General features: G+C 38.0%; 2 protein-coding genes and 1 long non-coding RNA gene across 3 annotated transcripts; 2 read left to right on the forward strand and 1 right to left on the reverse strand.

The window, feature by feature from the left end:
• The first annotated feature begins 21,403 nt into the window (after positions 1-21,403).
• SLC22A23 (solute carrier family 22 member 23) lies at positions 21,404-76,610 on the forward strand. The gene is made up of 10 exons (XM_053466300.1): positions 21,404-22,988; positions 41,283-41,386; positions 45,948-46,102; positions 67,087-67,255; positions 68,280-68,407; positions 70,078-70,180; positions 71,031-71,263; positions 71,775-71,807; positions 72,115-72,238; positions 74,456-76,610. The coding sequence occupies exons 1-10, from the start codon at positions 22,467-22,469 to the stop codon at positions 74,811-74,813; spliced, it is 1,929 nt and encodes a 642-aa protein (XP_053322275.1). The 5' UTR covers positions 21,404-22,466; the 3' UTR covers positions 74,814-76,610.
• A 4,084-nt stretch (positions 76,611-80,694) lies between these two features.
• Positions 80,695-83,668, reverse strand: PSMG4 (proteasome assembly chaperone 4). Its single transcript, XM_053466881.1, has 3 exons — positions 83,449-83,668; positions 81,948-82,023; positions 80,695-80,961 (listed from the first exon to the last, which is right to left on the reverse strand). Exons 1-3 carry the CDS (start codon positions 83,608-83,610, stop codon positions 80,840-80,842), a joined length of 360 nt encoding a protein of 119 aa, XP_053322856.1. The 5' UTR covers positions 83,611-83,668; the 3' UTR covers positions 80,695-80,839.
• A 31,862-nt stretch (positions 83,669-115,530) lies between these two features.
• LOC128497031 (uncharacterized) lies at positions 115,531-117,340 on the forward strand. Its single transcript, XR_008354273.1, has 3 exons — positions 115,531-115,607; positions 116,619-116,698; positions 117,105-117,340. It is a non-coding gene; the product is annotated as an uncharacterized LOC128497031 (long non-coding RNA).
• The last annotated feature ends 5,298 nt before the right edge of the window (positions 117,341-122,638 follow it).

Raw genomic sequence — 122,638 nt, forward strand, 5'->3', positions numbered from 1 at the left:
CCCATACATAGGTTTGTTTGGTTGTTTGGGGGCTAATCCGCTACATTTGGGAGAAAAGCATTTTTTCAATTTGGAATTTTGACATCTGGTCATCCTGGGCATATGCTCTATTTGGGACATCTTTGAAGTCGGTCAATTCAATTTACCCCATCAAACCATATACAGAATCTCACAAAAGTGAGTACACCTCTCTCATTTTTGTAAATATTTTATTATATCTTGCCATGTGACAACACTGAAGAAATGGCACTCTGCTACAATTTAAAGTAATGAGTGTACAGCCTGTATAACAGTGTACATTTGCTGTCCCCTCAAAATAACTCAACACACACAGCCATTAATGTCTAAACCTTGGCAACAAAAGTGAGTACAACCCTAAGTGGAAATGTCCAAACTGGGCCCAAAATGTCAACATTGCGTTCTGAGTGGAACCTGTCCTGTGAAACCACTGTATGGCCCACCGTGGTGCAGCTCAGTTTCAGGGACTTCAATCTTCTTATAGCCTAGGCAATCTTTATGTAGAGCAACAATTCTTTTTTTCAGGCCCTTAGAGAGTTCTTTGCCATGAGGTGACATGTTGAACTTCCAGTGACCGGTATGAGCGAGTGTGAGAGCGATAACACCAAATTTAACACACCTGCTCCCCATTCACACCTGAGACTATGTAACACTAATGAGCCACATGACACCGGGGATGGGAAATGGCTAATTGGGCCCAGTTTGGACATTTCCACTTAGGGGTGTACTCACTTTTGTTGCCATTGTTTGAACAAAGAAAGCAATTGTTGATTGCTCTCTAAGCTTGTTTAAATCCGTGACGTGCCTGGTACATCATTGGTCCTTAACTGTATGCCGTGTCTGACACATTATTGGTCGTTAATGGGTTAATAATGCTGTTATTTTTACTGTGCGTTCTGTCACCAAAGTATTTTGATGAAAGTTAATGTGCAAACACAAAGTGTTATTGTTACAACAGAATCAAATGGTTATATATAATGTTTTCTCTTATCAGTATTGCGGTCCATAGCTGACTTTAATAAAAGTTAAATGTATTCACAGTGCTTTTGTATTCTTTCAAGAAAAGGGGACCAACTTTGGTGCTACTCAGTCATGCGTGTGGCTCTAAGCTGCACAAGGACCATTATTTGTGAAAAGGTATGGTGTTTGTTACTCACATTTCTCCATGTTATGGTTTCTACTGATATCTATTTTTTTTTCAAGATTTCATTGTGTTCACAATAGGTGCATTAATAATCATATGTTTGATTGTGACACTTCTATTTCCAGTTTTCCATTGTGGCGTAAACTTTTTAGCCTTATTGTTCTGAAATCAGTTATATATTTATTGGGCATGCTGGGAAATAACCAGTCAATCAGGAAGATATAGTCAATAACAGGCTAGAAAATAACTTATCGGGAAATGTAGCTGTATTTTTTTTTAACATTAACAGATATTTAATGCTGATTTTATATTGCTAAGTGTAACATGCCTCAATGTGTATGAACCAATTTATGAAGATGCAGCAAGAGTCACAGCAACAAGATTAACATTAATCTGCGTTTAGTCCTTTGCACAGTAAAGAGTCATTAGTCTGTTGTTTGGATGAGATAACTAATTCACCTACTAAAACATAAATCTTCCTATGTGCCAATAAAACAAACAGCAGTGCATTCTGTAAATTACTGTAGCCTACATCATTCTGTTTCACAGCATGGCTGAGCCATTAGAAGAATTTGTAAGGTTATGAGGAAAATCAAGTTTTTATAATGCTAAATAGAGTTTTTACCTGACTGGCAAAATTAGATCTTGCATAACAACATTAATACAAATAAAAGTCTTATTCTAATAATATGATAAGCTATGATAAAATAATGGACTACGCTTTCAGGAACATAGTTTTTCCATGCATTATAGCAGGGAAAATGAAAGGATACCAGCAACTTTGCATTAACTAGATATTATTTATTTGGATATTCTTTCTTGCTACTTAAATTTTTTTTAAAGTTACAGACGCATACAAAAAGAGGCACTTTCGGTGTCCTCTACTGTAAATTCTGCTTAAGACTCATTCTCAAATTATCATACGTTCCTATAAATCTGTTGTCTTTCTGCCTATTGGTTTGATATTTGTTTACTTAAAGGGCAGCGCACTTCACAGATGTAAAATCACTGTGTCTTTTTTTCTCCCTATTTACTTTAGGTATTATTGTAGAGCTTGTTAAGTTGAGATCAGGAGCGGTGGTTGAAATGCATGTTTATCCTACACCTTTCACATACATAAGATCCAACTATGCTCCAGGATATTGTTCCGGGAGGATGGCATTTAGGTTTATGGCAAATCAGAAAGCAGTACTGCGTATTTAAGATAGAACTAGAGGGCTAAAAGTGAAATTATGGGAATATGCAAGGTGATTTAGATTTCATAAAATAATGGAACAACTTGGTATGCTAATAAAATACATTTTTAGTGTTCTCACTGAGTTGGGTTAGCTTTTTCCTTAAAATGACACTGCCTTTTGTTCTCCAAAGATGCCCTATATATGCCTGGCTTCAAACAGAATGGTTTCACATGGGAAAATATAGTGTATAGTGATAATTAGACTGTAATGTGTACAGTGAGCAAAATAACCTTGGACAAAAATTTTATTTTGTTTTTGCCAAGTTCCTTTCTGGGCAATTAATTTCGGCACGGATGAAATTTGAGGACCTTTTTTTATTATTCGGAATGACATTTGAGGGGCTTCCCAAAGGAGGAGGTCCCTGACACCTTCTAGACTCACGTTTCATTATCAAAATTTTAAAAAAAGGTTCCCTGTAGGTACAACAGTAGAAGGGCACTGTGCCTGGGCAGGCAGACACTGACAGATGATATGTGCAGCCCAGTGGAGCAGGACTGAATTCCCCCAAAATTATATATTATACATATTAAATTGTCATCAATATTTATTGTCACCAATATTTAACAATGAAGACAAGTTAAAGTGGTATCAGCACACTAATGCTTGTCCCTTCCCCTTGTAAATGGCTGACTGGCCAGAGTGAAAAAAGTAAGGAAAAACTCCCACAGGTTGTTGGACCCATCAATCACAGCCACTATCCTCTATGAGATCACCTCTCATTTTTTTGGAGGACTACTTCTACGTGTCTAAACCTTTGCAGTTTGTTTTCATCAGTTTCATCGCTCTTGTTTTCATTGATACGTGTGGTATTTTTTAATAAAATTAAGGTGGACGAAAACAAATGCACAACTCTAGTGATGATCTCAAACTAATGAAAATATTTTGATAAATCAATGGCATTCTATCTTGCATCCTAAAATAGTATCCACCTTAGCCTTTTGAAACAGGTAAGCAATGCTCATCCACACTACACTGAAGTCCTGGGAGGTCATCCATACTGATTTCCCTGAATGGAGATTGTATGATAAGTGCTTAAAGTTGCATGTACAATGGAGACAACTTAATTCAAAAATGCTCAAACTCAACAAGTTGTATTTGTAACATCAGCACCCACCGAAACCACTGCAGTAAATTGTGAAAGGCAGAAGGTGCTTGGATAATTTGCCAAACATTCCTTCCCCGGAACTCGCATATTTGTCACTTCTTATGACTCTCAAAACTTCTAGTTAGGGTGCATGCACTGAGAGACTGTGATAGCAAGAGACGTATAAAGATACACAAGAGAGAAATAGGTATAGACATAGGGACCAGGGGAACTAGGTTTTGAGGTGGGGACTGTGGAGGACTTAGGGACATGAGAGGTACTGGTGAGAAGACGAAAGCAAAAAAACAATTAACATGAAAAAAATTAAAAAAGATCAAATAAAAAAGAAACTGAGGGTATTTCGGAGGGGAAAGTGCTGGAGGATGGATACAAAATCATAAGCCTTCTGTGTACAATACATCATTATAAAGTTTATTAATACAAAGTACTTAAAACCAACATTTCAACTTTATCATAGAGGCAGTAAAATTACTGAGGCATCTTATCTTGACTTCTTAAGGCTGGACTCGAGTGGGGTAGTGTTTGTCTTTGAATAAAAGTGCCGTACGTAGAGTTCAAAGAATTGAAAGGGAAAAGGATACAGAATTTCCTCGTCATGAAACGGTGGGAACAAAAGAACAGACCGTTTGCAATTAAGAGGTAAGACAGCAATTAGGTCACTTTTCAAACAAAATGATGTAACAGCGGAAAGTCTAAGATCCAGTTCAGTGACCTTTTAATAAGTTAGCGTTATAGCAGGAAATGACAATCCATACTTCCTCTGCACCAGAAGAGGAATTAAGTTGAGGAAGGAAATGTGTTCCTTTGTGGCTCCGTTTCAAGATAGCATAAACGCTAGACTACTGAACATGTAACACTATATGGAAAACTTGGGAGTCCACAGCATAGAAAGCTCCAGAGCTTTAAAGAGACAATCCAGTCATTGTATGCACATTAATGCATATGATAGCCGAGAGGTCACTTTTGCAAATGGATGGGGGATTCCACAGTATCCTCCATATGCATTTGCCCCTTTCCCCACTCCCAAAATATCATGCAGGTGATGTTTTCGGCCGAACACATCTTCTTGCACAGGATATATTTACGGTTAGTCAGATACAATTGTGGCTCTTCAAACACTTCAAGCAGCCAATCACTAACCAAAAATATTGGACCATAGATGGGGGGCAGATATACGGCTGCAGCTTCTCCCTCAGGTGCTTTGTTTTTAGTTTGTTGTTGTTTTTGAAGAACGCATATTACAGCACTCATAAAGTACTTCAATATGCATTCTTCTTTATCGGGCCTGTCAGGGACAGTAAGCGGTCCCATTAACTCTTTGTATGTTACAATTCTAAATACCTCAGTCTGTAATGCATTAACAGAGCCTTTAATACAAAAACCTTTGGGATTTTGTTTATGTTTCAAGAAAACCTATTCATAATTTAGAATCTGCTAATTTAAATAACAAGCAGAAACACATAAAAAAAGAATTGGGGAGAAAAAAATACGTATAAAAACTTATTTCAGATCAATCAGATAAGAACCAGTGCTTGAACCTTGTAATGTTTCTTCCAGTGTTATGTTTTGAAAGAGCTACATATTTTTGAATCTGATTAACTAAAAAATATCCAAAACATTGCAAGAACTTCTCTTTAGCTTCAGGTGTCAGCATTACATTACTGAAAAATTAAGAGCAGCGTCTGTGGACTTGGTAAAAATAAATCTAAAAAGAATCATTTTGACTTGAGGCAATAGCACAGCAAGTGACAGATTTTGACTTTTGTAACATGCTGCCTTGAAGTTTGTGTGACACGTTGCCACATGAAACCTTATTACCCTATAAATATATTAACGCAATCTAGTATTTTTTATTATGCCTACATTATGAAATGCTATCGTTATTTCACATTATTGTAATTACGTATGAAATATCTTGGTATTATTGCGATTCTCATATCTCTAAATAAGTTTTCATGCTCCTTCTCTATAGGAGATTTATAGAGATTATGGAACCAGGATTGTAACATCAAACCTTGAAGAGAGCAAGAGAAATGAAATGTACCACAAGGGCAACCACCAGAGCCAGAAATACAAACCTGAAAGGTTAACAGTGAGCAAAATGGGTTGCATAATTTTCAGGATAAAAGGGCTACCTACCACATTCTCATGCTCACAACTAGGAAACCTCTAGGTTTGCCTTGAATGGCGCCCCCCCCCCACACACACACACCTTCTTATTAGAATATGCTGCTCAAACTATTTTTCTTAGGTCTGCATCTGCTAGTTAAAGTGAGATCTAACCCATTCTGTATTGTAGTTTGATATCATAGTATCCATTATGACACCATCTTGAAGTTTCATAATATTGAGCATTACATTTCAATAGAAAGCATTTTTTATTGACTAATTCCAGAATGAATGATACGACGTACGTTATATGTTAGCTTGGGTGAGTCAAGTGAAAGAGCAGGCATTCCCGAGTGACGGCCGGGTCAAACCCAGGTTATTGTTAGAAATTGCTAAACTCTGCTAGTATCTTCCTGAGTACATTGAAGCCTGCATTTCAAAACCTATCCATCAGGAAACTTTAGTTGTGTAATTCAATTCAAAACTACCTGAAATAGGCTTTCAAATGTATAACAGTTTGAATACTAATGATGTATTTGTGCTTAAAACATGCAGTGCAGATTCAATGCAAATCTTGAATATTTTCTTTCAGATCCTTTGCTGAAATGTAATGAATGGGCCGCTAGAAGCTACCACATAATGCAGCAGGAAGTAGCACGTGAAAAATGTAACAGAAGAGGTTTTGTTTTTTACAGGAACTGGCAGAGATTTCATTGACCGTTTCCACAGATGTGCGGAAGAAGTCAAAATAAGGCTTTCCCTATAGGGATTTTTCTTTTTCCCTAAAGCACCTTAAGCATTGTCACAGAAAATATTAAAATAAACCACTGACATATTATTATAGGGAAAAGCAAGTACCTTTGCATTACTACCTCATTAGCCACATTATGCAGATGAATGCATAGAAGAGCCCCCGGCAGATATTATATAAAATGATAATAAATGGGTCAAATGCAATCAGCATGTTAAATGCATAATGGATTTTTACATATATATATATATATATATAACAGTAAAGAGTGAAATAAACATGACTGATGTGATATGGCAGATCAATTGTATAATGTAATATATTAAAACATGAGGACGATTAGAAAGAGCATCAGACATCACATAACGTAAAAGTATTTATTACTTACAGATAATATACAGTATCTCACAAAAGTGAGTACACCCCTCACATTTTTGTAAATATTTGATTATATCTTTTCATGTGACAACACTGAAGACATGACACTCTGCTACAATGTAAAGTAGTGAGTGTACAGCCTGTATAACAGTGTAAATTTGCTGTTCCCTCAAAATAACTCAACACACAGCCATTAATGTCTAAACCTTGGCAACAAAAGTAAGTACACCCCTAAGTAGCAATGTCCAAATTGGTCCCAAAGTGTCAATATTTTGTTTGGCCACCATTATTTTCCAGCACTTCCTTAACCCTCTTGGGCATGGAGTTCACCAGAGCGTCACAGGTTGCCACTGGAGTCTTCTTCCACTCCTCCATGACGACATCACTGAGCTGGTGGATGTTAGAGACCTACCCACCTCAATATGGTTTAGGTCTGGAGAAATGCTTGGCCAGTCCATCTACTTTACCCTCAGCTTCTTTAGCAAGGCAGTGGTCGTCTTGGAGGTGTGTTTGGGGTCGTTATCATGTTGGAATACTGCCCTGTGACTCAGTCTCCGAAAGGAGGGGGATCATGCTCTGCTTCAGTATGTCACAGTACATGTTGGCATTCATGGTTCCCTCAATGAATTGTAGCTCCCCAGTGCTGGGCAGCACTCATTCAGGCCCAGACCATGACACTCCCACCACCATGCTTGACTGTAGGCAAGACACACTTGTGTAACAGCATTAGATGTAAGACTCCATCAGTGTCTGCGGCAAATCTTATTGAAGTAATTTATACCTATTGGGCTATTAGTGAGATGTTTATCACAAAGCTTAAAAGTTACTGATAAAAATCAGTTTGTTGAGTTGAAATCACACAAGGGCACCCAAGTTCCTGCTGAAGCATTCATCAAGAGGTGCCCACAGAGTAAAACAATTGAGTTGCCAGCACAAGTCTCTGTCTAAGATATAAATCAATACCAAGAACCAATTAAAATAGGTGCAAGATGTCTATGGGGTGCTTGCTCGCAGTCCCGGTGTTGAGCCCAATAACACAAAAGGCTTGGATATGAAATCATACATTACCGTACAGTATCATTAAGCTCTGCAGGACTTCAAAAGTTCCGATCCATGCTTCTAAATAGGCACCAGGAAAGCATACATGAGTCATCACTGACTGATAGGTAGGACAACAGGCTTCCTCATTAACAAGCACTGCTGGTTACCAAGTCAATACTTTTGTCTTGATATCTGCCTGTAGGTAATTAATTAGATAACCCATTCACTATTCTTTACATACATTGCCTGCATGCAACAGATCTGTATATTTTTCAACACTTCCCCTTGGGAAAAATGTAAGCCTTTTGTTAAGTGATACTCCTTTGCAGAGCAAGACTTAAATTACATATTCAACAAGGATCAGGATACTCCCAGTGGCACTGGATAGTCACCATCCCCCATACTCCAATGCTAACAGTTCTCCAGTTGAAGGGGCATTCCAGGACCCCATGCAGTCTTACTAAGAAAGAATTCACATTAAAGTACTCTGTGGGTACTTTAATATACATTCTCCAATCTATAAAAAAATACATAATCTTCCTTAAAGAAAAGTTGCAGTTTCACAAGAACAATGGAGATAAAGGATGTTGCAGATAAACGAGGTTGATTGGAACAAAAAGCTAAAACCAGGTTTTGGTCAATGTTAACCTGTAATACAGCACACAGCACTGCATTTTAAGCTCATGATTGTTTTCTTCTCCCCTTAACTTTGAGGTGCTTTAAGTCCATGATGAAGAATTCTATCTTATTTTCCATACTTTTTTTGGTCTGGTCATTGAGGGCATGATGGTACCTCTACAATTTAGTGCATATACCACACAGGTTTTGTGTACCATTTTTAAGGCCGATTTTGACTTGTTAGGTTTTGTGTACCATTTTTAAGGCCGATTTTGACTTGTTAGGTTTTGTGTACCATTTTTAAGGCCGATAGTCTATTTGTCAGCAAGTAGAAGTGCTCTGAGTTACTGGATGAGGCCTAAACATTCAAAATGGCGGGTGAAATCTTTTTTTTACACATATATGTAAATATATACTTGCTAAACAATGCATAGATCGACCTGGAAGATGTCTTAGATAAGAGTACCTTTAACATTGGGATTGATACAAACCAAGCTAGAGAATGATAACATCTATGACAAATTATAAATACTGGAATGACAAATAAGCAGTCATTAAGGTTGCCAGCTATCTGGTATTTCAAAGGCCTTCCTGTGAAATCCTATATAGGATGAAAGGTAAACACCTTTTTTTTCAGCAACTACAGTAGCCCTACCCATCAATGAAAAATATAAAATAAAAGATGTTTCTAAAATGTGTATTTGTACAGCTAAGTCAACTGGAAATAAATGTTCAAAATGTTTAAGCATAATCACCGGACCAAGAGTTTGATGGCTAGTTGAACATTTCAACACAATTTCACTAATCATTTTAAAAGGACCAACCCCTTGGAGGTTCTTCTTTAATAAGAGTCAAATCTTTTCAATTACGTAACTATGATTAACACAAGACCAGTTCTGCCTACCTTGCTGGAGAAGCTCAACAGGTTTGAACCCTCATAATGTATACTAAAGTCATGGTGTAAACACACACACACTGATGGAATATGCGACTGTGTTAAGTTCTGCCACTTATAACCCATGTCTTGCAAACAGGGCACCCCTAAACCACAAAATCTCACACTTAATAAAAGCGAATCCAGCCAATTGTGAATGCTAATGACTATAATATAAACTGTAGCTTTATTAACAGACTAAATTAATAAAGCAACATAAATACAAAAATTATAACCTCCAGTATTGTACAAGTACAAAAAAAAATCTTATTTATTCCTCGCTTGTTCAGTTACATTACTTTTAACACACATTTGCAGATTATCAGTAACACAGACCTATGGCATGGAGCCAGATGAAGCTAAAGAGTTTTTCTGGCACAGTGCCTCGGTAAAATTAATTCTTGATGAACCAGTTCAAATACAGTCAAGGTTTATGGATGAACATTAGCTTGGAATGAAATTCTGGGGCACCACCAATAAAGGTTTGCTGGAACATACAACACAAACATCTTAACATGAAAATGCTGGATTCTGATAAGACGTTGTCGTCTAGGTAGAGCAAGCAAAGCTCTCTGTCCTACATGTACAGATTCTACTTTTAGGGAATGGGGTACTAAATCTGATCCATAGAGCATTAAATCAAATTAAAGACCTGGAAGCCAGAGGTCTTTTTACATCATAGCTGCCACTTTCCCCTTCACTAAACTTAACTACCACTCCTGCCATGTCCTTATGCCTGTTTTTGTAGAGATTGCAGAGAGATTTTCCCCAGTGAAAGTAATTAAAATGAGGAAGTCTGCACCTCTGTCATTATATATCTGCCATCAATTGCATTATATTCTTTTGAGACAAGGCTGGCAACTCTCCATGCATGCAATCTGGGAGTGTTCCAAAAACAATAGACAATGCCTATATTTATGGTTGTCATTAACACGACAACAGATTAAAGAGGAACATTTCATGGAATGTAAACAATAAAATATTTGATACCAGGCAGCTACAATAACGTTCTTAAACATCCATGGAACATCACGGCAATGTGTTATGAAGATGAGAGTTTTTAGGTGGTAGAAAAATGGCAAGATATGGATATTTTAATGTACTAGGAACTACTAGGAACTTAAGTACCTGGCAAATCCCAAATGTATGCTAAATCTTGGAGAGCAAAGTAACCTGAGCTGATGGACAGTTACTTATTACTGGGTCTTCTACTGTTGACATTAAATTAAATTCCTCCTACTTAGACAGGGATTATGTGACACCACTAAAGGACCTATGTGTGAATATCAATACACAAGACCCAATTATCCATTAGGCTGATATCACCCTCACCTTCTTTAAGACAGACAAGCTTAACACACACATAGTTAGAAATAACATAATACAATTAGTAACAGTAACAAATATACTGGTGGCCATAAATGTCACTTCTAAGGATTTTATGTGCAGTCCTCTAGGGCAGATGTAGTGAATTGTGCATTTATTTACATGTGAAAAACCCAAAAACTAAATAATAAAAATAATGCCTAGCTCCCATTGGTATCTCTTCTTGAATAGACTCTGAGGGCCCAGACAGACCAGCCTAAATCCTCCCTAGACATGCCTGCAGTTCTTCTGTCAAAGCCTCTCCTTGCACTGGGAGCAAAAAAGAACGTATTTTCTCCTCAACAGTCTCTCTGATTGTGAGTCTTACTCAACAAATGCACCATCTAGCAAAACATCTCCCTGGAGCTGTCTACTCTCACAATACTATTACTTACTTAAATTGGGCCACTGCTTTTTAGAGTTCACTTAATTTATGGAGGTGGGTTTTATAAAGAATATATATGGGAATTTGGTTTTTGGCCAAATGGTTCTTATCTGCTGTCAGAAATAAATATATAAAAAAACATTTATACATTCTAAAATCAAAATAATGAAATGAATAGTAACATGTCTTTATTTAATGGCACTGTTTCTTTAAAAGAAAAGGCATGGGGAACGGACATATTCACTGCCAGAATAAGGGAACGAGTCTGTAATAACAACATATTGAACATTCATCTGCAATTCACCAAGGCAATCAAACAAGGAATGACATAAATTGTGAAAAAAAACATACTTGTTCCTATTACAGTGTTGAGAACTGTATACAACAAATGGAAACTGTGTAAAAGGATTTCAACAGTTAAGAAACGTTTTGACTAGTAAGTACTTCCAGTTATACATTTCACTTGAATAAAGGGCCTTTTGGGAACATCTATTAGTACGGACTGTGTATTCTTTTGGGACAGTCTGGCTGCCTCTTCATCAATAACATTCATTATTTTGGAAAGTCTTTGGGGAATATAATAGCTACTATATTTAACAGATAATATTCCCCTACACAGATCGGAGAAATAGCTTTTGTTTGAAGCTTGTCATCTATATGCCAGCTTTTCTTCTTCTTTTCAAATCTGGCTACCTGGCTTATTTTACTGAGGTGTTTGTTCCCTCTGAATTTGTTAAGTAAGAATATATTTTAGTATTAGTCTTCCAATAAGATATAAACAGAGGATGAATTATCATGTTGACTGTGAGTTGTTTGCCTGTTTAGCTTCAGTCACCCTACTTTTCAGTATATCATAAACATCGAGAACAATAATTTAATTGGGTTCTCCAGATGGAATCTAAAAAGCATTACAAATTCTTTATGGTTTGGGGAAATGTTGCACACCAAACTATGAGCCATGCTACAACTTACCTATAGTTCAATACAATTGTTTTCCCCAACAACACTCTTATGTAAAAACTATTATTCTTCAGTGGTTGGCTTATGACACCAACTTGATAATGTCTACATTTCAAAAGTGTGACTTTGTCAGGTACAGATGGATAGAAGAGGCTGAAGAGGACTTCAAAGCAGTACGTTGGTGCATATTTATAGTGAATTTGACAGGAGGTACACAAATCCAAATAAAACAAATGTTCAATAAAATTAACCATAACATAATGATATCAATGTTTGATTAAATTTGGCAGATTTGTTTCTTAGATCAAACATTTTATCTACCAACTGCCTTTATTTTTATCTTACTTAAAAGTGAATTCCACATGCAAGCCTTTAAACCATTCTCTGTTTCGTTCTCTGATTAGCGCTAGATTATCAAGTTCCTCACCGATGGAAGAAAGATATAAAATATTTTGTGAAACTAAATGTTCTCTCATAATAGACTTGATTAGTACATCATGCATCATAGCTTAACTTTTAGTTGTTTTTCATATTATGCTAAAATGTAGAGCCCTCTGTGATTTGTGACTCTTACCTCTTAGATGGCATTAGCTGAGATTAAATGTGAATATATTGCCTTAAGGTAACCCAACAGCACAGACAAACTGTTTTAATTAATATATTAATTAGGCATAGTTTGTAATTATTCATTAGTGGCCTTTAGGATATTTTACATTGGTATTTAAACCTTTGGTAAGGCTTGTACTTTGAGACATAACCTTTGGGTATCTATGGATACTATGGTATCTAAGGAATGGTTGCCATATGGGCCTGGTGCCCTAATGTAAGCCCTGTGCTAAAAACCTAAAACACAAAATTCAATATTATGCACGCAATTAACATAACAAATGAGATCTTGGCCTTTGAAGCTGTACATAAGTAAATAGGGAAGACTGTTGCTAATTCCCTTCTTCCTTTCATAGGTTCCTAGTACCATTAAGAGCCCTGAATATGACAGCACAGGAAAATCATTACTTAGACCTCTTGGTATTTATTCTACTCCTGCAGATGTTTCCATTGTTCCAAATATTTAAACAGAACCATTTTTAGTTCTGCGTTCCAGCGGGACCTCTGTACCAAGATGTTAAAGAGTTTTGGAAGAAATGCGCTGCTATAGAGGCAATTGGCAGATTGGTTGTGAAACCAAATCTAACCATAATTTAACCACATTTCTTGATGATTTAAGGCATCATATGTTGTCTACATGCATTGTCCAGCTGAAATAATTGATGGAAATGAATGAAGTTAAAGATAAATTACTGTTATACTTATCATATAAAAGCATATAGTATTATATGTTTGGTTACTAGCCTGGAGTGTGTTGGTTCTCGCTTTGCTAAAATAAGGTCTAGTTTATATATCATTTTTGGTTCAGTGGGCTCATTTATACATATTGGTGTGTTTTTTCAGTAGACACAGAATTTCTGATAAAAGTGCCGATGCATTCTGTTTAAAAAACAATGGCATCTCCATTTTAACAACACTGTCAGCATCCGTCCCTTCCTAACACGAGATGCTACTGAGGGTCTTATTCATGCCCTCTTTATCTCCCATCTTGACTATTGTAACTTTGTCTTAGCTGGTCTCCCTCATACCCGTCTAGCGCCTTTACAATCCATCATGACTTATTTTCCTCACCCGTCACTTTACTAACTCTGCTAGTATTTGCATAGGCTTAGCCTGTTCCAACAAATTTCCTATTTTATAATGTTTTGCAAAGACTGTGGTCACCCTGGCTCCGTATTATATTTCCTTGTGGTAAACAATTGAATGGCTCAGTCTTAATCACTCAGTCAGATCCTCTGACTAATGAAAGGAAGGAAAGGAGGAAAGGATTTCATTGGATAAGTAGGGCTTCTTTAGCATTTCCACAAGACCTTTGAGCAGGGAAATCCAAACAAAATATCATTACTGACATCAATGCCACTACCCACAACTGCAGAAAAATTAAGCTTACTGGAATAAACCAAATCTTTTTTCAAAACCAAACAACATTAATGTATATAGCACTCGATTTAACACAGTCTTTTTATTGTATGGGTGTATGGTGTTGAATGGCATGAGTGGGTGTGTTAGTATTAGGTGTTAGCATATGTGTGTGTGTGTGTCAGTGTATGGTTTTAGGGTATCGAGGTGAGCCTGGGAGAGGGAGAGGAGCGGGAGAAGAGAATGTGTTTCCAAATTCAAGTTCAAGAGTGAGGATGTGGCTGTTAATGTATGGTGTTAGAGTGAATGAGTGTTAGACCTAGATGGTGTGTTAGTGCATGGTGAAGTGCCGGGGAGAGGAGGAGCCAAAGAATACTGCACCCAGGCACTACAAACCCTAGCCTCACCCCTGAGATTTATTACAAAGTGGTGGAGATATATTTATCCATGCAACCAAGGGAAGGTTAAATATTGTGAGATTGATACATCATATACCGGTATATATATATATGTATACACACACACACACGTGTAAATGTTTCTTGCCTCTAAGACTTAATAAAGAGTTTAATTATCAGCTAAGCACATACGCTTGTCTGTTGTGACCTTTCACTTTACAGAAGTAATTTGGCAATCTGTTCTTTGATGAAGCTGATATATACATTTTAGGTATTGGCTATAGACCTGTGGTTTCAATAAATAGTAAACTGCCCTGTAGCACACCTTAGGGTACCAACAGCGGTTTGCTATATACACCCTTGATTACAGGGTCACTTCGTAGTAATTGTGAAACAATGTGGCAAGGTATGCTGAGGTTTAAGCTTGAAAGGCTTGGTATTGAACACATTTTAGAAGAGGTTTGTTATAGGCTTCATATAAAATACATATAAGGTGAATTTTGCATATCTTGTCCAAACATTAAATACCCTTTTCAGAGTATTTCTGTATATCAAACACGTGTAGATGACTAAATGCAATAGAGACTTTACATAGATGATTAGGATAGATAAGACCCAACTGCCTATTCTAGCACCTCCATGAAGCCAGGAAAAAACATAGGAGAAGGGGGCATAATGCTGTCTCTCCCAAGTCATAATCATTCTTGTTTTACTTACTTGCTCCTCAAAATAGAATTTACTATTAGCCACCAACATACCGTATATTCATACCAATACCTATATATTCCATGTTCAAAACTCAATAATTTCTGAAGATATAATTACTCTTCCTCTGTCAAAGCCCAAGCAAGCCCAAGTAAGTGGGCTTATCTTTTTATTACTTGTGACGACATTGAATGGAATCTACTGTCTATAGGAACTTTTACAACATTTTCAAATCATTTAAGATCAGCTACATAACACAAACTAGGTCACAATATAACCATGGCCTCCTAAAATACCATAAGCTCTACAATGTCACCGACCTCAGACCATACACAAAAAGAGAGGTTGGAATGCAGCACTCAGCAGTGAGATGGTGCACGAGCCAGGGTACCACCAAGTCCCTCAATAAATCCAAAATAAAGAAGCAGAGGCTCAGCACTCAAACGATAAAGTGAGTTTATTTCACACAGGCAACGTTTCGACGCACAGGTCTTTCTCAAGGCTTGAGAAAGACCTGTGCGTCGAAACGTTGCCTGTGTGAAATAAACTCACCTTATCATTTGAGTGCTGAGCCTCTGCTTCTTTATTTTGGACCGACCTCAGACCACGGCCTAAAAAATCCACCTTCTCCTCCTCAGAATTTGCTTTGCCATTTGTTTGTCTTGGGAATTCTAAAAACCCATCACATTCAATTTATGCTGCCCGCTTACCTATTTATGTCATTTATGCTTCTATTCCTACACAGACTTGGCACTGCGTATTACAGCCCTCATACCAGCTGTTTGCCTGAGAAACCTGAGCAGCGTTGTCGGCTTTGAAGAAAACCCTCAATCCCAAGCAGGTGCTGCCAAAGATAAAAAAAAAGCTGTATTGTATATCTAATCTTTCCCCTATTCGACTCTTATAACATCTTCTTCTTTGGAATTTCCCTGATGTGTGGATCAGAAGTTTAATCTAATATGTTGGTGGCAAAACAAGAAGCATGAGTTGCAGGCGATGAGACCAGGTAATATATACCTAGAATTAGGAGTCACCTTTATTATAATAATTACAAGCTATGCACAAACCAAGAATCTCTCGGATATTTTCACAACAAACAAGGTTATGGTCATTTTTGGAATAGATTATCAACAAATTCAACTGGGGTTAATTAGTCTTTAAAATGCTTACAGTACACTGTTAGACTAGTTGATATGGAGAGCAAGCAACCTTTTAATGAGGCTTTGGTAGAAAACACAATCTATGTTTAAATGTTTGATTCATATGTATAATTATCACCACTTCCTCTGGAAGAAAATCCTCAGACATGGGGCCGGATCAAAATGAAATCACTGTGAAATCCAACAACACAAGCAAATACAAAGCAATAATTCAGTGCATGCTATTCAAAAAACACCTACCGAAGACATCCATCACACTATATGGGTAAACAGATTGCTAAACCCGCCACTATGGTGGGCTGTTCATCCCCGATGTTTATTCAGAAGGTCCAAATATGCACAGCAAAAACATATACAGAAAGGGGAGTGCGCAACCAGCATAAAAAGCATACACATTCAGATTCCCGGGTTGCTGCTAGAATAGTAATGACCAATACGAATGCCATAAATATTGGGGATTTTGTCACATTATATGAACATATATTGCGTAGCCCACTACTACGGCAAAGTATCTCAAGTTTGGCGAGTCCTACATTTTCAAGGCATTATTGCTTACCAAGGAGCTAAATCAATGGGACTGCACTGCATTTTAACCCAAACGAGACTCAAGAAATTTAAAGCCTTTTTTGGACACCATGAGGCACCTGTGTGGCCGGCGGGCTGCTCAACCCTATGGTTTGGTAAGAATCTGAAAATATGCACAGCAAAAAAAATATACAGAAACAGGAGTGGACAACCTAAAAAGTTCCTGCTAGAATAATAACGATCAACCAAATTAACCAAATACACTACCAACACATTTACAAACCACAAATAAATCATATCATCAAGCGGCGTAAAGTCAAATTTCACTTAAGGTTAATAAGGCAATAAATGCTACACCTTGTATTCTATTTACTAAGCTATTACATCTGCCACAAACTATTAAAATCACTACTGAAAATATAGTGCAGCCAATAGGAATAGACCTCCTGAAAGCTTTTGAAACCATAACATACAAGAAATGGGCACACATACTGCTGTATACCATATGACCCAAAATATGTGAACACCTTACTAATATACCTATATGAGATTGATGGACATTCCACTCCAACACCATGGGCATTAATATGGAGTTGGCCCAACATTACAACAGCTTTTACTCTTCTGGGAAGGATTTCCACAAGATTGTGAAGTGTGCCTGTGGACGTTTGTGTGAATTGGCGGTCTCGTTCATGATGCAGGACACACCACTGTTTAAGGGGGAATGGGAGTGTGGCGTGTCACAATGCTGAGTTTTCCGGTGGCGACCTGGAGAAGCGGAGCTTTGGAGTGTCTGGGCAAATCCTGGAGAGTTCCCTTTTATTATACCATGCCCAAGGGCCTCTATGAAGTTATCTGCGTTACCCACTTACTATGTAGTAAGGAATATATGGGATCTCATAGTATAACTGGAACCACTGAGTATAGGAATCCAAAAAATATATTTAGTTTATGGGAATTTCTGTCATACAAGAAGAAAGCTCCTAAAGAAAACTGTGACTACCAAGCATTTTTCAAAAGAAAAAAAAGTATTTCTCATTACTAATACAAGGAAAGAGCCGCACCTTACGAGGTCAGTTTATAAGATCCCTTCAGGCAGGTAAGAGTCATTCCCTGCTACGTAGACAGAAAGTAAGTCGTACAGTCATCTAGTGACTACACATATTTTCTCACCATGTTACTTGCTGCTTTAGCTTCCTGCCCCAGTTTAACAAGTTATAATAGTTTTTCTTTTCTGAATAGGCATATTTATGATTCAGATTCATTTTTGGTAGCAGAATCACAATCGGATGCACGAACGTTGACGGCTGCATTCCATCAACCGATTCTTGTGAAACATTTTTATAATTATTAAATGCGTATTATTTTATAATGCAATAAAAATGTTTTAAATATGTTTCTACCTTCACTGGTAATGGCTCAGAAGAATGCCAGCTAGTCCCATTGATTTCACTATTACATTTTATTTATAAATTGCCAGCAGACTCTGTAATGCTATTGCAACGAGGGAAGAGTCCAAGTTTAACAATAACATTAAATTTAACAACACGAACACACGTAAGACATATTGGTACAGAGGGAGAAGAAACCATGCTCTTCTGAGCTTACACTCTATTAAGGAGATCGAGGAGGAACAAGATAGAAGGTATGGGCATGCTCAGACATGAATGGTTTGATTGTAGCCAAAGACACATGCAGAAGTAAGTGACCTAAAGATCTTAATGGTTGGGGAACACAGTGTCTCTAATTTCAGCGAGGCTGTTGTGAGGATCAAGTAAAAAGGAGAAAAGGAGAAAACAATAATGAAGAAGAACATTACAGCTAGTGAGACCAAACAAATAAATTAAACAGAGTACCTGGAGATTCCAAGGAGAGATGGTACCACTAAGTGATAAATGTATTTGAACTGTGGTGTACTTTTGGCAGACAAATACATACAAGTGTTTTATATTCATATTATAATTAAGACACCCAGCCCATAAAATTAGCGCTTCAATACTCAACCCTACAGTTTCTTACAAAAAATGATTTATATGGGTGCTGGGAGCTATGTAAACCTGAAACACAAATAAAGGGGCATCAAAGCCTCTTTTTAAAGTAGATCCCCATTCAGCAGTTGCAGAAACATAAATATAGGTAAATTAATACATTTATTCAATATCGAAATTCATATAGAAGCAGCGTCGGTGTGAAACAACACAAGAACAAATATTAAATACATAAACATGACTATTCCAACACCTATCAATAAATAAATGCTCAAGTCAATGAATGTATAAATACCGTAACTAGAAAATAATGTAAATAAATAAATAGCACTTATTCCCATATAAATACTAATTCTCAAAGCTGGAATCTTTTAGTAGTGTAATGGTAAGCTAATTCACCCTTTCGAGTACGTAACACATCGATACTAGCGTATAAACATAGTGACCCTTTTATTTTTGTACTAGCATAAGATATGGAGTCTCAACAGAAGCAGGCAGTGGACCAGAAAAAGACACAGAAGAAACCTAATTTTCCATCTCTAATTAATTAATGAACTTTTGCATCAAGTTACACGCAGTGAAGAATGTAGGTGTCCAGGCAAAACTATTATTATTGTTCATTTCTATAGAGCCAACCATTTATGCAGCGGATCATACAACGCATACATTGAAACGGTATGACAAAACTAGAATTCACAGCCTAAGACAAAGCGACACATTAGGTGAAGAGGACACAAGCTTACAATCTAAATGTGTATTTCGTTGATGGACAGGGTGGTTCTTTAGCAAGGCTTAATTAAGGTGTAATTGGAAAATGAAAAGAAAGTGTGCCTTTCCATCTTGCCAGAAAAAAGACTAATATACTAAATATACATGTTATGTATATCTATGGTAGTCATAGATGTAGCACTCTAGATTATAAGCTCCTTTGAGCAGGGCCCTCCTCACCTGTTGTCTCTGTAAGTCAAATTGTTATGTTACATACTACTTGTTTTGTCCTGTCCGCCCATTGTACAGCACTACGGAATTTGATGGCGCTATATGAAACAATAAATAATAATAATTATAATATGATGTGTCAGCATGCATTCTCCATGGGCAGGGCTAAGAAAGGCCAGTTGCTCTTCTGACACGTCAGGAAACTGTACTCGATGATTTTAGATAGCACTAAACTGGTTAAGATAAAGAGCACTGGGGGGTTGCTTTGCCCAGATGTCCAGTTGATCTGCAGTTGCTTGCTTTGTCTTTACGTATATGAAAGCAAGTGAAATGTTTTATCTCTGTATGACTGTTCCGTGATCATGTGTGTGCATTATCGTCCGCACTGCCCATGCTTGTTCATTATCAGCTTTTGACAGCTGTGACTGCTCTCTGATTGCTTTTAAAACTAACGACGTTTTAACTCTGCTTCCTTCGTGCCCTGAAAACAGCCAATACGTGAAGTCTGTAGAAACAGACATGGCCTGTTTTTGCTGTAACCTTGAATAACCTTTTGACCGTTGCCCAGACAAGAAAAAGATTGCGCTGAAGTTTCACATCACTATCGAGCAAGACTCACAATAGTCATTTTTCACTGAGTGTTTAGGAGGGTATTTGCCACTGGTTTTTGTTTTTTTTTTACCCATTTTAGTCTAATAAACGAAGATTAACAAAACGTATTGGCTCATTCATTTTTCACCAAACTTAAATTCCTATATGGTGTTTCGGTGAAATCCTATTGAAATTTTCTCTCTCTTGTACACACATGGCTAATTTTACTAACCATATTAAATCTATAAGTAGTTTATAGAAAACCATACATCAGTAGAATTATCTGTTTTCCCACATGCGAAATGCATCACTTTGGATTAGTCATAATAAAGTGACTTTAAATTACTGTGCTACAAGTAGGCTGGTAAAAATGGAGCTTGTGTCTGATGTTTGGTACATAGCAGATATAATTAAGCTGCCACGGGCCCCGTCGCCAAAGAGGTGAGGGCTGATTCGACATATGGAGGCAACAAGGTGATTTAGGGGTAGTCAGAACATTTATTTATTTTGAATATTTTTTATTCCATTTTTTTCCCCTGTTCATTCCTTGCTGCAATTCAGCGTTTTATTAACATATCGTATTCAGTAATTGTTATGCGGCATCAAGGGCGACACAAATGATCAAGGCCGGACTGACAATCACACGGCGGCTCTGGTACTTTAAGGCCAGCGGCCACCTGATGGATATGCGCGGCCGCATGATATGTTTTTATGCACGTACCCCACGGCAGGATATATCCAGTCTCTGGCTGTACACTGTGTGAGTGAAAATTGATTTGCCGATATACTCGTACTGTTAATAAATAATATATTACAATAAAATATGTGTTATACATTTTGTTGTTTGACCTCATTAATTCTAAGCAAGTTTACATGAGAGTGCCCTCACTTCACTATACATTATGAAGATCCAGTCCTAGTGAGCTTCTGATGTGGAAATGTCTACAATCTTCCCCTATAATGCATTACTGAGAATTTAATTATGCATGGTACAGGTACAGGTCAGTCCTTAAAACTCTCACTTTATTACTGATACAGAAAACGTTTTTTTTGTTTCTTGATTAATGTGAACGTTGGCTCATTCTGCGAGGCAAATAACTAAATGGGGTGGTGCAGGTGATCGGTATAAGATTTGTCAGCCTCCCAATCCCAGGGTTAGTGATACCTGATCTCCTCCTATGGGAGGGCAATACACGGGGCTGGCTTTGCAGGTTGGCTTTTGTGAATCCAGCAATACTTCCGGGGGCGTAGATTAAGAATGGAAAGGGAAAAAAGAGAGAGAGGGAGAGTGGGAAAGAAATGTCACGCAGTGCAGAGGCTGACAGCCGCTGACCCGACCGGTTGGATCATACCGTTTCTCTCCGGGCTGTTCTGAATTGGAATTACTGCTGCTGTGTACCGATCTGGCCTCTGAGGACGTGATCGGGGATCGGATTCACAGGAGGGATCCAAGGTTGTGCAGGAACCGTGGAGCATTTGAACAAAGCGGCAGCCCCGTGTTGTGGATCTGACCGGGTGTCGGTGATCCGCAGCTGTCTCTTCACAGGGATCGGAGGGAGAAAAAAAAAAAAAGACGCAACATTTTCTGCCCGATCCAGAGCCCGCAGCGGTGTGTGTGTCAGATGGGTCTCGGATGCGTTTAGATCGGAGGTGCAGAGGTGGGTTTGTACCCTTAGCAGGATCGGCACCCCCACCTCGTACATTTCCTTGGCATTGTGCAGGAGGGGCAGCTGCTGCATAGGACACCCCGGTTTACACAGTAGGGTGGAGGTGTTGTTGTTGTGTTCAACACCGGCTTTCGCATTTATTGCCGTTCTTGACGATCACCCACCGTTCATGGTAACAGTGATCGAATAGAACGTTAGCGAAGGTTCCATTTAACCCTTTGTTACGTAGAACGCGGGCACTGCCAGCTGTGATTGGCGTCTGGGACCATTGTGACGAAGGTGATTGTGACGAAACAAGTGGCTACCGAGGTTATTTAACTGTTTGCTAGCGCGTTGCCTGGCAGTTCAGCTGTGACTTCAGCGCGAATTGACGGATTGTGATACGGTGCATATCCTTTGGATAACTGTGCTTTTTTTCCCTTTCCTGCGATTTGTTACATGCTGCCGGTCGCTGCCGGTCCATGTGCCGGTAAGTAGGCAGCATGTCTATAGACAGAGATCTTGAATCCGGCTGGGAGAGGCAGCCCGAGGCTGAGGAGAATGGATCTGTATTACCAGCTTCCAGCTCTGTGCTCCGTGCCACCAACGAGCCGTCTCCCGCCCGTGCCTCACCACCCCAACCGGACCCTCGGTACAGCCCCCTGCTATTGGATTACGACGGTTCAGTGCTGTCTTTCCTAGGAGGGCTGGGGAAGTACCAAACCCGCCTGGTGCTGCTCACCTGGATCCCCATGTTGTTTCTCGCGTTCAGCAGCCTCTCGGACTTCTTCTTCTTGGAGTTGCCCGATATAACCTGTAAGACAAACGACAGTGGGGTAGAGGACGGCCACTGGATGCAACTCCCGGCTGGGAATGACACCAGCGTCCTCCCTACGACGCAAGCACCCCAGCTTCCCACCACAGCCACGCTTGATGCCATCACTGATACCTACAATAACATCTGCACGTGCCGCGAGAAAGTCTTCCATATCCGGCCAGGGCTGGTGAAGAACGTGGTTAGCAAGGTAAGAAAGCATTATGGTCATGTATTGTTTACGCTGCTCCTATCAGGTGTCTGAGCTGTGCCGCTCCGTGTGCGCATGCAACGGGGGTCTCCAGCGGACTGCCGTCGCCCACTGAGTAGCCCTCCAACCACCAGCACAAACCATTACTGGTGGGGGTGTATGTGTCCTGACACAAGCCTCAGAAAGAAATACAGTACGGACAGACGCGTCTTTATTTTCTAAAATATCCCATAATAGCTATTAGTGAATGAAATGAATCGCAAGGGGCTCTCATTAAATAAATGCTTATAGACCCCCCCACACGATGCATATAAAGGTTTAGACCTGTCACTGGTAGTAGGTAACTGACCCTCAGCTAATACAAGTTGGAAGTGGTCCATTGAGGCTTATTGTGGGAGAGAATTGGTGTAAATATATATATATACAGGACAGAGTTGACTGTAAATAGTTACATTATTGTTTTGACAAGTAAATGCAATTGTATTGTCAATAGTAGTAAATATTGACTTGGAATTTAATAACAGGCCTGCATTATAAGTTATGGCGAAATCAACCAAACAACTTTTTTCAATTTTGCTGTTTATCCAGGTCGGCTTTTAAATACGTCTTGCATTTTTAAATGACTTTATGATTGGCATACTTTTTTATCTAAAGTAGTGTGTTTTAGCTGCGTACCCAACCTGTGGACTAAACTGTATCGATAGACGTGCTGGAATGAATGTAGTTAAGGGCCTACTGCCTTATGTTGCTGATTTTTATTATTCTTATTATTATTGATTTATACAGCGCCTTCATATTCTGCAGTGCTATACAATGGGTTATATAGAATGTAACAAGTAGCGCATAACAATTTGAGCTTACACAAACGTAAAGAGGGCCTTGCTTAAAATCAAGATGTTTTTCAGAAGTTGTTGCCAGTATCTTAATAAAGGGTAGTAAATTATAACGATCTGGGCAATTAGCAGTGCTGGTCAATAATACTGAATCAAATCTATACACTGAGCTTTCATTATTATCCTCTATTTATAAGGAGGTGTCGTTCTCCTATGCAGGAATTCTTGAAACCTACATCATCTAGGCTGGTGCTGAATTTGTTGAAAGGCATTTGTGATGGGTATAGGATTGTATTTATGTTCCCAATGATGAAGTCTCAGTGTTCTTATTAGAGCACTATATGGTCTTGGCTGGTTCAGCGGCAAGTGTTATGGTGTTTAAAATGTTTCAATGATAATGAGAAAATCTTACTGTAAAAACAAAAAAACAGTGACAAATGTTCATGGTTATCTTTTGCTTGGTGCTAATTCTGAACATAAATCACTGTAGCAGCTTTAATAACTTAAAACTGCTGTAGGTTACTGCCTTTCCTTTTCATTCACTCACACTAACTCGCAGCAATAATTGCAGAAATAACAACATACATATATTATTTGTTAATTTAATACCAAATGCATGAAATGCCATAATCTATAAAAATTGGATTCCGCTATGTTGGGGAATCTCTTCATGAAATAGTCAACCTTTCTTTGCTGGTTACCAACTGTTGTGAATTTCTCCATCTAGTCAAGGTTAATGCCAAGTTCTATCCAAATTGTCTCCAGTTTGCGTAACGCCAGTTTAACAATACATTATGAAACGTGACAGAGTTGGCCCTTTGTAACGTTTACATATGTCTATTTTCATCCCAGCCTACCCCCAGTTGTAGGCCATTTGCCAGATGTAAAGCTATAGTGAATACGTCTGTCCTCTCTGTAAACTAATATAGGACATATTTCTGTAGGTAAATGCCTTTAAGGTTCTGCCAGGGTCCCACTTCAGTTTACAGTACTTAAAAATGCATGGCAGATGAGATTCAAGATCTTAAACCTTGCTTGGTCCATCGGTAGTATGTGACGCATACTAAGGAGGTGCATGGTTTAGGAAGTCCATATGATGGAGTGAGTAGGTATAATAGATGATTCAATGAGGCCAACTGTTGCCTTTATTGGTTATAGAGAATATTCTGAAATATTGGCACAAGGGGTTCAAAAGTTCACAGAAAAAGAATTCCTTAATTCACTCCTACCTAGGATAAATCAGAATTCTTTGGCTGTGGGAATCACAGTGACAGCCTTCAGTTGCATTACATCTCACTTTGTCTCTAACAGCATGTGGTATGGGTTGTTTGTGTTTTTGTTTGTATTCTACACAGTCTGTAAAGTTTCACTTTAAGGTTTTGCTAACAAAAACTCATTGTGTTTTATTTCACAAGCAGAAATAATCAGTCATGCTGTTCTTTGTTGTGTAGATGCTCCTTACTGTGAAGGCTTGACTTAACCTTTTTTCTTCTTCTTCTTTTTCCCTTTTTTAAAGAAAATCTGCCCTGTTTCCATCCCAGGTTTTGTCTTTTGACTTGCTTGTGAACATTTCCCACTGCCCTGAGCAGTTTGATTGGAAGTGATGACATAGTTGGCAAGGCTGGTTACATTGATTGACTACAGTTTGCTTCACTAATGAACAAATTTGCTTAGAAGCTTCATATATGTAAATTTGTTCATTTGTTGTCACTTTGTCCACTTTTACTGTCAAATCAACAAGACAGTGTGCTGTTTTAGCTTTGGACACATAGTTTAATGCGCTTGGGATCATAGATCATCTTTGGAAATGCTGATTTTTATTTATTTTTTTAAATTCTCTTTGCAAGAGCATTTTCTTCCACTTCTGTATGAGTTATGTTGCAGTAATGATATCTAATTCTGCAGCAGGTTGTGCACTGGTTGAAATGTGCATGTTGCCAGCTGTAGATCCTATAACTTAAACATTTTATCCTTCATACCACTTAGTATGCCTTTCTTCATCTTTGTGCAAATACGCGATGTCTGACACTATTCTTATAGTTCATGTGCCCACTGCTGCTTGCAAACAGGTGGATAGTTCTGTAGAAAAACTTGATCAACACTGAACAGAGAACAGCAAATTTGTTCATGCCTATTTTATCCCAATCAAAATGGCCACTATAAGACACAATTTATCACCCCCTTTAATATATTGTGAAATGTAAAGTACATCAGTACCTTTTTATTCTCTCATACCAATAATGCATGTATACTGGAACCTTTATGCCCCACAATACTGTTGCCTGCTACATGCCCTATTGGCCCAATTATAGGCCGCACCCTTGTAGTTTGGTGCTATTTTAAAGAAAAAATACATATTAGTGGAATGGTAAAACGGTATGCTACCTAATGAACAGGAAAACCTGTATTGTAACATTTTTGGCATAAATTATACAGTTAGTCAGCATATGTTATATACAAATAGAAACTTGGAAAACCAACCATTTTAAGGCCCCCCCTAAATTCATAATGCACCTTACTTATAGACATGCCTTATACTGCCTGATATTCCACTCTGCCCCCCAGATATGCCACTCTAGTCCCCCCAGACTTACCAATACATCCCAAGACTTGCTGGTTCTGCTTCCCGGCACTTCCGCTGGGGCTCCTATAACTGAGCACCAGAAAGTCATATCATGCCGGCGCTCAGTCATAGAAGCCACAGCTTCTTAATAGACTGCCACAACACAAATAATAGAAAAGGTTCCTGTGAAATAACTGGTGAGGCAAAGATATCTGATGGGGATAGAAACGTTGTCCCAAATGCAACCTCTAAGATTTGTCACAAGAAATCAGGCTATAAACTAGTTTAAGTGCTACTTGCCATGGAACCGTTTTTCTAGTAGTGTAATGTGGCAATATAAGTAACAATTGTACAGGAATCTGCAAATTAGCCGAAAGATTGAATTTAAAATTTGAGTGTGGGTAAAAGTAACACCATATCATTATTTTGTTTTAATACATTTTTTTTTCTTCTATAAAAGAAAAAAAATAATAAAAAGCAAGAGCTACAATTGCAATGGATAGATTCCTAAGTGATAACACAATTTTATCTTGTGCTTTGATACACACTGAGTCACAATTTCTTGGTAAGATACAATCTCTGCTTTAAAAACGGATACTTCTGAGAAGCCTGTTATGAAACTATATCCATGAAATACAAAGTCTACACTTCAATTTTTTATATTTTCACCAATGCCCAAATGCTCATGGTGTCTAGGAAAAGGTTTTCTAATATAAAATGATCTTTTAATCTTGGTGACAGACCAACTTGTTTAATATTTTAATTTTTTTTTTAACCCCCGTTTTCTTGCTAAAACGTACTGTCAGAGATGTACCTTGTGTGTTTCTCCGCTCAAGTAAGAACGGATGATTATGGTCTAAGTGCATCATTGATAGGATTAGCATCTCTTCTTAACACCATTAATATCATATTCATATCTGGTCATGTGCAATGTCTGTTATTGCTTGTTTTTGGTGTGGTTGTGGCTAAATATCACATTTGTATGTTCTAGGTGCATTATCTGATATGTGAGTATGTTGGGGTTATTGACTAATGGGATGGTTGCCAGGAGAGTTGTGGTTTCAAATCCCTCCCTTCACTAATCCATTATAAGACTAATATGCACTGGCAATTTTCTCTGGCAAGCAAAGTTGAGGTGACCCAGTATAATATAATTCAATGTGTAAGGAGACTGAAGAAATCAGATTAAACTTTGCAATATACAGGTCCAGCCAAACTCATCTTCCTGATTAGGGTCAGCTCTTCATAATGTGTCGTGAAGCCAAGGAGCTGAAGCACAACTCTCCTGCCAATTCTCACTTTAGTGAATACACCCTATTGAGCTTATTGTGTGGTGTTCCCTAAAACATGGAGATTTTGCTCTCTGTCTTTCAAAACCTTTTGTGAAGTGATTTGGGCCTGTTGTGGTGGTAAGTGAGAATTTTTAGAGAGGTATATTTTAACCGGCCAACAACCCAAACAGATTTACCTCCTTGTCCTTCTCCCCTTTTTTTGTAATGTTTTAAGGATTAGCAAAAAAGTTTTAGAAGATGGGATGGTTAACCATTTGAAGAGGGGTAGTACATGAACAATGAAATGTGTTGTTCTGTACAATGCCCCAAAAGCGTGTGGTTTTTTTTTTTTTGTTTTTTCATTCTTTATTGCTTTGCTATACAGAGCAAAGGTAGCTAATCCCCTAATATACTGGAGCTGGGAAGCACCATTAATAATAAGCATCTTATTGTGCTGTGACAGATGTGGCTTTGCGTTGAATATCCTTGTTATATAATTTCATTTTACATTTTTTGCAACTTGTGGACCATGCCGTTATGTTTCTGTCAGTGGTACTGGACTTTCTCATTGTTGCCACCTGTTTGAAACAAAGCTCTCCATTATAGGAGCAGTCTGTTATCTACTGCTAGGGGATATACTTATCCTACCTAAAATACCTTATATCTCAACAGCTGCTGATCAGAGCAAAGTATCTCATTTCCCACATGCTACATTTTTAACCAAAATATCTCAAAAATAATTGACAAAGAAAAGCATGAGCTATTGGCAGTTTTATTTAAAAAAAAAAAAAAGTTATGTGAAAAGCATATTTCCCTTTTAAATTGTATTTTGTCAATGTTTTCTGAAAGCTTTGGTATGGTAGGAGGTCACAAAGTTACACGTATTGTAAGTCGTTCTCTAACCACTAAAACAAGTGACCCTATTTTGCCATTTAAAATGTTGGGTGGTATGTTTATTGAGTATGTAACAGTTCCAACAATACCAAAACTACAAGGTCTGGGTGATTTTAGTAATTGGGTTATTGAGTAATGATGTTCAAATATGTGTAGCTTACAATATTTTTAGATTTCAGAATCTCAATAATGACAATAGCCTGTGTGTAAGCGGTGGCTTGACAATTCTCATATGCCGATCCTGTGCATAGTTTTACATAGCTGACCTTTCACTGCTTGCATGTCGTTGCATGTCTATAACATGACTGTGTTAAATGGTAGGCTAGAAATGTAAATATACAGGTTACACATGACGTCTGTGAAATACTCAAGTTGCATTATGGTATAAAAAAGAAAAACCTGAACTGTCCAAATATTTGTTAGTTTACCATCAGCTTCAAAGTTATGTATAACTGTAAGTGAAGAGCAGTATCAATAATTGCACATTGGACACCACGGTATTTTAGTGCATGTATGTCGGTGCAGAAATTCTTTAGAACATGAGACTTCTGTCACATTTAACACCTCCCCAGGAACCTCTACTGAAAGGAGGGAGCATACCACAGTATGCTTTTTGGACATGCTCAGTAGAACTCATTCTAGTCAACCGCAGGAATGTCAGCCAATCGCTTGTAGAGGTGAACACTGGTGTTTTGCTAGAATAAATGTGATTGGCTGCTGCGTCACTGATTTAAATGGGGGTGTTACTGACCATATGCAAGATGTTGTCAAAATCTTGTTACAGTGACAGATAAGTCAAGTAATAATAGGTTGTTCTAAAAGTAATTCCCAAAAAGCAGTCCTTGTTGTCTTAGGATCAGTGTAACAGCCCTACTTTGGTTAAGGGGATTATGTTTAATATTATGCTTAGAACGCATCTTTTTATTTAATGTGGATGCTTTTATTGAATGGGTATGCTGCAATAGAAGAGAGAGCATTCTGTATAAAAACTGAAATACAATCCTACAAAATTACCTTGCACTACCTACTATAAAATAGATGTTTTGCCCAGTCGGTCTTATGCACCTTTTTAGTATTGGACATTAGACAGTTGCATGCTTTCTACTACTTGAACAACCTTTTTCATTTTAATAACTGTTGACGTCCTCGGTAGAAATACACGGTAACTTTGATCGCATAGGACTGTTCTGCCCTTTGTGATCATAACAACCACTCCTGTTTTACCTTCTCCACCTTGTTGCTGTTAGGTGTGCAAATATTTTCACTCTAATCTAGTTCCTTACTTACTGAAGTCTACAAATGTCCCAAATCTTTTACTTTACAGTTTAATAACCTAAATGTTTCTATCACATCCCCTCTTTCTTTTCTTTCCTCCATTCTAAACATATTGAGCTCTTTAAGTCTTTCCTTTATAATTTGTAGCCCTGCTCTGAGCTCAGCCCACAATGTCAATATTATTCTGGAGATGGGTTTCCAGAACTGCATACAATACCCTAGGTGGGATCTGACCAGAGATCTGTAGTGGCAGAACCACCTCCCTGTTCCCGTTACTAATGCCTCTAGAATATTTTAACCAGTGGTCAATTTTTAAGATTTTTGTTTTGTCTCGCATACTAAATTCAGCATTACACTTTTGGCTGAAATATATAGCAGAATATGTCACAGGAGACCAGAATTTGAAGAATGTGATGCTAACCTACACTTTAACTATCTTCAAATGCCAGGAGTGATGACTCATGGAGAATTCCATAGTCTTTATAACTATAATCTAAATTATGTATATATGGGGCATATTTCATTTTAGCATATAGAGCCATGCAGTGCTGACATGAGTTTCAAAGGCATTGTGGTTTAGTTAAGGTACCTTTTTGGTTTACATATAGGGTGGTTTCTATATTTGAAACCCCTAAACCGTTTTATTAAGTGTTGTTTACTTACAGTCCTGATCAGTATCGGATGCTAGTAAATATATGTATATATGTGTGTGTGTATGTGTATATATATATATATATATATATATATATATATATATATATATATATAGTACTAACCACTGTTATGGTATATGTATAATGTTATAATATGTAATATCAAGTATGACTGTTGCATGTCACCAGTGGTTTCATTCATTAAGGGTCTCGCTGAAAACAACCTTGAATTTCAATTGGCTCATTAAGGTTTTCAGGTTTAATATGTATCTCAGAGACAGGAGTCAACTTATCTATATAAAAAGTTATGTGATGGTTTTCATTTTGCAGTACTTAATTTTTTTTTTGAAAGATGATATACACAGACTGTTCTGTGCATTGATTTTTTTTTTTATGTATCTTTTTCAATTTTGCGCATTTGAATGGATTTAGATTTGAATTCTAGTCACAAAGTAGATATACGTATGAATGAATAATACATGCGATGGAATTGGTTTTAAATATATCTGTAAATGCTATGATGCCGTTTTAAAATATTTTATCAAAAGTTGGGGATATTCTGTACCATTAGCTAAGTCTACCAAATGTTACTGAACTAAATGCACAACCTAAATGTTCTTTGTGTATTGGTTAAGATGAATCCACAAGAGTCATCTCAGTGCTGGGATGGGAACATTTTCAAGGGTCTATTGAAAGTGTGGGAAAATTATTGTCAATTAACTTTGGCTGTATTGAATAGTTTAAATTGAAAAGAGAATATCTGAAAAGTAGCGGGATGTTTTGCATATACCCCATTATTAAACTAATAATAATTCACACCCCAAGATTACATTCTTTTATACCCCTTACGTGAATATAATTTTCCATAAAGTCGGTGGACTGACTCTCGCTTGGAAGAGGTTATAGGGTTCTAGTAGAAAGGAGACTTGCCAAGATATGAAGCTCTTGCCATTGTGAAGCAAGTTGAACTAAACGCATATTTGAGGTGTATTTCTATGTTGATGTTTCTCCTTATAGAGGTGATAGGAAGGCAGTTTCGTTTTCTAAAAAAAAAAAAAATTCTGTAGTTACAAATGATATATTTTGTTTTTCTTCTGAGTGAGATTTGCTGGTTGAAATGTTTTGGATGTAGCATAGTATATAAAAGTATTTGGTGGACAAGTCCTTTGTTATGATTAGATTTCCTAGCGGTTGTTTGAAATTCATGCTTCTTTCAGGAGTTGATGGTTTTTCCTTCTTTAATTTATGTAAAATATTTTTTTATTCAGAAATATTCCACATATTAATTTATGCTTCATTAGCTGTGAAATGAATCGCACAATGGAATACATTTAACTGAGAGCTTGAAATGATTTTGTGGGCCATGTAACCTTTTTAAATTTTGTATTTCAGTCGGGAAGAACAGTTTTTATTATAGGTTGGATCTTTTTTTGTGCTAAGTGTCACCTTTTACAATGATAATTGAACCCTTTATATCCCATATCACTACATGTAAAATAAATAAATAAATAAAAACACTCTCTCCCCACTGAGTTTTAGAAACTAGGATGCGAGGAGGGAATTAAACAGTCTTCCCATCCTATTGAGGCCTTCTCAATTTTGTTAGCTTGTAATGCTACAAAATACATAATTGATGGATAGGTTTTCCATCAAGTTATGGCCTGTTATCGCAACTAAGGTGTAGAGCCTTACTTGAAAATGATACCTTTTTATTGGGCAAACATAGAGAAAGCTTTCAGGGCTTCAAAGGTTACTTCTTCAGACGATTAATTTGGAGACCAGGCAGATGATGTCCGATAACCTAATGTGACTCTACAGCCTTTTCTATGTTGGCCCAAGGTGTCCCCTCCAACTAAAGTCTCCATAATGATATTGCATGTACTGCTTGTTTTGTAAGGTGGATCCATTGTGTAGAGACGGCTACTTTAAAATATATATACATAGTGATAACATAATTTGTTTGTCTTGAGTGTTTGTGCACTATTAAAGCTGTTTATTTATGCCGTGGCACTGTTTGAAGGGCATTGCCCTGGCATGCACACAAGCCATGTACACTACTACCCGTCTTTGTACATGAATATGACTGATTAAGTGGAGCTGTTTATGTTGAGTCAGGAGGGATATATATATTTGGATGCATTTATTGGGTTTCTCACTTGACTAGTACCGTAATGGTTAATAGCCGATATCTGAAAAGAGCACATGCGTTTAGTCTGAATAGTACACGGTCAGTGGAAGGGTCATCCTGGTCATATAACATGATACCAGTGTGGATGCAGTACTACTTTCCCTCAGGAAATGTTTCCCAGAGGATGTAGCAGACAATTTAGTGTTCCTTCCTCATCCAGATGGCATGCTGGACTGTGACTCAGTCATGTCATTAGCAATACGAAAACACATACCGCTGTCTTATATTAATAGTAATTCAGTGGTGTATTTTGTTTCCTGATCCAGAGAAAACAAGGTGCACTGTTGTTGCATAAGAAGTCTACTTCAATTTGTTTTATACTTTTTTTTTGTTGTTGTTAAATTTAAGAGTTCCTGTTTACACAGCTTTCTGCAGTGTAGGGCATATTTATGGAACTGCCCCTTCTGTGCTAATTGTTTTAAAGAGCTGTGTAAAAGGTCATTTGAGGCAACTGCCTGAACGCTCATAAAGCATACCTGGGGACTCTTTGGGTATGGTTAGGAGTCTGTGGGTTAAGCCTTGCTTCTACAGCTCTCCAGGTAGGGGAGCAGCATAAGACCATGTCCACCTCCCCACCAATGCCCTGGCTCATGCCTAGGTATGAAGAATGCTGTGGAGCTTATTCTGGGAAGTTTCAAAGTTATGCCCTAAAGCCACTACAATGGCATATTATGGTGCATCCAAAACATGCATAACTTTTACTATTAACTTTACTTTTCATAAATGAAATGCCTACATTGTTTTATGGATAATTTAACTGAAGTAGTTTTAGGGTACACACAAGCAGAACTGAGTTCTGTGGTATGTATGAACAGTACTTGCCCCGTTTGTTCTTTCTGTCTCCTTGGAAGGCTGCCTGTATATTAAAGGAAAATCATCTTAGATGTCAGACTGAGAAATATCCTGAAATTAATGTGATGGATGGTTTTCAGTGCTGGATTTAGTTAGGATTTTATCTCCGGATCTGACAGTTCAGCTGTAACATGATGTATGTTCAGGTTATCTGCAGTATATAAAGTTGCATTTTCTGATAGTTGCCATTTAGTCCAAGGATTTCAGCATACATGAATCTATAGTCTGTGAATTGGGTAACATATTAGAATTCTCATTACCATATCTTATGATATTCATATTGTAGATGCTTGGTCCTCTGTTCCATCTAATCTGCTGCAGCATGTGCCGCAAGTTAGGTTGTCACTTAATAGACTGATTAGTAACATGTCGTCTGTATGTGAGCATTATTTACTTTTGATTGATCTGCCTATTAGAAGGTACCCTTAAACATCTTGTTCAGTTCATGGCTTTTTAGCTCTTTCGCCATCTCTTGCTTGTTGTGCACTGCATAAACCCATCTGTTACTTTATAGCCTTGGGAATAATTAATATGCATGTCATGCTATATGACGTTAGGAAGCCTCTGTCCTTGAGCTGAGCATATACTGTGCCAGCGTGTGTGATTTCTTTTCTTTTTTTCTTTTTTTTTTTTCCTGGAGCTTTTGCTTTCCTCACATATAACTGCTGGGTAAATATAGATTATCAGATCCCTCGGCGCACACATGGTCACATTTGTTAAAGACTCCTTAACGCCTTCTGCTCTGTGTAATGAAGTGGTGGGGTGTGTTATAGAAAGGCAGATCTAGATACAAAAGGCATGCAGTATTTGAATCCGTTCTAGAGCGTAGCCCAACAAGAGTTAAATGGACACACCAGCCTTGTACGCTGTTCCCTCTATGCATTTGCCCCTAGCTACGTTAATGCATCTTTAGGTACATGCAGAGTATGTTAATGCAGCCCTCCCATCACAACAAGTTTATGCTCCCCTTAACTTAAACAAAATGTATACATTACACTGCAATCTACAGCCCTAAAGTTTTTTTTTTGCTAAAACTAGTTTTAGTAAAGTTTTACTTTAGTTTTATTACTTCTATTTTGATAGCTGCTGAATATGCTGTAGCATAACCCCCTCACTGATCAACGAGAAGGAGCCAGGTACTGGCAGGAAAATGCTTCCATCTTAATCATTGGGAGTGCTTTCTGCGCATGTACACAGGGCGGCCTCATTAGAGCCCCTGGAAGTCTGACGCAAACCAGTGCTAGAGCTGTGTGGTAGTGACTTTGTCGCCGACCAGGAGATACAGTACGTTAGATGGAACTAATCTCCTGCAAGGCAAATACAGAACAGCTTTATAGAAAATTTTGATGACTCCCTCAGCTCCATGGAACTATAATGTGACACTGTGTGATCGTGTGCATTCTAGTCATGTAAACATTTTCTCATTGATATTTTTACTGGGAGCGCTTAATTGTAAAAAGCAGGCAGTGATCGATGTTGCCATAGAAAACAAAAAAACGTATGCTGTTTTGTTATTATGCAATCTTTATAGTTAAGAAAAATATAAAATGAACCTTGTAGCCCATAAGAAAAGTGTGGTTAGCAGAATGGCCTGGGTGGAACAAAACAGTGAAGTCTCACAACCAAGCATTGTGGGCCTGTTCTGTTTTTCACGCTTACGACATGATTAGGGGCATTAGATTTTAGATTAGAGGCGGCATGGGAGGTAAAATATTGCTTCAGAAAGATGTGCCCTGTCCCCCTAGTAACACAGCATGAAATCAGAGTCTGTGATGTAAAACACTGGCCATAAACGAAAACTATAATAAAACTCTCTTTGATAAAGGTTGAGTTGGGCAGCTGCAGCTCTTTTAATGAACCACAAAGCTCCCAGTGGTGAAGTAAAAGCCCACATCATAAGAACGGTTCTAACCCTGATGGCAGCACTGCTTATTATTCATGGCTAACCATTGAAAAACTTGGAAGAGAGAGATACTTCTCCCTCCAGAACGCTCTTCTGTGGCTACAGTTAGAAAGGCCTTGGAGTTGTAGCCGTTGGTCGTTCAGAACTCTCATTTCGGCATAGAGGATAGTAGTTGGTCACGAAGACCCCGAAGTTGCCGGAATGCCCCCCTGTTATTGGGTTTGTTACTTAGCCAGTATTTTACTAACTGCCCCATAAGATGTTAATTTAGGATCAATACGTTCAAAAACGTGTTTATTTATTTTAAGCTGGCACCCCTTCACGTAATTATGTGTTGGACACATTCCATGTCAAATAATATCCTGCTGATTGGAATCCATGTTCTACATTATCAACAAGTATAAGTGCCCTTATAGGTTTGTGTTTATTTTCATGGGATTTTGTGATGATGGAATTGGCCATTCCTTGACTATTTCTACTGTGTATGTATTTTTTTACATCAATATGTGATGCCAAAGTATATTACTTTTTTTACTGCGGCAAAGTACCTCTAAAAAATTAATGTATTGATTTTGAGCTGGAGGTGTAAAATTGGAACTTAAACTTGTGGACATCTTTATTTCAGCTACTCAACGCTTATATACTTATTTTTCACATTGGTACAAATCATTCTGCATTTGCGATATATCTATAAGGTTCTAGTCTATGCCAAAATGGGAATCTGAAGTATTACAACAGTACTGATACATGGATTCTTTACAAGCTGTAATGATTTAGTGAAAAAAATACCCAAACATATAATTTTTATTTTTTTATTTTATAGCTGGTATTTTTTCTAGGCAGTTAATTTTTAGATTTCAATGTTTATGACATTTTGTGCTGAAGCGACTGTTCACAACTTGATCTAATGGTTTAACTTTGTTTCCATGTTGAAAGCTATACTTTATAACTATATAACTATATAATGTCTCAAACATATGTGCATACTGTTTAACCCCTTAAGGACAATGGGCGCTCCCTAAACCCATTGAAAACAATGCATTTTGAGCCCATACATGTACAGGCTTTGTCATTAAGGGGATATCCCCTCCAGATATAACAAAACTAATAATGACCTACAACTATTTGAATTGCAATAACTCAAACAATCTCCTTTATATTTACGATGAAGCACATCTGTGATAAAAATATTTTGTCTAATATGGTACAAATTTTAGAATCCTCTTTTAATGCTTTTGGCTTTAACGGGGTTTAACTGATCTAGTAGTCCTCTACCTCGTTCAGTGCTTCATATGGATGTACTCAATAGCTGCATCTGATTATTCATTGTTTTGCACTATAACATATGGTCGAATATCTTCCGGATTAAAGGAACAGCTATGTATTTTTATTGTACATGCCGCGCCCAGTAGTGAGTGGTACGGATGGGCCGCAGCTGAGTTACAGCGGACGACCAGCTGCTAGAGGGGAGTATATCAGGAGCTTGTGCACATTTGTTCGCCTTTCTGAAAACGAATGAAATTAGATCAGGAAAAATTGTATGATAAAATAAGACGCTGCATAGTGACCCTGAAGATGGCCATGAAAAGTGTGATGGATGAATTGCCTCACTTACTATGATTAGAAATTAATCCTGAAAGCCTGAGTGTTAATAGGATCAGCTTTGTCCTCAAGCTTCTGGTTGAGATCATCAGCTTTGGTTCACTAAAGCAAAACCAGTCATACAAAAACGGGTTGCACCTGTAGAGATAAAAATATTCTTTGTATCTTAAAAGGAGATTGGCAACAATGTAATATGTTAACAAATGGTTACACCTAAATATTTTTCATAGGTCATACAACTGTTTCTTTTCCTCTGCTTGTACAGTTTTATACCCTCAGAGGTCGTCACCTTCTTAAAATAGTGTGCTTCCCTGATGATGATTTTATAAAATGCAATTATTGCTCCAATAGCACATTCTTATTAACGGGGACGCCGTGATCTCATCAGTTTTGGAGATACTCTTCTTCTTCTTCGCACTCAACAGAATGCTCTAAAAAAGCATTTATAGAGTAGCACTATTAAAAAATGGTCATTTAAAGAATTTGAAGAGGCAAAATAAGGTATCTTTTGTAATGGACATTAATTGACCTGGGAACTCTCTGGAGTCTACGGGTAAAGCCCATCTTCTCAGTTCCCACAGGCAAGGAAAAGCTTCATGTAGCCTGCCCTATGAACCTCCCCAGATGTAAGCATTACAAATGTGTAGGTTTATTTCGCACTAAAAAGCAGAAGTGCAGTGTGTGCTTTAGGAATTTTAATTTTTAGTCTTTCAGTTCATTTTGAGGTAGTAAAGCTTAAGCAAAATAAATATGTTCTCTGAACATAGTACGCCATTTGGCAATAGCGCATCCAAAATTATCTTTATCCGCAGGCTTTGTGATGTCATTATCGGTGTTCTATAATTCATTATATTTATGAGCGAGAAAGACATTAGAAAAATGTGGCTTTGCTCGCTTTCATGAAACATTTCTTTACATTTAACAAATACTGAAATGTAATCAGCAATGTCCAGAAAACAGCTGCTTTTTATCAATAAGTCTTATTGCATTCGGTCTTGATATAGAGTGGTACCTTGATTGCATTCTTCCCCCTTCATTGATATCTACCATGAAGGAACATCCTTTGTGCCCCATCAATTAGTATTCCTGGCTTTTGGTCTGCAGTTACTTTCTTTGTTGGAATGTATGATGTCATGGTTCCTGTCTGTGAATGCAAAAATGAATATCTTAAATGAATGCACATGTTTATAACTTAGCCAAAATGTACATCTCCAGCTTTTTGCGAGGCTCATGAGCACATCTAAACTACTGTCCTGCTGTTTGTTGGATGTATAATTGAGTAACCCATTTCCTGGTGACAAACATGGAAAATGTATCTGTATCCCTCACAAGGCTGATATGGCAACCCTAATTGGGGAGCATCATGGGAGTTATGGTTTCTCAACACCAACAACACATGCTATATTATTAACCATTTGTATGTGGTTTGTTTTTGTGTATTTTATACAATCGTTGAGTGTTGCTTTTCTCTGTATATAGATGTCATTTGGTCTCTGTATAAAAAGTAGTATTGAAGCTTCCGCTGGCTTGCCTTTTGGATGGTGCTGCTTATCAATATGTATGCAATCTTTTTTGACATAATAGAATATGCTTATATGCATTCCTGTCTTTGTTATTTGCGAGAGCCTTTGACTGTGATAAATATAGCTGCATAACGAGACGCTGCAGGAGGAGCACTTACTGTTGCTTAGTACAGTCTGTTAGCAGCATGCAGTTTGTTAGTTTTCATGGATAAGATTCATGGCGAGAGAAAGGCAACCAGGCAAAATATAAGCCGAGTACTAAGCATATTTTTTTTTCTCTTCTTAATGATCTCAGCCATGCTTCTTGGCACTGATTAATTCGATTTGACAAAATTTGCTGAGATGGCGGTATGCCTATCATAAGTGGCTACAAGATTAATTAGATGCTTTGCTTTCACCATATTCCCAGCAATTACTGTATACATTTGTGATCATCTCAGATTACTTTTACTATTAATTACCAAAATATTTTTTTACGTTTTAGTGGTTCTAGCAAGTGTCTAACAGTTGTGATCTAAAGCCCAAACTTAAGCCTTGGTATTTAGGCTGTAGTTATACTTATGTCTTATGCTTTAAAAACTTTACTCCAGACTGTCCTACTTTTTCTCCCTCTACATCCATCTTTTTTTCATAGCTGTTTTTTCATCTCTCCTTTTCTCTCCCTCTCTCTTCTCTTTATATTCTGTCCTATTTGTTCTCCCCCCCCCCCGCTCCTTTCTTGCTTTTCTGACCACTTTCCTCACCTCTATACTAAGTAAAACTTTTTCGACGGCACCCATGCTCACACCCCTGACCAGGCCAAAGTCCCATCCCTAGGAGCAACCTCTCATAGAGAGTCCATGAATATGCATGATTTGTATACAAAACACAGCTTCCTTTTGCATCACAAAACACTGGTTTTGGGGATATTGACAGTTTTAAACGTGGACTTTCATGGGAACTAGCAGGTGCTTCGGCATTGGGTGTTCAAGAAAGTCTCTGTTTTCTTAGCGCTTTTGGGTTTCTTCAAGCTGTTCCTCTTGGGAGGCTCAGTAACTCTATATAGACTCGACTGCCATCAATTAAAATAGTAGGAGTCTACCAAGGGGTGAGATTTTTTTTTCTTAACGCTTTTCAATCATTTTTGTTAAAATATAAAAAAAAAATATAAAAAAAAAAAAAAATGTATGTGGTACAATCAAAATCTAGAATGTTTAATCCATATTTACTTATGCACAACCAGTTAATGTCAAATTACTAAAAGAAAGGGTTAAATGCGTGTGTGTGTGTGTGTGTGTGTATGTGTATATATATATATGTATGTGTGTGTGTGTGTGTGTATATATATATATATATATATATATATATATATATATATATATATATATATATATATATATATATATATATAATACACACACACTATATCGATATTGTAATAGGAAATTGGAGAACCAAATTCCTTTTACAGAACTACAATATAAGTATATACATTTCTTCTAGAGAGTCTTATTCCATTATATGTGTACTTTTTAAATATATTTCATTAGGAAACCATTTGCAGGTTATTTCAATCCATCACAAATAGGATGAGTGCTGTCTTTTTCTACTTCTTTCTTTGAGCTGGTCAGCAGCCATTCTGAAAGAATCAATTTAAATGTGTTTTGAAATGATTTATTTCAACCTTCCTTTACATTGACTGACAGATTAATTGCCAAAATAAGTTATAAAAGTTTTATGGTGGATCTATACCTTTTTTTTTTTTAACCATTTTGTTGCCAGGGGTGGTGAGAGCTTGTGATTGATGCTTGGCATAAGAATATGACCGAAAAGCCTCCAGATAGGTCAATCCTAAACCTAGCCTAAGTGCAAACCTTTTCATTTACTGACTGGAGCATAAGACAATGGTGGCTGATGTGCCCTTCATGGTTAGATTGACAGGTGTTTGTTCGCTGAAATACTACCTTCAATTCACTATATAATGATATGGTTGACCGGACACGGGGCAAGCAAGGTTGACATATAATGTCTCTGCTTCTCTGTTTTACTTTCTTTGTTATAAGTCAACTGTCTTTCTATGCTTTGTGTATTATCCGTTGAGATGATTTGCAGATCTGTAAAGTATGGGAATCCGTTATACAGAGATGCATGCCAGTAAAAGTAACAATCTCTTAGCGTAAGGTCTCAATTCAAAGTGTTCCCATTGACAAGTAATTACTGCATCATTGTTAATGCCAAGGAATTTTCGACAGTCTGCAGTGACTCACAAGTAAGCTCAGCATGGGATCTCATGACCAGCTGCCTGAATTATCATGTGCAACAAGGCTCTCCTCTGTCCTAAATGCCATTGTGCAGCCTGGTCTGGGATACTGAATCGAATGCCCTCTAATTACAGGAGGTGTTCACAGCCATGAACTTTGGCATTATCCCCTTGTTGTGAAAAAGATAAAGATCATGCAAAATATTTTTAGGGCTAACTTTTAAATCTCATTGTAAATTACTAAATTTTTTTTACTTTTATGATTACAGAACAAACAACCTTTTCCGTATATTGTATTCTTAAATATAGTTTATTAATAGCACACTATGCATTTCAGAGACTACTCTTTAAATGGTGTTTTATGTAAATGAAGCAGCACCCTTATTCTAGGTGAATAAACCTTTTAAGGTGCGTTTTATAGTTTTTATAGCAATAATACTTAAGTGCATGCCCTGTGTGAACCTAATCTAATTCACTCTATTTCTCTTTCCTTACCAGTGGGCGGTTGTTTGCGAATCTTCCTGGAAAGTCCATATTGCCAAGTTTTCTCTCTTGGTTGGACTGATATTTGGATACCTGATTACGGGTTGCATTTCAGACTGGTAAGATTTTTCATACATTCTCAAATAGCTATCTAAGTTTAGTATTGTAATACATTCTCTATATGTTGTTAAATATGTTTTGTAAGAGTAATGCTTAATCAGAGAAAAGAACAAAGAACAGAGTTATTCCTCCTCGTGATTTGTTTGGGAAGATGGGCTCAGGGCAGCTCTAAAAGCAATGTAGGATTTGGTACACAAGGCATACCACCGCTATTTAAGTTTAATTCCCAAATGAATAACTAAGTAACCCAGGGACAGGAAGGAGGAAGAAGTTATCTGTAATACAAATATCATCAATTTATCCCAATTTAGATTTCTCAGGCCATAGGGATTATTATCGTGTACATTGAAAAGTGGTATTACCATGGCAGCCTTACCCCTCCACAGTATGTGGCGCCCCCAAAAAATGTGTGTCTATGCAGCCTAACTGGGCCCACAGCTTACTGCTGTGGTGGCCGCACACTGTGCGAAGAAACTCTTGCCCGCGCAGGGGAAGCAGGAAGCTGGATGGGAAAAGTTTCCTTGCACAGTATGAGAGCTCCACAGCGGCACGCCATCGGCCACCACTACTGCCCCTCCATAATCTCGAGTTGGTTATAGCAAAATCTAGATTTGATGTTGTAATATATAGTTTCATGCTACCTAATGAGGTTTCGCAACCTTTTGTTATATTGACTCATGTAATTCAAATGATTCCAATAGTTCCCCAATCCTTAAAGTGGAGCAATATCTAATCAGAATGCTGGTATGGGCTGGATCAACGTGTGCAGAGATTAGTAGGTAAACAGAAAAATCCCCAGCAGATTTAAATTGAAACATCTAGTAGCTATGACTACCTGGCTCGTGAGATTTGTCAAATCCTGCTGTTTGGGAACCTGTTGTAGCCTTGTTTGCAGCCATCTTGGCACAAATAGTTACAAAGTTACAAAATGTTGCAAAAAATATCTTAATTAAAGCCTTTAATACCGTATTTGCTCGATTTATAAGGCGACCCCCCCCCCCTAAATCTGAAAAATTAATTTAAGGAAAAAAAAGAGCCTGAATATAAGGCGACCCTATAGGAAAAAAAAGTTTTGTACTAGTAAATGTTAATTCATGTAAACTATTTTATTTTCCAATCTGCCCCTAGGCTTGCCACTGTGCCCCATGATATGCCTTTTAACCCTCTATATGCCACTGTGCCCCATGATATGCCTTTTTAACCCCCTATGTGCCACTGGAGGTGCGGTTAGCAGCGGATGTTGTCTGCGTCCAACATCCGCACCTCCTTCCGGCTGCAGCGAAAGTTGCCTACGCAAATCGCGTAGACATCTACCCGCTGCCCCGACTAGACACCAGGGAGTCAGAAGCACCGGTAACTTTGGGGGGGGATGTGTTAAATGGGGGGCATAAGACAGGAGGATCCAGGTCCCCTGCAGCGCTGCGAGGGATCTGGACCTTAGTCTCATAGTCAGACCTCTTTTTTGAGATCCGAAGAAGACGAAGGGTATTTTTTTAGAGCATTTGCTCTGGGGAAAAAACCTTGTCTTATAATCGAGCAAATAAGGTACATTTCAACCTAATGCAGATATATTTAAACACTACTTATCAGAACATTTTATAATTTTTAAAAACAGCAGTGTCCCCTTATTGGGTGATTGACATTAGTCTTTATGACTTGGACCTTGATTATTGCTTTATGGGGTTAGTAGATAGAGAAGCCCTACGATAACATTCACAGTATTACTGAGGTTACTAGGCAACAAGAAAATGACTGTGCTGGTAGAACCTAGGTATTGTGTGAAAGCTACGGATGTAAATTTCATTTTCATTTGCCACTTAAAGGAGAAGTCCAGTTTTATTTTCTAACAAGGGTTTTGTGACCAACTTTTAATTTAGTGGAATGCCTCTTTTTTTTTTAAACAGACTGATCTGTGAATTTTTAGGACTTGATAGTGGTCGAGATAGATCTATATGAATTTTCTTTAAAACTGTGCCTTGCTAGGCAGCCAGAGTTTTGTAAATTACTGTGCCCAAAATGTTAGATTTTTGATGCCATGTCTAACCGCTGCAAGACAGGAGGAGATGCTCTGATGACTGTGTAGATCAGGGCTGTCCCGACGGCATTTAGAACAGTGATTTATTAATACACCTGCACGTTTGCAGAAACAGACAAGTATTAACACACTACCTTCCCTCCTGATACCCAGGGCTGCTCTGTTGGTGGGCAGGCAAAATCTTACTTCCTCACGTGGGAATAGCATCATATATCTTCTGCACAGTGCAGAAACACAAGGGAGCAACTCTGACATCTGGGCTTGTAAGGCTTTGCTATTCCTTGTGGACAGCATTGTGGTAGGAGCATGCTAGGATGTAATTCTCCAAACACTGCCGATTCAAAACAGTTTTGTTTATCTCCATCCTCCCTGGAAATCTCATGTTTTAGGTCAAATTACATCACTTGTTTAAGTAGATGTGGCCCTGGACATATTAATCACATGCATTATCTTTATTAAACATTAAACAACACTGAACGGTAAACTGTATAGTTCATTTAACTATAGTATGTGATTATAGAACAATGTAAGCAGGGAATAATTACATTGATGACAAATGAAGGGAGTTGTATAAATGAGGATAAAGATCTAGCTGAAGCCCTAATTCTGTCCTATTGATCAGTAAGTTGTACCTGAGAAGTAGCTGAACGATTAGCCTAATAATTTCTGTCCCAGTTGATTCATCTCCACCAAGGTCCTTAACTACCAGGGACCTGACTAGTCTACACTAGAGCCCTGCGCGGGACTGCTTTTTGAATCCCGCTCCCGTTGTTTTGAATCCCGCTCCCGCAATGTGGGTGTTCCGCTCCCGCCACATTTGTGGCCAATCCCGCACGCCTCCTTACCTGATTTCCCGTGCAGTCCCGCAAGGCTGCCCTCGAGTTGTTCCCTCACAGCGTCTCTTCTCTTGCTCCGCCCAGGATCAAGGCGGAGTCACAGGAAGTGACATCACATCACGTGACTCTGCCTTGTTCATGGGCGGACCAAGATAGGAGACACTGTAATGGAGCAGCGAGAAGGCATCCTTGCGGGACTGCGCAGGATTACCGGGACCCGCAGGTACAGTGCCTGACCTCCCGGCCGCAGCCCCAGAAAGACCGCCCGCAAGTTTTTTGGCGGGTCCCACAGGACCCGCCTCCCAATGCAGTCCTCTAGTCTACACCCCATCATGTAGTGTCTACTTTCTACTTACTTCGGGGCCATTATATTAATTGACTAAATGTTCTATCCCAGTGACTATGATCTGAATCAAAACCAATAAAATAAGTTGGTAAGGGAGATCTGTGTGTCATGCTTGGTGCGTGAAGTAAAGAGCTTGATTGAACATGATGGAGCAATGTCTAACTTTGATCTAAGACATTTGTTCCCCATTGAGTATTGTTTCATTCTATGGCATGTTCATTATTGAAGGAATAGTCTAGTCTCCAAAATCATATTTTTATTTTTAAATTACGGGGATTCCAATGCATTTTACTGCATGCACATTAGGCGAATACATCCTGTAGTTATCTGAGTTAGAAATGAGACTTCTGTCCCGTTTAAGTCTTCTCATTGGCTGCCTCTACTGAAACCAGCTAGGAAGGCAACAGAGGATTTGGAGCCAATAGAACACGTATAAAGCGGCTTCATGAACATGAAGTGACATGCTTAGGTCACAAGAAGTTTAAAAACCAGTTTTCCCTGTTGTACCGGATAAATTACTGAGCAGCTACTGGTTTTCCTAACCTTTCTGAATTGTTTGGGTTTTAACCTTATATTATTACGAGTGTTCTGGTCACTAAAGATGATCTGTTACTTTTTCTAAAATATTATGTTTTGCATTTCGGTACAACAAATAAACTCATGTAAATAACTTTATAGGTTAAAACTAGAATTATGTAATTAACGAGCAACTACATATGTATAGCATTGAAGCAACCAAACAAAAAAATGTTTGGCACTGATTTGGATAAGTTTTACTCTCTCCCCTTGAAGTGGGCCAGCGTCTTCTGCAATTTTAAACATTTTTAGTCCCCTTAGAGACAGACTGCCTACATTTCTTACTTCAAAATTTTTTTTTATTTTTTTTTGCATAAGTGACATTCATTTGACTTTACATGCAAATTTGCCATTTCCGTTATTAGAAATGTTTACTATTATTACATAGAGAGGCTTCTTGTATTCACAAATCCATTACAGATGACTGCAGGAAGTTAAATCTGTCTATAATCGGTCACCTTACCTAACTCATACCATTCTGTGCGCTAAATGAACAAACTATGTAATTAAGGCCTTGTTCTGTTTACCAGTGGGAGCAACTATAATAACTTCCTCTTGTCAGGATTTGTTTCAATAAAACAAAACAAAAAAAACAACATATAGGCAATTATTAGGGCTGCCCTTTCAATGGGACCCTGATAGTTATGCATGTAGCTGTGTTGAACAAGTATTTACAGATAAAGTATAATATTGCTTACAGAACTTGATAATGTTTGATTTGTATTAAATCAACAATGTTTCATTTTTTTTTTTCTTCTTCTTCGTAGGTTGGGAAGACGCCTTGTTCTGATGTGTTCTGTAGTCCTCAATTTGATCTTTGGACTTACCCTTGCCTTGTCTGTGAACATGACCATGTTCAGCACCCTCAGGTTCTTTGAAGGCTTTTGCTTAGCTGGAATATTCATCTCCTTGTACACATTACGTAAGTACCCTGGAATTATTGTCGCTTTTAGCTTTTTTTTTTTTATATTTCCAAATGCTTTGGGACATATCTGCTACCATTCTCTAACATATTCCCGGCTCCTAGAATATTGTTGTTCACTGGGGTTAAGGTCATGGCTCTATGGAGGCCACTCAGGTTTCTCCACACCAAACGTGTAAAAACCTTGCTTTGTACACTGGGGCAAAGCCCCCAAATTGGAGTGTGTGAACACTAAATGTTAACCACAGTTAGCAAATATTGGTATGCTAAACAAGCTAAACTCTTGCCGAATCCTGCTTTAGCGATCATGTAATCTGTAGTGGGGCACACTAAATTCTCTAGATCAAAATCTAGATCAAAAGTATATTAAACACATTGTGTGTGGAAATAGATATATCTATCTAGATAGATAGATATATAAACTTAATCAAATTAGCCCAGGATTCCTTGCTTTCTTATTTTTCCCCAATCATTGCCTAAGCATATATGTACTTCTGTTACTGCACTGTGCAAGTTTATTCTCGATGGTGTGCATGGTCCAGAAGTTGTTTTAGCATTGTTGACATTAAAACTAGAAATAAGACTTGTTTATAGAAGAGCAGACCTTGGTTATATGACAAGCTCAGTGCTTAATATAATGACCAAACTAGTCTCTAGGAACCTGTCCATTGGGAACATACTGGGCCAAAAACTTTCTTGTCCACAAGCCACACAAACCGCAAAGGATGATATTGCTATTGTGTGCTTTCTTAAAGGGACTGTTTACTGTCCCTGACGGCCCGAATAAAGAATAATGCATTCTTGAAAAGAGAAAAAAAGCAGGATATAAATATGGGACACAGGTTGGACTAAATCATGTTGTTCTAAAAGCAAGTAATTATTGTATTATGTATCCAGAAATTAGGTTTTTATATTCATTTTTAACATTGCAGTATGTATGTTTTGTGAATACTCAAATGTATTTTAATTTGTATAGTATTTTGGATTGTTGCCGTACAATTGCAAGTGAGAAACACTCCATTTGAGTGAATGTATTCCTGCTTTATTTAAAATCCCAAAATTTGCTTTGATCTGGGTGCTATTATGTCAAGGGAGAGATTTATCACATGACGAAGCTTTTGTTGGAAGAGGCTTTCCGCCGCATTCATATGCAAATGACGCTTGGATTTAAATTTACATGTAGACTTGAACAAAGTCATTCTGTGCCAGCAAAATGGGACATCAAATTTACCCTTTTCATAAATTCAATTTACAGAATCTGACATCAAATTACAAATGCAGACCGTCACCTTTCAATTTTCTGCTAAATAATAGGAAACCTAAATTTGCTTCAACATTTTTTCAAAATACTGGGTACAGCTGGTTCAATTGCAAAAGCTTGATGATAAGAAAAAAAAAAGTCTCCTAAAAGACTGACTTAAACGCTATTGCAAGTGATTTTTGAAGTATATAAATAGCTTTTTTTCTACATTAGTTGTTAACCACCAATGGATATGTTGATAAATGTAATATAGCATAGACTCCAACAAGTATACCAATCATTAAGGGGAAACAATCATGAATAGTTTTTATTCTCTAAAGGGAGAGTTGCAAGTTGCTTCACCATTAAACACCTGCAAGTTTCTCCACCAAGTAGGGCTGAACTGGCCCTGCATAATGCATAATTTATTTGTAATCTCCTTAATGGAAGGTACACAGCGTTAATTGGCTTAGTCTGTCATCCGAGGTTATGGAGGACCTTCTTTATTACATTTGACTTTAAATATGTTTAATCCTTTTAAGTACCGTTATTCTAATAACATTAGCCTATACAACATATTGTTCTACCGTTTGTTAGTTTTGGGGATCTATGTTCAAATTGATCCAAATCCTCAGGAGCTTTGAGGTTTGGTAAAGTTTGAGGGGTAAATTTAAAGTCCTACCAAAGGCAGATAGGTAGTTTTTGCTGCATATGACATGCGTTTTGCTGGCAACAGTTTGGTCTTTCTCGTGCTTGTTTTGGGTGGAAGGAAAGCTATTCTACAGAGAAGAACATAAGGGTTAAATAGAACAGGTAAAAGAAAAATGAATGGATTTTGCTAGTCAATAAGTTAACAGGCTCTTGTGTTGGTCACAATCCCAGTGGGTGTTGTCTGCTGTTTCATGAATGTGAAGCTTTGCTACATTAAGTGTTTTCTTGGGTTACCCATTAAGCTAGGTTTATAGCGGGTTCAGTGTAATTGCATATCCACTGCGTGCTTTCTGAGGTAATTAGTACACACGTTTATTCCAAAACATGTGTTTAGACTCTTTATTTTTTTTTTAGCGGCAAAAATATTTGACTGTGGAGAAACATAAATGTATGCAGAGCAGCATGACTCCTGGCTCCAACCACTATTCATTGTATTCCAGAAAACTGTTCTGAAATCAATCAATAGGGTTGTTACTCGGTAATGCCATAATGTTCAGCATGTAGTGCTGAGCGTATGTCTCCAATTTCCAAGTGACTGGTCCACGTATCTACCAGATACTTGGGTCGATGTTTGCTTTTGTTGTGCCTGTATACAGTACGTTTTTATTAGTGTCTTAATTGGAACCTTTTGGTTGGCATGTTGCATAGACTCTTGATTCCTCTTTTTCTTTTTGGTGCTGCTTGGCAGTAAAGGTTGGTTACAATATAGCCTTTTGAAGGCCACAATACGGAACAGGGCACAGGCCTTGGGTTTCTGAGCTTTAAAATGTTTTTGTTCCTGTACCCTTCTCTATTCACATGTCTGAAGTACCAGAAATTCTGTTGCTCGATGTGTTTATGGTTCCTAATGGCCGCAGTTCGCATACGGTTCAGTCTATTACATTTTTGGGGACGGAATATCCTCTTGTCAGGAAATATATTTTTGTAAGCTTAAGTATATCCCTTATTTGCTTTCAACATGTAAATTAATTCTTGTAAATATAAAACACTTTATAGGGAATGTAACGCAAAAGTGGATTTCCCACTCATTAAGAAACACTGTAATTGTGGCACACATACTTTTAAATAGCATCAGTACAGGTGTAAACTATGTACGTGTTGCCATAGAAACAAGTGCAAAGAAACACTTTTATTTTAGCATTTCTGCTCTAGTAATTTTAAATAAATATGTACAGGCGTCTACTGTAAATTCTAGGTACATCTCTGAAGCCTCAAACTGCATCTTCAATGGTCATCCGTTAAACGGGTTCATTCTATCATAGCCCCTCTTTAAGGTGGGAGTATTTGTGACCTTGTATGAATACCTGCCAGGTCACGGGTAATTTGTGTCCATGGGACATCAAGGGGAAATATTTTTATTAGAATGTTACTTAAATGTGACACCCCCCTCCATTAGACACCTAAAGTAATTTGAAATGTTTCAAATGCTACAAATCGCTTAAGTTCTAGTTCAAGCCTCCAATACACACTATGAATCGGTGCTTAATAGAATAAAGACGTTTATTAAATATGTGCTCAAGGAGAAGGTAATGTTGGCCCAAACTCTGCAGGTAAACATCTGCTTCGTCACTGAGAGAATCTGTTATCAGGTTCGTTGCCCGACTCCGACATTGATTTTGCAGAGGAAATTAAGAAGTAACCAAGAGTCACTGGGTCATATTCATTAAAAGTAACGTGACTTACACGATTATTAAACACAAACCCACTTCTGTATTAACCCTTAGAGTAAAAAGAACCCACATAAACAATGTATTCCAAATAGCAGAGAATAATTAAAGTAGATCTGCCTCTGTCACTTAATCCTACTTGCAGATCTACGTGCAAAATAAACCTGTATAAATCTCTCATCTCTCCCTAAATGCCATGATGGAGATGTTGATATTTTGAGGCATGTTGTGGATAAAAGTTCCAAAGGTAGAAGGTAGTTTTAGGTAGTAAGGCTCAAAGATTTGATTTTGGCAGTTCATCTTTAACACCCAAAAATATAAACTGGCAGAGCATTTAACATAATTGCTTGTGTCTCTTGCATTATTTATATGCAATACTAAACCAAATGTAAAAATATCATGGTACTGTTTGTTAAGACATAACCAACTTACAATGTATAGTGAAGAAAATCATCATAGAAAAAAAACCATAGGAGCGCTCATCGGCAGTCTCCTACATGATATGGAGCCAAAGTAATTTAATCTCATTCTTTTAAGCCGGGAGAATCAATTAGATAATTATTTTACATATCTTTGTGCAAATTCTCCAATAACAGACTAAACTTAATATACACTTTTATCCAAATGGCTTTTTTTTTTTTTTTTGCAAGATCTGCTGTGGCAGCCAAACTACGATAGGTTTGATTTAATTTTCTGCAGGTTATTACTGCAAATAAACATATTGGAGCAGTGGCACATTTGTGCCTTTTTTAATTTGTGGAAAGTGCTTTGCACGATTCCTTTTAAGGGAAGGATGTATCTGTTTTTGCAGTCGGCAATTACCATCATGCTGTTAACCATGTCACAATGATCTGATTAAGCAGGGCAGGGTGTACATCACTAGCAAATAGGAACAGCCTTGAGCTAGAATGTGTTCCATTACCAGCTGTGAAGGTCACTAAACATCGGCCGCAAAACGAGGAATGGTTGGGGAGGCTTCATGTAAATCTAGGTAGCTAATAATTAGTTGATGGCAAGAACGTACGTCATGTGATCCGGGACAAAACTATTGTGTCCGGATTCAATTGTAATGGATAACGCCTTGCCGTGTATAAACTGGCCTCTTGTTTCCCCCAGTAGAATTTGATACCTTTTTGTGTACCTTTTAGCTGCCAAGCCATAATTACTGGATACTTCATGAATTATTTGTTATTTAGAGATATTTGTGTTTTATTTGGAATACCATTTTCTGATTTTAAACGCGAAAGTGAATTTTAGTGAAAAGTCACAGCACCGCCCAAGATACTAAACAGGCACAACATGGACATTTTTAGATAACGTAAGGGATGATGGGAAACGGAATTGAGCACTGAACTAAAAATTTAGAAGACTGGACATGAGTGTGGGTTGGATGGTGCAAGAGATCTGTTTAAATGTTACATTAAACGAGCATAAGCAAATATCCGTTTTATAAATAATAAAACTGACCCAAAGTGTATTATGGATGCTGGGTTATGTATATATTTGCTGTGGGCAGAATTATATTTATTTGGCACTGGATCTTTCAGAATTAAGCATGGTTTGTGTTTACAAGTCTAATGGAATGAAGGGATAGCTTAGCTGCTAGATGAGATTTGAAATGCTAGATCCTACAAGAAGAACCATTACTCTTGAGGCTAAATGACCACGGCTAAAGATTATTTAAGGGATTTTAAAATACCTGTTGCATAGCATATGATGATATGGCACAGATCCAAACTACCCCACCCCTATCTTCTGCTCAAGTAGTAAAACCTGTTGCATAGTGACCTCCTAGGTGTTACCAATTCCTAGGATCTTGAAAATGCCACTTGGTAAAGTGAAATGTCCATCATGTAAGTGTTCTGGTGTTGTGTAAACTGTTACTGATACAAATATTTCTCTTGTATACCTCGGTAGTGCATGTTAGAGGGACAGTTTTTGTATTTGCAAGTGTGTGTATGTATGTATTTGGCTGTTTAAAGCATATGATACCTGTGTCTTTAAACATTTTTGCAATTGCATGTAGAGATTCTGCAGAAACCCCCCTGTGTATTTGCTCCATTTCACTGCCCCCCCCCCCAGCACCTAGGTTTGCAGGAGATGGTTTAGGTCAAAAACATTTTCCTTACCAGAGAACATGCTTAGTATGCCATACTCCATCACCAGCTTGCTCCAGCGCTGGCTTGTGCAAGAGTTATATAAATAGAACGTATCATTGTTCCCACAATCTTCTTGTTTTTGCCTAATTCTTGATATCTCTTTCCACCACCTCAATGAAAACTGTGCCTCGGATAGAAATTGTGGCCAATTTTCACAGGAGGCTGAAAAGCAGTCTTTTCATGTGTATGCTGTTAGATCTCTCGTTATCATATTCCAGAGTTTAGTTTCAAAAGTGCTTTGATTATTAAAGAGCTACAGGCTCTTTAAGGCGGTAAGAGACTCCTGAATTTGTTCGGTAACAAAGTTCCTTTTCTGCAGGCTAAATACTATATATAATTATATGTGTGTGATATGTAAGGATAGCAAACTGATAACACAGAAATAACTCCAGGATCTCCTGTGCAGCACTTACTGAATGGGCAGTTGGCGAGATCTGAGATCCTAGCTGGTACAGCTTCCATAGTCTTTGTCCCCAGAGCCGCAGAGCACTGGTATGATGTCATACCCTAGCGCAGTAATGCGCAGGCGAGTGCTAGGAGTGGTTGAATGCTACACTAGGATGGTCCCTTAGACACCACTGGTTGTATGATTGTACTGATTGATGCAATAGCTAGTAGCAAGTAGGAGCTATTCACTGTGGGTCTGTGCTGAGTTAGAGTAGTTTTTGGTGGTAAAAAGCATGTATTTCAGCATTATTATTTTCAGTTGAGGATCTAAAATTATTTTCCATTTTTAGTTTCATTTTAAGTGAATATTTGACTTACTGTTATGTTGACATATTGGCCACTAGCCATTATAAACCCCATGTGAATTAGGAGATGGCAAATAAATACCCCGTTTTACTTGATTGTATTATCAGGAATGTTCCAAAGACAGGAACAAAAATAGGGCTAAGTAATTCGTTTCTTTCTGTGTTTAAGGCTAATAAAATGCAATATGCAAATGTAGGGTGATTTGTTATAAATGAGCAATGCCACAGAACAAACAGCAGCCTTTTTGAAGGAGAGCCGAACACCAATTAACTCCTAGTTGGAAATGCTCTCGGTATGACCCAGCGGGTAGCAAGTATTTTCCAGTGTAGCAGTGTTTAGTCACTATTTAACATGCACTTTGCCCTGTGTTTTGAATTGGATGGAGTATATTGCATGTGGGAACAGCTATTTTGTATTTTTTTTTTCAGTTATAATTTATTTTCAAGTAATTCTCCAGTGTAGGAGTAAAATAAGTAGAATAATGGTCTTGCCGTACATGCTGCTGGCTGTGATCACTCTTAATGACTCTTTGTAAAAGTTTTTCTGACGTGCTATAGGATTATTAAAGGGACATTTCGGCCATCATATCCACTTTAATGCATATGATATCTGATTGGTCCTTTTACATTTCCCTGTGGTCTCGCTTGCAAACATAGTACATTTTAAAACAATATAGCATAAATGAGTAATATACAGAATTTTTTTGGTTTCCGTTTAGTCTGTATTATTTCCCCCTCCAGTGTCGGCATCTCTGGTTTAATAAAAGGCGTTGCGTGTCTGTAAGAAACTGAATGCTGATATGATGTCATAGCACCTTTTAAGGAAATGTATGGAGGCTCTCTTGTAACCAGCCCCCTTAGGGCAATCTGCCCCCTAGTTTTGTTCCAGAGGGACTGCCTCGCCAAGACCTGACGGCCTAGGCCAGGATGAATCGCTGAAAGTACTTAGTAGGCGATACTTTGCTTAGTGGGTGTTACGCGATCTGTATTGGCACGTGTGTACTAAAACTCGGTGTTCATAATTGTTTACATTCCCATGGCGCTATGAACTCCAACCAATGTAAGGTGTATAATCTGTTCACATTACTTTATTTCCAAGCTCTGTGCCTTTTGTATAAACAAACAGAGCAGATTTTAAACATATGTCTGCTTGCACAGACTTTGACGGGATGGATATATTTCTTATTGTTTTGCCTTTCAGCCAAATATGAAATATTGTTAGACCCTCCATTTACATTTTATATCTTTTTAGCCCAGATGTATTCTTATGCTAGAGATTTTTACTAAGAAGACCAAGTTTCTTAGAATGGCTATTCTTCTTCGGGGGGGCATTCCCGCTGGACATACTGTATTTAAATTCTACGTAGTAACTCTATGCTCACATTTTTAAAATATGTTATCCTAATAGAGTGCATGTACATTTAGGATTAGGATTCAGTGTTTCTCCCTTCAAACTTGATAGATTCTTCTGAGCCTTCCTCAGACCGAGGGTGCAGGGTATATAACAGACAGATATATGTGAAACCATGTATATTTGGGCTGCGCCTTAGACTGGGGCAAGCAGGGCTTGTATCTCAGGCCCTTTAGTGCCTCTGATTAACACTTTCCCCTCGACATTACGGTCTGTACAGATTTGAGTAAAGTGTAACCCTGATTTATGGAATGAAACATACCTTGAAAATTCTTCTTGCCTTGATGTTTATGCATCTTTTAATTCATTTTTCCTGTATGATTTTTTCAAGGTAATCATTGAATATAAATTTGTTAATTAAGCTTTCTTGGTAATAAGATGCAGGCGGGAAAGAAACTATTAGAGTGACTAATAATGTACCCACAATGCAAACAATATATCTTAAAGCAGTATGTTTCTCCTATAGCATGTGCTACTGCATTGATATATGTGGATCATTAATGAAGGGAAGCTGGCGTTAAAAGAGGTGTTGTAATCTGTGATGGGAGAAGGTCAGGGAATGGATTGGTTGCCAGTGTATTGAAGTGTAGATAAAGTAAAGTGCTGTAGAGTTAAAGTTCAAAGTAATTCATGGAGATACATCACATGATTACATAATTGCTATTGCTTCTTGTTAAGGTCATTGACAGCAGTGGGAATGACCAGGTGTTGGTATTTTATAAACGTACATTGCCTTTACACAAGCATGTCCATACACACATGTATACACATATACTGCCCTCACACACTCATATATAAACACACACCAGATTACAAACTCACAAATACTTACACTGCCCTTACACTAGCCTGGCCATACACAAACATACTGCCCTTACACATACACTGCCCTAACTCCTCTCTGTCTTCTGTCAACTCCTGTCTTCCGTCCTGTCGTGGGAGCACAAGGTCTGTCATTCCATTAATGCTCCCCAATCACTATTCACTGGCTATTGCTGAAGCGCGTAATGATTAGGGGGCACGAAAGCCGAGCTCTATATATAGATATAGATATAGATATAGATATATATATATATATATATATATATATATATATATATATATATATATATAGATATATATATATATATATATATCTATATCACAATTGTTTTTTTCCTTCTGAAGGTGTCTTACTCATACTCTTTCAGAAGGATAGAGGCACCTTGTGTTTTTGGGGTATACTATGGCTTTTCACATCTGGAGTAAGACTGAATGGAACCTGCTTAGGCAATTGTCCCTCATAGAAACAAACCCCTCAATTCCCCTTTTACAACCTGACAGTCATAGTCATTGGCCTTTTTAAATTTTAGAAGGCATGAGGGTCTCATATCCTATGTGCTTGTTACACACAGCGAACCAGGGGTACTTAAGTATCAATATCATTTGTGAAATGATTGGTAGACAAAATATTACAAGGGTATTTGGTATATACTATTAATAACTGGTGTACTTGTTAAGAATAATCTGCTACTGGGACTGAGACAAAGGGCTGATTAGCCCTGCCTTATTACATACACTGCATATGGCTGTCTCTTATTTCTGTAAGCTTTGTTGAACAAATATACTGAATTCAGGCAGGTAGTTTTAAAAGCCACTTTTCACTGTCTTCAGTCACAATTCTTTTTAAAGCCATGACACCCAGTCTCTGCTTTGATTTATGAATGTAAGGTGCAATTATAAGGATTTGAGATAAAAACTATAAGATTGTGAGCATGTAGAGTGTGATCAAAGCTGACAAAAACTATTTGAGAAAATGAAACTTTGTCGGTATAGGAAGAAGTGTACGCTTTTGTATGTGTAATTTCTTGTATTGTTGGATATGTCACGGAGGCCAACGCATTAATATAGTAGCTTATACCAAAGCTAAATTAGCTTTTCAAAACCACATATAGCTTATAATTCATAAATAACAGTGTGCCAAAGGACTAAAGATGTTTATAGGATAGATAGGAAGCATTCCAGATGTTAATCCAAAAGAGGCTGCTTTCTTGTTTCCCTGAATGGGCGATTTCCAGTCTTTGTGAGAATAAAGAGAGGACAAAATAACACGCTTTCCAAATTTTGGACAGGGTTTGTGAATTAACAGTTCCCAGATTCATTATATATTTATATCTGGTTGCCTTCTTTAAAGGGTTAGCACTATTTGAACTTCCCTGGCAAGATGAATCTGATCTGAACTTATGACTGTGGTTTCCAAAAGTCAAAATTGGCATTAATGTTGGTGTTGCAACCCCTAAAATTTAAAGTAACTTCTGTTTTATCAGGCAGTAAGCAGAGCGTGAATGCTGAACGTAATCGTAAGCAAACTCCTTTTTATAAAACGTTAAGTAATGGTGATAGAAATCATTCACTTGACCATTCAAGTGGAAAACCAAAAGATAGAAAGGTAGCGTTTTTAAATAGGATAATAGACCTTTAATAGCAGTGAGCAGTTATGTGGCAACATTAATTGATGTTGTGTTTTAATTGTCTGATAAATAGCTGTACCAATACGTTTTATAAGGTTGGTTATCTTATGACAACGTAATCGGTTACCAGCGAAAATTTTAGATGGAGAGGGTTTGCAAACTGATCACTAAATGAAATCAATTCTTGCCATTGATCTATTAATGTTTGTGAATTACTACCTATAACATTTTATGCACTAATGTATGTGATTTAGCAGCACCTTTTACCTGTTGTGCATCGAGCATTTTGCCAGTGCTGGAAGTGAAATGTTTTTAACAAACGTGGGAAAAGCAACCAAAATTGTCTTGTGATCTGTCTATGTAGGACAAAAATCATGTCTGCAGCATAAGCAATAAGCCCTTGACTTTCTGGTTTAGTGAAAATTACACGCAGAGATCATAATCCTAATTGTATTTCCATGCAGTTAGTGGAAGTTATTGGCAATTTATAAAAATGTGTATCCTGGAGCAGAAACAGCATGAATCTGCTCAAAATTGTTTTGGTTATGTTTAAGAAATATTATTCTCTCCCATGCTGTTAACCAGCATAGCTCCTAAAATCTGCAGCTTTGTAGCGGCTCCAAATATGCTCAAATCTATCGCTGAAATAGTCTGTACAATTGTTACTTATGAAACATTTTCCGATAATTTTCTATTTAAATTGATAGGCCAAAATCAAATTAGTAGGTTTTGGGTCTTCCTCAAGATGGTTTCTTAGAAACATATTATGGGCCTTTTAAAGGCTGGGGGTACATTATTATTATTTTTTTTTTTTTTGTCTTTTACAATAGTTTTTAAGTGTGTTTTCATGTGATTATCCCTTTAAAAGGTAACTGTAATGTTACTATATTTGTAACAGGAATGCTCATGGGTTGACCATGAGTCTCAATATGTTTAGTCCAGGCTCTACCATTCCACAGCTTTTCTTGAGTTTTAGTTCTAACAGTGGGAACACTGGGAACACATTGTTGAGCATAAGCAGACTGTTCCACCAACTAATTCAGGAAATTAAATCGGTAGTTAATTTGGCTACCAAATCATCACTTGATTCGGATATGGCTGCCAAGAAAAACAAATTCCTGGCATACACTAATAGCATACACTTGTAATTTGGAAATTAGTTTGGTGCGTTGGCTGTAGTTTGAATTTCACTGTTGGTATATGATACAGAAAACTGTAGAAATCAAACCACTGAATCCTGCTGAATTGACAGTTAATATATTCGTTTTTCTGATGGTTTATTACAGTTAAAGGGGTAATTTGGTGAAATCTATGAAAGGAACAGGTAAAATACAGTCAAACGGCAGTTAGTAAAAAAAAAAAGAAACACTTTTTTTTGACGCAAGGATCTTAAGCTATATATAACTTGAAATGTTGTCCATTGATTAACAAATTTGTCAGTGCATGATGGCTAGGGGTAATTAAACAATCTGTGAAGAAAACTGTTTTTAACCTAAGGGTAAAAGCAGACCATTTGCTAACCCTGCAGCCACGAGCAGAGGTTGGTTATTAGATAAGGCCCTACCTCTATGGAGACCTGAACTGCTGGATTCAGAAATGAATGAAGCAGCAACTTGTCTATTATGGCTGACATGCCATATCAATGAAAGGGAAAGCCTAAGATGCCCATCGCTGTGCTGCACACAGAACCACTGTACATGGCACATGGAGGCCCTGTAAAATATATAATTTATAAGAAGCGTGTTCTTCTGGAAGACTGCAATTAGATATGGTCTTTCTTCTGTGGCTCAGTTAGGATCTCCCAAGGTCCTCTAGCTCCATGTTACAATGAATTAATTATTCTTGAGTACAGGTTTAAACTCTGGCTATTGTGTGGACTGGCCAAAGTAGCCGTTGGACGTCCTTTGTTTTATTCTTTGCATAAGTATCTTTGGCCCTAACCTCTTTCACAGAATACCTTTTTTAAAATGAAAATGTGGGAAAGCCAATCAAAATAAACACAAATCAACCAGGAGCATTGTCTGGATGCAAGTAAGCGAAACCAAGCCTTTTGTGAGCTTTAATCCAATAAAAATGACAAGACAATGCCCTCTCTGTATTCATAAAGCTATATGGCTTATTTAGGCTTAAAATGCTAAAAACTATTTTACTATCTATTCCTCATGTAGCTTTGTAATTTCCGCAGTGTTTCATTCTAGTATCTTTCCAAAGTGTGGCCTAATTACAGCTATGGTTGTGAAAAAAAAAATTGAATATTTTAGGTTAACTGAACATAGTTTGGTGCACAAAATCTTGCATTTGATATCTAGCCTGCCCACAGGGTGTAGATTTGCTCAGTGTATTTAACAGATATTTGAAATTGCTTTTTCAATGTAACATCTCAATCCAAAGCCAAAGCTATGACAGGCTTTTAAATAAAACGATCAAGTTTTCATTTATTACACTTAAATGTGAAACTAGTAGTTAAGCTACTACCCTAGTAGAATTTGTATATAAGAAAATCCCACATATATTTTTTGTTTTCATGGGGCAATACATTAAAGCCACTTAAAAATGGTTCCAAGGAAGAAGTATCTTATTCTTATCTTGTTCTTAATAACGAACCATGTTTTTGGGGGGGCTGCAAGGAGATTTGATCTTTTTACTGTCTAACTGGGTATTAATGATTGAATAATATTTTAAATAGTATGGCAGGATTACAGAACTAAGCTTGACACCCCCTGTACATTTTAGCCGTTTATAAGTAATCTGGGGTCATACAGAGAACACATAGGATGTATTGGTTTCAGTACTTTGCTGTTTCATTCCCTAGAGACAAATTTTCATACACAGCTATATAATCTATAATCTGTGGAGAAAAGGCTTCCTGACAATAAGGATATGGTTAAGATCCAGGGTTTATTTTGTGTAGCGTCTCCGGAAGTGTTTCCTGCTCTTCAAAGTTGCTCATTAAAATAAAATGTAGATCATTCGATAAAAGGAAGGAAATTCTGACCAAAAGAGGTTTAAAAATCACGTTTGTGTTGATTATACTTCAAAGGCACGTCTTTTAACATGCATTTCGGCAACATATTTAATTCCGTTTGTGGACATTAGTATTAATTATGATTTATGCTTCCCAAGTTGAAAAGTTTATCTGGTGTGCTCCCAAAATTACAACCTTTAAATCTGGAAAGTTTTTTTTTTTTTTTTTTTTTTTAATTATAATATTCTAAGATACCGTTTTACCAATTCCTGTTTTTGAAGTCCCTTGGGCCAAACTAATGAAAAATAACGCCAACACAACCCCCCCCCCCCCGAGCAGCCAATTGAGATAGAAACAACTGAAAAAATTAAGATAAACTAGCCAAAAAAATGTGTCCAGATGCCCTTGATGCAAACTGAAACATACAAGACAAATACAACCTCTATTTATTTAAAACCCTATTCATTATCATTCTACTGCGTTGCATAGATGTGTAAGTAGTGATTTAGATGTGTATACGTGATATATATTTAATGTACGAAAGGGGTGACTAGTTCTGGAAATGTAGATTGGAAAGCTAATATTCAGAAATAGCATTCATAGTTAAGATTCTATAAAAAAAAGTTTTACCCAGGTAACTGCATCACTAACCACGCATTCTTTCACCTCCACTAAAGCCAAAGAACATTTAGATGGGTTGTCAAATGAAGCCTGTTATGTTTTTCTGTAAATATATGCAATTTGAGTCCCATGTTGGATATTCTGGTGAGGTCAGTTGATTAGGTAGGGACCCTGGCACATGTCCATACCTGGGAACTTCTCAGGCTCGGCTACCTGTAGAGCTCCCTCTCCTAGTAGAGAGGCTTTGCATGGGGCATAGCTAGCAGTGCATATGGGCAGCACTAGCCCCAGATATTTAGCCAGAAGTAGGAGGGGAAGTTTGCGGTTAGTGGTCATGGTTAAATGCCGCTCTCACTGTCCAAAAAAGAGGGAAGCGACCTGGGGAAACAGCTCTTTGTCTGGAGACTGTGGGTCAAACCCAGAGATTTCCTGGTATAAAAATTTAGGTTACTGTAACTATGCCAAAGTTTAACTAATGCAGCAAATGAGGGTTGTTATTAGTTTCTCAAAAGTTGCACTTTTTAAATAACATTTACATATATGTAGCTTACTTTAAGCTGAGCGTGCATCTTGTCTTGCTACTTCCTGTTAATAGGTATCTCCAACACCAAAAACATGTGATGCTTCATCTTGTGCAAACAAAATGTGACATAACCACAGCATGATAAGAAACGACCCATAACCTATAAGAAAATGATAGTAGTGTACATGAGTGGTTGTTGTCTGTGCACAGGTCATGCCCTTAAAGAGAGGTTATAAGGCAGGTCATTTATGAGACCACAAAAAGCCATAAAAAGTTATACACAAAAGCTCACCAGCTACTACGAGGTCCTCTGTCTGGTGGCATGAGGACACGGTATAATTATTGGCCAAATTAGTTTTATTATTCTTTTCTATTAATTTGTGTTTTTTTCTTAAAACCTGAAGAGTGTCCCTGGAGATCACAGATGGATGCCTTTCTATATCTATATGTTGCTAAATATATTTATTTCAAGTCTAATTCTGTTCCTGTTAAAGGTAATCTTGGATTGATTTCTAAAATGTCCTGCAATATAACCGGATTAAAGCAGTGATTTACGTTTACTCGGATTTATTGTTTGTCACACGTATGAACATTTCTGATGCAGTAAATAGCAAAGTGTAACTGAAAAATAAATGAAGCATAACTATATATAAATGATCCCCAAAACAGTATGATGAAACAACCGTGCTATGATCTAATTCATCTTCGACCATCTACACACTTGGCATATTATTTTTATTTGTTTGTTTTTTTGTGAACCTGTATTTGGAATTTTACATGTATTTGGAAACGCCTAATTACAGTTGTCAATGTCATGATTACAGAATTTCACACTTTATTGGATGTGAGATAAACAATGGGCCATAACGAGAAAGCCTTCAAATTGTTTCACATTTTTTTTAAATATTTACAAAATTATTTTTCTTGATGACCTGAAGGGTGATGAAGTTTGAAGACCGTATGTAGATTAATTTCATTTAGGGAATGGAAACTATTCCATAGCCTTACACAAAAAAAAAAAAACCTTTTCAAGTAATAAAAAAAAAAAAAAAATCATACGGAATAGAAGTAGAAAATGGAGACTTTACACAAGAAAACATGATTATATTCATGTTGTGCTATAGAGAAGACTTAGTTGCACTCTGTAGAGAACGGATTGTGTATTTTTGACCATGGTCTTTAGTAATAACTATGCTGAGGTTCAGGAGATCTGGTATATTAGGGCTCTGTAGTTGTGTAATTCTCTAAATTTGCCTTGCTTAAAGAAAATGATTGTGAAAAAAGGAACCTTCTAGTGGACAAATATATAAAATAAATGAAACTACGGGATAATGTTTACCTATTTATATTCCTGGGTTGTATATCTTCCGCCGTTTCAGGTTTGCAGGTCACAGTTTATTTCTTTGTTGTGTAAAGCATATTTTGTTAAGCTTTATTTTCTGTTGGGTACATAGTTGTATGCCCAATTTAATATAGATGCCGAACAATATTCCTTTTTAATCCATAGAATAAAAGCAATTGATATATAGGAATGTATGTATTCTGATGCAAAAGATCTTTAACCCATGCCGTTGTAGTATATGTAGTTGTTTATAGAACATTAACTTGAGATGGATGAGGTGCTGGAGAGTTTAGGCAATAAGCCATCCTTTATTTATTGATTGGCAAGCTAGTACTCATAGGACCCTAAAATTTAATGCATAAAGGGACACCTCTTTTTTAAGCATATTGGAGTCTGTATTACATGAATGACATGTATGGAATACACATCTGTGCACATGTTCATTTTTGCTAGCAGTTGAGCATTTTTAGACCATTTTTATTCGTTTTAAGGCTATTGGAGTACAAGTAAAATATACATATGCTATTAACCACTGCAAATGGCCAGCAATGCTAGTTCTCGTATTTAACTTGGCTCGTCACTTAAGCAGCTGTTCTTTGGTACAGGGTAACAGGCACAGCGAGAGACGGTGTACATGACATAGGTCACTTCCTCAGATGAACCTTCCAAATTTTGTTGGAAATGCTTAACACGATTCTTATGAGCATTGCTGTTCTCTTGCTGAGTTTCCCAATTTAGAAGGATAATAGGTGTTGTGTGTACCAAAACAGAATGATTCATGTCTGCTTAGAAATACCAATAAGCATCCCTACCAAGTCAAATAACTAATGGAGGTGTAAATGTGCATTCCCTTATTTGTTCTGTAGGCAAACTGTTCTTGCGGAGTGATCATTAACCTCTTCATTATGTCTCAGAGGTCTTGCAAAAAGTTCTATTCCTGCAGTGATACCGCACTTGGTGAAGGCCAATCATTCATTATCTATGAATAAATAAGGATTTTGGGACTAATAGAATATATTAACATTCCATATTTTGCTGTTCTCAGGGCCATAGAAACATAAGAGCTGATGGAGGTTAAGCTCCAGGCCCATCAGCCATATTGTGCGACTGCCCACCTTTCTTTCCTAAAGTCCCCACATACCTTTTGGTTGGTGATATCCTTTTTTCCATGTAGTTGTAGGATTCTTTTAGAATGCTGGTGAAATCCAATCCAACTGCATGTAAACTACATATATGTAGCTAATATATAAAAAGTACATTTTATTCTTCCTTTTCAGATTAAGGAATATAAGGGAGGTAGGATAAAAGGAGAAAATGCAGCTGTAAATTTCAGATTAATTTGGATATTTTAGAACTTTAGGGATATCCATGTTAGTCCATGGATGGTATGCAAAAAATGAGTATTGCTCTTTGCGGTAATACATTGTTTCAGACTTGATAAAGAGAGGTTAATATTTTCAAAAGCTTGGTAAAATCGAAAAAAAAACAAAGGTGTGCTAGTTGTTGTTTTGATAGGTTTATAAAATGTTTTGTCCATTCACTGAAAAACACTGTTAAGGGATTTATTGCCAAGAGATTTTTGCTTGAGATTGTGCCACTAGATCAATATAAAGGCCATTGAGTCTCTTTGTTTAGTGAGTTATACAGATTACTTATTGATCTATTAATCTGGAATTTGTAATGTGATGTGACCAGAATGCTTTGACATTAAGTGACAAAATATCATGTTATCTTTAATGTAATTGGTTAATTAGCATTCATTTTCATTTTGTGTGACATCTTTCTCTGACCAGTAGCCAGGTTATGGTAATTTTGTCTCGGATCCAGATCGGTTAATTCCGCTGATTGCGACATACTGTTAAGAGTAATGGGCCAAAATTCCAGTCGTTGAGAGGGACATGCCGGCTTTATGGAATTTTACTGGGAGCACTGTTCAACTTGTGTTACTTGTCTGACTGACTAATGATTAGAGATATCTGGGGGGGGGCACAAAAACTGGATGAAGCGCATCCCTTTTTTAAATCAATAAGCGAGTCAGGATCTTTTTTTTTTTACTTGTAAACATTATTAAGTGTGGCTGGGGTTGACGCATTGCCTATTAAAGTTGTACATTTAGGGTTTGATCGTGCTTTAGGACCATCTTTGATAAAAGCACCTTAACTACTTAAAAATCATACACTAACAATTAAATTGATAACATTTGGGGGTTTTGCACACTGTGGGCTGTTCTTGCCACCTGTATACACCTTCAGTTAAAATGTTCCTACGTTGCTACACGATTCATTGTACAGGAAGCTGATTATGTCCATTACACACATTGTCAACCTACCACACCCTCCTTGTGTAGTAATTACCACGGGGTGTTTTCTGAACTGTGCTGTACCAATATCTACATACTATTTCTTGTTACCACAGTTTCATTTGGTTCTATTACAGAAACTCCCAAAAATCCTTATTGTAATGGGGAAAAAAAACACAGAACAAAAAAATCAGAAGAGGGCTAATAAGAGGTTCAGGAGGGCAATTTGCCCCCCCCCCGGGCTGTTCCGGTTTCATGATTTTGGGCCACTGACCTCTAAAGAGTCCTGCCTTCATTAGCTAGCCACAATCTTATTGTTTGACGCACCCATTACTTTATCCTCTGAATAATGTCTAATCTTTGTATTTTTTGTTTTTACTTTTCAATGGTCAATATTGATTTATGTTTATTATATTTAAAGATCTCCCTTTGTGGAGTGAATTATACTATTCTACCAGTTTAGGCACAGATTTGGTTTGTATCTTATTTAGTGCTTTATAAGGGAAACTAAAGTACTATGCAAGATTTTTAGCTGGGAAGTTCGTGGTTTTGGCTGTGGAGTGGAGGTTATTCTTCTTGTTGGGTTTTCTCCGCTATGTGTTAAAAGTAAATGTGGTTGGAGTCACGTAGAAGAGCTTAGACACCTGACCATATGTATGCTTTTCCCTTGTTGCTTTATATATATGCTAACAGTGTGATTTTCTAAATCCTGGAAATTTGTTGTAAATGCTAGGTTTGCTGTTTTCAGTTCAACCCGTTTCTTAAAACCTTTTTTTTTTGTTAAAATAAATACTTAATAAGTAGAAAGAAAAAAAAAAGTATCTGCCAAAAATCTTTACCAAGAGATTTGGTGCCTTACGCTATTACTGTTCAACAGAAGAATCTCTGTTCATGGACAGGAAGGGTTTTTTTGGTTTGAAAAGTCTGCAGGTTTTAATTACATATTTTAATAACTTCTGGTGAATATTGAATCTTAAATCTCTACTGAGCGATCAGTGAAATCTTTCAATAGCCCAAGTTCTAAAAGAGAATAGCTAATGGCAAGGTAAAAATGATGATGTACGGTAGGCTTATGTTACTGACCACAAAGTGTCAAGAAATGAACCACAAACTCATTTGAGCAAGAACTCTGCATTCACGGGCAAAGGCAGAGGGATGAAAAACTTCCTGAATCATACATCCCTGATCAATAAAGCTTTTATTTTAAAATATAAACCTAAGCACTTACATTTCACACAGTGAGAGATTTTGTGAGCCACAAACTAAATGCCCTTCAAATTATATTTTTTATTCCAAAATCGGTTGTAAAGCTCACATTTTTAATAATTTTTACCTCTGTTTCTATATTGTGGGCACTTATTCATGTTTCGGTGACATCACCTGCTCCCACATTTCACAGATTTTTTTTTTTTTTCCTGCTGGAACAGGGTGAAAGCAAAAGGCAGTTTTAAAAGTAATTAACTATAAAGCAATTAAACAATGAAAAAATACTGTCTTAACATTTCAAACATATTCTTTTATGTTTTAAATTGTAAGGCATTCTAAAGCAATGCATGCTAACATTATGGGATTTCCACTTCAACATTTTATTGAGTCATGTGCGGATGTTGGAAAGGAAATTCACGTGATGAACTGTTGCTTTTAATTATGTTTTCCATGAACTCCACATCCAGCCGAGCAACTCTTACCGACACACCTTTGTTCCCATGATATGTTGTACTTAAATACAACCTCTAGTATCAAAGTGATTAATGATTAACAATGTTGCAGTGAATCAGCTGCTACACATTTTTCTCATGATGCAGATGACATCATTATGATGTGATGGCTGGGCACTGCTGTGGTTGGCATCTTCATAATGCGTAGATATGCGATGAGTTGATATTTACACATAATATGAAGACATCCTTGCCTAAGGTGTGGTTCAAGGGATGAAAAAATGCAATATGCTATCGTTGATTCTAATTTTTGACATTGTCTATAAGCTGCCCAATAAGATCAATGTAATAAGAAGCCAAGGTTAAAGGTTATTTATTCTTATATTGTTATTTTCGATATACTGTGCTGCGTTCAGTAAACATACATCTAGCCAGTAATTGGTATCTATCTCTCATATATCCTCTAGATACGTTATGATTGGAAGCTATTATAAGAGAGCGGTTTGATGTTTGTCAGGCAGTTCGCACTGGCCTATATACCAAGTCTTGCATGGTGTTATTTAAGAGAATCGCATTAAAAACACACAGTTGAACTGGGATCTGTCAGCCTAGGCTGCAAATAATGGAAAATATGGCTAGGAAAACATGCATGTGCCGAGGCTCTTATTTTCAATGTGATGAGTCCTAATAGATGAGTCCCAAAGGAGATGTTTCATTAGCAACATTGCCAAAGCCAGATTTCCCATTAGGGTATGCCAGCACACCAGTTCCTATGATTAACTGTTAAGCTGTAAGCGCGTATCAGTAACACGGTTCTGTGGATGTCTAAATTCTATAATGCTGCCTGTGAACAAGGAGTGATAACGCACTGTGGCATCATAGCTGATCGTCTGTAGTAATGATACATAACAGGGGTTCATTAAGCCAAGCTTCTAAAAGAGTGCCCATTCAGTATTAGTTAAAGCTGTTACCTGATCTTCATCTTCTCTGTAACATATCTTTTATCATTTTCTTCCATTGTGGATGTCCTATGCTTTTATTAAACCAGTGATGATGCATAATATAATACTTAATGTTTATGTGATCTCTGCTGACATGCTGGGCTTGTATACTTGTCCGCAAAACAACCGAGGTTATGTTCTGAGTGAATCATCTAATGCTTTTGTCCGCTGTGCTTTTATTTTAGGGATAGAACTCTGTCCGCCCAATCACAGATTCATGATAACGATGATTGGGAGTTTCACCGCTTTGGCTGGACAGTTCCTTCTTCCTGGTATTGCTGCACTCTGTGGAGACTGGCAAATCCTGCAAGCAGTCATCATCTGTCCATTCATCTTGATGCTGCCTTACTGGTAGTAAGTATCTCGCAATCCCATGTCATTGGCTGGGAAGATCCCTTTCTTAATGCCAAAATATGTGTGTGTGGGGGGGGGGGGGTTGTTGAATTTTAATATAAAGGTAATTCCTGAACCACAGGTTTTTAAGCACGAAATAGCCGTTTGCACTATAAAAATAAAATAGCGTGCATTTTTCATTGAAACCTAAACAGCTGCTCATATGCATTTAGCTGTATAAAATGGATTGAAAGTGGTTTGGGGGTTTTTTTTGGGGGGGGGGGTTGCATTGCAGTAAACTGTTTATCTGTCTCAGCAGCTCTAAAGTAAATCTGATTTGCACAGCAGCATCTTGTAATAAGGATAAGGGCAATAATGCCCAATGAAATGCTCCATACACTGTGTATATATGTGTGTGTGTGTGTATGCGTGTGAGTATGCAGCACATATGTATACACATATATCATAAAGCATAATGTGTGTTGCCCCTTTGTACTAAAGCTTGTCTCAGGTGGATGATTACTTACTTTGTCTATGGGATAATAATTTAAGTAAGCCTTTCTTTACATGCTAGAAAAGATGAGTAGGAAGTGTAGCTGAGCGAGCAGGACAGGGATGTGTAGCCCATGCGTTTCATTGATTGGCAGTGGAGACGCTGATCCTTTTCTGAGTAGCTGCAGATCTGTGAATTGACACAGCGTAGTTTGGAAAGCTGGTGGCTTATATTCCATATCCAGCACTGCCGAAAGCTCTTTATGCAAGTGCAGTGTAGCATAGAGTGACAAAATCCTGGCATGATTCAGTGTACAGGCCAGCTGCATCAGTATGGTGCATAGGAGATCAGATGTTGCAATAACCTATTTATTACAGAAGCCCCTGGTAGTTGGGAATGTTAGAGTTGTTTGGTTTTACTTGAGAGAGATGCCTTTATACCAAAGAGAGATTATTTTTTTATTTATATATAATATACATATAATAATGTTATAGTATGTAAATAATCTGCAATTATCTAAACATGATAGTAACCAAATATTTTATCTCGTAGTATTTTCCCAGAATCCCTGAGATGGCTCATGGCTACACTTCAGTTTGAGGCTTCCAAGAAACAAATTCTTGAGATCATTCACAGAAACCGAGTGAACACCGAAACTGATATAAAAGGAGTAATGCCTGGTGAGTACTGTTTGCATTATGTCTGCAGTGTTTTTGGTAAAAGTGATATCACTTTTGGGGTGTCAATATAAGACCTATGGGTTTTTATTGGGGTCACAATAATTGAGCCAAATGATTGTCGTACACACATTTTCTTTCTTTTTTTAAAAAAAAAAATATAGTGACCATGTTAGCAAGCATACAAAACATTTTACTTTATATTACTTTTTCATAAATTATTTTGTATAACGGTTTCCCCTAAGAGAAGACATTTTACAAACAGCGATCAAATACAGCAACCATACATATAAAGTTTATGGTCATATGTCAGATATGACAGACAGATCTTTTGGAAAATAGAACAAAAATGTATTTTTGTTACAAATCATAAATTACCATATTCATATTACTAGAAATAAACCCATTCATTTTTATGGAGACGTTCCTATTCCATATGTGCGATTTCTCTTAGTTAATTAGTTGTATCCTGAAATGGATGGGGAAGATAACCATTTAGACAATATTTGCGCATGGATATCTAATTTGCCTTCATTAGAATAAAAACCCCTTTCCATATTACATTGATAGCTAATTTGATTAATGATTTCATGCCACATTATTTCATCCTGGGTTTTTTCCAATATCCGGAAATTCAGATTTTAGTCGCTAATAAGATACGGATTAACAACTTTAATCTGATATTTATCTAATAAAGGCAAATTAGTATGTAGAAGAAAAGTATGGGGCTGCAATAATACTTCAATAATACTCACTTGTTAGTTAATGGATTCTAATACATCACATTCCCACCAAATCTGAACTAACATTCCTATTTCTCTTAAACATCGCCAACATCTGTCCCATAATGTGATATCTGTTATGTAATTTCTATGGTGTTAAATCGATAGATTCATTTTATAATGTAACCCCATCACGTTAATGTTAAACTTTGCGCTATGTTAAAATGGACGAGTATACCTGTGACAAATGGGTAAAATCTTAGGCTGCTCATAGGCTACGCCGATTAATTAACACCTTTTCTCGCTGATATAATATAGTTGACATCCCTACTTAAATACAGATGGCAATACAGAATGTCTTTACACATTGATAAGTAATTACAACCATATGGTTGATACATTAGTGATTGTCTACAATGCAATCTTGTTGGTCTATTGAAGCGTCTTAGTGCTGGTTTATTTAGAATGTCCCTAGGTATATCTAAGAGTGTAAAGATACACAACAATAGGATCATATCCATTGGAAGAAATGTTTGGCAGTATGCTGTAAGGCAAAACACAAGTGCCATTGCATTTCTATTCATTGTAGCCTTAATTTGATTTAACCTTATTTGATTTATAAGCAATTTGTTCGTTATTTTTAATAGTCCTAGTTAACATTTTTGTACTTCCCATTTCGGTGCAAGCCGAAGCCGTAGCGAATATTGAACCTTTCTCACTTTTTGTGGTGATTATCACATCATTGGTTCAAATATAAAGTCTAGCTTATTTAACCCCTTAATGACAAAATGCATTGTTTTCAATGCGTTTAGGGACTGCCCATTGTCCTTAAGGGGTTAAACCTATATAAAAACAAGATTCTTTAGTTGTTTTGGGAGGAGGGGTTTAAGCATTTAAAAAAAAAAAAAGTATATCTTAAGTGGTAACGAAACCTTAATTTATGTATTCCAGAGCTGGAGAGGAACCTTAGCAGTAGTACCAAGAAGGTTTTCATCCTCAAACTTGTTAAGACAAGGAATCTGTGGAAGAATATTGTTGTTCTCTGCGTGAATTCGTAAGTAAAATCATTTAGTTTGTTCAAGAATAACAACCAACTTATATGCTTTCCATATCTATTCTAATAATACATGTTTTGAATAAATATATATTGAATTACCTACATTTTTGGCGCTGTATAAATAGTAATATATCTTATTCTGCTTGTTGTATACAGTGGTTCACTTGTCATGTTTTGCACAGTAGTAATTACCATGTCTGTGTCCAGAAAAATAGGAATTACATGTTTAGAATATTTCTAATTTTTTGTTACCAACTGTACCTGCCAAGCAAACATACACTAGTTGATCTGTCAGTTTGTTTTTTTCCACTGAAGGTCACATGAAACTAACACAGAAACCTTTAAGAAGCATTTACGGTTTCAGAAGCAACACCCTATCAGTAACTGCTTTTATGTCACATGACAAGTGTTCCAAGGAAACAAAAATACGAACGAGGCCAAATTTTACTTAATTTGACCTTGGTTTACTGGAAATGCTTTAATGGTACATTTAGTTACTAAAGGGTTTTTTTTCTATTGAATGACATTTAATTGTAGATATAACATCATGTCTACTGTATGTTTGTCCCATTTTCAACTTTACCCTGTTCAGGGTCTAAGCCAGTTTTAATCATGCGGACACGTTTTTTTGTAAACACCCTGAAACTGGTTGGTCATTCCTCATAGCTCATATTTGCCGTTCGTTTTTGCTTTGCAATTATAAAACGTTTGTGTGTTTTAAAATCGAATTAATGCAAAAGGAAAAGCAACCACGTCCAGTATTTCTTAATTCTGCATTCTTGATACGATGCTATGAGAAAATCCTTGTCTTTGTTATTAAAAATGTGGTTTTGTGTCCCCCCTACAGGCTGACTGGTTTCGGAATACACCACTGTTTTGCGAAAAGCCTAATGGACCCAGACATTAACTTGCCCATAATCTACAATTTCTATGTCAACTATTACACCTTGGCAGGGATCGCTTTGGCTTCGTGCTTAGTCATGTGCCCTGTTGTTAGTTTTATGGGCCGGAGAGGGGGACTGCTTTTCTTCATGATCGTGACAGTCCTGGCATCTCTCCTCCAACTGGGTCTTCTCAATTGTAAGTCCTTTTCAATATTTGTTTTTTCTTTTTATAGATTTCAGTACCTTTAAAATGTAATTGACGCATGCCTTCCACCCATTATTAAGTTTTAATTTTATTTTAACTAGTCTAAAAAACTAGCAACTAAGCTCCTATTGACTCTATTCTTGAAATTGCCATTCTTTTTGGAGTCCGTTCGCTAAAGAGTTTGTAGGAGGTTTGGAAATCAACTCCCTATCAGTCATGATGCATTATTGAGGGCAAACCCTAGTACCCTGCACCTGTACCTGCATAATTAATGCAGTATAGGTCTTAACTATAGAGGGGCAGTCCAACTCATCTTGCAGGAAGAACGTTCCATTCATTCCAAACTAGATGTTCTATTTAATTTTATTATTGTGAGCCCTATCTGTAAAATCAGGAATAATATTGTTAGAAATTGGTGGATATCAATCTGAAACCTGTATGACATTGCTAATGTTTTCTCTTTTTTTTCTTTTTCTTCCAACCTTTTCCTGAACGTCCAAAGTAATCGGAAAATACACTCTGCACCCTGAAACAGGTATGTTTGCATTTATTCGCATCATTTGTATATATTAAGGGTTTGGATGTCATAAAAATTAACTGTAGATATGTATTCATACAGCTAGGTTTTTCTCCTATAATCCATGTACTTTTTGTGATGTTATATAGAAGGCACCCATGTGCAGAGCCTATTGGACTCTGGAAGGATGATGGTCAGGATGGCTGATGATGGTCAGTCAACCGTGTCCTGTTTTGACCCCAAAATATTAATGTACAACTAACTGCTCCACTTTCTTTGGCAGCGGTAATGGTATAAATTCATGACTTTGTTTTCCCACCTGCAGGAATGAGCAACGCTGTGAAAAATAAATTCTCGTTCGTCTTCTCTGTTATCGGGATGTTTTCGTCTCATGCAGTGGGAAGTCTAAGTGTATTCTTCTGTGCAGAAATCACCCCCACAGTCATCAGGTAAGAAACTCTGAACTATAACTATAGTGTAGTTATTCATTTGTTCAGTTCATTTTGCCGGGATATTTTACCCAATGAATCACTATCTTTAGAAAGCGAGGATTTTAGACCTGAAAACATTAAACTGCTAATTAGAGCATGCCCTGACCGGACTACTATAATTGATGCATAAATCAGGAGAAACAAATAGTATTGCCCTATAAAAGCCCGACTGGTAGGCAAAACATCTGAAATATATAAAAAACCGTTACACCGTTGGAGAGCTGTCAACATAGCATACAGTATATTAATATTTATATTGCAGAACAGTACACCTTAAATATATGCTTGTTGGGGAAACTCGGTTACTAGTACATAAAATAGAATCCTTTGTCTATTTATTAAAACTGAATTTAAGCCAGCAAGAACGTAAGCATTAATAAGCAGAATTAGCAGAAGTCATCAAAGCACATTACACGTGGACCTTACCCACCAATACGCTCAGTACCTGTCAAGAAGAGGCTATTTGTATTATTTCATGGGTTAATTATATTTAAGTACATGGCAGTAGACACAGACAGGTGTGTACAATGGATTCTAGTGACTTCCACACTGTCTGTGTTGCATCAGATATCACCTGAAACCGCTTCAATGCTTTCTATTGTCTGGTAAATATTCCCTGTGAAAGAGTCCTTAAGTCCCTAATGTTACATACAGAGTATTACAGGATTGTGGATTTTTCTTATTAACTCATTAACGACGGTATAAAAAAAAAAAAAAAATAGGGCTTCACAATAGGCTTACAATGCCCATATTATAATATATATGTGACATTTTTTAAAATTTTCTTTTTTAGCTAAATTGATATATATATTGTATATAATATTATAATAAAAAAAAAATATATATATATATATATATATATAACACACACACACACACAAAATCTGGCCTGGTCAAATCACCTGTACTATTATAGGCCACAGTGGACATTACTAGTATCCACAGTTTCAGAAGGCTGAAGTTTCTTCTAAATGCTTCCACCTTCTGTCCAATGCATGCAACCAATTAAAGAAAAGGTCTCCTCGTTGTATCATTGTAAATGACACTTTGACTTTCAAAGAGACGACTAGTATGTGTACCACTGCCCTAGCAAAGTGCCATTTTTGTTCTGTTTATCTGTTTAGACAGGTGACAGGTCACCTTAACATTATATTGAGATCGCTTTTTAGTGCTGCTTTTTGTAAGTGTCTGCCCTCTAGTGGTTGAATAGAGGGGACATTAAACACAGAACCTGAATATATCCATAAATCCAATGCAACTCTTTTGAAGATATCTTAAAACATAAAACTAGAACAGTAGTGCAATACAGTACACTTAAACTATTCCTCCCCAATGATGGTTACACTTACAAAGGAGAATATAATATAGGCTCCTCAAGGTATACACCCAGGACCTCCACGTATACAATGACCCCTCAGCAGAGAAAAGAGGATGTATTTCCAATTTGAAATCTTACCAGTGTCCCTTCGCATGAATTTAAATATTGTTCGTTAAGTTTTGCTGTGTATGTTAACTAATGATGCCGTTAAGGAATACGTAAAACTAATTAAATCAGTGTAAATGCAAGTTTCTAAATCGTCACCCTGATCCATATCCTTGTATTTTAGGCAGATGCAACATCTAGATAAACGCCAGGTCGTGCAAAATTAATAAGAGATCACAGTCTTTTAGTATTTCGAGAACTGTGTTGTTTTTTTATTACTGTGGCCTATCGTATTGCCAAGTGCCCCTGTTAATTCTCCAGCTCTTTAGTCACAATCAGGAATGGAAGAAAAATCAAAACAAATTCTTTGTGTGTGATCTCTACGAAATATTCATATTTAAGAAATAGAATCAAATATAAAAGTAGAAATGCCAAATGTAGTGCTTTAGTTTTAACTAACCACAAGACTAACCCTGTAGCCTTTTTAAGATATCTTATATTTTAATATTATTTCTAGCATTTTGTTCCCAGTCATGTTTTATAGGAAATGAGTAAGGGCACTCCTGAAACACTCCGTTGTCTGCCCAGTCAAGCAAATTTCTTTGTCACAATTACACCGTGAAGAGGAAAAATTTAGCAAGACTGGATCATATAAATATTTTTCTATATATATCAGAACAGCATAATGACTTTAATGTTTACATTCATTTGAGCTGTGGAAGGTTTTTAAAGATTGTGGTCTTTTTTTTCAGGGGAAGTGGCCTTGGACTCGTTCTCGCAAGTGCTGGGTTTGGAATGCTAACAGCCCCCATCATGGAGCTCCACAATAAGAAGGGATACTTTCTCCACCATGTTATATTCGCCTGTTGCACGCTCATCTGCACCATATGCATTCTACTGCTGCCAGAGAGCAAGAACCAAAATCTGCCTGAGAATATCAACGATGGAGAGCACTATACACGCCAGCCTCTGTTGAGCCACAAGAAAGGCGAACAACCCCTCTTATTAACTAACTCGGAGCTTAAGGACTACTCTGGTCTCCATGATTCAGCAGCTCTGGGGGATGCCATGTCTGAAAATGCAACTGTCAACGGCATAAAGTCAACATAACTGGCCGTCATTCATGGAGGAACATCTATTGCATTCGTTATTTGATTTAACCTTTGCACAGGTCTTGCAGGCCATAAAAAGGATGATTTAAAACTGGGCTACACCTCGCATACAAATAGTGAGCCCCTATAAACTCAATAACATGAAGAATAAACACCGGAATATAGTCTTTATTCCATAATCATCCTATTATTAATGTACTGTGTATGTTTTTTTTATATTTTAATTCATCTCTTGTAGATGTTCTAACAAGATTATTTTAGATTTTTTTGAATTTTCATCAAATCATGAAGTGGAATCGTTGGTTTCTGTTACAACTCTGCAGAATTGAATTTCACAGTAGGGATGCCACTTTTAATAACCACTGTATTCTTAATCCAGGTCTGATCTCCCAATAATCTGTTCATGAAATACAATCACTTACAAATTAAGTAGTGTGTCTGCTCCAAAACCTTCAAGAGTTTGCTACATGGATTCCCAGCAGAGATTAAATGAACACTTAAATTTAGTAACTTTATTATGTATATATTGAAACATTTTGTGAACATTGTTTGGGCTTTGGCTTGGCACCACTCCCACAAGGGGCTTGCTGCTGCCCACAGGTGCATCATCTTTACTGCACAGAAAGTAAGAAGAGACATTTCTTGATCTATACCTAAGTGAACATGAAAGGGAAGACTGTGACAGAACACTTTAGAACAGGAGCTAACGGACTCCACGTTCATATAAAGTTCTGTTTAATTTTGTGTTTTTGTTTTTCTATCTAGGATACTTGAGCAATACAGACCATTTGGGAAATGATATAAATATCACTACCTTCATAGAATAAGCCTGTTGGCTGCTAAATACTCACAACATGCAGCTTTTACCGAGCGTACCTATTGGTTAATCCTCAGGTTTCGCATTTTAGGTTGAAGACAGTTGGGGAGGTCTTTTAGAAATACTTAGTATATATATATGTGCCAAATTGTTCTTGTATGAATGAGCCTTGTCCTGCTGCACCTAGTGTGGGTTTGACATCTATTTGAGGTTAATGTTTTTAGCTGAATTACTAGCTATACTGCTTCTATGTCTTCAACACTGGTGCTCATTCACATGGGAGAATGTATATTCAAGAGCATTCAGTTGGTTGTGGAGAAAATTCTTAGCCCTCTCACTTCATACATGTGTAGTGATACAATAGTAGAATTATTGTACTGCACATGCTTCTGCTTCCCCTTAACCCCAGATTTCTGTACATATAGAAATAGTGTGGGTTGGGCATACATGTAACAATGAGCGATTATCTCTAGGCTTGCTTACCCATAAAAAAAAAAAAAATGGTACTCCAAACACTTGATTTTTCTGACATCCCTTTTGGGAATCGGCAAAGCGTTCTTGTTGTCTTAAGATATTACGTGATGAATTTTCTTACTGCTGAAAATGGTATTTAATTCTAAAAGATATAATGTGATACAAGACAAGTTACCAAACATAAGAGAGCAGGGCCCTGTGTGAGATATGTTTTGCCCAGCAAGACAATGGAAGCGAAGAAATGCATTAACCTTCTCCAAACGGTACCTGCGTGCCTGTTGCTACCAAATGACATTGTGGTACCAGGTTGTGGAGATAGTCATGGTTGGGATCCATTCGATGACTTTGTCATTAGCTGTGAAAATAACTTGTTAATGTTGCAGGCATCTCTGTTACAAGAAAGTATGGCTGAGATCTATATCATGCCATTTATTCCTTCATACAGTAGATATGGCTGTTACTGGACCAGACTTGTGCTAGAAGGCTCCCACTGAATCATACGAATGGATAATTTGCCCTATTGTTGGGAAAGACGTTTGTGGTAGCTGGTTAAATCCATGAGAATGCAGTAACATGTCATGATCTATGTACTGGCTATAAATGCCTTGAAAAAGTGTGCTCATGTAGGCTTACTTTTCAAACTTTGTCTTGTGCTAAACCTGCCATATAGTAGATAAGTAGATAACAGTAGACCTGTGTCCTGTTACATTTAGTATTTTTGTTTCTTATTTTTAATACTATTTAGCGAAATGGGCCAGATCCAGTGCCATAAATAAATCTGTCACAAGTAACTGAATAGCAAGCGTTGCATGGGTTGCGATGGGGAATACATTGTATGAAAAGTGAGAGATTGTATAAAATGTGTCACTGTTTAGCATGTGTTTTTCCTTTGCGGTCTGTGGGAGGAATGCAATTCAGTTACTAACTATAGACGTTAAATTAAGGCCAAGGAGAGCTATGCTAGTTAGCGGGGATTCTGAGAACGGTCCGAGAGAGTAGGCCAGCACACTTTACAATAATAATCACATCCACGGGCGGCAATTTGGGAATTGGTCGGGGACTTGTACAGATGAGACTTTTAATGTTAGTGTTTTAATAAATGTTGCTAAATGTTGTAGAGCCAAACCACGTGTTCACCAAACTGGAAGAAGTGCCATTATAAGAACTCTGAGTGTTAACCGTTTCACTGTCAGAGGGACCTAGAGAGCACTGCATCCCCTCTAGAACAGATGGGATCCCGACGCACCTTATCATACTATTGTGTAACGAATTGTGTTGTGAGCGTTTTTGTTTTTTTTTGGGGGGGGGTTGTGATGTTGAGGAGGGTGGGTTTTATCTTTTTGTTTTTTTTTATTCAAGGTGTTCTAGAACAACTTGTCCCACTCATATGCTTCTACTAATAGAAGTGAAAACCTCTGTCCCTTTTGTGCAGTTATACTTGGAGCTATCATCCATGAATTGTAGACATTGTACTGTAAGTTACTACTGAAACCATGGCCATCACCGTAAATCTTGAACGCAATAGATCCTTTCGGTTAGCCATTTAATTCTCTCGACAAAGTTTACATTCAATTATAAACATTGATTTTTATTTTATAGACCAGTAAAGGTATGTCATATTTTGGGGAATGGGTACTTTGAATCGGTGAAGTGCCTCAGGTAATCGGAGAATGGAGATAAAATTCATATTCGTAGAATCTGTGATTCTCTAGAAAAACCAACTGGAAGCTCAATATTTTGGGTGTCATTTCATGAACTGTGGTCTTTAATGGGATACGTCATTTCTTTCTTACTGTGGTGATTTTCTAAAGATTGTGTGTTTTGTTGTGTTACAACAAAAGGACTGATACAGTTCAACTATTTCTGTTTCCCAAGTTTTCTTTATTCATTTGGTAGTTCTACCTACCAAAGTTTTAGCACAAACTTGCTTTGTTTTGATTTTTTTTTTTTTTTTTTGATGTTGTTCTGGAATAGTTTGGTGATGCACATCCATAGCACAAGCTTAAAACCAAGTACTGAAAATGTCTTACAAGCTAAATGTGTGCATGTCATCTGGTTGTATCTGCGCAAATCTTTGTACTGTAAGTGTACAGAAATAATAATAAAAAAAAAACATCTGAAACTTGACTTGTCTTACTCTGTATAGTACTAAATATGTAATAAATGAGTTATTTAGACATAACATTAGGCAGACACAGAAGCATCATTATTGTTTTATATAGTGTCATCATATTCCGTAGCGCTGTACAATGGGTAGACAGGACATAAGTAGTATATAACATAACAGTGTAACTTCGCTGTTCAATATGAAGGGTCTACAGCGCTAGGGTTTTTCAGCAAGAACTGAGCTGGCCCTGTGGAATGTATAGTTAAAGTAAGAGTTCTTCACTATACATTATACAGAGAGCCAAACTATTCCTGTACAAGGTCACTGGACCTTCATAATGTATAGTGAAATCAGCGATTTGAAAAGGGCAGAGTGGATGGTCCAAATGGTTATGTGCCTTTATAAAGTCCATAGATCCCAGAGAAAAGAAATACATTTAAAAACACACTTTCTGAGGACGAAATAAGGAAAAAGTGGGAAAATGATCACTGGATGGGTTTGGAGTGATATTCCACAATTTAATAGGTTCTTCATAATTATTAGGTAGCAACATTTTACGCTTCTTTGACAACTCTTTGGAAACAAGGTAAAAACATCAGAGATCACTTAAGATAAAAATATTAACTTAAGATATTTAAAAATTAAGATATTTGTTTTCTAGGTGTTTTCACGTGCCGGTTTTATGTTACGTGAAGCAGATATCTTTTCATTGCATAAAACTACTTTTGTGCCTGTTACGGGTTCCATGGCAGTGAAACGTCTCTGTAGTTTATGATTTCTAAAATGTATTATACAAAGGTTACTGCTTACAACAAGATAAAGACAACATCTAAATGCCTTTTCTTAGCAGAAATAGTTTTTAAAGTTATCAATCTTCGGTTCTTAATTGCATTGCATTAAACTTTGATACATATTAAACATTCTATGAATTCAATTCAGCTTATGTCCCAAAAACTTTATCTTTTAATTCATGTTGGAGTCCATATTGCATTGGTTTCAATGCTACATGCAAACTGGTGAAAATCTTGTTATTGGCGTTAAGGTGAAACTGACTTGTTTAACTCTACTGGGCCATGCTTCATGTGCGTGCTCAGTAGAACTCCCCTTGAAATCAGTGGAAGTAGCATGACCAATTCACATTTGTTGTGTTCACATAGGATACATGGTATTGGCTACTGGTACTCCTGATTTCAATGCCAGAGCTTCTGAGTATGTGCAAAAAGTGTTCCAGCTTTAAGTAGAGGCAGCTCGGGGAAAGGTTTTTAGTAAAACGCCTAAGTGTTTAACATTAAACGGGGTCAGAGTGCTCCTCTGCATAGTAACTAGGGTTCTATGTTATATTTCAAATAGGAGGTGGTCTACTAAAAACATACACCCAGCTGCAGGCCAAAAAGGTATTTATGTATAGTCCAACCACAGGCAGGGGTCCACATTTATCCAATCTACTACACATGCTTGAATATTTTAAATTATTATGAAACTTGCAGTCTGTTCTGAAGAGTGTTGTGGAAATGGTAAGTGGGACCTATAAATCTGTGTTCCCTAAGACAGCTGTAGTGGGTAAAAGGAACATTCTGTTGAAATTAACTATAATTTATTTCTCACAAGAAAGAAAGAAGACTCTCAAGCCTTGTCACATGTGCAATCCCATTGCTTATCCTCGGTATATAGCTTTTTCTTTCCCACTGAATCTATTAGGTTTACACCAACCTTAAGAATCAGTATTCTGAATGAGTAGGTCTGTCTCTCTTTGTTTACCTACTAAGTTGGTTATGAGGGCTAACCAGTGTTTGACATGTCTTAACTCTAATAGTGACTCTGCAATGTGCATTACCTAGCTGTATAAGGAAACCTTTGAGTATCGCTGTGCATTATGCAGGGTCAAGTTACTTTTTGGCACAGTAGAAGCTCGTTGGGTTTGGTCCCTTTTTAATCCCTTGTGAAGTCAAGGAGTTCTGATGTTCTGCTCTCTTGCAAGCACTCAGGTTACTAAACACACCATCTGTGAACCCGGTTACAAAGCACATTCAAACCAGGAAGTGGTGAAATAAATGAAACAAAACTTTAATGCCCTTCAACTCAAAATACTGTAGAAAAATTTGATTCAAATCACAAAGGTTCGATCTTGTGAGTGCATATTTGTTTGAAATGTTGTGACATCCAGATAGGCAGCAACACTGTTATCCAAATCTGTCTAACGGGAGCAGCCATCTTGTTTTAATAGCTGAGATCATAGGAGGTAGTTTTACATGGACTGTAAACTTATAAGATATAAAAGTGTATTTTACACAGTAAATTAGACTACACGGATGTCAGCACCCAGACAAGTGCGTAGTCCATTTTGGTTTCCAAGCCCCCTAGTGCCAAATTCCACCAATGAATACCCTAAAAGAATTAAATGGCAATTTCTTCACCTTTCAACTTTGTCAATCCCAAATTTCCTCCTGTATTCTACCAATTAACCATAAACGCAACCCATTTCTCCCCTCATAGCAAGTCCCTTTATAAACTTTCGTTCATTTTTCATCTGTTAATGCAGACCAGCATATGTCCATGGTTACCATAAGTCCTGACCCATAATGCATTGGATGCCTTCCTTCGCATATGGGTCATATATATACGGCTATCAGAATTTCTCAGGGAAAGTTTCCATTTCTTTTTTTATTCGTTCCTCTATCAACAGCATCAGCTGGCTGTTATTATTTGGGATGTTGACACTGGCAAACACTTGCTTTTTAGTTTTCTTGGCTGTAAGATAAAAAAAATAAATCCAATTTATGGGTTAAAAAAAAAAAAAAAATTACCAGTATATCTGTTTATCAGTTTTGTGAACTGGGAATAAGCATCCGCACACTAAAGACCGGAAGCACAGATACATTACACTCCGGTTCTGGAAGATGAATTAGGACAGAATTGTGAAGCACCAGCAAAGGTGTATCTTTTTTCCTCCTACAGAAACATTACGCAAAATCAGAGAACACCTTGGGAAGCAAAAATGTTAAAAAACATTTTTTTCTTATGACATTAATGAAAGTATTGAAATTACACACAGTTTAACAACACAGAATTTCCACCTTCCCTGTGAAACGATCATGCCAACATCCCAGCTATTTAATAGCAAGAAAAAATATCAAAATCCTCCAACTCCAATGATTTCCAGGGGTATATAAGTGATGCCACGTTCGCATAGACAGAAGCTAGGGCCGGTGTCCCCACACCAGTGATTTGTATGTTAATACAGCAAAATTCAACATACTTCTGTATGTTCCAGATCTGATAGAACGGTCATAATATGTTACAGGACATAATATGTTGTACATGGCGTAAAAAGTTGGACATCCAGAAACAAAGGTTGGAAGGGCCCTGCTAAAATGAACTGACTGAGGAAGATGGGAGTTTCCAGCCACCACAAGCAGAGGTTCTTATTTCAATGAAATGACTTACTGTTAACCTATCGGTCATAGAAACTGCATTTGACGGCAGATAAGAACCATATATTCTGCACATTTTTACCCCAATAGTTTGTTAGTTAGCATTTTATTTCATAAATTGTAATCATGTTTTTCCCTATACTGTAAACCTAAGCGGCCATGAATGTATGTTAACCCCTTCCTCTGCAGCGTGTTTCTATGTGGAATTCTCTGACAACATTCAACGCAAAATTTGAAAAATCATGGCATTGCCCAATAAGCGGAAACATTGAATTGATTTTATAGACATGCTTTTTTACAAACCTAGTCTTTGTGCAAACGAGCTTGAAGTTGTATCAGATGTGTCCCCAAAAATCAATGTAGACAACGGGACTGTGTCCTAAAACATTGCAAAAAAAAAAAAGAAGAAATAAATTTATTACATTCTGTACCCTGCTCTACATAAACTGTTGTACATGTGAGGTGATGGGCTATTTTAAAGTAAAAATAAAATACATCAAAAGCTGTGTATAATGCTAATCCGAATAACACGCATCTAATTTAATTTTTCTTTATTATTGTTTTATTCAACTATTCCCAAATTTATAACAATTTATTATGCTGCAAAAATACATTTCAATTTGGTAACTTCTGAAATGTCACTTTTTTTTAATTTGGATTTATTTTCATTAATCCTAATTTATATTTATGATAATCATGAAATTGGAATACGAACAAAGGAAAAAGGAATATGATTTCAGAGATTTTGCTAGCACGGTCTATATATAACACCAGCTCCAAGGTATTTTTAGTCGTTTTACGCAGTTCAATGGTGGAGATATATATATATATATATATATATATATATTTTTTTTTTTTTTTTTTTTTTTTTGTCCATTTTGTTTAAGGTTGAAATATAACTCCGGCTCCAAGGTACCCTCAAACCAATGAAGTTATTCCTGCAAGTAGGACTAAAACGGTCTTGTCTTGCTCAGTAAAATTGTGGATATAGATATAGATATATAGATATATATATATATATATATATATATATATATATATATATATTTTTATTATTTTTTTCAAGGCTGAGGTGCAATTGCTTCCATATCAAAAAGAAGAAGTGGGGGTGAAAGCGAGAAACTCAAGAGGACCAACAGAGGACCCTGGAACCCAAATCAACTTCTTTTGGGGCCATGCTCTGCGAAAGGCACATGTAACCCCCTGTAACCGCAGCCAAAATGATAAACCACCAATAACCCAACTTTCAAGGATCCAATTCCCCTCAGGCTTTTTCAAGAAATCAAAGAGTAAAAGAATGGTGATATTGCCATTAGTTTGAATAAATATAAAACGCACTAAACTATTAAAAATTCAGAGACAGGTGCATTAAATAAAACTGGGAGGGCAATTAAAAGCCATAGATTAAGGAGATTACTCAATAATGTGTCATCTGAAGGAGTCACATACAGTATGCATGGCTTATTAAGCTCTTTCTTTACAGAAGCTTCACTCTACCTCAGAGCTAAAGCTACAGTTTAAATTCGTTACACATTAAAAAAAACTACTTTAGTTTAACTTTATTTACAAGAACTAATGGAGAAATGACATCCTGACAATTGGCTGCTTTTTCAGCTATGTATAGGATGAGGGTGATGGGAGTTGCATTAAAACAGCAGCTTTGCATCAAATTATTTAGCAAATGTGATATTCGCAAATAACGCATCATTTACTGACACTACAAATAAGAGAGACAGCAGTACTTTTAGTTACATCAGAATACACGTTCCCAAATTATAGGAGGAAATTCTAATTGCAAACTCACAAATCTGCTGCACATGGCTGCAGCCAGATTACTGAGACCGGCAGACAATCCGACCCACAGGAAGAAGCACTCCTCCATGCCCATTACGTGGAAATGGACTGGCTGGTCGCATATCCTTTCGTAGAAATTGTGCAGAGAGATGCTGCCGGGAACACCTTCCATGATCTGTCTATTCACAGCCCGGTACGCCGCCAGACGAGATCACAGAATCCCCCGCTTACGCCTAAAGCGAAACTAGAGAAATTCTGCGCTAGGTAAAACAGGAAGCACATTATACGGCGGCCATTTTTCCGGAGACCAAATGTAATCCGTGCTACGTGATTGGCTCCACTGAAATGGTTCTCAAAAGCGCAAATCGTGTTTACAACTCTAATTCACGTACTGAGGGATCCAGGTGCGCCAATATGACGTTTAATTGGGGAAAAGGATCACAGTGCTGTTTTTTTTAGGCTATTGACAAACTTTAATGCGAAAAAGGATTGTTCGCGGGGTTACCTCAGCACCAGACTGTGTGCCCAAGTCCTAGGGAAGGCCAAGGCGGTGAGGCAGAGCTGCCTGCGCAGTGCTGCTACTTGCCAAGTACGTCAGTTCAGTGTGAAGTTCAAAAGCTGAATGGTTCGGCTTCTACTCCTTTCATGTGTAATAAAAGCCAGTCGGTATTTGGGCCAAACAGCCTGTATCAAAGAAGGGATAATTCATGGCCAAAGTGTGTGTATATATATATATGTATATTAGTCGCCAAATGCAACCACCTATGGCAGTATACATAGTTACCGTTCTCTGTTTCTGGACATCTTTACGGTGAGCAAGCAAGTTCTAAAACGCCCCAATAGAGGACAGACTTGTCCACATAATAACCTAACTGAATTAGTTAAAGTTTGAGGAAAAATGTCCAAATCATCTTGTGTCCACATATTGTGCAAAATAAAGTCATATGTGAGGTTCTGTTATGAAATTATGGTTCTTACCTTAAGATTTCCAAAAGTAGGTTTTTTTTTGGTGTATACATGGGAAATAATGTTTAGTTAGCATGTGCTTAGATGCCTTGACACCTAAATACTTGTTCCTTAAACAACACTTGACACAACTTTTTTTCAGAGAGTATCTAAAAGCTCTAACTTTCCACCAAATTGTGAGAATTGGTATTCTGGAAATGCGCCCCCAGTCTTAGCTTCTGTCTTCTAGGATATTTTGGATCTCTCCTAAATATACAAAGTTTTGTTCCTCAATATGTGTCTTAATTAATCTTAATTGATTTTCCCTTATATTAACCCCCTCAACGACCAATGACGTTATATCATTAAATAAGCTTAGAAACTTTTAAACGGTGTTGCTGTAATGATTCAATGTCGAGACATTCAGCAACCAAGACTGGCACCAGGGGCCCCGCGTAGCCCCTCCCCAGGGCATCAACTTCTGCCATACACTGTATAGTGGCAGATGCTCGTTTTAAAACCAAGAATCGCCTCCTAAGCTTCGATGGTACAGCTGAAATGCATCAATAGCAAAGCATTCAGCAACACCGAACACCCACCCCAGGACGCACTGTGACCCGAATTCCCTCTAAGCTGTGCGCTTGTGCACGCGCACATAACTTTTCGAGAAAGCGCACACGTCCTAAAATTGTGCGCACAGTGCCTAACGGGGAGCTGGGGGGGCGGGCAGACCGTCCAGGGTGCCGCTCATCAGGGGGGTGTCACCACGCTGGCACTCCTCCAGAGACAGAAAGTAATGTCTGCCACTGGAGGAGCAAGCTCGGTTGGGGAGATCAAGGATCTCCCTCCAACCGGCTTAAAATCAATCAAGGGAGTGGGAGGTCTGTAAATGCAGACCTCCGATCCTGCTCCCTCGTGATGCGCGTGGCAATTGATCCTGTGCGTCGGGATTTGATGTCATATCCCGGCGCGCAGCACTGAAGCCACGTCCACTGCCTTCATTTCACCGGAAGGACAGGACACAGAAGAAGAAGAGTCAAGAGGAAGAACGAAGAGGAGGAGGAAAAGTAACTAGCAGAGGAAAGGCAGGAAAACATTAAGTGAGAGTGGATTAGTAAGTGTGTGAGAGTGATGGGTGTTATGCTGTAGTTTATGCTGGATGTTTGTGAATGAGTGTGTGTGTGTGTGTGATAGCATGGATGTGTAAGTGGGGGTATAGCATGGCATAGGGAGGCTCTAATCACATTCATATGATGCCCAGGTTCCAGCATGTACTGGCTACCTGGGCATGATAGGAGTGTGATTGCTGTTAGCAATTATATATATATATATATATATATATATATATATATATATATATATATACATATATATTATAATATTGTTTATATAATATTGGGTTTTTTTGTCCAATTTTGGTGTGTTATTTTTAATAAAGTGTTTTTTTTTAAAGGGGGGGTCATTTTCAGTTTCGGTCAAGTGAATGCTGAATTTTCAGTTTCGGTCCAGAATTTTCATTTCGGTGCATCCCTATATACTAAGCCAGACACTGAAGCGGTAGGCCTACACCACATCAATGTTTGGCTTAGTATATAGTGATAGGGGTTATGCTACATTATTGGCAATGTCTGGCTCAATGTATAGTGAAAGGTGTTATGCTGTACCACCGTCAGTGCGTGCCTCAATATAAAGCGATAGGTGTTATGCTGCCCCACCGTCAATGTTTGCCTCAGTATATAATGATAGCAGTTATGCTGTACCACCGTCAATGAGTGCCTCAGTATATAATAACAGTTATGCTGCACCACTGTTAATATTTGCCTCAGTATATAATGATAGCAGTTATGCGGCAACACCGTCAATGTCTGCCTCAGTATATAGTGATAGATGTTATGCTGTACCCCAGTCAATGTGTGTCTCAGTATATAGTGATAGGTGTTATGCTGTACCCCTGTCAATGGTTGCCTAACGACAGACGCTATGCAGTTTTTCCCAATAAAAAAAATAATTTCACCTTTAAAAGACCATGGAGTCAAAAAGGGTTGGAAATATATAGCTCCATCCCCCTTGCAATGTGATTTTTTTTCAGCTCCACCAAATTCGCTTTATATGGACTGTAGAAGCATATTGTGCGCACAAAATTTTGGCTCTGGGAAACATTTTGCACAACAGAAATTTTCTGCCCACACCACCTAAGAAAAATTAGAGGGAACATTGACTGTGACCCCAGTGGAGGTTTTCTACGCGCGGTTGTCTATGGAGAGGAGGATCCAGGTCCTCCGTCCGGCGCCCGGAACCGCATGTCCCGGGCGTCGGGGCAATACGAACTGCGCATCCCTGTGCTAAACCCGAATTTAGGCCTATATTCGGGCCAATATGGTATGTTAATATTATTATTACATATTGTTATTAAATTTTTTGTCCAATTTTGTTAACCACACTTTTATTAAAAGTAAGTAACACACCAAAATTGGACAAAAAATTAAATAACAATATTAATATATATCTATATGATTGTTAAGCAGTACATGCCGGAACCAGGGCATGATAGGAGTGTGATTGCTGTTATCAATTTCTTGTTTTTATTTCCCAACCTGCCCCTTCCCCCAGTTATGCACATTTGAGCCCAGGCTTCCCACACTGCCTCCCAGATATGGCACACTGCCTCCCAGATATGCCACTCCGCCCTCCCCACATATGCCTTATATACCCTATATGTCTTATACCCCCTGATATGCCTTATACCCCAGTATGGCTTATACCCCCAGATATCCCATAGTGCCCTCATAGATTCACAGACTCTTTCACAGCACACTGACACAATACTTTTATAAATAAATGCAGGATTAATCTTCACTGCCCTCAGAATTTAGATTCCCCTTAGTTTGCCCCCCCTTACCTCTAACTGCACCTTAAGTTAACCTTATTAAATTAATTAAATTAACCCTCAGTCCTCAGCATTCCATTAACCCTAAAGACCCCATCAACCATAACTGCCCCTAAATTAACCCTAACGACCCCTTCAACCCTAACTTCCCCTAAATTAACCCCCAACGACCCCTTCAACCATAACTGCCCCTAAGTTAACCCTAAACACCCCATTAACCATTACTGCCCCTAAATTAACCCTAAACACCCCATTAACCATAATTGCCCCTAAATTAACCCTAAACACCCCATTAACCATAACGGCCCCTAAATTAACTCTAAACACCCCATTAATCTTTAACTGCCCCTAAATTAACCCTAAACCCCCCCTTTAACCATAACTGCCCCTAAATTTTTTTTTAAAAGGTGGGGTCATTTTCGGTTTCAGCTTCAGCGAAGTGAATCCTGAATTTTCGGTTTCGGTCCAGAATTTTCATTTCAGTGCATCCCTAGAACTTAATGCTTATCCATTTTGTGGCTACAGCAAACAGAAGAGAAGAAATTACAGTGCTACATTGACTATACACGGATACTCGATGTTCTGGCCCAATATGATACAGGAAACTCCAAGCCCGAGCCTGTCCCTGCATAAGTGATTGAAGTAAGTTCAAATGCCATGGAGCTGAATTTTACTACACATAAATTCATTTTAAAAATAATTTTCATAGTTGCCATGATGCTTAGCATATTTTGTAAATTAATTTCTGAAACACAACAAGTGTGTTAGTCTGTGTAAATATGTCTTACTTGATAACATTTGAAATTATATATAATTTATGCTAGCCAAGGAGTAAGCAAGCTATGTGGCCGAAGCCATAACTTGAAACCATAGGGCCCTGGTGTGAAAATTGCCCCGGGGCCCCCAATTTCACCAAGCAACATGTCACCTTTGCCCCCCAAAGAACCTGCCTGTGCCATCATTGCCCCTTGCCCCTCCAACATACACCAGCTAAAACATAGTTACTTATACTCACTAACACATGTACACACATATATGCTCACACATCCATGCTCACACACATAGACATGCATGATCTTATACATTTATGCATAGACATGCAAGCTCGCATAGACACACACCCCTTCCCTCCCACCCATACCGTCTTCCCTCCCACCCATACCTCCTTCCCTCTCCTGCAGATTTCGATCCGCTGCCTCAGCGCAGGGTCACGTGACGTAACGCAACCCCGCTACGTGCCTGTCTCTCCATGCCGCTTCAAAATTGTTAAGAAAGGGCCCTTCCAACCTTAACCTGACAAAGGTTTGTATAGGAAAAAATGGGCAGACTAGATGGGACAAATCTGCCATCAAATTGTTCTTACTCCTTGGTGGAGCCAACAGTGACACATTAAGAAAATATATGCAGAAAATAGTTTAGTGGTCATCGTAGCATGAATTCAAGCTGTTAAAACTTTTGTGATGTTTTCATCTCATGCTGTGGGAAGTCTAAGTGTGTTCTTCGATGCTGAGATCACCCTCAAAGTCATCAGGTAAAAACTCTATAACTATAATTTATTTATTTGTTCGGTTAACCTTTTTTTGCGTAAATGGAGAAAGCTTTTTAGATCATAGCTGTTGTCCAATAGAACTCATTCAAAGGTGTTCCTTTTGCTAGGATATTTTACTGAATGCATCAATATATTTAGAAACCAAAGATTCTAGGCCTGAAAAGCATTAAAACTGTTAAACAGAGCTTGCCCTTACCGTGTACTGAACAGTACACCTTAACCCCTTAAGGACAATGGGCGGTCCCTAAACCCATTGAAAACAATGCATTTTGTACCTTTGTCATTAAGGGGTTAAATATATACTTGTTGGCAAACTCTGTTACTAGTAGTATGTCAGGGTTCAGCCCCAGCCCTCCAAACTGCCAGGCGTGGCCACCCCTTTAAGTGGTCTGCCTGGAGTTGAACTCCTCTCCACAGCTTGCTGTCCTGTTTATTTCTGTCTGTATTCTATGTACATTTGCCCTCTTTCCCTTATAGATCTCAGCTCCTCACTCCATCCCCTGTGTTCCTTGCCTTGTTGCCTGTCCTTTGTGGCATCCTGTACCATGTATCCATGTCTTGCTTTGTATATAATTAATGTGCTGTGTATTTCTGTTCAGCTGTGTTTGGTTATGCTATTACCCTGCCTCCCTCACCTGAAGCCTAGACCACTCACACCTGACCTAATGAACAGGCTTTATATACCTGCCTCCCGGTTCATTAAGTTCCACATTGATCCCCAGATATGCCCTATAACCCTCTATATTCCACTCTGATCACCAGATATGCCTTATACCCCCTTTATGCCACTCTGCCCCCCCAGAAACGCCTTATACCCCCTATATGCCAGTCTGTCCCCAGATATGCCTTATATCCACTGTATGCCACTCTGCCTCCAGAAGTGCCTTATGCCCCCCATATGCCATTCTGCCCCCCACCCTCGACTTACCAATGTATTCCTAGACTTGTCCTCCGTGCTTCAGACTCCTTGGTGTCTAGAGGGGGCAGCGGGTGGACGTCTGCGCGATGTGCTTAGAAAACCTCTGCTGCCCATTAGTTCTGCCAGGGCTGCTACGACGGAGCACCGGAAGGTCATGTCACGCCGGTGCTCCGTCATAGAAGCCCCTGCGGAAGTGCCAGCAGCAGTGGAGGTTGTCTGCGCTGTTCGTAGACGTTCACCGGCTGTCAGACAGGAGGATCCAGCACTGCGACGGATCCTCCTCTCTGGGAGACGGTGAACGTCTACGCAATGCGCGCAGACAACCTCCGCTGCTGCCGGCACTTCCGCCGGGGCTTCTGTGATGGAGCACTGGAAGGTCATGGGACACTGGTGCTCTAACTTAGGAGCCCCAGAGGAGGTGCCAGCAGCAGCGGAGTTTGCCAGAGAGGAGGATCCAGGTCCCCTGCAATGCTGCGGGGGATCTTGATCTTAGTCTTATACTGAATCCTCGAATATAAGACGATGGGTATTTTTTAGAGCATTTGCTCTACAACTACGGTATATATACACATGCAAAAGCTGCCCTGGTCATATCACCTGTACTGTTATAGGCCACAGTTGACATTACTAGTATCCACACTAGTTTCAGACTCAATTAGCACAGTGGTTCTTCATTGTTGTATTTTGCGACCTGGGCAACAAGCACCTCTTTCTCTTTTCTATTTGCAATTATGAAAAAATAAAATATGTAGAATAAAATGGATGCATGTTAAATGAAATACAAAGGCTAAAGTTCCATCTAAATGCTTTCACCTTCTGTCCTATGCATATGAACAATTCAAGAAAAAGTCTCCTCCTTGTATAATTGTGAAAGACACCTTGAGTTTTGAAGGGGCGACAAGTATGTTCTCCACTAGCAAATTGGCATTATTGTTTGGCTTAACTGTCAAGACAAGTGGCAGGTTCACCTTAACATTACAGTGTCCCTTCGCATGAGTTTAAATATTGTTCATTAAGTTTTGATGCTAGAGAAATCAAAACAAATTCTTTTTCGTTTATAATCTTTAAGAAATATCCATATTTAAGATTAAAAATAGAAATGCCAAATTTAGTGCTTTAGTTTTAACTAACCACAAGACTAACCATGTAGCCGTTTTAAAATAAATATCTTATATTTTAATATTATTTCTAGCATTTTGTTCCCAGTCATGTTTTATAGGAAATGAGTAAGGGCACTCCTGAAACACTCCGTTGTCTGCCCAGTCAAGCAAATTTCTTTGTCTTATCATCACAATTACACTGTGAAGAGGCAAAATTTAGCGAGACTGGATCATATAAATATTTTGCTATATATCATAACAGCATAATGATTTTTATGTTTATGTTCATTTGACCTGTGGGAGGTTGTGGTCTTTCTTTTTCAGGGAAAGTGGCTTTGCACTCATTCTCACCAGTGCTGGGTTTGGAATGCTAACAGCCCCATCATGGAGCTCAACAATAAGAAGGGATACTTTCTCGACCATGTAATATTTGCCTGTTCCACGCTCATCTGCACCATATGCATTCTACTGCTGCCAGAGAGCAAGAACCAAAATCTGCCTGAGAATATCAACGATGGAAAGCATTATACATGCCAGAAAGGCGAACAACCCCTCTTATTAACTAACTCAGAACTCAAGGACTACTCTGGTCTCCATGATTCAGCAGCTCTGGGGGATGCCATGTCTGAAAATGCAACTGCCAACGGCATAAAGTCAACATAACTGGCCGTCATTCATGGAGGAACATCTATTGCATTCATTAAACCTTTGCATAGATCTTGCAGGCCACCTATAGGATGATTTAACACCTTCACCACCAAGCTCATACATGTACAGTCTCACAATGGATTGTCATTAATGGGTTTAAGGACAACCCATTGTACTTAAGGGGTTAAAATTGGGCAAAATACATAAATAATACTATAATAAAAGATACTTTGCAAGAATGGAAAAAGATTAAGAAAAAATTGAATCTAATTAATAAGGTTCTAGACAATACGAAACTGGATACCATAGAACTTATTATTTCTAATATAAATTTAAGTATTAGGAAAAATGCGGGAATTGAAGAACTGAAAGAAATTTTGTTGAAAGATAACATAAAATCTTTTGATCAAATACATAGGGAGTTTAATATACCTAGCTCAGAAATATTCACCTATCTGAGAATAAAATCCTTTATATTACAAGCTAGATATAAAGAGGATGAGGAACTTCATTGTAAACTTCAAAATGTGTTTAATAAAAAAAGCATTGTCTAAATCATTTGAAATAATCAATAAAATGGACGAGAGTCCAATAACACCAATTATAACAAAATGGAATAGAGATACAACGAAACAAATTACAGAAATAGATTGGTATAAAGCAATAAACAATACTTATAATTTAATTCATTCCATAACAATTAGAGAGAATTACTTTAAATTAATTAATCAATGTTATCTAACGCCAACAAAAATAAAATCTATGTTCCCAAGTTCTTCAGACAGATGCTGGCGTTGTAATCAGGAACGGGGAGATTATAAACATATATGGTGGACGTGTATAAAAGTAAGGCCTCTTTGGAGGCATGCCTTTGAGCTCCTAGAAAAAATAGGTAATATTAAGATTAATAAAACATTAGAAATGGCTCTGTTTCATATATTCCCACCTGAATTATCATTATTGGCAGCTACGAAAGTAGTGATAGCAAGAAATTGGAAAGAAAGCAAACCATTCTTATATCTACAATTGAGAAATCAAGTGTTATTTCAACTACAGATGGAGAAAGGCTTGCAATGGAGTAGTCCACAACAGAAAAGAAAAACAACTATATATGAGGACTGGATTATTAAATTAAATAATATAGGAGCAATATAAGAATCAACACATATTCCCGGCTTTTTTCTTCTTTTTTTTTTTAATTTTTTTTTAAGATATCATACGGTGTATTATACAACTTACACCTAAGGACGATATTTAGACCTTTTAATTGTTACTTTTCTTCATCTTTTGTTGTACCTGTCTATCTAATGTTTAATTTGTTTGTAGGTATCATGAAAATAACAAAAATAAAAATTTAAAGTAAAAAAATAAAAAAAAATTGGGCTACCATACAAATGGTGAGCCCCTATATACTCAACATGAAGAATAAACACTGGAATTTAGTCTTTAACTTTATTCCGTAATCATCCTTATTAATGTGGTTTGTGTTTATGTAGATGTTCTAACAAGATTATTTTTGTTAAAGTGGAATTGTCGTTTTCTGTTACATCTCTGCAGAATTGAATTTCAGAGTAGGGATGCCACATTGAACACATGAACATTGTTTGGGCTTTGGCTTGGCATTACTGTGACAGGAGGCTTGCTACTGCCCACAGGTGCATCATCTTTACCGCAAAGAAAGTAAGAAGAGACATTTCTTGATCTATACCTAAGTGAACATGAAAGGGAAGACTGTGACGGAACACTTTAGAACAGGAGCTATCGGACTCCACGTTCATATATAGTTTTGTTTAATTTTTTTATCGAACATATTAAATAGTTTTACCAAGCGTACTGTGATAAGGTACAGGCTGTTGACTCTGGCGGCATGTACAACCCCTAGGTTTTTTAGAGAGGGGTATGATATTTAGCCCAAGGGGGAGTATGTAAATACGGGCATACGAAGAGTAGGATAGGCCAGTGCTCCACAGTTTACACCTGGAGTGAAATAGAATACAGGCCAAGAGTTCAGGCTGACTCCAAAGCACCACTAAGCTGCAAATAGTTAGCGGCAGTAACTGCAATAAATCCTTGGGTGGTAGACAGAAGCAGGGAGGCTTCTGATGGCTTCTGATGGCTGGAAGTAGCAAGAATGGCAGTGCAGCAAAATGACAGTCTACAAGGTTGGTGAAGCCTGTGTGTTTTTTTTGTTTGTTTTAATTTAAACCCTGATAGTAAGGGACATTTTGTTAGTAAGAGCTTGGATGAGCTAGGATTTATTTGGTAGGGTTTTGTTTTGTATTTTGTTTGCTGCATGTTAAAGTGGACGGTACAATAAAGTGTCAGGGATTCCATAAGACTATGCCTATTTAATACTCTAGAGAAGCGTGCTTTTTACAAGGAAATAGTCCCCTGTGCGGGTACGTGTTCACAGTGTGTGAATGGTTAACACTCAGGTTTTGCATCTTAGTTTGAAGAAGGTTGGGGAGGTCTTTTAGAAATACTTAGTATATATATATATATATATATATATATATATATATGTGTGCCAAATTGTTCTTGTATGAATGAGCCTTGTCCTGCTGCACCTAGTGTTGGTTTGACATCTATTTGAGGTTAATGTTTTTAGCTGAATTATTGGCTATACTACTTCTACGTCTTTAACACTGGTGCTCATTCACATGGGAGAATGTATATTCAAGAGCATTCATTTGGCTGTGGAGAAAATTCTTAAGGGACTGAAAGATATATTTGCATACATGTGTAGTACTACAATAGTAGAACTACTTGTACTACACATGCTTCTGCTTCCCTTCAACCCCAGATTTCTGTACATATAGAAATAGTGTGGGTTGGGCATACATGTAACAATGAGTGACTATCTCTAGGCTTGCTTACCTATAATACATTTAGATAAATGGTACACCAAACACTGATTGGTTTGACCTTATAGGTAATCCAACACTTGCGGGAATCAGCAAAGCATTTTGGCCTTGTTACGGGATGGATTTTCTTACTGCTGAAAATGGTATTTAATTCTCAAAGATATAATGTGATATATGACAAGTTACCAAACATAAGAGAGCAGGGCCCTGTGTGAGATATGGTTTGCCCAATAAAACCATGGAAGAAAAGAAATGCGTTAATCTGCTCCAAACAGTACCCGCATTCCTGTTGCTACCAAATGACATTGTGGTACCAGGTTGTGGAGATAGTCATGGTTGGGATCCATTCGATGTATAAGACAAAGGTTTGTCATTAGCTGTGAAAATAACTTGTTAATGTTGCAGACTTAACTCTGTTACAAGAAAGTGTGACTGAGATCTATGTCATGCCATTACTAGATAAGTTGCCCTGTTGTTGGGAAAGACCTTTATGGTAACTGGTTAAATCCATGAGAATGCAGTAACATGTCATGATCTGTGTACTTGCTATAAATGCCTTGAAAAAGTGTGCTCATGTACTCTTACTTTTTTAACTCTTTGTCTTGTGCTAACCCTGCCATATGATAAGTAGACAGTAGACCTGTGTCCTGTTACATTTAGTATTTTTTTTCCTTAATTTTTAATACTATTTAACAAAGTGGGCTGGATCCAGTGTCGTAAATAAATATGTAACAAGTTGCACGGGTTGCAATGGGGGATAAATTAGTGAGCGATTGTATAAAATGTGTCACTGTTTAGCTTGTTTTTCATTTTCAGTCTGTGGGAGAATGCACTTTAGTTACTTGCCACAGTCATTAGATTAAGGCCAAGGAGAGCTATGCTAGTTGGCAGCGATTATGGGACCGGTCCAAGAGAGAAGGCCAGCACACTTTACAATAAAAATCACATACGACGAGATTTGTTAGGCCCGTACTGGCATTGGACAAACAAGTGGCTGGTGTGACATCTTGGACTAAATAATTGCCTGATCTAGACTTGGACTTAGCGCTCCAAGCGTTATGTTAGGAATTTGCGAGATGTTTCTGAAAATCCTACATAAAGCCTATGTTACCCCTAAACTCCACTTACTGATGGGCCTTGCAGAGCACTCCTTATGTCCAAAGTGGCAGCTACCTGATGGTGGCCTTTTTCATGGCCTCTGGTCATGTGGCTCTATTGCTCCTTTTTGGGAAGATTTACAATCGTGTATTTCTGGAACTCTAGGTATACATTTTCAACTCACAGTGGAATGGGTGGTTTTTGGTATAGTTCCGCATAATTTGCATCCCAGTGCGGTACGAGCCAAGTCCCTTCTCATTGTTCTATCACCAGCGGGTAAACGCGCCATTTTATCTCAATGGATATCCCAACAATCACTAGCAATGGCCCTATCCTGCTTGCAATTTATTTTTCGCATTGATTCTCTTGAGTCCATCCTCCACAAGGAGAGTAGAGTTAAGCAATTTTTCTGCTGTTGGTGATCATATGTAGCAACCTTAGATATGGCTACACATCAATTGCTTTTTAATGAATTCAATATCACACAATGGTATTGCCTTCAGGTTTTGAGGGGTTTGCACCCCATTGCAGGGTTTTGATGTAGAACTTCCAACATGGGAGTCCTGGTGATGCTTACATTGTGAATTGTGAGTTTAGATGGCTTAGTTCCATTTGTTATGCACCACAATGGATAAGCCATTCTTTCCCTCCTTATCTGTGCTACAATAACAGTACTATTGTTTTGCAAAACTCTCATCATTGACTTGATCGACTATATGATGCTAATGTGTTTCCAATATCTTTTATTGCCTTTCCATTCAGTTTAACTATGTAATGTTACTCTTATAACTACTTGTACTCGACGTAATTGTCATAATGCACGTTTGATATCACCATGTTTGACTATGCTTCTCTGACCAATAAATTATAATAAAAAAAAAAAAATCACATCCACATGTGGCTGCTTTTTGTTTTGTGAATTGATCGGGAGCTTGCACAGATGAGACTTTCAATGTTGGTGTTTTAATAAATGTTGTGTTGTGTAGAAAATTATGTCCCAAATTGGACATGGAGGCAGAAATACCAAATTTGGGAAAAAGTGGTTTTGAAATAGCAAAACACTACTTATTGCCCTATAACATGCAGAGAAAAGCATATTTCTAAACACAGGACAAATAGAATCTACTTAGCAGGTTTATTCCATTAGCTTTTATAGATGAGTAAAAGATTTTTCAAGTAAAAGTCAGTCTTTTTTTTGTTTCTCAATTGTTCAGCATATTGTATATTTTTTTTAATATTTTGATTTATATGATACAATCAAAATAATGACATGTACAGAAAGCCCAATATATAACTTGTATGGGTTTAGTAAATGGGAAAGAAGAAAATTACAGCTAAACATGAGCACAGCAGAAATGTTAACAGGCATTGTCACGAAGGGGTTAATGTAAGATTCACTATATATTATACAGGGAAAGCCAAACTATTCCTGTAGAAGGTCACTGGGATTGGACCTTTATAATGTATAGCGAGGTCAGCGATTTGGAAAGGACAGAATAGATGGTCCAAATGGTAATACGCTGTCTGCTGCCTCTACTGTAACCATGCTTCATGTGCATGCTCAACACCCCTTGAAATGTGTGGAAGTAGCATTACAAATCACAATTGTTGTGTTCAGATAGGATACATGCTATTGGCAACTGGCACTCCTGTTTATTTCAATGGGAGCGCTTCTGAGCCTGTGCAAGATATGTACATACAAATGCTTCCAGCTTTAACCCCTTAAGGACAATGGGCGGTGCCTTAAGCCATTGAAAACAATGCATTTTGATTCCATACATGTACCTGCGTTGTCATTAACGGGTTAAGTAGAGGCAGCTCAGGGAGGGGTTCATTGACTCAGAAGTCCCTTAATCCTGTAATGATTTTTAGTAACAGCATTACAATGTGGTTAACAAAAACAGGATCAGAGTGCTCATTTACATAGGCAGATGCTGTATAGATCCTATGTATACACACCCTAAAAACTTAACAGTAAAACATTTTAATAGATTTAGGCATCCTCTGGAGAACAGGAGAGAACTCTTATAATTGCTGACCCCCTATCAGCATACCTGGGAACTTCTGGGCTCCGGCTACCCGGAGCCTTCCTTGTGGGACGCGGCCAAGACTGCACACTGACGTCAGTGGGTGGTCCCGTGATGTTGGTGGGCGGTCCCTCTGACATTAATGGGAGCTCCCGCTTTCCAGCGGGAAACACCCCCATTTACAGGAAAAATGGGCGGGGATCGGGCGTGTCAAGACCCCGCTCCCACGACCCGGAGGATTTGGGTCTTGACCTGGAGAACCGGAGAAGCGGTGCTTCACCCAGCAATCTCCGTGGCAAACCCGGAGAGTTCCCAGCCATGCATCAGTATATTATTTGATTTATAAAGCACCATCAGATTCTGTAAACAGGACATAATATGTTGTACATGGCATAAAAAGTTGGACATCCAGAAACAAAGGTTGGAAGGGCCCTGCTGAAAAGAACTGACAATCTAGAAGATTGGAGTTTTCAGCCACCACAAGTAGAGGTTCTTATTTCAATGAAATGACTTACTGTTTAACTATAGGTCATAAGATAAGAACCATATATTCTGCACATTTTTACCTTGATGTAGAAATATCTTAATCAGTCCTTGGTCATGTCTCAGCTCATACTGCCTATCCCATACATGTTTAAATTCCTTAAGGTCAGAGTTGCTCAGTTAAGCTAGTTTGCATTTTATTTCATAAATGGTAATCATGTTTTTTTTCTATACTTTATACCTAAGCGGCTATGATTGTATGTTAACCCCTTTCTCTGTAGTTTTTATTATTATTATTATTATTGTTAAATATTCCCAAATTTATAATTAAAATGTATTATGCTGCCATCATACATTTTAATAACTTATGCAATGTCAGACTTTTTTAATTTTGAATTTATTTTCATTTATCCTAATTTATACTTATGCTAATCATGAAATTGTACTACACACAAAGGATTTTGCTAGCACGGTCTATATATAACACCAGCTCCAAAGAATTTTTGGTAGAACTAAAGTCGTCTTACGCAGTTCAATGGTGTATATATATATATATATATATATATATATATATATATATATATATTATTATTATTATTTTATTTAAAGTCCAAATATAACACTGGCTCCAAGGTATTCCCAAACCAGTGAGCCTCTAAAGTGGTCTTGTCTTGCGCAGTAAAATCGTGGATATATAAATAATTGGGTTTTTTTTTTACTTATTTTTTCAAGGCCGGAGGTGCAATTGCTTGACTCCTGAGCTCTCCGAGGGGAGACCGAAACCAAAATGATAAACTACCAATAATCCAACTTTCAAGGATCCAATTCCCCTCAGGCCTCTTCAATAAACCAAAAAGTAAAAGAACGTAATCTGTGATATTGCATTAGTTTGAATAAATATAAAACTCACTAAAATATTTAAAATTCAGAGACAGGTGCATTAAATAAAACTTGCAAGCCGGGAGGGCAAATAAAAGCCATAAATTAAGGAGATTACTAAAGAATGAGTCATCTGAAGGAGTCACATACAGTATGCATGGCTTTTTACGCTACTTCTTTACAGAAGCGTCACTCTACCTCAGAGCTAAAGCTAGTTTAGTTTAATTTCGTTACACACACAAAAAAAAAACTTTTGTCGAACTTTATTTACAAGAACTAACGGAAAAATGACATCCTGATACTTGGCTGCTTTTTCAGCTATGGTGTATGCGAACAGCAGCTTTGCATCAAATTATTTATCAAGTGATTTTTGCAAATAACGCATGATTTATTGACACTACCAAAAAGAGGCAGCAGTACTTTTAATTCTAATTGTAAACTCACAAATCTGCTGCACATGGCTGCAGCCAGATTACTGAGACCGGCAGACAATCCGACCTACAGGAAGAAGCACTCCTCCATGCCCATTACATAGAAATGGACTGGCTGGTCGCATATACTTTCGTGGAAATTGTGCAGAGATATGCGGCCGGGAACACCTTCCATGATCTGTTCACAGCCCGGTACGGCGCCAGGCGAGATCACAGAATCCCCCGCTTCCGCCTAAAGCGAAACTAGAGAAATTCTACAGGAAGCTAATTATACGGCGGCCCTTTTTCCGGAGACCAAATGTAATTCGTGCTACGTGATTTGCTCCACTGAAATGGTTCCTAAAAGCGCATTTCGTGTTTACAACTCTAATTCACGTACTGAGGGATCCAGGCGCGCCAATATGACGTTTAATTGGGGAAAAGGACCACACAGTGCTATGTTTTTTTTAGGCTATTGATAAACTTTAATGCGAAAAAAGGATTGTTCGCGGGGTTACCTCAGCACCGGACTGTGTGCCCAAGTCCTAGGGAAGGCGGTGAGACAGAGCTGCCCGCGCAGTGCTACTACTTGCCAAGTACGTCAGTTCAGTGTAAAGTTCAAAAGCGGAATGGTTCGGCTTCTGCTCCTTTCATGTGTAATAAAAGCCAGTCGGTACATGGTTCCAACAGCCTGTATCAAAGAAGAGATAATTCATAGCCAAAGTATTTTACCCTGATAGGGATGTATCACTATGTAACCCTCCGTATAAGTAATGCCTGACATAATGCTGACGTCTCCCTGACCATTGTTGTGTAAGTGATATGTATGTATAGTCACCAAATGCCCATAACCCTAAAGCAGCAGCCTATGGCAGTATACATACCATATACATTGTTACCGTTCTCTGTTTCTGGACATCTCTATGGTGAGCAAGCAAGTTCTAAGACACACCAATAGAGGACAGACTTGTTCACATAATAACCTAACTGAAATAGTTAAAGTTTGAGGAAAAATGTCCAAATCATCTTGTGTCCACATATTGTGCAAAATAAAGTCATAAGTGAGGTTCTGTTATGAAATTATGGTTCTTACCTTAAGATTGCCAAAAGTTTAGTTAGAGTACACTTAGATGCTTTGACACCTAAGTACTTGTCCCCTAAACAACACCTGACAACTTGTTTCAGAGAGTATCTAAAAGCTCCACCAAATTGTGAGAATTGGTATTCTGGAAACGCACCCCCAGTCAGTCTCAGCTTCTGTCTTCTAGGATATTTTGCATCTCTCCTAAATATACAAAGTTTTGTTCCTCAATATGTCTCTTAATTGTGTTGTTGAAGTGAAATAGTCCTTATCATTGTTTACTGAAAATCTTAGGCATATTATTGATTTTTCCATATTTTAATGGGTGGGTTCATATTATATAGATGCAAAAAATACCAGTTGGACGTACATTTCTCTTATAACATTCAGTCTAAGCCACATGCTCTCCTTAGACACACATCAGTCTGTTATAAAGCACCTGAACTTTCAAAATAGATAAGGCAGCTTGTTACTTTTAATGTAACTAATCAGTAAACACGCGTGTATAACACATCAGGCCGCGGATATGTATTTTGTAACTAGTGAATGTATCTGCAACTTTGCTTTGACAAAGTACATTCTCTAGTTCCCTTAATGTCTACTTATTATACTTGAGATTTTACTGTATGCCTAATGCAAAATTACAGATGTTAATGCTTTTGCCTTTTTGTGGCTACAGCAAACAGAGAAGAAGAAATGAGTTCTCATCGGTGCTCCATTGGCCATCCATGGATACTGGATGTTCTTGCCAAATATGAGACAGGAAACCCGAAGCCCAAACCTGTCCCTGCACAGGTGATTGAAGTAAGTCCAAATGCCGTGGAGTGGAATTTTACTACACATATGTTCATTTGAAATAATTCTTGTAGTTGCCATGATGCGTAGCATATTTTGTGAAATAACCCCTTCAGTCCCCAATGGACGTACCGGTACATCCAAAAATGCATCCCAAGAATCCCCTATGGACGTACCGGTACGTCCTGCCTTTCTTGCAGAGGCAGAGACACATCCCTGCCGCTACACGGGAGACCAGGGTGTCTTTTGTCTGGTCTCCCCCTGACAGCAGAATCCAGCATCGCTAAATTTGCAGCTAATCATCTAACTATGGTATCAAAAGAAAGCTCTATCTCTCCTTGAAAAAGCAATATATAGTTTACATGGGTACACTATTCACAGGGGGGAATAATCGATGAACCGACATAGCTCAAAAATGGCAAAATTTCTCTGGGACTTGAGGTACCAAAAACCCCTGGGACTGAAGGGGTTAATCTCAGAAATGCAGTGTGTTTATATATGCCTTTGAAATTATGTATAATTTGTGCAAGCCACGGAGTAAGCATATTATGTGGGGCCTTGTAGACCTTGTTTCTTTCTTATTTTGCGTACGAAAAAATGTTGGTTCAGATAAACTTGTTTTCGTTGTACTAGTTTGTGAAGATGCCAGATAGCGCATCAGTTGCCGCTCAGCATCCGGCAGCCGTAGTGCACATATCTGACAGAAAGTATTACATACGAGCAATCATCACCAAGGAAGCCAAGGCGTCCCTGGAAAGGTAAATCATCTGCTTTGCTTTCTTTATTAAAAAAGGAAAACAAATACATCCAGAAAATATGTGAGGAAAAGTCAGAAACTGCTAATAGTTTTTCATATGGTGTCCAGTATCAGAACCATTGGTTCTCCCCACTTTAGCAAACGCACATTAATGTTCTACCATACCACTTTAATATTGATTTCACATGACCTACAATACAATCTCTGATAGAACTTCAAGTATGCACAGGGTACAAACACAGGGACAGGGCCTTGTAAAGAAAGTTTGCAGAGAACCCCAGCATTTTGTTATGCACTACTATAAGAATGATGATCACATGCAGATTTATTTACCTTTACTTTTGCTATTCATTCCCCTAAAGGAAAGTAGGGAACACTTATTGCAAAATAATTATACTTAAATTATCTGCCCCCTGGGCGAGACCCATGTTATATATGAGATCTCATAGTAGGTATTTCCCACCAATTGTAATCTATTTATTAAATACAGTGTTCTCTGCTAGTATTGGCATCCTTGGTAAAGGCTGTGAAACATTTTCCTTATTGTTAAACCTTTTGATCTTTTCTTACAAAAATACTCAACACTCATGGATATCAAACAAGTGCAAACACAACATGTATATGTGTGGCACAATTATTGGCACCTCTATGAATTCACATGAGAAAATACAAGTATTTTCCCAGCGATATTTTACATTTTTACTACACCTGGGTGACTAGGAACAGGAAATAAACAGGGATATAAACATGAGATAACACATAGGCCATTCATGATAATGGGTAAGACCAAGGAATATACCATATTTGCTCGTATTTATAAGACAAGGTTTTTTCCAGAGCAAATGCGGGGAACTCTGATCTCTGACAGCCAGGGAAGGTCTGCGCGATGGACGCAGACAATCCTGCTCCTCCCGGCTGCAGCGGAAGTTGTCTACGCGAATCGCGTAGAGCTCTACACGCAGCCCGGACTACGCACCGGGGACTCAGAAGCTCAGAGGCATTTCTGGAGGCAGAGTGCTCTGTGAAATGCCTTTTAACCCCCTTGATGCCACTATGCCTCCAGAAATGCCTTTTAACCCTCTATACGCCACTCTGCCTCCTGAAATGCCTTATACCTCCCTATATGCCACTCTGCCCCATAATATGCCTTTTAACCCCTTAAATGCCAGAGTGGCATATAGGGGTATAAGGCAATTCTGGAGGCAGAGTGGCACATAGGGGGTCAAAAGGCATATCATGGGGCACAGTGGCATTTAGAGGGTTAAAAGGCATATCATGAGGCACAGTGGCATATAGGGGGTATAAGGCATTTCTGGGGCAGAGTGGCAAGCCAGGGGGCAGATGTGCATAACTGGGGGGGCAGGTTGAAAAAAAGGAAAATAAAAACAAAATATTTTTCTTAATCATAGCTTTTATTAAAAAAAAATTGTTCACATAGTTTACATGAATTAACATTTACCGGTAAAACTTTTTTCCTATAGGGTCATCTTATATTCAGGCTTTTTTTTTCATAAATCAATATTCAGATTTTGGGGGGTCGTCTTATAATCAGGGTCGTCTTATAATCGAGCAAATACGGTAGCTTTGATGTTCTGTTTTGTTGAGCTTTACAAAAAGGAAATAGTAAAAGCATTGAAAAGTTCCACCATCAGGGCAATAATTAGGAATTTCCAGTCAATTAGAAATGTTATGAATTAACCTGGAAGAGGACATGTGTCTATATTGTCTCAACGTACCGTGAAAATGATGGTTTGAGTGGCCAAAAGATCTCCAAGGATCATAACAGAAGTTAGTTGCGTCTAGGGAAAAAAAATTGAAGGGTTTTAAGAAAAAAGCCCTTACTCTCATCCAAAAACAAACTCCACCGTCTTCGGTTTGCCAGACACTACTGGACCTTCAAATGGGATCGTGTTCTGTGGTCAGATGAAACAAAAATAGAGTTTTTTGGCAATAAACACCAGAGGTGGGTTTTTGTATACACAGAGAGGTAGCCGTATGGAAAAGTACCTCATGCCCGTGGTTAAATATGGTGGTGGCTCTTTCATGTTTTTGGCTGTTTTTTCTGCCAGAGGACCTGGACATTTTGTTAGGATACATGGCTTCAACAGATAAACAAACACCTGACTGCCTATGACCAAAATCAACACAAAAATGGTTTACAGACTATAAAATCAAGGTCGTGCCATGGCCATCTTAATAGGGGATTGAACCTCATCAAAAAACTGTGTGGTGAACTGAAGAGAAGACTCCACCAGTGACAACCTCGAAATGTGAAGGATCTGGAGATATTCTGTATGGAGGAATGGTCTCAGATCCCTTGCTATGTATTGTCCAACCTCATCAGGCATTATAGGAGAAGACTCAGAACTGTTATCTCGACAAAGGGAGGTGGCACAAAGTATTGACTAAAAGGGTGCCAATAATTGTGCCACATATATATTTAACATTTTTTTTATAAACCTGTGTTGTGTTTGCAGTTGCTTGATATCCATGAGAGCAGATATTTTTTGTGTATTGTTTGAAGAAATGTATCAAATATCAAACAATAAAGACATTTTTTTCTCAAAAAAGGTGCCAATATTAGTGGCTTCTGACTTAAGGATCACACACATGTCACTAGTTGTAAGGATATTCAGTTTAACAAACCAGCTGATGCTTCAACATTTTGCTTAGGTAAAATGCTGTTAGCTCACACTTATAATCAATTCCGTATAAAGGAGGGGGCTGCAGTTTTCTAGGGATATTTGTGACTCAGCCTTGCTTCAAACAGATATAATAAACCAGTGCTCACCGTCAGGAGATGCAGGGATCACATTTTTGTGATCCATACTGCCCGCGATGAAGCCCTGGGGCACCAGCCATGTATCACTTTGAACATGGTTCACAAACGGTTATATTTACATCATCTGGTGGTGAGTGCCAGTTTAATATATCTCAATATATTTAATATATCACAAGCCTGGGTAACATCACTCAGTATCAGTGCAGCATGTATCTGAACACAGTAGGACTTATGCACCACGACAAATATGCTACAATTGTAGCTATAAATTACTACATAGAATATAGTACATGTATTAATGACATCCTGCTTTCCTGGTTTGCACCATTCCCTCCATTCTTTGGCTGCCTTTAACAACCTATAAAGGGTTTTATGAAAATACCTACAAGGGTAACATCCCCTTATTTCAATGTTATGACTGCTGCTTGATGTTCTGTTGAAGTCTGCTAAAATATTTCTCTTATTCCCACAGTGAAAATGAACACTACACATTGGCAGATATCAAAAATAAAATTGTCATCTTAAAAGACTTTACCCTGTGCTTTACAGAACTTGAAGATCTTGTAAGTTTTTTTTTCCATGATTCGGTAAAAACATAAACATTATTGCAGTGGTTCCCAGTAGAGCCCTGCGTTTCCCACATAACGTTACTCCCGCTCTCGCTGAATTTCTGACCATTACCACCCGCTGCCGCCACACGTGTGTTCCACTCCCGCCCGCTCCCTCAACACATGTTCAATCCCGCCCGCTCCCTCAACATGTGCTCAAGCCTGCCCGCTCCCGCAACATATGTGTCCAATCCCACACACTCCCACAACATATGTGTCGATTCCCGCCCACCCCCTTACCTGATTTCCTGCGCACTCCCACAAGGCTGCCTTTTGTGTTGCTTGCACAAAGCGTCTCTTCTCTTGTTCCGCCCAAGTACACAGCGGAGTCACAGGAATTTTATTTAGTGAGTTTTAACGTTACATAGAATGGCAGCAAATTATGTATGCATTAAGAGGTGGGTAGTCATTAGTAGGCATTTACTAATGTAGTAGTAGTAGTAGTACCTATTACAAACATGATCGATATAAGGAGTACTCACTGTCTTATTTCATGTACGTATGAATATGCTTTTCAGGATGCCTGTGAATTCTACTTAACTGTTCGTCACTTCACTATATTGCCAATGGAGACCAATAATGTGGAAGTAACAAACTGGTGAGTAATTGTCATACTTGGGTGAATAAGGGATATATATTTCACCTTCTTTTGTTTTCGTCCTTGCACTTTTATCATATTATTATTTTTATGCTTTGTAGTACATAATTGGTATTTTATTTATTTACAGTGATACTTATACTATAGTTGAATAAGCATTATAAATGTACTTTAAATCATTTAATATACAGTGAACATATGTAAAGCAATGTTATAATTGATAACTACAGAGTAATAACAAAATAATATGCAGTGGCAACCAATGCGGAAAACCAGTTAATTCCAAAGTCCCCTTTTTGTTTCCCTCTACCAGTTAAGTATATATTTGGAAAGGTTGAACTCTATGCGCTATGGATACTCATTAAGTAAGTGTTTAAGCCACTGAAGCCCCCATTACAGTTCATCTGTTTAATGTGCCTTCAGAAACCACAAGCCCCTCTCAGCAAAGGGCTGTTGACTACATGAGTTCTCAGTAAAATGTTGCTTTTAAAACACAGACTTGGATAGTGCTCTATGTAGACACGTCACAGTTGACATGACTTTTCCTTCAAATTGGGAAGAACAGAGCCATTGGTCAGAGGCTTCTAGAAGGAAATCCTGGGCAAGGGTTCATTTTAGAAAAAGTCTGAAGCTGACATTATACAGGGGCTTGCATCTTTACAGTGATGTTTCTTCACATTTGCAAACTTTAGTTTTAAAAAATTCTTTTAAATAAGTATTTCATGTTTAACGCTTACTTGAGGTAGAGTGTTTCATGGTTTCAATGGCTTCTTGTCTTTTTTTTTCTTTTGTAATTGTAGTAACATGCTTCCAGGAGTGCAGCGGAGGATCCATGAACTGTGGCAGTAAGTGTCATACTTGCAGGGCACCAAACTAAGAAACTAAGGCTTAACCTTTATAGATGGGTCATGGTGGACAAGCTGGTGTGGCTTACTCATATCCTCAAATGTTAGCACCATTGGTTGTTAGTCTGATTGTGCTTAGGTTTGTAGCCACCGGCATTCTGTCTCGGAGCAAAAACAGGAGAGTCTCCATTAAAGCCTTTGTTTTAAATCACCCTCGGGGTGTTTACTGATTGCGGCAATGATTTGCTTCCCTATATTGTTAAATTGTAGCCCCAATCCTGTGTTTTATTCTTTCATCTTACATTGTACTAAATGTATACTTGCGTTCTCTACGGGTGCTCTCATGTTCTGAAAATCCCCTCTCTGTTTCAGGAATTACATGGCAGAACTTGCAATGAATGAGAACTCTTCAGGTATTATGAAGGAACCTCCTCCTATGTTTTTTTTTACATTTTAAACAGTCTTCTGCCCAAATAAATACATTAAACACAAAAAAGCACAGATGCTTTTTAGTACCATTTATGCTGTTATGGAGACCGTCTTTCAAACTTTCAGTGCCCTGTCCCTTGTATTGCAAGGCTTAATTGAATTTGGCTCTTGAAAGTTGCTTATGGCACTCAAATGTAACAGGGCTTATGTTGGTAATGCTAAACATAAGTAAGTTGTTAAGTCACACAATGTTAACTATACGTAGACAATGGTTGGTGAAAACTTAAATGTTTTTCTTCCAAAAAGCTCAATAATACATTAAAATCACCCAGACAAAAAGGTCAGAGCACCAATAATAATAAAGTGTAATAATAACAAACGATACCAATACGTAATCTAAATCACAACTAAAGCCAATACATAAAATGAATCACAATTAATTCCAATGCATAAAATAAATCAATAGGTACCATATAGAGACATGTTTGTGCAAATTAATAAATAAGCATTCAAGATATGGAGCTGTGCCTGTGGAATCTTGCCCCTAACCCCCCCCAACATTTTGGCATCAGAGTGAGAGAAGATATGATTGTAATATACACTTTATTATTATTAATGGTGAGCTGACTTCTTTGTATGTTTAAATAAGTTTTAATGTCTTTAGTATGTCTATTAAATAGTTTCATTCCCCTGAATAAACCTGGTTAATGCATATCCGATTCCATGTCAAAGGTGTATTAGTCAATCCCATAATTATATTTTGGTTATTGAATTAAATTTATAGTAATGCAGCCAGTCTTCTGCTATGGAGAACTAAACCCTCTACCTACATAATACAAGTTCAGAGATGGTTTCACAAGGCACAACAAGACAATAGATGACCTTTTTGCTTATTTCCTGCATGTCATTGCTGAATTGTCATTTGTGAGTGTTCTATTTTTTGTTTTATGGAATTTTTTTCATCACGCGCATATGGACTAATGCTAGATGCGCTCTACAGCTTTACTCACATCTTCTTTTGCAATCTTGTCTTTATCTTTACACAGAGGTGTCTCTTACTCAGTTACTGAATATTGCGTCTGAGGACAATCTGAATGCTTTAAAGTCTCTTGCTGAGAAGTGTCTTGATCTTGATGCACCTGCTAACCATGAATCTGTGACAAAATGGGGTGCAGAGAGCAGAGAGAACAAGGTAAGGCATAATATTGGTAGAACAGTTAGTTTTTGTTTTTTTAAATCTCTGTATGTAAACGCTTGCATTGAACATATGTTTGAACCGGGATCATGTTGATCATCATGTATTTCCAAAGTGGCCTTTCTTCGAAATGAGCATATGTATACTGACAACTACCCTAATCCCAATATACCAAATTCAAGCTGTTACAGCCAGCAAAACAGGTGAAGTTACTAAAACAGTGCTTCAGAATTTCTAATTTAATGATGGTACATTTCCAGCAGGGCATGCGCTACCTATAGACAGGATAGGCAAGGACTAGAATGCATATCTTTGTAGGGGAACCTCCTCTGCGGTGGACTAAATGCCCATGTTAGTGTCTGCCTGGGTATGTTTGTGAATGTCTGTGTGGGTCTGTCGGGGCATGTTAGTGTGTGTGTGTGTTAATGTTAGTATGTGAACATAAGTGTATAAGTGTCGGAAGATTTGTCTTGTCGAGGTACAGTGTGTGGCTATATTATTGTGCGTGTCTGGGTACGTTAGAATGTGTATCTGGGTATTTTAGTATGTGAACATGTGTCTTTAGTATGTTAGTATGGGTGTCTGGTTATGTTAGTGTGTAAGCATGTGTCTTTGGGTATGTTAGTGAAAGTGTGTGTGGGAATGTTAGTGTGTGAGCATGTGTCTTTAGGTATGTTAACACATGTGTCTGGGTATATTATTGAAAGTGTGTCGGTATGTTTGTGTGTGAACATGTCTTTTTGTTTAGATATGTTGGGTGTGTGGGGGGGTATTTTAGTGTGTCTGGGTATATTAGCGTGTCTGGGTATATTAGCATGTGAACATGTGTCTTTGTTACTACATGTATGTCTGGTTGTGTTACTGAGTATCTGGGTATGTTTGTGTGTTAGTGTCAAGTGTCTGTGTGCGTGTCTCTGGATGTGTGCCTTAGTGTAAGTGCCCATCCTGAGGCTGTTGTGGTTCATAGTATAAATATATTTTACACATATGAGCAAAAAACAGCTGAAATTTTAATTACTTTGTGTTTTATTCAATTGGGTTGGAGAATTGTCTCTCTTTTCTGATAATGGCTGAGCCAACCCTGCATAATGCACCATTCACTCGATAAGGTGACTGAAGAAATCCTGGTGATTTACTCCTAAATGAATCAGCCAATTTGTTCTTGGCGCTAAAGTTTAAAGACCCTGTTCCTTCATAATGTCAGGGAGGTGAAACGGCAGCTGTCCTGCCAACCTACCTCTTCAGTGAATAGACCCCTCTGTGATGAATATTCTTATGATCAGGTTTATTTTCCAAAATAGCATGTATTTAATCTGTTTACCATAGATCACACCTGTTTTCTTTTTAGAATAATACAAACAAGTTTACTGTCCCAATGAATTTGCTTCTCATTCCACCGCATGAGGAAGCCATGTTGGATCAAATGGCAGGTACAGCAAGTAGCAGCACATAGGTCACATTGTTGTATGTATAAAATGTATATTTTATCAAATATTTTGTATTGTATCTTGTAATTTAACAATTTTTGTTTCATTGCAACCCATAAACTCAACATTTTAATGTCAGACATCATTTTGTGCTGCATAATTATGGAATCGCATATAATGTGAACCCATTTTACTCAAAGGTAGGCTTAAAGAAACTATTATTATTGTTTTACCGTCATAGCACCATCATATACCGCAGCCCTATACAATGGATAAACAGGATATAACAGCAATTAAAATTGTAATATTTTATAATTATTAAATAGCTTTTATTATTACATTTTAAAAATTAAAAACATATGCATTTAAATGCAGAGATGAGCTGTTTTCTACATATTTCTCTGTTTTTATTTTTTTCCTTCCAGAATTCAGGAACGATGGTCTAACCAGTGACCGTAATGATAATGTAGATGAAGATTGCAATGACAACCAAAGTTCTTGTGAGTACTTACTATATGTGTTGGGATCATTGCAACGGCACGGACACCATTCTGGTGGAACCCACCACTTTAAAGTTGTATGAATCCCAGATGCAATGTCCTCAAGAGTCTTATTATAGTGTTTGTATGTGGGAATTCACACGTTACACAAGAGATTGTCTTATAGAGAATCAGTACATTGTGCAACATGTCTTAAGTTAACCCCTTACTTTGTGTGGTATGTTTTTTCATGCATATGGAGACTAAATGGAATGTCCTATATTTGTATCCAGTTATGAGGACCTTAATATGCCGTGTCTCAACATGTTGCTATGAGTGGATCCACTACAAGTTAAACAAGGATTTTCCTTTTTTATTTTACGGGAAAAGGGGGCTAAATAATTGTTTTGTGGTATCTTAGAGAAGAATGGGGATCATTAGTAGGAATAAATTCCACTCACAACCACATTTTAAGATATTAGGAAACAGTTGGGGAGTATAGGCTTTTGTTTAGAAGGGATAAACCTCTTGACTCCTTATGGGTTTAATAAACACTATCACACAACAAGTGCACACATACAAACATATATATTGTTGTCAGGTGCAACATCCAAAGCCTTGTCATCCATTATTATCTGCCCATTAGTTTTCTGTTACATAGATGCAGGATGCACACACCTTTGTTAATTTATGGCCATGGCAAAACACCTAGCACTGTAGCTCATTCGCACCTACCTGATGCTCTAAATGTGACTTTCATAAGAAGAAATAGTTTTAACCTATACATTGTTTTTGGAAACTTTGGCTGGTGTTCTTAACATTTTGGCTCTTGTGTTGTGGATACTTTGCTCTTTTTCAAAAACAAATCGTTGCGACCAGCCGACCCTGGGGATCCAATGTGATCACCGGGGAATGTGAAGTACAGACGAGTACTATAATTAGCTGTATCCAGGCTACAGGCTTCATGGCAGCTCCAAATATTTTTTTTTGTTTTAGATTGTCTCTTATATGCGCGGTGTAGTTTCAAGTGTATGTATATCATATTCCAGCTTTACCACATCAAGTATATCAATTATCATTACCACAAGGCTAACCTAAAGATAGAAACTATTTTGATTCCCATTAATGAGAACTTTTGTTGGCTGAGTAGTCTTTCATATATTAAATACAAGACGTTTTAAGTCAATTCTATAAATGTCTAAGAATTATAGCTCTGTTCCTCAAATACCCCTACTAACTGGTGTTGTTCCAGCTTCATTACAGACATACACGAGGGCATTGAATGTACTTAAACTGGCAGTGATCATCCCTCAATGCCCTCAAGATTAATATAGGCAAGTTGCTTGTAGTGCGGTTTTGCTACCAACAGCTGCAGAACTTGGCGCAACTGATGTAAAATAGACCCTTACTTTTCAAAGCAAGTAGATGCAATCATGCAAATAGATGCCAAAGCAAATAAAAAACAAGATTTAGTTTTGAGAAATTTCTTATTAATTAAAGCAACTGTTAAGCCTATTTTTGATAGTAATCGGCAAAAGTTTGTGTCACAAGTTGTCAACTGACCAGTATTTCAGTGAGAAATGCTGTTCAGGGATTTATCTCGTAGCACCTTCCCGATAACACAGTTTCACTGAACGGGAACCCTTTTCAGTCTGTCGGATATGCTTGCCAGGCGCAGGGCGGACGGAGATCGATGCGTTCAAACATAAAATATAATAGCAAAATGATGAGGATGACTATTCATAGCTTTAGTCTGTTTGTGGCAGCCATTGTGTCCTACAGATTTTGAATGTGAAAGCCTATGTGTGATTCTAGAAGACTGAAATTCTGTTTTGCATTACTTTTTTGTGTGGCCTATACAAGTGTATCTGTTTGATATTAGCAGTCTTATAGTTTATACTTTACCAGAAAGGTTTTCTGAAAGAAAAGGCAGTTGGGATGTCACGGGCTGACTTAACACAGATTGTATTATGCATAAGGGGTGAATGGAATAACTATAAAATAGTTATTTAAAATAGTTTTAGACAACCTGTACCAATTTTCTACTTCCATCAAATTGAACCTAAATATTCCATAGTGTTAACCGGTAAGAAGTTTCAGTTGGTTATGACCGTAGAACAGTGACCTGAGCAAATTGTAAAAGCTAATAATTATGTTTGCGTTAACACCGTTAGCTGTAAGCAAACTGTGAGTACATGAAGCAATGCTGATTTTGTGTTCAAATCCTTGTTGATTCTTTGATTTGTTTATTGGCTATAGCTCTGTCCTACATCACAGCATTATCACCTCAGTTTGAAGAGCTGTTGGACGACATGGCTGAAACTCAGTCTGGAAATCCATGGAACAAGCTACAGTCTCTTTGTGTTAGTCTAAGTTCAGGTTCTGGTGAGTAACTTCAGGGCTGGATAAGAGAGGTCTGTTATGCAGTAATTGCAATACCATCTCATTGTCCATAAAAAGCTGTGAAAACATGTACGGCGTTGTCGAAAATGATTTGTGTATGTTAGTAAATGTGTGTGGGGTTATATCAGTGCCTGAAGATGTCTTTGTCTAGGTACATGAGTGTGTGTCTGGCTATATTATTGTGTGTCTGGGTACGTTAGCATGTGTGTCTGGGTATTCTAGTATGTGAACATGTGTCTGTATTATGTTAGTATGGGTGTCTTGAAAAGTAGTTGAAAAGGTCTCAAAAAGCAGCACATGATGACATGATGTAAAGAAACTCAAGAACAGATGAGAAAAAAAATCATTGACATCTATCAGTCTGGTGTCACAAAGCCATGTCTAAGGCTCTGCGACTCCAGCGAACCAAGGTGAGAACCATATGGAGAAAACCTGGAATAGTCCTAAACCTTCCCAGGAGTGGCCATCCTTACAAAATTCTTCAAGACCACATTGATGACTCATCCAGGAAGTCACAAAATAACCCATGCTAACATGTAAAGAGCTGTTGGCCTCACTTACCTCTGTGAAGGTCAGTGTTCATGATTCCACAGTAAGAAAATGGGAGGGTTGCAAAGTGAACTCCACAGTTAACCAAAACAACACAAAGGTTTTCTCATATTTGCCAAAAACATTTTGATGACCCCTAAGACTTTTGAGATAATACTCTGTAGACTGATGAGCCAAAAGTTTAAGTTTTTGGAAGACATGGGCCCCGTTACATCTGGCATAAAGCTAACACAGCATTCCACAATAAGAACATCATATCAACAGTCAGACACAGTAGTGGTAGTGTGATGTCTGGGGCTGTTTTGCTGCTTCAAGGCCTAGACGAGCTGCCATAATTAATAGAATCAAGAATTCTGCTCTCTAGTAGAAACATTCTGAAGGAGATTGTCCGACCATCAGTTCGTGACCTAAAGCTCAAGTGCAGTTGGTTTATGCAACAAGGACAATGATCCCGAGCACAAAAGCAGGTCTACCTCTGAATGGCTCAAAACAAACACAATTAAGGTTTTGGCGTGGCCTAGTCGAAGTCTTGAATCCAATTGAGATGCTGTGGCATGACCTTAAAAAGGCAGTCCATGCTCGAAAACTCTCCAATGTGGGTGAATCAAAACAATTCCTCCAAGAATGGGTCAAAATTCCTCCGCAGTGATTTAACCCCTTGACTGCTAACGACGGCATGGTGCCGTCGCTAGCAGTCCCAGTCAGGTGCTAACGACGGCACCATGCCGTCGCTAGCACTACCCTACCTTGATGGAGGTCTGTGGACCCCCATCACCACCTACCCCGGCGATCTGCCCCTCATATTGAAGGGCATCACTGGGACCACCCGATCCAGCCGTTGACATCGCGCGTAATGACGCGATGACGTCACCGTGCAACTTTATTAAAAACTGACAATTGTCAGTTAAAGAGGTATGGGGGCATGCTGCTTAGATGCATGTAATTTTCCATTAGCTTTTGTAGATAAGTAAAATATTTTTCACATAAAAGTCAGAAAAAGTAAATTAGATGATATGATCAAAATTGTGGTATCTGAATAAAGCCTTAATTGTCCTGCAAAAAAATAATATAATAACTATTAACCACTGAGTAATATTATCATTACTAATGCAAATTTTATTTTGTGATTTTTTTTTTTTTTTTTTTTATGAAATGATGGACCAACTCATCTTTCATGAAGTGAGTTTAATATGCTGTCATATAGCTCTCCTAAGGTTATTTGATAGTTTTACAAAGGTAAAAGAAGTTAACTTATATGAGCTTCTGTTTAACCCTCTAGGCTGCACAAAGATGACACATCCCAAAGACCTGTGTTCAGTTTCAAGTTAGGCAATCTTGGGAGTAAGGATCAAGATCCAAGTTTAATTTATAAAGAAGGAAATGAACATTTTTTTTCTTTGTTTTCCTATTTCAGCCTCCCAGGCAAAAGAGTCCTCCTCAAGCATTGTCCAGCAGAGCAGTGAGGAAGAGATTGCTCTAGATCCAGACAGCAGCACCCCAGACCTCGTCCCACCCAATTTAATTACTTGTCAGGAAGTTCCTGAATTTTGTGATTACATTTCTCCACTTATTTTTTCAAACAAGTCTTTAAGTCAAGAACCAAGTGAAGAACAGGAAAGTAACACAAGTAAAAATGTGACCCATATGGATGTTGCCTTTAATGCTACTCTCACCTGTGGACAAAGAAAAAACGTAGATTCAAAAAATAGCCCCATCATCCCAGTGCAGAAACACAGTGCTCCTGAAAGTGAGTTATTATTCAGACAGGTCCAGTTAAGTCCACTTGTATCCCATAGTCCGGATTGTGGGGTCACCCCCAGAAATATTAGACAGCTTGTCATCCCAACCAAAGACATAGAGGAAGAACACGAAATTAAGAACAATAGAAAGGCAGTTAAGAGGAAACAGGCTTCAGAAGATTCAGATGCCACATTGTCTGATTTGGAAAGTGTTAGGGAACAGCCAGGGTCCGTGCACAATGTCCGTGTGCAAGAACAAAATGAGAGTAAGAACAATGAGTATTTTGGAGAAAATGAGACGATAGTGCTTGAAACAGACGATGAAACGGATAGCATGAATAATATACTTTTAGGGGAAAGAGGGGAAAAAGAACCTGATGCTTATTTTCAAACAGGGCAAGTGGAACAAGAAAGAGTTGTTAGAAAGATTAACATGGCGCACTCTAAACCTTGTGGAAGGAGTCTAGCCAAAAGAAAGCCACCACTTAAATTTGAATCTGCTGCAGCTCAAAGCCTCACCAAAAGCAATGAAAATGAAGTGACATCCACAGAAGAAGCTACAACCAGTAGAATCATCCCGAATGAGGAAGCTCACACCGGGGGGCACAGTCAAGCACAAACGCGCACCCCCAAAGTATCAGCACCTGTCATAGAGCTGAACACAAAGAAGTTGGTAAGGAGACTTATGCTATCTTTGTGGTTTCAATTCTGATGGTATTTTTCATGAGTTTTTCCCCTGTGTTTTAAGGCACAAGTGCAAAAGTATAACTGCCTTTCCACCCCCTTATTGAAATTCCTGCATTAATGTTACTTATCTTTACATCGTGCCATAGGTGACTTACATCAGCATTTGGGCTGACTGTGTTCAGCGCTCCTCTCTCCTGTATTGGTTGGATCCACAGACTAAAACAAGAATAAATATAACTATGCGGTTCCTAACCACTGCCATTATCTAATGATCATTGTTTACTGCAGTGCTGGAACATCCAACACTGCTACATATCTCAGTACGTTTCATGGCAGTTTGGCTCCATGTAAATTAATTGTATGTATGGCTGACATGCATTCAGTAACCAATCTCTCTGGACAGCGGGGTTTCCGCTTAGCAGTTTCATTCGTGTTGCTTTTAAAACCACTCTTGCAAGTTGAAAGCTAAATGGGCAGACTTGTTTCAATAGATGATGTAAGAGGAAGAAAAATAACATGATATTCTTTTATGTGCCACGATGATATAGTATTTGAAAACCAAGTACATGTTAGTAGGTTGGAACAGTGCAGTGCAACCAGTACTTTGGTAGTAATGGGGAACATTTATACTATGGGAACTAATCCTTCTGTGACCAGTCTGATTGAACTGGGTGAACATTATGAAACTATAAACTCAATTTAAATCTATACAACCAATGTTCTGCATCACATAATTGCTTTTTAATCGAAATTCTATTTTATTAGCTACGTTCGTATTAATACCAGTCCCTTAGTTTAATAGCTGTGTCTGAAATCAAACTTGATGGCTAAAGCCCGACCATTGATTGTGATGCCGGTAGACTTCTTAAAGGGGGATTTGATGTTGAAAGACAATACAAAAATTCAAATAGAAAATTTTGGAATAAATCCTCTGCTCACCAGCGTGTTGCAGTTTCTTGTATGTAGCCACCAGTTTATAATGTTTCTATCTCTACAGAGGCACTATGATGGAACTCTTTTCCAGTATAAATACAAGCTTCCTTCAGCAGATCTCTGTGATCGTGTCAATTCCATAAGGTTAGTTCTGTCATTTAACATTCATCTGAAAGGGGAAGTCCTGTTGGGCTCCTTGTCATTTAACATGATATTCTACATAATCACTGCATAAATTCTAGGATCGTATTCATATTTTCATCAATTTAATTTTAATAACATGGATCCCCAGCTGTGAACACCAACCATCGCTAGCCTCCAGCTTTGGTTCAGGCACAGATTCGTAACATTAGATTTGTTGTGAATGCTGAGTGACAGATCATGGATTTTTTTTCTTTTTTTTTCTGGGGAAAACATTTTATGAAATTTACAAATAGTATCAAGTTAACTTTTATCTGTTATTAGATTGTGCTGTAGTTGGTGCAGTGATTATAGGCCATGCATAATTGGTGCCATTTTTCATGTATGGTTTTGTTTCCCCCCCATACAGGCTTCCACCAGACCTCTGTGAGTGGGCTGTAAAGATACTTTCAGAAAAACATTAAGTTCAATGGACGGACTTCCAAGTATTTATTTATAGTCTTAATAAATACCTTAGCTGTGGGAATAGGACTGTATCTTTAAGCTATAACTGAAATAAAGGTAAAGTAAGGATGAACAAGATTTTCTGACCAGTTAACCTTTACGTCTGGTTCCACGTATAGCTTAAAAAGTCTAGACTGCCTGGTTTTTTATTTCAAACAAACCTGAAACAAAAACTTGAAACAAAAGCAGCTATTCATATGCAAAAAATATTTCATAGCTCTGTGATCAAACTGTAATATGTTTTTTTTGCTTGTATCCATCTTTACCTACCTGTATGAATTGTTTGATAATTGTAAATAATCCAGGCTGGTTTTCAGTAATATTTCTAGAATTTGTCCTGTAAAAATAATTTAAAATGTAAAGATAATAAAAGGTTGCTCATGCACAGATATTGCAGTCCATATACAGAGTGGCAAGCGTCTGACATATGTACCATTATCCAGAGGAAAACTGCTGAATGACTCAATTAAGCCTAAATTTTAAAAGTCTATTGCCAATATTTTCCTGCATACCTGGGAGCCAGCTTTCAAGAGTCCTTCCCAAGCAAGATCTTCAACAACATTTTAATACAGGCCACATACTCAAGACAGCTTTATTTCTGTAACAGGAATTTGCAGATGAATTTGAAGGAGATTTGTGGTTTCAACTTTACTGCCTTTAATGCATATTAGGATTCACTTGGCCATCTTCTCCTGTGTTGCCCTGTATGTTCCTACCTTGCGTGTGCATTGCCAGCTCAGTTCTTTTTTGTGCTATTTGTTGTTAGTACATCATAATGCACAGGGAGCCGACATAATAAAACAAGCTTCAAGTCCGATACTAACACGGTTTTCCAGCTACTATGTGTTGTGTTTAAAAGTTAATGGTAAGCCAAGAATGAAATACAATATTGACACTTCCCACTGGCCTTTCCTAATTAGAGTGCAAAACACGTAGAGAACATATGTATTGAGCATCAGCTTTAAAAATAAACATTCAGACTTATTACAGTATATGGCCACATGCAAGAGTCAAGCCCCCGGGCCTGATTTACCACAAGGAACGTAAGATGACGTGGTCTTGTTTCATTGTTTTCTTAGCTGTTTATATTGCTGGTAGAGCCAAAGTAAGTTTACCAATAATTACTAAAATGCTTCCATGCTGGAGATTGGAGGGTTTCTACCCTTAAAAAAACTTGTTTGCAGGGCTCTTGTATGTAAACAAGTATTTTAGATAAAATAAATACACGTGGCGTGTTTTTTTGCTACATGTGTATAATAAATGCACTCAATGTTTTACAGTATAATATGGTTTTAAGTACAATATTTAATAATTACAATATCATTAATCATTATTAGCTATTGCATAGCTTATCACCCACATAGTAGCCTGGTTGTTGGTTAATGCTCTTAGGGTAAAACATTTTAATTGTATGGAAAAAGGTATCGCTTCATAAGATCACTGTACTGAATAAATGGTAGACGAGAATGGCTATTCACACAGGTCATGAACGTCCAGCAGTTTTACTGTAAATTATTTTTATCATACATGCAGAAGGGGCCCTTCATTTTTGAAAAGGCTATAAATATTCAAGCCAGCAATTTTCATAAATATACCATCATGTGGCATCACATACATCATCATGGGTTTCGTTAATGCGTCTGCAGTGGACAGACTGTATTCATTTGAATGTGTCCGCATGATGTCCATCTGCCCTTCCATTAATTCCTCTTCCCAGGGGAAACCAAATCACTGCCCATTGCCTCCAATAAAATGACTTTTCTGTGCACCAGATGAGGAGCAGCAATCAATACAGTCTTGTTGCTTGTTAAACTCACGCTTGTTGGCAAGTATACAATGATAAAGCAACATTATCCTGTACTTATCAGCAGCTGGACTTGTCCCACCCTATCATGTTAATGAGAAATGAGCAGCAGAAGGTTGTGGGTGAGGAAGACTCCTGCTGCTGTGCTATATTCTTTCTGAATGACTGTTGTACGCAGGGTGGGAGGGCCAGGTCTTGACCACTAAAGCCCCAAGGCACCCAATTTGTCATGCTACAGTAAGATGCAGATGTCCTCTTCCTAATTCTAATTCTGGAAAGTCATTTCTGCCTTAATCGTAGAAATCAATAATTTACAAGTCGTTCAATGCATGACACGGAGAGGCATTTTTTAATATGCTTACACAAAAATATATAAAAATATAAAGCAAGTATATCACCGTTCTGAATTACAGAGTTGATTTTGCATTTGTTTGTGAATATACATAGCTGAGTCAGGCTATGTATGTTCATGGATATTTTGTGAAGTTCTATATTTCAGAAAACATACACAGATTGACATTCATAGACCAAAGTACCAATCGATTTGTGGAACACAGAGATGCACTGCAAGCCACCGCTCTGGCGCTCACAAGGTTAACCGTGCTAATCTGCCCAGTGTAGCGATGCTCTGTTCAAGACGCTCTTTCACAGCTGCTGCTCCTCTGAAATATCTGGAGTGCCTTACATGCTGATTTGTGACATGACCACATAGATATGCCCCAGTAGGCCGTTCACATGTTGTTGATGATAAACATGTAAAGTGCTACACGACGCGGGAAGCTTATACTCACACAAGGGAATCAGCTACTAAAGTTATTGATTCCCTTAAGTAGGTTTATACATACTGCAGTATAACACTTCATATGTGCTGTCAAGTGAAGTATATATATATATATGTGTCTTTATATAATTTTTTTGGCAGCCACTTTAGCCCTTAAGACAACATTACTCATAACACAGATTTATTTTGAAGAAATTGTGGTTTTATTTCATTTTGCTTCTTTATGTGCAGACCTGGAGGCTGCCATTGTTGTCAGTCATGTGATACTTTGGATGACTTTCACTGCTCAAATACCACAAGGAGCTGATTATTTTTGGCAGTGCTAGTGCAATCCGTTCCTCAATAGCCTTCCGTTACTCAGCAGGTCTATAGTTTACCACAAGGAATCAGGGTATTTACTAGCCCAAAAGAGCAGTGTTTGAACACAACACAAGTTACCCATTTAAATGTTATACAATTAATAAAACAAAACCTGTTCCATAAAGACATCGTTGGATGAATTGGTTGATGTGGAAAAAGTTGAATAGCTGCACAGTGCCCTGACCTCAACCCCATTGAACACCTTTGGGATGAATTGGAATGGAAATTGCAAGCCAAGTCTTCTCATCCAACATCAGTTCCTGACCTCAAAAATGCTCTACTGGATGAATAGGCGAAAATTCCCGCAGAAACACTCCCAAATTTTGTGGAAAGAAGAGTTGAAGCCATTATAGCTGCAAGGAGGGGGGGGGCAACTGCATATTAATGTCTATGTGCTTAGAATGCAATGTCATAAAACTCTCCGTTGGTGTAATGATCAGGTGTCCCAATACTATTGTCTATATAGTGTATATTCAAAAGCCCTGGAATACCCCTACTTGATACATATCTCTCTTACTGTCCATGAAAAATGACATGCAAAGGAATTGCGTAATATTAATTATGCAGTCCTCTTATATCCCCAACTTTACTAATAGTCTGGTTACTTTTGCTCACTGTGTCTGAAGAGGCACCAACCACTTTCTCCAGGAGCTCACACTGTGGGTACTATTGAAGAAACCTAGTGTCTAATGTGTAAAGGATGCTTTGTTGTTCATCAGGAGACACCTGGTTTTGAGGAGGGAACAGGTCAGTATCCAAGACTATGACAGGCTGATCCTCAGCTTGAGTAAAAAACATTTCCTGCCCCATCAGAACTTTTTGTTACAAGCACCCTGCAATTAACACTTATCATATTGCACAGTCATGATTTACACAGCAAATAAATCTACTGTATCTCAAGTAAAAGCTTCTGAATTAAAGTCCATGACAGCATCCTAAGTTCTGCTTTTAGAAGCACAATTATTCCTCTCCAATGGTCCCAGAATGCACCAGTAACTGACAACACTATCCTGATATAAGATTTACAGTCTTATATCAATATATGTTAAATACTGCTTTTATGTGTATTTAGTTGACTATTATGTATGTTCCAAAAACAGACTTACGATTTATGAAATAATTTGCTATGTATGTGCCAAATTACAAATGCTAAACCCATTTAATACAGTAGGACTTTCTACATGGGTTGTTCCTTAGGGATCCTAGGTAATGAGAATTTGCATGAGATGCCCAGAGTACGCCATTGGCGGAACAGCAACTGCCAAGAGTTGGAAAATGTACAAATAACTTAAAACTGATTGTTAAATAAAAACTAATAACACAATGGCATTTTGGTGCATCTTAAGCAATGATACCAGCTGCTCCCTCTGTGATGCCATACTTACTGCCAAGTGCCACACCGACACCCAAACCCACCAGGACAGGCTCTGCCACACCGACACCCAGACACATACCAGGAGAAGCTCTGCGACACTGTCACCCAAACACACACCAGGACAGCCTCTGCCACACTGACACCCAAACACACACACACACACACACCAGTACAGGCTCTGCCACACTGACACCCAAATCCACCAGGACAGGCTTTGCCACACAAACACCCAGACACACACACCATGACAGGCTCTACCACACAGACACCCAAACACACCAGGGCAGGCTCTGCCACACTGACACCCAGACACATACACCAGGACAGGCTCTGCCCCACCGACACCCAGACACACACACACACACCAGTACAGGCTCTGCCACACCGACACCCAAACACACACACACCAGGACAGGTTCTGCCACACTGACACCTAAACACACCAGGGCAGGCTCTGCCACACTGACACACATACACCAGGACAGGCTGTGCCACACCGACCCCCACACACACACACTCACACCAGTACAGGCTCTGCCACACCGACACCAAAACCCACCAGGACAGGCTCTGCCATACCGACACCCAGACACACACACCAGGAGAGGCTCTGGCACGCTGACACCCAAACACACCAGGGCAGGCTCTCCCACTCTGACACCCAGACACATACACCAGGACAGGCTCTGCCACACCGACACCCAGGCACATGCACACCAGTACAGGCTCTGCCACACCGACACCCAAACCCACCAGGACAGGCTCTGCCACACCGACACCCAGACACACACCAGGAGAAGCTCTGCCACACTGACACTCAAACACACATCAGGACAGCCTCTGCCACACCGACACCCAAACCCACCAGGACAGGCTCTGCCACACAAACACCCAGGCACACACACACCATGAGAGGCTCTACCACACCGACACCCAAACACACCAGGACAGGCTCTGCCACACCGACACCCAAACCCACCAGGACAGGCTCTGCCACACCGACACCCAAACACACACATCAGGACAGGCTCTGCCACACTGACACTCAAACACACACCAGGACAGCCTCTGCCACACCGACACCCAAACACGTACAGGCTCTGCCACACTGACACCCAA

Source organism: Spea bombifrons, chromosome 5 (genome assembly GCF_027358695.1).
Source record: "Spea bombifrons isolate aSpeBom1 chromosome 5, aSpeBom1.2.pri, whole genome shotgun sequence".
Classification (NCBI taxonomy): Eukaryota; Metazoa; Chordata; class Amphibia; order Anura; family Pelobatidae; genus Spea; species Spea bombifrons.

Bases quoted from the DNA above. Each gene is read 5' to 3' on its own strand.
- SLC22A23 (XM_053466300.1), top strand. From the start codon at position 22,467: ATGTCTATAGACAGAGATCTTGAATCCGGCTGGGAGAGGCAGCCCGAG. The intron at 22,989-41,282 runs GTAAGAAAGCAT...TTTCCTTACCAG, and splicing joins TGAAGAACGTGGTTAGCAAG to TGGGCGGTTGTTTGCGAATC. The intron at 70,181-71,030 runs GTAAGTAAAATC...TCCCCCCTACAG, and splicing joins GTTGTTCTCTGCGTGAATTC to GCTGACTGGTTTCGGAATAC.
- PSMG4 (XM_053466881.1), bottom strand. From the start codon at position 83,610: ATGGAAGGTGTTCCCGGCAGCATCTCTCTGCACAATTTCTACGAAAGG. The intron at 82,024-83,448 runs GTGAGTTTGCAA...GCAATGTTTTAG, and splicing joins CAGCCATGTGCAGCAGATTT to GACACAGTCCCGTTGTCTAC. The intron at 80,962-81,947 runs GTTTGTAAAAAA...TTTATCTTACAG, and splicing joins CTCGTTTGCACAAAGACTAG to CCAAGAAAACTAAAAAGCAA.